Source organism: Haemaphysalis longicornis, unplaced genomic scaffold, assembly GCF_048455015.1.
Source record: "Haemaphysalis longicornis isolate Haplotype H1 unplaced genomic scaffold, Haemaphysalis longicornis Haplotype H1 scaffold_8, whole genome shotgun sequence".
NCBI lineage: Eukaryota > Metazoa > Arthropoda > Arachnida > Ixodida > Ixodidae > Haemaphysalis > Haemaphysalis longicornis.
This window is the reverse complement of record NW_027526445.1, coordinates 94150133-94294311: the sequence shown is the minus strand read 5'-3', so window position 1 is coordinate 94294311 and position 144179 is coordinate 94150133. Positions and strand designations below refer to the sequence as shown.

At 46.4% G+C, this 144179-nt stretch overlaps 2 long non-coding RNA genes and 1 other non-coding gene across 4 annotated transcripts; 1 reads left to right on the top strand and 2 right to left on the bottom strand.

Moving 5' to 3' along the window:
• Positions 1-65581: 65581 nt before the first annotated feature.
• Positions 65582-91084, bottom strand: LOC144148878 (uncharacterized). The gene is made up of 4 exons (XR_013318091.1): positions 90957-91084; positions 76946-77299; positions 68573-68822; positions 65582-65704 (listed from the first exon to the last, which is right to left on the bottom strand). It is a non-coding gene; the product is annotated as an uncharacterized LOC144148878 (long non-coding RNA).
• Positions 91085-102228: 11144 nt separating this feature from the next.
• On the bottom strand, positions 102229-125412 carry LOC144148877 (uncharacterized). Of its 2 annotated transcripts, none has more exons than XR_013318090.1 (3): positions 125352-125412; positions 118044-118121; positions 102229-102300 (listed from the first exon to the last, which is right to left on the bottom strand). It is a non-coding gene; the product is annotated as an uncharacterized LOC144148877 (long non-coding RNA). The 2 variants fall into 2 exon arrangements; XR_013318089.1 differs by lacking the exon at positions 125352-125412 and adding an exon at positions 124532-124636.
• A 16468-nt stretch (positions 125413-141880) lies between these two features.
• Trnat-ugu (transfer RNA threonine (anticodon UGU)) lies at positions 141881-141952 on the top strand. The gene has a single exon. It is a non-coding gene; the product is annotated as a tRNA-Thr (tRNA).
• Positions 141953-144179: the final 2227 nt, after the last annotated feature.

Sequence of the window (144179 nt, the reverse complement as noted above, 5' to 3'; positions counted from 1 at the left end):
GCGCCGTAGTGGAGGGCTCCGGATTAATTTTGACCACCTGGGGATCTTTAACGTGCGCCGAAATCTCGTACACACGGGCGTTTTTGCTTTTCGCCTCCATCAGAAAAGCGGCCGCCGCGGCCGGGAATCGAACCCGCGACCTTGTGCTCAGCAGCGCAACGCCTTAGCCACTGAGAGTTTTGTAATGAAGACAGTACATATCACACCTTCCTTCGCTGCCTTTGCCGTCCTCGCCATTAGTGGCGCTCTTTCGCCTTGATTCTGCAGCATTTCGGGTTATTTTCAGGCCCGCTTCATTTGGTATGTGTTCTCTTTTACGCCGCTGGCGAAAACCTATGAAGAAATGCCGAACTTGCCCTAATCAAGAAAATACCTGCAGTAGTGAAAATCACTGCAACGTTGAAGACGTCCATATCCTTACGTGAGCAACTAAGTGTTGGATGCGTGTTCGTCAGACTATTAATATTTGTCTTCCTGGCTGCAACGATTAATTCTAACATTCAGGGAAATATCCGTGTTGCACGATCTATTTGATATATTTGGTGTACGCTTTCTAACTAGAAGTTTTTTCGTAGTTTTGTATGTTTAAAAGCTAATCCGCAGGGTTCTATCGTTCTCACTTAAAACAGCCACTTCTATATGAGTTGTGAAGAATGTATGTGAAGCAAATGATGAAATGGAGGTATTCATCAGCATAAAATCACAAAAAACAAAGTTCTATGCAAGAAAACGGCGAATTCTGCACTACAGATAACCAAATCCAAAGGAGAATTGGACGTTTTCCAAGATGGAAGCATTACAGCGAGTACTGTTGGCAGTGCATGGATATGTTCGTAACAAACATCTTTAATTGGCAGCTATGTACTCAACTATAATAAAGCCACTAGCCTGGAAATTGAATTCAGATTCAGATTCAGTTTATTTAATGTAATGTACAACTACAACAGCGGGTTGGATAAAAGCTGCAGTACTCAAAGCCCTAACCCCCTGGACCTGCACAACAGTTTGTACAACGCCAGTACAGCAGCGAATAATTGCATGTTTTTCTACTCGCAACTTGTGTATGTCGTAAGTTCTGGAGCTACAACACGTAATATTGCAGTGAAATACGCAAAGAAACAATTTCAATACAAAGAGAAAACGAAACGACGGTATGCATATATAACAAGAGAGAAAACACTACTCTATAAAATATAGTACTAGGGCAATGCAAGTGACAAAAATGCAGTGAGGTGAACATCACTAAAGAAACACTGCTAACAAGTTTTTTGGGGTTACATTTGCTATGTGGACACCACTTTTATATAGAGTGTTGAGTAATCTCGGTGTTATGGAGCTGAGCATATTATTCCCATAGTTAGTACGGCTGATAGGTAAAAGCCAGTGTTCAAGGTTTCTCATGCTGTACACCGAATTATTTCAAGTCAAGTTTGGGAAGGTAAGTAATGTATTTGTGCTATGGATTCGCTCGTTTATTAATGCTTTACAGAGGCGATAGTCGAACAGTTTTTGTACCTCAATTCTAATAGTTTCAGTAAAGTACCAACCATGTGATGCAATGAAGTATTGGTTATTATTTTGATTACTTTATTCTGCAGTAGGGAAAGTTTAGAGATCTTTGACATTGTAGTGGCACCCCATACTAAAAAACAATAGACAATACATGATTAAAATGTGGCATGTTTTATAATAAAACTTGTTTTAATGGGAAGTAACTCGCGATGTTGATAAAGAAGTCCTATTGCTCTAAAAAGCTTCATTGCTACCCGGTCTGTCTACAAATCCCATAGCATATGCTCTGTGAATATCACGCCAATAGTTTTGAAACTTTTCACTACTTCTATGGGACGGAGATCGAGATGCAAGTTATTTTGGATATATCTGTTTGCTTTTAGCTCGGAAAATAATAGCTTTGGTTTTTTCATGGTTTATTATTAGGTCATTTGACGAAGCCCATTCACACAATTTAGCAATAATCTCATTGCCTCGGCTAATGAGATTTGTGCAGGTTTCATCGGCTAAAAACAGACTCGTGTCATCCGCGTAGATTACTAATTTTACGAAAGAACACAATGTCGTTTATAAAAAGGTTGAATAAATAGGGCCCTGATATGCTTCCTTGTAGTACGCCAAGGCATGTTCGCTTTGTTAAAGAAGGCAAGTTATTTATTCTTATATATTGCTGGCAGTTGCCAAGGTATGGTTCAATAACCTCACGTGCCCTACCGCGAACACCGTATAATTCTAATTTCTTAACTAGCAACTTTCCGTCAAGCGAATTAAAAGCCTTCGAGAAGTCTCTAAATATTCCAAGTACGAATTTTCTGTCTTCGATTTCGCGGAGAAGGAACTCCTGCTGGGCCAGTAACACCAGTTCAATAGACCTGCGTTTGCGGAAACCAAACTGAGCATCAGATAATATATTTGTTTATCTGTAAAGGACGCGAGCCGAGAATAGAAAACTTCTTCGAGGATTTTAGAGATAATCGGTAAAATTATATGGGCCTATAGTTTCCAAAACTGTTTTTGTCCCCTTTCTTGTACAGTAAGATTAACTTCGTGGTTTGCAAATTCGCTAGAAAAATAGCAGTAGAAACACACAGGTTTAATACACTCGTCAGGGGGCGGGATATTATGTCACCTATAAGTTTGATAGGGTGGAGCTTAAAATAAAACGGATCGCAACTGTTGCTCTATCGCAGCAGGATAATTGTTGAAAATACCTCGGCCTCCGTTACTGGGGCAAGAAATACTGAGTCGGAGCCAGAATTCTCCATCTTTGGCGTGTTATTCAGTAATACCAGTTAGGACAATGTCGTCACAAGATATTCGCATAGGCATTTGCCAGGTCACAGAAAGTTTATTTTTTACCATTAACGGTGATTTCTGGCACTGTGTTGGAGGTCTATTTGTGCCAAAGAGTGATCCTATCTTTTTACAGGTTGCATTCGTATTGTAACTACATTCTGTAAATATCTTATGGAAATACTCGTTTTTAGCGCAACGAATCTCCTTGTAAAGGCTATTGCGAATTATTTTGTATTTTATTAAAAGTTCTGGTGTACCGTGGGTGAGAAATTTTCTATACATGACGCCTTTCTTTTTTATTTTAGAGAGTAGGCGTCAGTTATCCAGGGCTTACGGATCTTTCTAGAGGTAGTAAACTCTTTTTAGGGAAAACATTGATCGTACATGTAATTAATTTTTTTGATGAAGGTATGCATTGCAGCGTAAGCATTTGTGGCGCTACAGATGTCCATCCAATCGAATTCTAGAGCATCATTCCTAAAGTGATTCAAGTTTTCAGATGAAAAATGTATTTGCTCTACCCGGCGGCTTTTTAACTATATTTTTGTCGATTGCCATGAATAAAGGTAAGTGATCGCTCAGATCGCAAGCTATAACACCAGCCTTAACATTGGTAGTATCCGTACCTATGAGAAAATGTCGATGAGCGTTGAAGTGTTTGCAGTTACTCGTGTTCGAAAGTTTAGAAAGTTTATACATCGGTTAAGTTGAACATTTAAAATAACCAAGTCATCTCGTTTGTTATACTACCATGAGAAGACATGTCGACAATAAAATCGCCACCACAATTTATCTTAAGCTTATTGTTGATGCAGTAATCGAAAAAACCTTCAAGATAACTCAAGAGCACAACGTGTAAACCAGACGGAGGGCGGCACAGAGCAGAAATGACGTAGTGGTTCAGTTTTACAAACTACATTTCATAGTCGTAATTCGAGCAAGTGAAAGCTGGTATCGTATCACACTGGTAAATATATTTGATGAGCATAGAAACTCCTCCACATTGGCGAGAGGGGCGATTTAAAAAGAAAACATTGCATCCTGGGATTCTAAAAACATCTTCGTCAGTTGTAAACGTGGTTTCTGATAACATGATGACGTCGAACTGAAATACAATCTCGGTAAAAATATTTCCAGGGATATACGCTTGTTTCTCGCAGACTGCGCATTTAAATGAAAAAAACTCCCAAGCATTTCCCCGAGGGTGAACATGGTTAAGTGCGAATGCACGGGGTGATGCTATGAGGGGGAGTAAAGGTAAAATCCGTTGGCATTCGCCCGTGAGCGCGCGCGAGCCGACCCACGGAGGTCTGGCAGTTTATCGCTGCATATATAGGGGGTACGCCGCGCCGAGCGCGCCGAGCCAGGTGGCTGAGAGAGGAGGCGAGCGCAAGTGGAGAGGGACAGCGGCGCACGGCAGCTGCAGCCGAGCGAGGAGGAGAGGAGAGAGTGTGACGTCACGGTGGTGAGAGAGGCGCGCGGCAGCTGCTGGGGAGAGGAGGCGCGCTGTGACGTCATACCATGACGTCACGGCGCCAGGAGCGGTGCGGGAGCGGCGCGCACCCGCGCAGCCACGGCGAGGAGGCGGAGCGAGCGCGGTCACGTGGTGAAGTGACGTCACCGCGCCGTTGCTACCGACGCTCCTCTCCGCTCCACGCCGTTGCTAGGGAGAGGAGGACTGCGGACGCCGCCGCCGCCGCCGCCGCCGGCGGTGGAAGGTTTGGGGTCGCTTATAAAGTGCATTCGCACTTAAAAAAATTGAGTACACCCTTTTCCCGAGATTGGTACGTAAGTTATCGGGGGTGATATTGTCACGAAGCCAAGGACGACGCAGTTGTCTTGCAGGAGAAACAAGTTTATTGGAGCGAACTTGTGCTGCCCTAGCAACTCAAAAGAATACAGAGGCGGCGAAGCAGCGGTCAACAAAGTGACTTGCGTCAGCGAGCGTCGCAGAATCGAATGCCCCGGCGTCTGCTCTGCAGGCATTTTATCTTTCGGCGCGCATGGTTCTGGAACCGTCGATTCGCATCGAGAACATTGTAGATGCAAGAAGATTATTCCGGGATGTTCACGTTAGATCGGAATGCTCTCCCTATCAGAACATATAACACATGCGGCACAGAAAGAAAGAATGGAACACGCGCTTCCCTTGGCACGGAGATAACACAGACCGGCGCAGCCGGGCGGTAAAAGCAAAACACAAATAAACAAACCCAATGCATGGTTCGCGGCATTACCCCCCCTCTAAGAGTGCATCGACCCGATGCTAACATAAGCGACAGTCCGAAAATGAAAATAAAAGTTCGTCATCATTCGTAGAAAGGTTTTAAGCGAACCACGTGGACGACTTCGGGCCGCGTACGTCGTCGTGATGTGCCGGAGTCACCATCGGGGATCACTTCATAGGTAAGTTGGCCAACACGTCGCAGAATCTGGTAGGGTCCGAAATACCGTCGCAGAAGTTTCTCGCTCAGTCCGCGTCGTCGGATGGGAGTCCAAACCCACACACGATCCCCTGGTTGGTACTCGGTGTCTCGGCGTCGGAGGTTGTAGCGGCCGGCATCCACCAGCTGCTGGTCCCTTATACGAACTCGAGCGAGCTGGCGGGCCTCCTCCGCACGTTGAAGGTATCCTTGGACGTCGGCGTTGAGGTCGTCGTCTTCTACATGCGGAAGCATGGCGTCGAGCATCGTAGTCGGTCGTCTTCCGTAGACAAGCTCGAACGGTGTCATCTGCGTAGTTTCCTGCGTCGCTGTATTGTACGCAAACGTGACATACGGGAGGACTTCGTCCCAAGCCTTATGTTCAACGTCGACGTACATGGACAGCATGTCCGCAATTGTCTTGTTCAGACGTTCTGTTAGTCCGTTCATTATGGGGTGGTACGCCATCGTTCTTCGGTGATCCGTGTTGCTGTAGCGTAAGATTCCTTGCATCAGCTCCGCGGTAAAGGCCGTTCCGCGGTCCGTGATTAGGACTTCAGGGGCTCCATGTCGCAGCACAACTTGGTTTAAAAAGAACTTGGCGACTTCTTGTGCAGTCCCCCGCAGAAGAGCGGCGGTCTCTGCGTAGCGCGTCATGTAGTCTGTCGCTACGACAATCCACTTGTTCTCCGATCGTGACGTCGGGAACGGGCCTAGAAGGTCCATTCCAATATGTTGAAAGGGCCTCGACGGGACGGTGATCGGTTGTAGAAGTCCGGCGGGTCTTGTCGGCGGCGTTTTTCGTCGCTGGCAGTCCCGGCAACTCCGAACGTAGTGGGTGACGTCGGAGGTAAGGCGGGGCCAGAAGTACTTCGCCTTAATTTTTGCAATAGTGCGAGCTGTGCCGAGATGTCCGGAGGACGGGTCGTTGTGGGACGCTTCCAAAATTTCGTCACGAAGGTCTGCGGGGTGACAAGTAGATAATTCGTTCTTGTTCCGGGGCTGAAGTTCTTCTTCACGAGGACGGAGTTTTTGAGGCTGAATGCTGGTAAGTTACGCTTGAACGCTCTCGGTACGGCGACGTTTCGTCCTTCGAGGTAGTCGATCATTACTCGCAAGTCGGGGTCGGCACGCTGCTGGGTGGCTAGGTCGCTCTCCGTAACAACCCCGAAGAACGCACTGTCTTCATCGGAGTCTTGTGGTGGTGGGTCGACAGGGGCGCGGGACAGGCAGTCGGCGTCGGAGTGTTTCCTGCCGGATTTGTAGACGATTGTAACGCCGAACTCTTGCAGGCGCAAACTCCACCGCCCAAGACGGCCAGAGGGGTCCTTTAAATTGGCGAGCCAACATAGCACATGGTGGTCTGTTACAACCTTGAACGGTCTGACATACACGTATGGGCGAAATTTTGAAATGGCCCATATAATAGCCAGGCACTCTTTTTCGGAGGCAGAGTAGTTTTTCTCCTCCTTCGACAGACCACGGCTGGCATAGGTGATTACGTTTTCGCACCCGCTTTGTTTTTGGACAAGGACGGCACCGAAGCCTATATCACTGGCGTCCGTGTGTATTTCCGTTTCGGAGTTTCCGTCGAAATGAGCGAGCACGGGCGGGCTTTGCAAGTGTTTTTTCAGCTCGCAGAATGCCTTTTCTTGGTCGTCTTCCCAGCTGAAAGCGGTGCTATCTTTCGTCAAGCGCGTGAGCGGCTCTGCAATGCGTGCGAAGTTTGCGACGAAGCGCCGGTAGTATGCGCACAGTCCAAGAAATCTACATACGCCCTTCTTATCTTTCGGCCTTGGGAAGTTCGCTATGGCTGAAGTTTTCGCCGGGTCAGGCAGGACTCGCGCGGCGTTGATGACATGGCCCAAAAACTTCAGTTCCTCGTACGCGAAGCGGCACTTTTCAGGCTTCAGCTTTAACCCCGACGTACGGATGGCCTCGAGTACAGACTGCAACCTTGCGAGGTGTTCGTCGAAAGTCCGGGAGAATACCAAAACGTCGTCGAGGTATACGAGGCAGGTGTGCCACTTCAGGCCAGCTAGCACAGTGTCCATGACTCTTTGGAACGTTGCTGGGGCCGTGCATACCCCAAACGGCATTACCTTGAGCTCGTATAGGCCGTCCGGGCTTATGAATGCAGTCTTCTCTCGATATCTCTCGTCCACTTCAATTTGCCACTAGCCGGTCTTCAGGTCCATCGATGAGAAGTACCTCGCATGACAGAGGTGGTCGAGGGCGTCGTCGATTCGTGGCAGGGGGTACACGTCCTTTTTGGTGATCTTGTTCAATCGCCGGTAGTCAACGCAGAACCTCAGTCTGCCGTCTTTTTTCTTCACGAGTACGACCGGCGCAGCCCACGGACTTTTCGATGGATGTATAATGTCGTCGTTGAGCATGTCGTCGACTTGAGTCCGAATGGCTTCGCGCTCGTGGGAAGAGACGCGGTACGGTGACTGTCGCGTAGGTCGGGCTCCATCCTCAGTTATTATCCGGTGCTTCGCCAGAGGTGTTTGACGTAACTTTGAGTTCGACGAAAAACACTCGCTGTAGCGACGCAGCAAAGCCAATAGCTTGTTCCTTTCTTCTTGCGGTAGCGCCGGATTCACGTCGAAGGGGTGCGGAAGCTTGAAGGTATCGTCGGGTGCGCGTTCAAAGTCGGCGACTGCTATCACGTCACTTGCTTGTTGCGTTTCTTCGACGAACGCAATTGCAGCGCCCTTGTTTAAATGCTGGTACTCCTCGGTGAAATTCGTGACCAAAACATAGAATTTGCGCTGCTTAAACCGCGCAATGCCTCTTGCGACAGACACACCGCGGTCAAGAAGCAACCTTCGGTCACTCTCCACGATAGCGTCGACGTCGGGAGCAGCACCTTCACAGTAGACGGTCATCATCAAGCTTGCGCGGGGTGGCAGGGTGACGTGATCATCGGCGATCCTTACAGCTGCACGGTGTTCGGGGTTCGATTCCGGCGTCACAGAGTGATCGGAGGAAAAAGTTATCGACTTCGTCTGCAGATCGATTATTGCGCCGTTGTCCGTCAAAAAGTCCATTCCGAGAATTACGTCGCGGGAGCAGTTAGGCAAAACGACGAACACCGCAGGGTACGTAGTGCCGTCTATGGTGACGCGCGATGTGCACGTTCCACTTGGCGTCACGAGGTGGCCTCCTGCTGTGCGTATGTGCGGACCGTCTCATCTGGTCATAACCTTCTTCAGCTTAGACGCACATGGTCCGCTCATTACGGAGTAGTCGGCTCCCGTGTCTACGAGGGCGACTACATCAAATCCGTCGATGGACACCTTGACGTCGGATACCGCCTTCCTCGAGTTCCGGGTGCGTCGGGGCGTCGCATCTCGGCTTGTGCGTGTTAACGGTCGGGCACTGTGCGTCGTCGTTGTCATCGTCTTCTCAGCGGACGTCTCGGTCCGGTCGGGTACGCGTCGCGGCGTATAGCTGTCGTCGTGTACGGGAGTCTCGTCAGGTCTGGGTCGGGTCGTCTGGATGAGGGCATGTTGTGAGTCACTGTCTTCCGCGAGTCGTTGCGTCGTTGGAGGGTTTTCCTTTTTCCGCGATCGTGGAACTTTACCTCCAGAAGTTGCTGCTTTTAGTTTCCCCCGCGTGGGCTGGGGGACCTTCCACGGGCGAAGTCAGCATTGCTACGGCGGTTCGGCGATTGGTACGGGTAGGGCGATGGCGAGCGGTTGAAACGGGATGGGGCACGGCTGGTTTCAGATAGATACTCGTCGATCTCACGTGTCGTTGGCCAGGGAGAGGGCGAGGTGCGTCGACGGAGAAACCACGCAGTCCGAGTCTCTTGTATGGGCAGCGACGGTAGTTGTGGTCGGCCTCTCCGCAGTGGTAGCACAGAGGACGATTATCGGGAGGTCACCATACGTCCGTCTTCCTCGGCGTCTGGTTTCGGGCTACCGGGGGTCGGGCGGGTGGCAGTGGGCGGCGGTACGGCGGGGCCTCTTGACGGCATGTTGGGGCAGGGCGGGGTCGACGAACAGGCGCAGAGTAGGTCATAGCCTCGGGATCGCGGGGTGCTTCGGACGGCACAGAAGTTCCCAAAGCCTGCTGTACTTCTTCCCGGATCACGTCGGTCAGTGAAGTGACTTGAGGTTGTGGTGTCGTCATCGGGAAAAATTTCCACAGCTCCTCCCTTACCACTGCGCGGATAGTGTCGCGTAGTGAGTCGGAGTTAATAGTGCTGGCACCAATCGTCTCCGAAACCAGCGCATTGATTGGGCGGTCGTACTGCCTCGTTCGGATTTCGAGCGTCTTCTCCATCGCGGCGGCCTCAGACGCGAATTCGGACACGGTCTTGGGGGGGGTTGCGAACAAGGCACGCGAAGAGCTCTTGCTTCACACCTCGCCTCAGAAACCGCAGTTTCTTTTCCTCCGTCATTCCTGCACGGCGGAAAAGTCGCTTCATTTCCTCGACGAAGATTGCGACTCCTTCGTTCGGGTGTTGCGTTCGAGTTTCCAGTAAAATCGCAGCTCGTTCTTTTCTCACCACGGTCGTGAAGGTCTTAAGGAACTCGCTTTTAAATTACGTCCAGTCGGTAAAGGCGCTCTCGTGGTTTTCAAACCAAGTTCGAGCTGCATCCTCCAAGTAAAAGAAAACATGCCGGAAGGTTTCTTCATCGTCCCACCTGTTGAAGATCCGCACGCGCTCCAGCTTCTCCAACCAATCCTCTGGGTCTTCAGCGGCGGCTCCCCGGAACGATGGCGGTTCCCGGGGCTGCTGCAGCATGATTGGCGACGTTGTTTCTTGTACCATGGTGTTGGTTGCAGCGTTCCTTCTCTTGGGCCCTTCTGGCATCAAACCGAACTCCGGTGGTAAATCTTGCAGGCGGAGGCTGGCTCTTGTTGGACTGGCTTGGCGGCTTCCCGAGGTTGTACTGGGCATGAAGGGTGCGTGCCCCGCACCTCCACCAGATGTCATGAAGCCAAGGACGACGCAGTTGTCTTGCAGGAGAAACAAGTTTATTGGAGCGAACTTGTGCTCCCCTAACAACTCAAAAGAATACAGAGGCGGCGAAGCAGCGGTCAACAAAGTGACTTGCGTCAGCGAGCGTCGCAGAATCGAATGCCCCGGCGTCTGCTCTGCAGGCTTTTTATCTTTCGGCGCGCATGGTTCTGGAACCGTCGATTCGCATCGAGAACATTGTAGATGCAAGAAGATTATTCCGGGATGTTCACGTTAGATCGGAATTCTCTCCCTATCAGAACAGATAACACATGCGGCACAGAAAGAAAGAATGGAACACGCGCTTCCCTTGGCACGGAGATAACACAGACCGGCGCAGCCGGGCGGTAGAAGCAAAACACAAATAAACAAACCCAATGCATGGTTCGCGGCAATATACATGTAAGTCGGTGGTCAGAAAAAACTAAACTGCCGCAATAAATCTACGTCATGGTTTCCAAGTCGTGTCTTGACCCTACAACAATGGCTCGGTAGCCTTCATTGCGCCGGACTAAAACTTTGCCGTTGTTGTTCCAAACGAAAGGGAGATTATTTTCTTGTGCCCACTGTTTTGTTTCCCAAAGTAGCGTTCTCGTTTGCTTGGTCATATTTTCCTGATGCACACATCACTTTCAGTCGCTTTGACTTTTTTTTCGAGCTTAGAACCAGGCGTTCATTGTAGCCTGCCGAGCGAAGCGCACGATTACAGAAGGCGTTTTATCGGGCGTAGAAGGCAAGCGATGGGCAGCAGTGACGCATTCGGCGTCAGCGATTTTATTTACTTTAGCAAGGTGGTCTTCCTTATCTGCCTTTGGCTACACTTTTAACTCTAGATTCAACTTTCTGTTCTACCATTCGAGTTCGTCAAGGTCTTTCTTTATACAGATGATTTGCTCCTCAATGCCTTCAACATGCTGTTTCGTCTCAATTATTCCCTTTTCCTGTCGGTCAAGTCTTGTTTATATTCCATCAAACTTGGCTGAAACGTGCTGAACACCTGCTTCAAGTCTGGTCAGTGTTTCCTGCACGGTCTTCACTTTCTCCTGTAGCACAGCTATTGCAGTAACAGATGCGTAGTCAAGTGGTTTTTTTCTGCTTAGCCCCTCTGCCCAGTGGGCATGGCGGCTGCTTATCTGTAGATTCAAATCTGGACTTGAAAGTCTTTTCCGCAATTCCCGAACACGGTCCCAAGTGGTACAACAATAAACATTCACTTCAAACAGTAAACGAATCATTCTGGCAGATAGCCAAATCACAGTCAAATGAACAATTGTCTTTAGTGTTACTCATTTCGCCTATCTACATGGCCAGCAGTGTAACGTTGTGTTGTGTTTTATGGCACATAAGAACCTAAAGCTATCATGCGCAAAACAACAGTTTTGGTGCCAACTAATAAAAACGGCTCTGACAATTGGTTAAGTAAGTCTTCTAAATCTTGCAATGTTATTGCGACGTTTGGATCGAAATACACACAGCACACTGTAATTGTTTTGAACACTAAAAATGTGGCAGCCACTGCTTCTAACGCAGTTTTCAGTTTGTATTCTCGCGCTTCGATACGACTTTGGGCAATTATTGCAACACCCCCGGATAGCCTGCACGCCTGCTCTCGGTCGCAACGGAAGACCTGGTATTCTTTTAGTATGGTTTTGTGCTTAGGGCCCAAGTTTGTTTTTTGAACGCTTAAGGCCAGAGGTGAGTGTGTAGCCATTATGTCCTTGATGTCATTTAGGTTATTTAATAGTCATCTGCAGTTCCAGTGAACTATGAATGCCATATGATTTTCTCTGACTGAGGTGAAAGATCATGTTTTCGGCCCCTTGATTCAATGTTTGTTTCTTTTTGTATACTCTACGAAGTTCTGCCGCCCATCCGACGTATATGGTACAGAACCTCCTTCACGCGTATCCATCATCTCGTGAGAGACGCTGGAAGCTCGTGCGGCTCGCACAGGTGTGGTACTGTTAGACCTCGCAGTGTGGGACGAGGCCGGCGATACTGCCGAACCGGGGGTCCGTGCATGCCTCTTTGATGGTGGTGGCTCAGCGCTGGCTGCTTCCACCTGGGGCGCGGGGGCCTTTGCTTCAGCCTCACTTGGTGTGGCCTCAGCAGGCGCCGAAGACCGCTGTGATGCTGCGCCCTGTTGCACCACAGCGGAGTATTGACGGGTATGCACTCGTGACAGTCGCCTCCGTCCTTCGCGGAATGTTAAGTTTTCAGTCACTTTCAGTGTGATGCTTTCTTTTTCTTTTTTCCACGCTGGACAACCACGATAGTACGCTGCGTGGTTGCCCTCGCAGTTCACACAAAGGTATGTTTCAGCTTCACAGTTTTTAGCAGGATGTTCATAGGAGGCACATTTTGCGCAGGTCTCTTGGCCCCGGCAGCTTAGCGAGCCGTGACCGTAGCGTTTCATTTGTAGCATCGGTGAGGATTTGGAATGTAGGGCCTCAGTTTCATCTTTGTGTAGCCTATATCAAGGAATTCTGGAAGTATTCTGGATGCGAAGGTCAGGACGATGTGCTTAGTCCGTATTTCTTTGTTTTCTCGTTTCATTTTGACTCTAAAGACATTTGTGACGTTCCGTTTTTTTTATCTTTCTAGAAGTTTCTCCTCAGACACGTAAATTAGGTCGTCATCGGAGATGACTCCGCGGACCGTGTTGAGTGGCCTGTGTTCGCTTCTAGTTATAGGGGTGTTAGTCAGGGCAGTTTGTCAGACTAGTATTTGTAGAACAGTTCGAGTAGGAGGTCTCCATTAGCTAGTTTATAGACTTTGTAGCCTTCGCCTATGGTGGCAGTTAGGGTCTTTGCAACAAGAAATGGCGAGACAAGTCGGGAAGTTTTCACTTCGTCGTTTCTGTGTACTACTTGGAAGCGTGGGAAGTTGGTAACGTTCTTCGTTATAAACTTAGCAGTTGCGTCGGTGCCTCTCTTTCACGAGAGCGATCAGTTGCGCGAAAAAAAGAAGCTATAAAATTAAAATAATATTCGGCCAGTGTGCCAGCCGCCCACCCTGGAGCCCAACAAGGGGACGGGACAGGAACTCACGAGCAAGTCCTGCCCACGCCAGCTGTACACCGCGACTATAACCTAATATGGATGAACTCAGGGTCGCCTGCAACTTAAGGTTAACCCTAGCCGCCAGGAAAAAAAGGAAACTGAAGAAGGAACGAGGCGTCAGGAAAGTTGTTAGAAAGAAGACAGGAAAGTGAAAGATCAAAGGGAGGCCAGGAAGAGGCGACTGCCGCTTCTCCCCGGGCGGGTCAGAACGTAGGTGCCCTCTACGGGAACTGGACGCCAAAGTGGTGTGTTGAAATGGCCAAGGGGCCTTAAAGGTCTAAGCACTCGGCGTCGGCTCAACCACTAGGGCCCTCTTTTCACCGGTCACGGCGCTGCCACGCACTGCTACACGTGGGCGCTCGGGGTCCGTGGTGTCGCACATTACACGCAAACATCTGCTTTAGCAGATGCCCCCTGCGGGGTGCAGTGTAGCGGCACAGAGAACAAAATGGCGAATTAGTGGGAGTGGTAAAATGCAAACCTGCAAGAACAACAGGAAGGATGAATACGCTGTAGCCTGCGCCGCCTCTGCCGCCCAAGTGACGGTCCTTGCGCAGTCTCGTCCTTCATACGTAGCGTAGCATGCGCCATGCGGCCGCAAATCACCGAGTGCGCCTTCCGATTGGAAGGCCACGTCACGTGGGCTTGACGTCGCAAGTTGGCCGGCGATTTCTTTTCTTGTCTGGTTGAGGCAGCCAAAAACTGCATGCGGACAGCGCGCATGATAAATCTGCACGAACAGGATGAATACGCTGTAGCCTGCGCCGCCACTGCCGCCGGAATAAATGATACCCCTTATTCTTCTATGTTGTGATAGCGACACCCGGCCCCCTGGATACGTGTGTATCGTCACAGATTCGTTTCAGGCTGTAAAAGAACGCCGGAAGCCTTTCTCCTCCAACCCAATAGCAAACACTATTTTGCTGCAAACTGAACTCCAACGCGGACAGGGCGTACAAGGCAGTATGTACAAGGCTAGACGCCCGGCCATGAGGACACGAACATCGGAAATCGTGTTGCCCAAGAGGAAGAGCCACACAGCATCGCTCGTTCCTCTCCACCGAACTACTCGTTGTCTTCTTCCACACATCGGCTGTTCTGCCGCTCCTACTTTAAAAGGCAAGGCAACAGGATTACCGCATGGCCTCCCCGACAGGTAACCTCTTCAATGTTGGCGCGCAACCAAGGGGGGCGGAAGTATTCATTAATAAGGTTTGTGCTGACGCTGCCTGTACTCCCCATATAATTCAGAAATGAACCCGCCGGCCTGAAAGACGGGGATATTGCCGTTATAGCAATAGAGGCGTCAAATCTCATCTACACCCTCTTATTTGGTCATGCGTATACTTCCAGGACCGAGATACTTCCAGGACCAGTTGGCACAGGACCGAGATAATTGGAGAATAATGGGAGAGGCCTTTGCCCTGCAGTGGGCGTAGATAGGCTGGTGATGATGATGATGATGATGATACTTCCAGAAGTATCGAACACAGCATCTACCACGTCACACCCCGTTTACCTTCCCTGAAATATCGGACAACATAGATTGTGGTGAGCTTCTTCCGGAGCTTGCGTGCTTTGCCACTAAGAGTGGTCTGGCGGAGGTCGTCTAGCAGGGCGACGGCTAGTCCGTCACACTGATTGAAAAACTGTGAAGTGTGACGTAAGTCTAAAGTTTGAAGTAAGTGTGAAGTGTGCACTGAGGGTGAATTAAGTGTGAGGTATGAACCAAGTACTCATACTGATCATACTTTCTAGATCCCTCTTCCTATCACAACTCCAACAACCCCCTCGTTGGTTTGGCCTGCCTGTCAAGTAAAGGCTTCAACTAACTCTAGTCTTGGCCTTAGTCATTAAGGCCGGTATCGCTTAAAAGTCACTCTGCTCGATACTCGGCATAATTACATCGTACGCAAAAAGTTGAAACGCTAATGTTGGGTCTGTCCAGTTTCCAACGTAAACGCGCCGCATTCCATTGCAACAGTACACTATTCCTTGCCATTATGTCTACTCCCTGTTGCTGGGGTGGAGATACGGTTTCTATTTTTCCAGGTTTTCATTTTTGATCGTAATATAATATCCCTCGAAGCCATTATGATAGAGGGAGCTCGAACAAAAGAGCGCACAGGTGAACAAATGTGACAGGATCATGCACTTGAAGCGAAAAAAAACATTAAACACCCCAAGAATATTTCGACATATGTACGAAGAATTACAAAGGGTTTGTTTTATTTTAAGCTTGTTAATTAGACAGGCGTAGAAATTTTGTTGTTTTCACTTCCTGTGTTTCCGGACCCTTTTCATTGCTTTTAAGTTCCCTGTGACTTTTTTGCCTTTCTTCTTCAATAAATAGTTATATTAGGCTAAACTTAGGCTATATTTCTCAGCTGTCCAGCAAAATTTTGACGAACATATGTACATACAACGTGATGTTTTGTACTGGTATGCAAAGGTACTAATTTGTTTTTACAATAAAGGCATCACCATGAGTTTGTTCCTTATATAAGAAAAAGCTATACCAATTATCTTTTGTGTCTTCAAACACCGTGCACTCGCGCATTCTGTGACAGTCTAAAAAGAAATCAAATACGTGGCAATGTTTCTTTGTGTCCAAGTTATTAAAAATTAGGTAATCCTCTGAGCCTAAAACAAAGTACCTTCTGGGGCACTTTTGGCAGTCTCGAAAAGCCGCGACAGACAACCTTGTAAGATGAAGATAGTAACATCACTATTACCAGGATGATGCCAAGTGCAGCGTGGATTTTTTGGCGTAGCGTCCTGTAAACTTCGAGTTTCTAAAAGCCAATTTAAAAACGCAAAATAGCAGAGACTGTAATCGTGCAGTTTCGGTAAGATAGAAATGAAGGAAGAAACAAATATCACCGTTTTAGTATCAACGTCGGAACGAAAGAAGGATGGCATTGTAATGGAGGCAGGCAGGGACGCTAACCGGAAAGTGCATTACCGAACAAGCTCCGAAAAAAGCGGCGCGATACACCACGTATTATCGTGACCAAAGTTCTTCTTGTAGCCACGCCGAAGGACGATCAATATAAATCGCATAGAACATATGATTACTTGGAGCGAAGAGCTCATTTTGACTGAGAACAAGTTCAGACTGCCGTGCCCCCAACGCTTGACGGCATCCTGAACGTTATTCCCACATTAGTGCTTCGAAACAGGAGACCCGCACCCTCGCCACAAGTTCCTCGGCGATGAATTGGAAAGCACGTATAACATTTGTTGTGCACATATTGAACTTGGCTTTGCATATACGTTCCCATTGTGGTTGCGTGGAGGAAGGACTATTTACTAAGCAAGGCGGTCAACTACTTTGCTGCAATGACAATTTCAATTGAAGAAACGTAACGCGCGATCACACTAGACCCATACCAATAGACTTTGTCGTCACGGAAGGCATCGGTAATTGTGACTTTTTAAAGTGCCAGGTACTTCAGAACTAATATAGCCAGACGGCTTGAGTACGCATGAAATATCAAGCTCTAAGCAAATATGCTAAAATAATGATTATGTAGTGAATATTGTATAGATGCAGACCTTCTATCTGCCTTCAGGTTTAACGATTTAAATTGAGTTTTAAAAAAGGACGGGATATAAATTATGCATACAAGGGGCGTTATATCACTAGCAATAATTCCAGCAAATACCAAACCTAAACAAACGGTCATCGCGCACACCAACTGCGGTGTTAACGACGAAACTTACACGAACAGGGCAGGATAAGCCCTCACGCAAAGCGGAATAATTCAGCCATCGGTATTGTGAAGTTATTACAGTTGAAATATCAGCTTGTGTTTTGAGTCTCTAACGCAGTCCACCTCGTAGCTTCTATCAAGACTCCGGGTGGACATGAGAAGCTGGTGTTTTTAACAACGTCAACCTGGTGAACATTTCGGTACAGGCCAAATGTTCACTATGCTGTAATGAGCTGTACCTTGGTGTTCTGCAGTAGTTGCATTATTCTCTGTCAAGTTGTCAATGCTTCGTGCATAGATGCCCAATAGTCTGCCTGGAGACGTGTACTATCCAGTAACTTTTCTGGGGTGTCCATCCCCTGTAGGTGTAAATACCACACCTGGATGAGGTATAACAAGTCACTGGAAAGTTCACAATTCAATGCGATATACCACTCTAAATATAGCAACAAATAATTACGCAATAACCGAGTTATCTGTCCCTTGCGGTTGAGCATGTTCTGTGCAAGTTGAGTAAAATCTGGCTGCGTCTGAAATTTTTTCGTGAGATCTAAGGAAGGAATTATAATGAGGTCCTACCATTCTGGTTTCAAACATTAATAAAAGGACATACTTCCTTGCAGACGCATGAGCTGCCACTCTTTAGCCGAGCACACACTGCTGGTTGTAATTAAGCTATACGATAAAACAGCATAGACAGGAAGGTATACGACTCCCAGGAATTTCGTAGTTTTCATTGGCGACTCTAGAAATGCTAATCATGTTGGGAAGCTTCTTGATCCATCAGAAAACAGGGAGCACTGGGAAGTTGTACAGGTAAGTTGCACATTGATTGCACATGCTTGCGTCGATGCTCGAAACGAATGAGCATATTGTTGCCCGCAGTGCATCAGGAAAGCACGCTCAATGGCATAGCCCAGCGTACATAAATGCTAGACTACCGTGTTTCAGCATGAAATGGACAGTAATGGTACAGTCTCACTTGGTTGACAGCGACTGTGATGTTCAAACTGAAACATGGCTTCAGGCTACGACATATTAGATTGGCGAAAAATTGGAAATTTGTTTAAAGTGATAATTCCTCGGCCGTTTTGGTTATTTAAGTACTGCTGACTATTGCTCACACTTTCCTTTATGCGACAATTTAGGATGTATAACATTTGTGGATCCAGGTAGGATCACAAAAGCGTGCACCCTTATGTGAAGACGGGAAGGCCCGGGGGGGGGGGGGGGAGAGGGCGGAGAAAGCTCGGAAGTGTGCTTGTGTTCTTGAGAGGGCCTGTGGTCTGTAGCCTGTTTTTTTTTTAATTACGACATTCGTTCATCATGCCAAATTGATTGAGCATTGAAAGAACGATAGTGTCCAGCCCACAAAACTTTAAAAAAGGCCCGACACAGGTAAATAGGATATTTAGGCGTTGATGTGAGTAGAATTTACGTTTTCTCTCTTTCAAAGTTATCTACCCGCTTCATAGCTGGCGCTCCTTTCAACAACCAATTCACACGCAGATATTGCATTAAAATTAAAACGAGATATACATTTTTTTCGCTCGCAGACATAAACGTACTGTGACATCGTGTAAACGTTACGAAGCGGCTATTTAAATATGAAAGGACATCAGTGATCACGCAAGAATAAATCAGGTGTCATGGGAAGAAAATCACTTACAATCGCGGCCACTTTTGTGTGGTTGCACTTCCGGTGGGAGCTTCCCAAAGCCACGGCGCTTCTGCCCTTGCAGCGTTCTGCCATGTCGGTGTTGTTGTGACTCATGCCCCTGACTATACACTGCTCTGGGGAGTCGCCGCACAGGTAAAAACCGGCCGTGGACGCAATGAATGGGCTTTAGCTCTGAGAAGGGTCGAAGATGGCCATCGGGTATTTGGTACTGTCATGAGCGCCGTGTGCCTATGGCAGGGCTGGTGACCGCCATGCCTTCACAATTAGGACAAAGTCTGGAACTCGCTCGGCAAGCCGCAGCGTGCTCTTTTCTTCAACTCCCTTTTCCCCAGTATCCTAGGTTAGCGAAAATACCGCCAAACTGCTGCCGAAATACTGCCTAATCGCTGAGGAAAAAATTACTGTCTGCAACGCTGCTTTCAGAAGGGGACACGCAATGCGCGCAAGCTGAGTTTATTCAATTATCCCGCACCAACACCCTCCTGGGCTCCGCAGAAACGTGAAAAAAATGAAGGGCTGATGGGCAGAAGAGGGGCATACTTTGCTGTGGACTCACCCACAAGGCCCTCCGCCCAATCACGACGTTCATCCAGCTAAAGCTCACGTTTCGCCCAACACGCAGACCCATCGTTTTCTTCTGTTACATTGCAGGATTACTGACTGTCTGCCACTGCCGCTTGCACGTGGTTCTGCTTACACATACAAGGATTGTCTTTTCCTTTTCGGCCCTTCATCGTACCTGTCTTCACCCATCAATGGCCGGCGGTCTCTTTGTTCCGCCGTGAGTCAGGGTGGACCACTCCTTCTTCTCCGGCTATACCGTGACGAATCTTTCTTTTTTTGCGAGAGTTTGCCTTACGGCATTAAAGTAATATATACAACATCACATTTGTTTCACGCAGAAACGTCAGCAGAGACCGGTACTGAGGGCCCCATATATACCGCTGTAGATCAGGGGGTCTCCCAGGATGGAGCCCTGTGCCCCGGAGGTGTTGCAGGCGAGAGGTTTGAAGGGCACGACAGGTCCATAGAAGGTGGCTCGTATCGGCTTCGGACGCAGGGACTGTACAAAGGGACAAGTGCCCGCAAACGGTGAATGATAGCCGGCAGGCCAAGCGTGGGTCACTGCTGGGGATAAGTCCACCCCAACTCGAAGGCTCCGCAGCAGGACCTCCTACCAGTGAGCGAGGCCACTGGGGAGCTCAGTTCCACGCGGTGTAAGTAAAGCACGCGTGGCGCGGCGGAGGCTCTCTTTTTCCACCAGCAGTTCTTCTAGGGTGGACACCGGAAGAAGTGGTAGCGGCCGTGGAAGGTCTATACGGCGAGAGGTGAGATCCGCCGCTATGCGGCCAGGAAGCATGTCCCGGCGAATCTACAAAACACGCACAGGTCATCGGTATGTGTCAAGGATCGCGTGAATACGTGCCAACATGCTGGTGCAACGCGCAACGCGAGGTAGATCACGTATCGCCGTCGTTGAGTCCATGCAAATTTCCAGTTTCACGCCGGAAGTTACTGTCGATACAAGCACTTGGAGACCCTCCGGAATAGCAGTAAGTTCAGCCAACAGGCTTGGTAGGGGGTCGAGGGTTTCGTAGGCGCAGGTCTGGCTTAAGATTGGGGGAGAGGGACAAGCCAAGGCTGTGGTTACCAGGGAGTCATGTGCCCCGGCGTCCATGAAAGCCTGCATGACTCGTGGCCGCGTCGCAGCACCCAGTGACCGACATGAAGGAGGGCTGCATCCGGAGGTTGATGAAGGCCAGAGGTTCGGATATGTAGCCTTGCCAGAGGCTTGTTGTCCGTTACTTGATGGTAGAGCCAGGGAGCTCTAGCCGCAGAAAAGGCTGGCTTCGTATCAGGAACCTGGCCCATATATGCAGTGAGAGCTGCTGCCTCTGGTACATATCCACGCTTTAGCAGGCGAGCAGAACGACGCTGATGAATATTCTCATCTAGCGTATTTAGCTGAGCTTCCACTTGTAGCGGTAGAATTGGTGTTATGGGAGGGAGGCCAGTAATGGTGCGCATGGCGGCCCTGTTGATGGCCTCAAGCCGAGGCCAGTCCGCTTGCGTCATGTGCTGGAACTATGCCTGATAGACTAGCTGTGGCTATAGTACGGCGCGAACTAGGAGACGGGCAATCGTCCAGCTGACACCGGCAGACTTCTGAGAGATGCGGTGAACAAGGTGGAGCATTCGTCCTTCTTTCTGTCGAGCAGATCGTAGCCACTGAGCTGCTGACCCTGATGCCGATATTTCTAGTCGTAGAACCCTTAGGTGGTCAGCCGTGGGGATGTCGCTCCCATTCAGTTTACTTATTTATTTATTTACATACTCTCACGGCCATTCAGGCGTTACAGAGAGGACAGGGTACGAAGTACAAAAATAGTAATAATAAAGTAACAAGCAAAAAATGGATGAAAATGGCAAGCAATCTCAAGTTATACAGCCAAGAAGTGCGTTTTTGAAAGTGGAATGATCTGTGATTGATACAACAGAGGCCGGAAGGTGGTTCCAGTCCCTGCTGGTTCTGGGCACAAAAGAATCATAAAAAAGGTTAGTCCTGCATTGGGGTATGCCAACTTTCCAATCATGGTCTATGCGAGATGATAGGTAGCTGGGACGAGTGAAAAGACTTTCTTTTAGGATTGCATTGCTATAAAAAATTTTATGAAAGAGAGATAAACGTTGCAGTGATGAAACGAAAGAGTTGCAGGGAAATGGGAGACACTGCAAGGAGGCGGCGGACCCAAGCGTTGGCCACGGGAAGTAAAGCAGTGTTCTCTTGCGAGAAAGTGAGGCCCGCATACTCACACCATCTCTGGCACTCTGTTAGTGCTTGCTGGCTTGCTGGCACTCGGCTTGTCGTGACCGGTCTGAATGCACTGACCACACCGTAATGTCATCCGCGTGCATGAGGAAACATAGCTCTCAGTAGGAAGCGAGGTGCCAAGCTAGCGGCAACATGACGATGTTGAAAAGAAGCGGAGACCACACAGACCCTTCTGGTACGCCTCGGACTGTGTAAAGTGACCGAAACTTGCTCCGTTGATGCGGATGGAAAAACAATGGTGTTGAAGGAAGTATCGTACGAAATCGCACACTTTGTCACGAAGGTGGAGGCCATTTAGAACTTGTAGGATGGCAGCGTGACTAACGTTGTCATACGCCTTGCATATGCCTGGCAGTTGACACTTTGGACCATATTTTCACGCGTCGAGTGCAAGATATTTATTTTCCATAGACATGACCGTAGTGGTTCTCTTTGACTGCCCACCCTTCATAGTATCAGCATGGAGGCCGATGCTGCTTTCATACAATTCCCGAGCAGCAACCCGAATAAATTCATGCACACGTAATGAGTTTCGTTGTGTGAAAGCTGGGTTTCTCCGTCCATGCTGTGGGACGGATAGTCTCGCCGTTGTTTTGTGTATTGTTTTTAAAACTATGCCGGCTCGTATTGCCATCTACGTTGACGAGAGGCACGTTGAGACAGGGCTCTAGGAAGCTGGAATGTCACCCCCGCTGGAGCTACGGCTGCGTCGACATAGCCGCTGGTGTCACGGAATCCCTTGCTACGCAATTCCAGGTTTCTTTTTCTAAGAACAACCGATTGGCTGAGAACCATACAATGAAGAGCGCACACAGTGGCTTTCTTCCTGCGTGTTCATAAACATAATTTGTGTGCGGCACTCCGCCACCGCGACGTAAATTTAAAGAAACCAGACGAGTAGACTAAAGCGTTTCAAGTTAACCAATGCTGTCAGCATGCTTCCCAAAGAGCAATTTGCACCAGTGACTGTACAATTATTTTCGATGTGAACTATGTCATTGACGGCGCACCCAGTATACCGAAAAAATTCTGGCAAGCTTGCGCTTACGCGCAAGACTTGAATGAAGAAGATATTATAGGTAAAATTTGCCAAACACACAGTGACGTTTCATTATCATTATTTGCATACTTGCGGTGCTAATAATTGTGGTCATATGCATCGAAGAGGTCGTCGTCTTCTTCGCGGAGAGTGGGGACGAAAACTCAACAGTGGCTTAGCTCGGCTATGCCAGGATGTACGTAGCGTGAGCTAAGATTCAGCAATTCAATCCAATCCAATACAGTGCGGTACAGTCCAGTCGAGTCGAATTCAATCTAGTCCGGTTCGGTCCGGTCCAGTCCAGTCCAGTCCATTCCAGTCCAGTCCAATCACTGCTCCTCGCGCATGCGCAGCACGGCTCTCCAGGAGCCACGCGAAACGGCTATCAAGCAGCTCCGGCGCAGCGTCAGACTTGGCTATGCGGAAAGGAGGCGCACAGCTGGGCACGCCCCGGAGCCAGTCCGTCAGCCGCGGCTATGACGTCACTCCCCTGGAATGTGCAGACCCAGTTCTACTGCGCTCCCATACTCCAAAAGGATTGGATTTCCAATCCCATCCAATCCAATTCAAATCCAAATCCAATCCAATCCAATGCTCATCGCTCTTGCGCAGCATGGCCATTGAGGGTCCACGTGAAACTGCTCAACCTCGTCCAGTGTAGCTTACGCTACACAAGTCATCCTCAGCATTGCAGACTTCCACCAGCTCTTTAACATCGACACGACGCAGCGGTGGCGGGATCGTCAAGTCGTTTAGGGAAGAATTGACCAATTAGTAGCCATGTCTGCAATTAACTTTAATGGCTTCTAGAGAATTCGGCGGCCGCGGTGACCTCTCTCAAGCAGGGTGTCTTTTCGTCTTTAGCACTAGCGCTGGAGTCCTTTTTACGTGTGCGGTAGCACTTCAGGACAGCGCTGCAGTCTTTTTTTTTTTTTTTTTGCAAAACCCAATGCGCGAGCCGGGAAGCGTATTCCCAAACCATATCCCGTAGGGGCCCAGGCCGACCACACCCTCTAAGCAGGGGCGCAGCCAATGAGGTTAAAAAAATTGCAATTTTTTAACCTCCTCGGACGCACCACCGTGACGTCTCTACCTATGTGTGCGCGACTTCATGCGATGTGGATTTTTTCTTTTTTCTCCCTTCCCTCGTTTCGGCTGCTTCGCGAGCGGCCGATGGTTCAGTAGCTGTACAATCAGTAGCTGTACAATCCAACTATTACTTAGCACTTGGTTGGTATATATTTTCGATATTGTTTCCCTAAATTGTTATGACCAGCAGTGCAAATTATGCAGAATTTCTGACCGAGTGTAAAACGTGTACGTTTGAGCTGCTGTCTTTCTTATCAACCTATCACCCTTGCAAGAACGATTCACACCTTCCATTGCTGTTAACAAAATGTCAATGTTTTCCTTAGTGGCACTATTCCTGATAAAGAATAAGGCAATGAAGTTAATGTTAACGAAATCCAATGTAATAGTGCTTATGAAAGTGCCAAAATGTAGCAGCTCATGCAGCTGTAATATTTCGCAAGAGTAGGACAGTTTGTAAATGTAGTCATGGGTAATTGGCTGCCTTTCCTCTAATCCTTACCTGCAGCACCGAATCGTGTTTTGAGCTGTGTATATAGTGATTGAGCTGTGTATATAGTGAAAGAGCACCCAACTCAATTGTATACCCTTCTGTGTGCTGTAGGATGAGCTTTCAATGTGGGTGTTTGCTTTCCGGAACGTGTATAATTGCCACATGAGCATGAAAGCGTCCATCCGCGCGCGCGCACCAGCGTCAACTTGCAGGTGTGCAAGAAGAGCGCGGAGAGATCAGGGGCTCAGGTACAAAAGGTTAGCTTCTGCCACATGTGCGTAAGCTTCCCCAGCGCCGCAGGCCAGCCCCGCCCACGGAGCGAAACCGTCGGCCGCCTGCCAAGCAGCCGAAACGAGGGGAGGGGGAAAAAGAAAAAAAATCCACCTCGCATGAAGTCGCGCACATATAGGTAGAGACGTCACGGTGCTGCGTCCAAGGAGGTTAAAAAATTGCAATTTTTTTAACCTCATTGGCTGCGCCCCTGCTTAGGTGGTGTGGTCAGCCTGGGCCCCTACGGGATATGGTTTGGGAATACGCAGCCGGGAACTCGGGGGTCGCCGCAAGGCATGTGCTCACAAGGGCTCGCTGTTTTCCTGATATTTCTTCCCGCGACGGTGAACTTATAGCCAGTAGTAACAGCTCATCAGCATCATCATCAACAGCCTATTTGGGTCCAATGCAGGACGAACGCCTCCCCCATCGACCTCCACCCATTTCTGTCCTGTGCTGCCCGTGTCCATTCTTTGACTCCGAATTTTCTCATTTCATCTCTCCATCCAGTTAATGGCCTTCCTCTTCTTCTAGTCCCGTCTCGCGGTGTCCATTCTGTTCACTTTGTGGTCTACCTCTGTTCCGTTCGTCGTACCACACGGCCAGCCCAAGTCCATTTCTTTTTCTTAACGTGGACTTTGATATCATCTATTCGAGTTTGTTCCCTAATCCAAATAACTCGTTTTCTGTCCCTCAGCGTTACTCCTAACATTATTCTCTCCTTGGCACGTTGAGCTTACCTACGCTTGCTTTCTAATTGTTTAGTAAGTCGCCAAGTTACCGCTCTGTATGTTATCACCGACAGGACGCATTGGTTGAATACGTTTCTTTTTGGGGATAGAGACATCTTACTTTTCATTATGTGCGAGTGCTTGCGTAATGCACCCTATCCGAGTCAAATTCTGCGCGCAATTTCTTTCTTGTGTTTTGGGTCCACACTGACCATCTGGAAAAGGTAGTTATATTATTGTACCTGTTCCAGTGTTTCGTCTCCTAGTCTAAAAAATGCGCGTTCAGCAGGTTTATTTATCATCACTTTAGTTTTATTCATGTTTATCTTTAACCCCACAGCGAAGCTCTGTGATTATAGTTCCTCAATCAAGTTTTGCACTTGCTCTGCAGATTCACTGAGCAATACTATGTCATCTGTAAACCTTAAATGGCTCACGTATTCGCCGTTTATCCGTAAGCCTAAGTTTTCCAAAGCAAGCCTCCTTAATACACTCTCCAGACGTGCTGTGAACAAATTCGGTGCGATGGTATCTCCTTCTCGCACTCCCCTCTGGATCGGGAATTTATCACTTTGCTTGCAAACTGTAATTATGCCGGTGCATTCCTCATATATGTCGTCTAAGCGTCGTAGGTGTGTCTTCTCAATTCCTTGGTCCTTTAAAGCGTCCATAACTCCGGCGGTGCTTACTGAATCGAACCCTTTTTCATAGTCTATAAATATATTTCAAAGTGGTTTATTATACTCTTCGCATTTTCCTGTTACTTAGATGATTACATGGTAGTGATCCATTCTAGAGTATCCTTTTCTGAACCCAGCCTGTTCCCTGGGTTGTTGTAAATGTAGGCTGGTGGTTACGCGGCTAACTATTATCTTGGTAAATAGCGTGTATACAACCGACAGAAGGCTGATGGTTCTGTAGTTCTTAAGGTCTTTGTTATCGCCCTTCTTGTGAAATAAGCGTTCTTCCAGGCTTTTCGTATTTTAAAAATTCTTAAACATACTGAGAATACCTCAGCAAGCTTTTCTATAACTATATATCCACCCTCTTTTAGAAGGTCTAGGTTATGCCGTCGTCGCCTGTAGCTTTCTCTTTTTAAAGCAAAGCTTTCTACCTCTACCCCCCAAGGGTTCTTTCGCGACCGTTGGTGTCACCAGAAAACTCCCGGAAAGAAATAAAAGAATTTACTAGACCGCCAGGGATCGAACCTGGAACTAACAGAGTGACAAGCCGAGAGCCCGTAGTCTTACCGATTCAGCTACGAGCCCACACAGAGACGGCGAAGACAAGTGGTGCACTGACCAAGCACATCTACGGCTTTAACCCCTGACTTCTCGCTAAATTCTACGCGATAGCGATTAACAAAGCACACAATAACCCATGGCGTCTCACTTCTAGTACGACGCCAATGGGCATGTGGCTTCCAGTAATCACGTAAAAAAATATCCGTTCCTTGTCGTCCGCCCTCACGCTAGGCGATACCTCAAGATACAAATTAAAATACTCCTTGATGGCCAGGCCATCACTCCATGCCCCAGAATCAAAATCCTGGGCCTACATCTTCAGGACAACACCAAGAGTAACATATCCTTGCAGTGCGTCAAACACGACATTATTAAATCATACACGTGATCCGGCGAGTTACCACCAAGAAGCGAGGCCTCAAGGAATCCGACACCTTTCGATTAGCTTTCGTCTTCTCCAGAATCACTTACGTCAACCCCCGGTCTTCTTCTCGACAAGGAGGACACAAAGATGCTTTATGTAATGATTAGAATGGCGGTTGAGCAAGCCATTTGTCTTCCCATGAGGGCACCCAGAGAGGCTGCTTAGCACGGGGCTCTAAAAAGCTTAGAGGTGGTCATCTTTCTATCCAGAAGCAGAACTGCGGCGGGTTGCCGAATCTTTCACCAGATTGGCTGGGCCGCACAGAATATCACTCCGCTTGATGTACTCGTGGGCTTTTGACGACAAGAAAAAAATATGCTCCCTTTGCTTAGAAATATGAAACCCTCAGACGACGAGGGTCACCGACAAGCACGGGCTCAAGCGCTCAACACCACCAGCGGTGGAGATCATGCAGTTATCTACACAGACGCCTCCAAACATAGAGTGCAGCAGTACGTCATCATCGTGTCTACCTCCAGAACAAACCTCCTTGCTGTGCCTCACTCAAGACCGAAGACATGATGGCAACAGAAGAGGCAGCCATCGCCTTGGCTCTCAACCAAGGGTTTGTAAAGTAGTCACAAATTCCCAACAAGCCTAACAGAACTACCTGTCGGGTTTGGTGTCCCGACCTGCACTGCGTGTGCTAAAAAACCTCTCCTCAAATGGTTCCATTCAGCTCATCTGGACACCTGCTCACGTTTCTATGGAGGGCAACGAATACGCCAACCAAGCCTGCACGTTCACCCCCAGTGCTATGGAGCCGCACGAGGGCAGTCACCCGCTTGTCTCAATCAGGGACATAAACCAGAATTATCGCTATCTGAGGCAGACTCTACCTTTGGCTTACCGTGGCCTTTCCATAGAAGAACAAACTACCCTACGGCTAATATAATCCAGCTCCTTCCCACACCGGACGCGTGTTCACTTAATGCATCCGAATCGCTAAGACGCTGCATGTAAATTTTGCTCATAAGTAGGAACACTCTGCCACATAATCGGGGTGTGCAACTTTAGCCCTGAGCACCTCCTCTCCTTCTGTCAACTACCTAACAAGAGCAATGGGAGATGCTGCTATCCAGCCCCTCTCTACCTACCCAGCTTCAACTGGTGGACAGGCGGCGCGGACTGAATATGGGCTACAGTGAAGAAGGAACCACTCTCCTGGACCGCACTTTGGGCCGTTCAGAAGTCCTAATAAAGTGTTTCCTCCTCCAGCTCCTCCTCCTCCTCATCCTCCTCTCCTCCTCCTCCTCCTCCTCCACCGTCTATGCCACCGATCTCATCGCCTCCGTCCGCTACGGCAAAGACGGAGAAGTGAGATCGTCTGACACCGGGTTTGAGCTTTTATTTTATAAAAAAAGTTTCCACTGATGTGCTACACCAATACAACTCAACCAACCACCGTTCATTCCTCATGCAATAATTTTACCTGCGCAAGAATATCTCTTTGAAGTAATACAGGGTGTGGTTAAGTACATTTCACTTCTCTCTGGTTTCAGGGTTTGTAGAGCGACGTGAGTGAATTTGTGATGTCGCATCAATAATCGTTGTGGGTGCCGTTTACAGCTTTGCTTTCCAACCACATTCACCGAGTGGATTGGCGCCAATTTTTTTCATGCCCTTAAGGGCTTTTCTTCTCCTTTCGTTAATGGTGGAACATCGCAAGCAATGCTGGTAGGCTCAGTACTTTGTCTCGCTCCAGAGTCGCTGGCGTATAGCCTGGTGTAGAACGGTTCTGCAATTTTTATTATCTCTTCCATATTGTGCGTAACACTGCCCTGTTCATCTCTAAGTGCGTACATTCTGCCTCTGCCAATAACCAGCTTCCTCTCTGTTGCCTTCAAGCTTTCTCTTCTTTCTAGAGTTTCCTCGATGGCCGCCATGTTTCACGCACGAATTTCATTTTTTTTACTTTTAATTATTATTTTGACAGCTCCGCTAGTTCAGTTTGATTCACCGTACTCGACAATATCATCTTCTGGCGCTGCGAAATAAGTTCCTTTGTTTGCCTAGTTAATTTCCTAGTTTGCTGCCTACATGCTGCTCCTCAAGCGGCCACTGCTGACTCCGTGATTGCTGTTAGGTTATAATTTAGAGTGTTCACACTATCCTCGTTCTGACCGTCAAGAAGTGCGAACCTGTTCTGAAGGGTTTATTTAAACTCAAGTGTCCTGTATCTTACTGACCTGACGTTGGGCTTCTTACTTTTTACGAGCTTCCTTTTTCTCTTTTGAGATTTGGCCTTACTTTGCACCTAACCATCTTATGATTTTCACGGCAGACAGGTTTCCTGGACGCATTTCAGTTTCCGCCGCGCGAAGGAAATCAGCTGCGTGTGCAGAGAACAATGCTGCGGTATGGTGTGCTGCCTGATCCGGAAGTAAAACACCATCCCGGGTACCTTGGAGGTTACACCAGAAAGGTTGAACTATGCTAGTAAGCCTCTTGGGGACACAAACAGCACTCTCTCACCAGAGAAGGATCTGGCCAACCTGGTGTAGTAGGTGGCCCAACCCCCTCATGAGTGACCAGGCCAGATATCGGCGCTCAGTCCCTGCAGCTGTAGAACGCCTGACCACGGTGGCGGTTAGGCAAGTGATACAGCGGAGGGTGCTAATAATCCCTGGATCCGGACAGGCCGCCTATGGAACTTGAACTTGGCAACATTCAACGCACGAACCCTCTCTAATGATGGAACCTTAGCTGAACTACTAAAGGAACTCAAATACGTTAAGTGGGATATTATTGCCAAAGTGGGGTTAGAAGAACAGGAGAAGCCTTCATAGAACTGACTAGCGGGCATATTCTGTGCTATCGGGGGTCTCACGAAAAGAAAGAACATGATATAGGATTTTGATCAACAGGGAAATAGCAGGAAATCTGGAAGAATTCTTAAGTGTTAACGAAAGGGTCGAAGTCGTTGTGATCAAGCTTAGCAAACGCCACAGGTTGAAGATAATACAAGCGTATGCGCCAACAGTTAGCTACGAGGACGAGGCCGTAGATTGTTTCTAAGAAGACTTCGAGTCAGCAATGAATAAGGGAACTGCGCTGTTTACAATTGTAAAGTGAGCCTTTAACGCAAAAGTACGTGCAAAGACAGTAGGAGAAATATCCGTGAGAAAATTTGGTATAGGCACTCGCAACTGTAGAGGGGACACACTGGTCGGACTGGCAGAGAGAAATAACTTCACACTACTGAACACATTCGTCTGGAAACGCAAAAGCAGAAAATGGACTTGGAAAAGCCCAGACGGGATTTCAAAAACGAAATTGACTTCATTCTGAGTGACAACCCAGGTATTGTGCAACACGTGGAGGTACTAAGCAAGATTCGGTGCAGTGTTCATAACAGATCCGTTGCTGAAATTCCTCGCGCACTCGGGGTGACTGCCACCAAGAATACTCGTGGCAAGTCACCCTTTTCTTAGGGAATGTGCAGCGCAACAGCGCCATGATGCACCCTGCAAGACGTTTGGCAGGGTTACTCTTTTAGCGTGACAGCACTATACATTTTTGTGCTCGTAACTAGTGCAATGAATAAATCGACGCACATGTATCCCAATATAGAGATACCTGTTTGTGTCGTTTCGGTACAACTATTCACAACTATCTGAATACTGGCGCCACCATTTGTAAACTATTCCACCATGAAAATAAGGAAAGTTAAGGAGAGGCTGTGACCACCTCTTTCGTGCAACGGGTAACGCCATCTTAGGATTGTTCACATGTTCTTGTATTTTGAGCCCATTCTCCCTTTGGTTCTCCTTAAGTCGCTTCTCGTTTCGACTTCTTCAACTGTGTTCCTTAACCTGTGGAAGCAATTTTGTAGCTTCGGCAGCAACGAAAATCGGTCGCTTGGATTGTTTTAGCTTGTGCAGCAAAACGACATATTGCCGCACTAGCGACGCCGCAGCTGCGAATTCGCTTGTAAATTCGCACCATGTAGAGCGGGCTTATGGAACCCTACTTGCATTTACGCTTAAGGTAATAGATCCATTATTGGCACATGTGCGGTTCGAGACCATGAATACTCACCCGCACACTTTCATTCCAATACCGTATGAATTCGAGGCGTCGACGATCGTTCTTCTGCAGCTCCGGTAGACATCGTGTACCTCCTCAGACAGCTTAGCTTTGAGGCTCACTTCATTCGACCGTTACACTATACATGTCCAAATCCGAGTAACGTTTTTTTCCAGTGGCTGAGAAAAATCAGCCCGTATTTACAAAGAACCCCGTGGAAATATTTTCCGTGGTGGGTTGAGAGCAACACATGTGAAGTTCTCACTATGTTCCCTCCTCGCCCTTGTGTTACTTCACCACCGTGCCCCACCCTGGCCAACTACATTATACAAGCGGCCAGCGCGAATGTTGTGCAAGCCATGTATTGGCACGGAGTGTTCTGTGAAGGCCGCTTTACCTTGGGTACACAAGCGGCTGCCCCAGAAATGCTTCACCTTATCATTATTATTTTGTTTTATGAGCAATTATATGAGATAACGATCGAAACTGCGTAGCATATCTGATACAAGTCTCAGACGGCAGATGAAATTATCTTTAGAGCGAATGACATTTGCTCTAAATATCAATAATTCAGCGCTACATGACAACACCGAAGGACGTTGAGGTGAATGATATTTAGCGGCGAACTGAGGTTCGGGAACTCACTCAGCGGCAAATTGAGTGGCCTCGACAGCAGTGGCGCGTCAACAGTGAAGAAAGTTCACTAATACACCAAAAAGTACCATTTCTAAAAGCTGTCAGCAAACGTATTTCATCCTCATGTTGTTTTTAGAATAAAGAAAGGCAAACAAGTAGTAGATAAAAAGAAAATCGCATCCACAATGTGCGCTCTACACTAATACAGATTTTTCGCGGGCTTGTCTCGGCTTGTGATGTCTACCGATGTCTGTTAAACTGGTGATTTTTACAAATTTATTTAAAAGTATTCCTTTGTTTTCTTTTCAAAAAATAGTTCGTATGAAAACATTCTAGATCGAGACCTTTATTTGATCTCTCCCAACCCCCAATGGCATCACACTCACATATTTAACACAAACTATGAGTCACTTTTGACTACCGCATGACTGTAACTAGGAAGCAATTTTTAATTTGTCCCATGTGATTCCCTACGTCGAGACCTTTAATTTGATACTTCAGAAGCCCTAGTGGCATCACTTTCACTCCACCCAATATATGACTCACGTGACTTTCTCATGACTATAACAAGGAAGCAATGTTTAATTTGTCTAATGGGATTCCCCTAATCGAGACCTTTAATTTGACACCTCACAAACCCTAGTGCCATCAATTTGACTTTTAACCATAGATATGACTCACGTAACTCTCATGACTCTAACCAGGAAGTGATTTTTAATTCATCCCATGTGATTATCCTTATCGAGACCTTTAATTTGATACCGCACAAGCCCTGGTGGCGTCATTTTGACTTTTATCCAATTTATGAATCAAGTGACTATCTCATGACTACAACCAGGAACGAATTTTTAATTTATCCCACGTGATTCTCCTCATGTAGACCTTTAATTTGATACTTAAGAAGCCCTAGTGGCATCAATTTGACTTTTAACCCAATCAATGAATAATGCATAATTAATAATTGACATGAATTCGGTAATTATTAAAATGAACAAGCATCGCCCGCACCTAATTTCTGACAAAAAAAAATGTGCGCGTCATATGACTAACGTTATCAGGGTAACGAGCGGTTGCACTTTTAAACAACACGGAAATACGGGTGCTCCACATTCACACGCCAGGGAATGTCCAGAGCATTTTTGCGATTTTCTTCCGCGAGTGGCGCTGTTGAACGGCGCCAGCAGCGCCAGCTGTCCCACGTTCGGGCCCCTTAGAGCTTTTCGTTGCTGGCACCCGTTCTTCGCGCGTACCGGCACGTGCACCTGTCACGGTGCTCGCAACATGCAGACGTGTTCCCTTCTGCCAGGATGCCGGCTTAGGGTTGTCGTTAGGACGCCTGGTTTCTTCTCTGGCGACCCTGGTTCAAATCTCACATAACCAAAATTATTTTGTCTCTCCAGCGGCTGTCATTGTGGTTCCGTACGTCCTGTCGGCGTCGACAATGCCAGCGGTAACATTTCGCGTTTGAAGATACACCAAAAGGTTTCCCCGCCGCCTCTATCCACCACCTCATGCCCCCTTCCCATCACGGACTAACAGATCTTCCGCCACCAGCAAATGAACACTTTCTACAACCTCCAATATTTATGCTACATATCTTCCACCACCTACTCCCTAAACTGCGAACATCGCAACTACCCATTAACAGCATTCCATTTGGAATGGCAGTGTCCTACTAACCCCCACTAATTCAACGTAAGAGCAGTGGGAGTACGCGATGCACAGGCACCAGCTCAAGGACCACGCTGCACTGATGCAACGTGCTAGGCCAGCGACCGTGGCACGTGGCCAAGCGGAATAGGATGGCCGCCCTTGCCCGTTTTCTTTAACTTCCTTCTTTACTCTCCCCCAATCTTCGGAATGAAATGTTTCTCTCTCTCTCGTTCCCTCTACCCTTAAAATTGGCTCTAATCACGTTATTAAGGTGACTGGAAGAGAAAACTGTATCGTTCCTGCTATTCACTTATTTCACCAGCGGCGGGTCACAGACCGTCTTTGCCCTTGTGATCCCTCTCGCACATGGTGACAGGTTTCGTTGTTATTGCAGTACTGTAAGATTTTTCTGGAACAAAAGGTCTAGTGGCGGCAACGCTTTATCAAACATATAAGAAACCATATTTGTTATACGTCCCTAGAAATTTATTTATTTATTTATTTATTTATTTATTTATTTATTTATTTATTTATTTATTTATTTATTTATTAAACGTACTGCAGCCCCTTTGGGGCTATTGCAGGAGTGGGGGTAGGTACAAAATATTGAATTAGAAAAACCAGGATACAGCCATACATGAATAAAATATACAGACTATTTGCCACACTGGCAGTGTAGGATGCGGTATGCACGCGACATTAAAGAAAACCTATAATGGCAAGGCCACATGTGTACATATTGAGAGAGTATGTATAACATACGAAACACAAGTATACTGTGCGCACAACAACATGCCCTTTTTTACACCTGTTTCTACACGTATGCACTGATACACAAAGTTTTCTAAAAGAAACAAAACACGCAAAAAAATATTAACAAGGCATAGATTAGTAATTTTCAAGTGCTTCCAAGAATTTCTGTGATTGAAGGGAACGGACGCTGCCTGGCAATGAATTCCATGCTTCTATGGTGCGGGGAAAGAAACTAAACTTAAACGTGTTGATGCGTGGGTGATAAGGGGAAATGATCAGGGGGTTACTGCTTCTTGTTGTCGAAGGCTCGGCCAGGGTGATATACTCGGAAGTGGGTAAACGTTGCGTAGAATAAACAACGGGGTGAAAAAAAATTAGTGAATCGATGTGTCGGCGTGGAGACACTGTTTTTTAGGCTAAGCGATGGTAGGGCAGCAGTTGGGGAAAAGTTGCGGTCGTATCTGCGGCAGATAAACCGGACGGCTTTCTTTTGCACTGCCTCAGTGCGGTTGATGTCATGTTGTGTGGATTCCATACGACGGAGGCATAATCCAATATTGGAAGTATTATTGTGTTATACATTAATAATTTCATGGTAGCTTGTTTGTTTCATGGTAGCATGTTTGAGTGCTGAAACGCGCAAAACAAGGGTGGTAAGTTATAATGCTGTCCGGCGGTAATATTCTCCGAACCACGACGAAGAATGACATGCCATTGCAACGAGAGCAGTAAAGCGTCGCAGCAGCCTCGAATCAATGCACTTGATTCTCGTCCTTCAGGCCTGCGGGGCCATTCCCGTCACCTTCATTCTGGTCGCCAAGTGAGAAGAACCGCGTTACAAGCACCGTCTTAGCGCTGTGTAACAAAGCAAGTTTGAAGTACATTTTACGGCTTGAGTAGAGCCACGTGAAAAATTCTCGTATGTGACGTCTCTCGCTCGGCGCGAAGCTCTGTACGGTGCCTAGTAAGGCCGGAAGAGTTTCTCAAAGCGGAGAGCACAGCGGAACGTGTGAACCCGCCGAAAAGTGAGCCGTGCACTAATGCTGGCCACGGATCTTCTTGTGGGACATCTGCGATGCAGTGTGTGGATCAACCGTGATGTGAACTGGATCGTAAATTATATGTTAATATACCTCTCCGAGCCATGCAGCAGTGGGGTCCGGTATGCCTAAACAGGGCCTTTAAAAAAAGTTGCAGAACTTTTGTTTATTTGAGAACCAGCAAAAGCAGTTGAACGTGGGAATTATCAATTCCAGGCCCTCATTTCTTGCAGTGCTGCCTTCATTCTGCTGAAACGAACAAAAGTAGGCATTAGAAAAACAAAGTGCAAAACTTCGCAAGAAACAGCTGAGGTAAAACTGGTCGGATAAAGCATACTTAGTATATTTTACGTCATTTTCCTTTGCAGGATAAATTTGACAAACTAAAAAGTGGGAACATATACATAAAATTAGCCAAAATTCGGGACATGCCGGCAACCAGAATGTGCGTCGACCACACACATGTCCCATGAACTTGCTGGGTGCCTTGTATGAGACACCGGACTGGTACAGTTATCTCTTTTTAAACATACAACCTGAATAAATGTTCCCTTTGCTCACCCTTCTGTTTTCCTTCCTTGACTGGATTGCTTGCGGCGTTCGCAGTTTCTTATTCGTCACCAATACGCACTAATTTTGACGTTGTTAAGTATGAACGAATGTTTAGTACCAACATTGATTGTGTTTGATGGCAAGTATGGTCACATTAAGGACTAGTGACAAAGTTGGGAACATGACGCCGCTCTCCGTGGTACCCTGATTTTATCCCAAATATTCATTTTTATTTCTTTTCTCCTAAATTTGTTGTTAATAAGTATCCCATGCTTATGCTCGCCACTCTGCTTCAAATGCACACTTCTGCATTGCCTGTCGTCGTCAAACTACTTATGAGAGCCTTCGTCCTCTTAGAAACACCTCACGAGGTCAATGCACGGGAAGATACCCGTCAGTACGATTTGTTAAACAGTTACCCGTCCACTCATTCTACAGACTTCTTGAGCGCCTGTATACCAACATGCGGTATATCTACAAGTCGATAAAACGCGACAGAACGGAATAATACTAGAATAGGCTAAAAATTGTGTTCCCGGGATCAGCAGCTTTCAGTAAAATTTTTCGTATCAAAAAAGCCTACGTAATGTGCCAGAATTTTTTTTTTGTCTGACGTAGCCAGCCATAATTGTTTCTGTTACACATTGTAATTACGAAGGGTCGTTAAGTCCATGCACAGCTTCAATGTTAAGTGAGAGCTACTTAGTTTCTGTAGCCACTATTGCCGGTGTAAGCAATACGACTGATGGTTATTGATAAAACCATTTACGTTAAACGGATGCACGACGTTCTATACATGCGCATTTACCCCAAAAGCTCAAATTGAAAACATCAAATACAGGAAGGGCCAGCCAGTGAAAAACGTTTGTTCCATTATTGCAAATGAATTTTAGTGTCTTCTTTTTCGTTTATCTATCTACTTTCTCTCTAAATAAATATATTTTTTTACTGTTTAGGAAACATGTCCTGGCAGCCAAGCTTTTGTTTTGTTCTAAACATCAATGCTACAGCCTTGATCAATGGCTTGTCTGCTATTTTCGGTAAGGCTGTATATCTCTCGTCCCAAGATATATTACGGAATTTTATATTATATTTATATTACGGAATTTTATTTATATTACGGAATTCTAAAATAGCATAACACAATACTGAATGTTTATGAAGCCCCCCCACCGGGCCAAATATAACCGTACCATGTGGTCGTTGAGTCCGTTCACAACAATTTATTATCTCGCCATAGTGTAAGCAGACTATGGAAGGGAGGGCGAAGAGGTAGTACGTAGTAGCCCATTGTCATGTCGCTAACATGTAACGGGCAATTAGGCAGCTTTAAGTGAGTGATTACTCTCTTTAGGCCACACTTGAAATTGTAAAACGCTGCTTTTGTAAGCAAAGTTTGATTTTAGAGAAAGGTTAGTGAAAAGCACAGCTATCAAGAGACAGACCGGAAGACGCCATCTTAACCCAGGATGGGTGCACACAATCATTAAAGCACCCTATTATCTTGACAGCCTACCCAGCCTTCAAACGCTTTATCAAAGATCATATATAAGATTGGAAGAAAGCCCCCCCATCCAGTGCTTTCCTGATACTTCAGTGGTGAAAGAAAAAAGATAAAGGCATCTTAATACACCTCGTGAAGTCTTGCGTTATCTGGTCGGACAAATTCACAGGCGAATAAATCACCGCATTATGTGTGTTTGGCGATATACTGCTCTACTACTGGAAACCAAATCCGGGCACCATTAAATATGCAAAGAACCAAGTTGTAAAGTCGGTTTGTTTTGTTGGCAAAAATATTAACTACGTATTCCTGCAGAAATAATTACTTGATAACACTACATTGACCAGCAAAGCGCCCCGATGCGTTATCGCTCCAAACCAGCACGCAATGTGAAATGTTTCCACCCTGGCGGAATACTTGCCTTCGCTCTCCTTGTTCAAGCTTCTTAAAGGCCAACTGCGCGCAATTTTTTTTGTCTAAATTTGATGGAAATAAGTAGTATATGCTGTTAAAATCACCATGGCGAAATCTTGACCTTAGTAAGCGCACAGCACACTAGGTACTTTCGTTCGAAGTAGCTCCGTGAAGACGACGTTTGCACCTGGCGGAGAGTCGCCGAAACACGTTCCGAGCAGCCTAACATTCTGAGCGACCCCGGTGCTCAGATTGTTAAAGTGGCACGTGCTGTTCCTATATTTAAAAAGGTGATCCTCTTTCTTTCGCTAACTATTGCCGATTCTGTCGTCCTCATGGAAACTTCTAGAGTATATAGTAGGAACTCTTATCTTAAATTTTTTGACGAACACCAGATTCTATCTCCACTGCAACATAGTTTTAGGAAGGGGTTTTCAACCAACACTCAATTATGTTCAATTGTTTATTATTTTGCTTCGACACTGGATAATGGTGGGCAGGTAGATGTAATTTCTTTAGACTTCACAAAAGCGTTTCATTCAGTGAGGCATCATAAACTAATTCAGAAACTGCGTCTCATCGGGCTTCTGTCCTTTCTTGTAGCATGGGTTTAGGATTATTTGTGGTATCGAAGCCGCTATCTAGACATTGATGGTCCTATTTCTAGTAGTCTTCCAACCACCTCCGGAGCCCTCAGGGTAGTGTTATCGGCCCCTTAATTTATCTAATTTACTGTAATGATATTGTATTCGTAATCAAACAACCCGTCTGAATACGACTTTTCGCCGATGACTGCGTTATGTTTAATAACATTAATTCTATTAGTCACCAGGAAGCTCTAAGCTCCTCATTTACTGCTATTCTCTCCTGGAGCCTTGAATGGGGCATGGTACTAAACCCCGAAAGAAGCCGTCTCCCTTCGCATCACCAATAAACGGAATCCTCACCGATTTTCGCGCTCTCTCGCAGGAAATCCCTTAAACCAAGTTCAGGAAGGCAAACATTTGGGCATAACTTTAACAAATAATTTAAGCTTGAACTCGCATGTTACTAATGTTTCTTCCTCTTACTTTCGGAAATTATGTTTACTTAGCCATAAGCTTCGAGACACTCCAACTACTGTTAAACTACTAACATACACAACGCTAATTAGACCTAAATTGGGGTATGCTCGCGCTGTTTCGGACCCTCATACATCAAAGAATATTGACTTGTTAGAAAAAATACACAGGAGGGCTACTCGGTTTGTTTATTCAAAATTTCATCGCACCGATTCAGTTTCCGAGCTCGTGCATAGCAACAGAATTCCAACCTTGCAGTCCAGAAGACAGTTTCTCCGCCTTAAATTATTGTAGTTAGTTTATCTCCGCAAACTGGCTTTGGACTGGAGTTCCTTCTTGAAACTCCTTGCTGCTCGCCGTACTCATCATTCCCACTCTCCGCCATTAATCTCAATGTTGGCTTCTACCAATCTGTTTAAATTTTCTTTTCTCCCCCGCACAATTGATGATGGTTGGATGTTTATGGCGCAAGGCCAACTGGGGCAAAGAGCGCCAAAACAATAGTCATATATGAGGGGTGAAACCTTAAACACTAAGTAAAGTCAGTAAAAACAAAAGTGAAATCACAAAACGACAATGAGCATGGCTGGTGTATAGGGCCAGATTTCATGATGCGTGATAGGAAATGAGGTTTAAAAACTTGACGTCTGACAAATACTCAAACACACGTTTCACAGAAACAATGGCATCGTCACCTAGAAAAAACAATGGATGTAGGGGAATATGTTGTCTGTAGAGTTCTCTGAAGTGTTTGTGTCGTGTTGTGTGAAGTGCCTTGCATGTGATTAGTATGTGCACTACGGATAGGGCCTCTCCGCACCTGCTGCACTGGGGTCTAGAAGATCCCGTCAGCAGATACGAGTGCGTCGCATGAGTGTGCCCTATCCGCAGCCTACCCAAGGCGACTTCCGTGTGTCTGTTGCGTGAGTCAGCTGTGTACCGTCCCAAGTGTGGCTTTATTACATGTAGTTTGTTGTCTGTCTGTTCGTCCCAGTGTGTTTGCCACGTTCTGCGCAGGTGTTGTCTTATGTGTGGCTTGAGGTCTGTGTAGGGTACGGTTGTTATGTCTACAGTGTTCCTGAGTGCAGCAGCAGCAGCCCTCTCGTCTGCCAACTCATTCCCAGCGATCCCAGCGTGCCCTGGAACCCAGCAGAGGAGCAGCTGATGCTTCTTTGCATACACAGACATGATAGTGTTAAATACAATATTAACTATGTGGTTTTTGGGGGGTGTATGCGATGACAGTGCGCGAACAACACTCAAGGAATCTGTGTAGATGATAGACTTTGGAATTTGATTTTCAAGTATGTGTCGTACAATCAGTAAAATTCCATATGCTTCTGCTGAAAAAAATGTTGTGTGGACGCTCATGGTTCTGGCTGCACTGAAATTAGGACCATGAGCAGCGCAGGAGACCATAGTGGAGGTTTTAGACGCGTCACTGTAAAATTCAGCAAGTGGGTATTTGAACTGCAAAGAAAGAAAGTGCTGCAGTATTGCAGCTCGCGGTACCCGATTTTTGTCAAGCTTTATAAAAGAAAGGTCACAGAACACAGGTCGAACTTACCAAGGCGGTAAAATGTTTAAAGAGGATGACCTGTACACGTCTAAAAACGAAGCACTCAGATCCGAGGCTCGCTCTCTCGCTCGAAGTGAAAAAGGCGGAGTAACGGACGGGCGATTCACAAACAGCACAGATGTAGATGTATCGTTAAGGACAGGATAAAAAGGGTGGTTATTCTGAGATGAAATTTTAAAAGCATAAAGTAAGTCCATGTACGTTCGCTGGTTCTCAAGGCTCCACTTATTACATTCAACATATAGACTCTCGACAGGGCTAGTGCGAAAAGCACCCGACGCAAGCCGTAGCCCCAAGTGTAGTACTGGGTCAAGCATTTGCAATGCTGTTTTACTCGTCGACCCATATACCACACTGCCATAGTCCAAACGAGACCCAACCAGAGCAGTATAGAGCCGTAGTAGGAGTTCTTTGTCGGAACCATACGAATGGTGGGAGAGAACCTTCAGGATATTCATTGTTTCAAGACATTTATGTTTAAGTTTCTTGATGTGTGGGATGAATGTGAGTTTCTGGCCAAACACAACACCTAAAAACTTGTGCTCCTTGTTCGCAGGAAGCGACACGCCATTAAGTATAATGTCTGGGTCTGGAAGGATCCCGCGCTTCCTAGAGAACAGAACGCAGGAGCTTTTTGCGGGATTCAATTTAAAACCATTCTTGTCTGCCCAGCTGGCAAGTTTCTTGACGCCGAGCTGGACTTGACGTTCGCATATTGACATATTACAAGATTTAAACGATATCTGCACGTCATCTACATACATAGAGTAAGAAATTGTAGACGGCAGTGCCTTCCCAAGGGAGTTCATCTTTACTATGAAGAGAGTGCAGCTTAGAACTCCACCTTGCGGCACGCCATTTTCCTGCACGTGTACCTTTGACAGTGCAGAACCAACTCTGACGCGAAAGGTCCTCTCTGACAAATAACTAATAACGGTATTTAACATATTACCAGAGACACCGAACGACTTAAGGTCAGTAAGTATGCCATGACGCCATGCGGTGTCATAGGCCTTCTCTATGTCAAAAAACACCGTAAGACAGAATTGTTTGTGAATGAAGGCATCCTTAATGTATGACTCTAGTGCCACAAGTTGATCGTTTGTGGATCTCCCTGCCCTGAAGCCTGCCTGGTAGCTCTCAAGAAGACCGTTGTACTCCAAAAAGTACACAAGCCTCCGGTTTATCATCTTCTCGAGAAGCTTGCACAGGCAGCTGGTCAGGGCAATGGGTCGATAGCTAGCGGGAGAAGAAGGGTCCTTCCCTTCTTTCAAAAATGCTACAACTATGGCATCCCTCCAAGACTTTGGAATGTGCCCGAAAGCCATATCTTGTTGAAAAGGTGAAGAAGTGTTACAAGAGTGTCTGTGTGTAAGTTCTGTATCATTGTATATGTAATATTGTCTGGGCCTGGAGCTGAGGGTTTACACGTGCTCAGAGCACCCCTCAGCTCATGAAGTGTGAACTCAGAGTTATAAGAAGTGGCTGACCTGTCATTGTCATGTAAAGGCTTCTTTTCGGCCATTTGTTTGTGTTTCATGAAAGTGTTTGTGTAGTGTGCTGAACTGGAAACGCGTTGGAAGTGTTGTGCGAGTGTGTCAGCCTGGTCTTCGAGTGTGTCCCCTGTTGTGCTGACCAGAGGCAGGCTGTGCGTTTGTTGTCCTTTGAGTTTGCATATTCTTGTCCATACTTTCCGTGTGTCTGTGTAGAAGTTTATTGATGTTATGAAGGAACGCCAACTCTCTCGTTTTGCCTCACGACGCACACGTTTTCCTAACGCCTTGGCCCGTTTGAACAAAATGAGGTTACCCGACGTGGGGTACCGACGAAGGACACCCCACGCCTTGTTCTGGGCCTCTCGCGCCCGCCTGCAGTCCTCATTCCACCACGGCCTCCGCTGATTGCGCGGGGCACCAGAGGCGTGGGGAATGGACTTTTCGGCGGTGTCGAGGATGTGCGCCGTGAGCAGTTGGGTAGCTTCTTCAACGTGTAGGTGTCTTATGAATGTGTGGTGTAGTTTGGATGTCTCTGTAAATGTATTCCAGTCAGCTCTTGCTTCATTAAACCTTTTATGGGAAGATGGACTGCTCGGGCCTGTACCTATATACGTTAATGAAGTGGGGAAATGGTCACTGCCATATGGGTCAGGTCCCACACCCCACTCGAGAAGAGGAAAGAGAACTGCGGAGCCAATAGCCAAGTCAAGACATGAGTATGTGTTGTGTCCTATGTTATGATATGTAGGCTGTTTATTGTTGAAAAGGCATGCTCCAGAGGATGTAAGAAACCTCTCTATCAGGCGACCTCGGGCATCCGTACGAGAAGAGCCCCAAAGAGAATTGTGAGCATTAAGGTCGCCTGTTAGAATGTATGGTTCGGCAGCTGGTCAACCAGCGCCTCGAAGTCAGAACTCAAAAGTGTAACATCAGGAGGAATGTATATGGAGCATACCGTTATCAACCTATTAATATTATTAAGCGTATTGCTACAGCCTCAAGGATTGTGTTTAAAGTGACAGGGTGGCATGCTAATGATTTCCGGACGATTATGGCCACACCGCCAGAAGAGTGTGTGCAGCCATCCCTGTCTTTCCTGTATACCAGGTAACTATTCAAGAAATGTGTGTGTTTAGAATTCAAATGTGTTTCCTGAACACACATTACACTTGGCTGATTGCTATGCAGAATCTCATACACGTCGTCAAGATTATTCAGAAGGCCTCTGCAGTTCCATTGTACTATGTTCTCTCTTCCCATTATGAAGTGTTCGGAGCTACTGGACTGTGTTGTTTATGTGTCGTCTTTCGGGGCTGTGACTCTCGTCTTTTTTGGCTTGTCGGGAGGCTTTGGCGTCGGGACGCGTTCCTTGCGGTGCACCGCAGACAAGAACGGACCGACGTCCATTTCATCCTCCGATGTCCTCGGAGCGCCTGAGGGATCAGGCTCCTTGGACCGCGAACCCTTTGGGGCGCGCTTTTCCTTGCCCGCAACCACCGAGGGAATCAGGAACGCCTCGGATGGCGCAGGCGGTGCGGTGGGGGTGGGAGCTGCCGCTGGCTCCCCCAAGTCCATCTCCTCTGCGCCCTCGCCTGTGGCTTGGGACGCTGGAGTGGAAGTGGAGGATGCAGCATCGCTTCCACCAGACGTGGTTGCCCCCACAGCCGCTGCTGGCTCAGCGAGCGGTGCGGAGGCGGGTTGGGCTGCCTGAGGCAACCCAGGGGGGGGCGGGGGCGGGACCAAGTCCGACTCGCGGTACTGGGTCCCCGCAGAAACCAGACGTCGCTCCGCCCCCCGGCGAGGTGCGTCGGCGTACCTCCCCAGAGGGAAAGAGGCAAACCTCTTTCGCGCCTCGGGGAAGGGGATGTTTTCAGTGACTTTGATGTTGATGATTTTCTTTTCTAGTTGAAACTTTTCACATTTTCGAGAGTAGGGGGCATGGGGTCCCTGGCAGTTGGCACAGGTAAGGGTTGATGATGGACAATGGTCCGATGGGTGATCATGCTGCGCGCATTTTGCGCAGGTCAGACGGCCACGGCAGGAGTTGGTTCCATGCCCGAACCGCTGGCACTTAAAGCAGCGGCGCGGGTTCGGAATGTAAGGACGTATGGAGCATCGAATGAAGCCTGCATTTATATATTGTGGAAGTGCCGAGCGGTCAAAGGTCAGGATAATGTGTTTTTGGTAGGGATTATCTTGTCGTCCCTGCGCATCGTGATGCGCCGCACAACTGTGAAGCCCTGATCCTTTAAACCTTCGAGAAGGTCGGCATCTGTTTCCGTCAGGAGATCTGTCTCATAAATCACACCCTGGGAGCTGTTTAGGCTCCTGTGGGGCGTGACCCTGATGTCCAGATCATGGATGCGGGTTTGTGCAAGAGGAGTGTGGGCGTGTTGTTCGGCATTGAGTTCTACCAGGATTTCTCCGGTCCTGAGCTTTTTAGCTTGATATTTGCCACCTATGGTGCTTTGCAGAAATTTAGAGATCAAGAATACGGACATGGAAGCGACAGGTCGTGCTGAGTCAGCTGACTCAATCACAAGAAAACGAGCATAGTTATTCATGGTTGTTGACAAGACAGTTGTTGAAAGAGGTGGGAACGAAATTTCGGTGCGGCCCCTTTTCGGGGGCGATCACGTTTGGGGGGGTTTGGAAAATGCCATGTGATACATTGGAAAGCAGGGAGACGGGGGTACTTTCTTCTTTGACCTTACCCTGGTAGTCAAAGAGGTCCCGGAGCTCCCTGCCTGGTGAACAGACAGGGAGCCCATCCGGCGGAGCTCGACCTGGGCTCCGACGGCCACCGTTCGTGGTTTCTAACCCTCCACCTATAAACACATCGCCACGGTTGGATCCAGCTTATGTTTGGGGGCTCGGGGTCCGCGGTATCGCCAGTACCGTCACCAAGATTGCTCAAGGTGCCCCGTGCGGGGTCCCCCGCACAATTAATGATTGAAACAACACACCCGAAAATTGCCTAAACTCTTTTCGTTCATTAGAAACAAATGTTTAGTTCTGTCTGTGTTTTTGTGCCTAGCATACACTGTTTTATACTTCTTTTCTTGTTTCTGGTTTTTGCTGTTTACTGTTTGTATTATCGTAGGGTTGATATTGTTACCACATTACGGCCCTCCCTTTTGGGCCTCTGTGGCCTCTGCAGTATGTTAATAAAGAAATAAAAAATATCTGAGCTTACCAGAACATTGTTTCGGGATGGAGGAGGGGGCTACGTAATAGAAAGTGGTCATGCCGGAAAATAAAACGAGGGCTGGGATGTAACCAATAATCATAATAGCTGCTTCTATATCTTACCTTACGTAGCATTTCCACTCCCTATTATTCGCTAGTTTATATCTGAATGAAGAAGTACCATTTAAAATTCTAAGCGCGACATTTTAGGCTGTTAGTTTGTGCTTGGCTGCCAAGCAGGAAACGAAATTGCTACGTGCTAGCCGAAGGAAGCCGTACGTAGCTGAACATTACTCCTGAGCGCATGACAGAACCGAATGTAGGAAGCACACCATACAAGCTCTAGCCCATTTTCTATTGAGCTACGTAACATGTTTTATACTATTGACCAGCCAACTTTAAAGCTTTCACAGGATTTGCACACCACAGGTGATAAAGGAGGAAATTCTACTGAAGTAATCATGCTTGCTCGCGGCTCCCACATCCCCTCTTCACTTGTCAAAAAACACAGTCGTCAGTTTAGCAGTGCAGACGAGGTCACCAGCCCCAAACATTTAGGCACACTGTATAGACAGCACTCCTCTTCATTGTGGCACTCAGAGCAAAACACGGGGGCTGCCTCGACATCAGTGGACACAATGCACCCCTGAACAGCAGCTATGGCCACGTTGTGGTCTGGCGAAACACCCGTCTGTTCAGCAAAAAGGTGTTGCCGAGCAAATCGTCGTCGTTTGTGCTGAGGCTTGAGCTGGGAAAAATACAACGCGAGGCTCTTTGTATGGCCAACTAAGCTGTGAGTTATCATACCAAGATGTCCTCCTGGGAGTCTCGTCATTTGCTCACTTCAGACTTACCTTTTGATACTGGGGACCACCCGCTTATGACTTTCGTTGTATTTAAGGTAGTAAGATTCAAAGCTGCGATTTCTATTCCCTGAGTTATTTTTGCAAAAGCGATAACTGTATCTTTAAATGAAGAAGCCTACAGGCCAAAAACGCGACGCAAAAAAAATCCCTATTATAAATTACATCAGCTGGCCTGTCACTTCTTCCGCTGTCTTAATACTACCTACCACATGGTATGGGCCTGTCAAAACGCCCCATCGCTCAGCCCTCAATCCCAACCCTTCCCCCGAGCAGTGGGAGGGCCTGCTGACCAGCTCCCGTCATGCTGACCAGATCTTTGTGGTCACACGTGCTAGGGCTGCAGCCATGGCCAAAGTGTACCTGGACTGAGGTGAGCCTACGATTCTGAGGTGAGCCAACAAACGATTCAGGATGCGCTGTATAGATTACAGCGCCCTGTAATTTTGAAACCGATATTCCGTGGTATCTCAATCTTACTAAGCGGCACAGCATTCACCGGCAAAATTGAGGAATCTGGGCAACGCAAAGCACACAGCGTCATGTAATTGGCTCGTACCAACGGATTGCGTAAGATAATCTTTAGGCCCCTCACTGCCGCATGACTGGGGCAATTTGCGCTATGTTAACACTGCAAACATGATTTGTACAATCAATGTCCATGACTACCTGCAACCGTGACGTATACATATATATGGTTGTTCGTTTTCAGGTTTTATGCCGGGGAACGTCGGGGATCGCTAGGGTGGTAACGAGGTGGCACATGGTTTTGCGCGTCACGATCTGGAGTGCTACCTGTTCATCTCCAGCCTCTCCTGCACGGATTTCCCGACCTCCGCGACCACCTCTATGCGGACTTGCCACCTGGCGGCCACTTCGAAATGGCGCGAGCACGACGCTACTTCCAGTTTAGTCACCGCAAGAGATTAAAAAGCATCACCCCTCCCCACATCTTTAAGCACTTATCACTCCGCCGATCTCAATAAATATTTATTAACAAAGTGCTTGCCAACAAGGCCTCTACAACAAATATTGGATTGGGAAATCTGCCATGTGGCCTGCGAATGAAGGCCTATTGCTAGGTCTTCATGACTTGGCCGGAGTCGTCACCGCAGATGTAGCCATAACATCCATAAATGGCAGACACTGGCTTTTCCGGAAGAAGGGCACTGACACCACTGCCTGTACATTGACACCACTCCACGTGTACCTTTTGTCACACCATGTTTGAAGCAAACATGGAACATCTTGTTCTGCACTGCGCCGCTTTTGGTCTTCATAGACTGAACTATAGTGTATTTCAAAATTCAAGAGAAGCATTGCATAGGGGCATTCTTGTAAATCCTAAACACCTGGTGACCTTAACCGAGTTCGGTGTTGCCAGCGGCCTGGCGAGCGTGATTTAGTGGGCGCCTAACTCTCCCTCTATTCTCCCTACTCCTTCTCTTCCCGAATCAGCGACCTTCGGTCATCCGTTTCCGAATAAACTAATTAATCATCATCATCATATATTTTTAAAATCGGGGATAAAATTGGGGTGCTATTTTAAATGAACATTACGGGAGAAATCTGGGTTTTTCTACAACCATTTCGAAAGTAGCATTTTCCCGTGTTATATCTACAGACGTACTAAGTAATATACTCAGTTTATTTTGTCGGAAGGTATCACGAGCTTCCTAACTCTAACGTGTTAAAATTGGGGTATGTTTCAAGCTGGTAACCGGAGGGACGTCGGACTTTTCTACAAAGTATTCTGTGAAATTTGGTGTTCGTTTGGAAGTGAGTCAGAAATGATGGCACCAAAAAGCACTGACAACGTCTGAAAATGAACCATTTTAGTTACAAAAAAAAATTAGCAGGGGCTTCGGTCAGGTAGGCCAGGATATACGAACCCTCAGCTGAGGTTCAGCTTGTTATGCTTAGGTTTCCTGGCGGTCTAGTATTAGCTGATTATCATGCTTTTTGCTGCTAAAACGATTTCTAATCCAATTCAATCCTATCCAATCCAATCCAGTCGCGGTGCCGGCGGCTCCGGCGCGCCAGCTGTGCGCCGTGAGACGGCACTATTCCTCGCGCATGCGCAGCATGGCTCTCCAGGAGCCACGCGAAACTGCTGAACCTCGGCCAGTGTAGCTCACGCTACCCCGGCCGGGCTAGAGCGGTGGCGCGCGCTGTGTTGACCAACGCGCGCACGCTGCCGCTCTAGTTCGGCCGTGCCGCTACAAAATCCGGCTATCGATTTTTTACATATCCTTGTTTACACACATTATCATCTGCAAGCTTATCATGTCGGTCTCCATTCGAGACCTGTTCGATCATTGAACGTATCTCAGCTGGGAGAACGTTCTCTCGACATTGCGGCTTCCATTAGTTGGGTGCAACAATGTCAGCTCGTCTTTTGCCGGCCTGGGGCAGCGAGCGGTAGAATCATGTCAATACTCGATGAGCTCGAAAGCTGTGTTTCTGGGGATTACTTCCGGGAAGTACTGGTTGAGAACGGCGGACCGCCAACACAAGGATGTGCATATCAATACTTTGAAGAGGTTCATTCCGGGAGAAATCAGGTTTAACCCGATTCTCCGGAAACATGTTCGGGTTGTACAAATTGTGTAAAATCGGGTTTTACCCCAAAACCAATGACCCTACGTGTGCCTTCAAAGCCCACGGCTAGGGTTTCTGCATGTGTTTTCGGTTTTTTCTTCCCATGTATTTTATGTATTCTAATCGTTGAGCGCAGTTTGTAAACAGCGTACTTAGGCTCAATCGTACAATGCCGAATCAAGAACAGATAGTTGTGCTAATGTGTTTTCGTATACTAAGAACATTGTATTAGCCCTGAAAGCCGGGTCACAGGAAAAATACACGGCACGAACGCTACACATCAACTCAATTTACAAGACACACATGCAGGGTGCCATATCGGCGCATGCGCCAAAAGGTAGGAAAAAGAATTCATTTCTTAGCACGCGCGCGGTAATTTTCATTTCAATGAGAACTGTTCTTTGTTCGATCATGCCACGGAAGGATGCTGGCTCAACCGTTGCTTTTTTTGCCAATACAAAATGTCTCAAGGATTTCTCGTTGGCATGGGTTTTTGACCGGCGGAAAACCCGTCTATTTTCTTGCTCTGGAGTGCACGCGCAATTGCGGCAATGATCCGCTAAGTGCCCCTTCCCCTTATCACCTGTACAAACATAATGTTACGAACATAATAAATAGTTACATAAATACGTGTATTGGTATTAAACGTAACTTCGCATACATAAAACCTTTTGTGTATGTTTACAGCCAAATGAAAATTTACAGAACTCTGCTCTCAGAAGGAATATGAACGCTAAGCGCTTGTGGACTAAAAGTACAGGAAAAAACGCGGCATTTAGAAGGTGTTTTGGCATTGCAGACAATGCTTACTTGGAGGGTTGGTGGTATTTCCTCGGCAGTAAGGGGGATCTTTATTGGTGTATAAAAACTGCTTGCCGCGTCCGGGTGCCTTTTGGCTGTAGTAACCCATTTCACCAATCTGCGAGCTGTTGTCCTTCTTTTCACACGTTTTGTTCTTATATTCTTCCCAGCTGTCACATTCGTAAGAAATGAATGAACAGCTACGGTTCTTTAAGGATTCAATAAATAGCTGCGGCGCACGATAGTGACTGCAAGTGAAAGTTTCTGAAAAAAAGTCAATGTACATATTATAAAGGTTGCAATAAAGGCAGTAATTCTTTATAAACGCACAAGACTTTAAATAAAAAATCGGGGTTCTTCCAATGTACATCGGTATTACTGAATCCACAATTAAATCTTTCGGCTACGAGTCTATTGGTCGGCAAATAAAGAACAAATTAAAAAGTGGCTCAAGCATTATTTCGTGGAAAGGCATTCAGCGAACCTGTTCTCAATTCAAAACTGATTTCCACTTTTCCATAAGGTGTAATCTCAGAAATACTGAGGTATATCGTCTTTATCGTGTTTGTAGGCAAATAAATCGCCGTGAAGTTAGGGACTCGGTGCCCTTATTTCTTGGTAATATCCGGAATATATTGAATGTTGCAGTACCTTATTTAATTCTGCTGCTAATTACTGTTCTCCAATGGTCCGCTTTATTTCGTCACTTTCACAATAAACGTCAATATAAATTTTGTACACAAAACGAATTTCAGCCTCTGGCGGAAGTCGACAAGTTTTTGTTGGGCTACATAAGAACAAAATGCCTGGTGTGTCTCTTTTTCTGTTAGCCCGTTCTTCTATTGAGAACCCCGTCCAAAACCTGAACGAATTCTGAAAGCAACAGTTTATACAGGCGAAACCTTTCCCAGCAGCTAAATCTTATACCATACCTCATACTTGTCAACAATGTTAAGAAAGCAGAGAACATTACCGGCGCTTATGTTAGGCAAAACATGCGTAAAATATTTAAGCGGTACTATGCAGTATACGTTTAGGTGAGAATGGATATCCGCTTTATGTTCGAAATAGTAAATAGAAAAAGGCGCGTTGAAAGAATATTTTGACTCAAAAATACAATAAACGCTCGCGCCGAAGCCTATAGTTCGTGGTGGGATTCCTACAGTCCTTGAATATTCAAAGCGCAAACGACACGAGGACGAAGAAAGAAGACGTTTGCGCTTTGAACATTCAAGTTTTCCTTGTCTGGCTCGTGTCGCTTGCGCTTGGAATATTCAAGTATGATATACCAACTAGCCCGGACCTTCACCTTGTCCTATAGGCCAACAGAAAAGAGAGGCTCCAGTAGGTGGCGCGCGAGCAGCCAAACGTGGTAAAATTGAATGGACTTTAGCAAACCATCACGATATTTATCGTGGGAAGAACAAGACGGGGCGACGGGCGTGAGAGGTGGACGGGAGATAGAAGAGAGGGAGGTATGTGGTAGGGCAGAAGGAGATTATGCACTTCCGACGACGCTTGCAGCGAATTTGGAGGACACGCGGCCAATTTTAAAGAGGAGCTTTTTTGTCCTCGGTGATGCCGTTGTACGCTAACACGCCATGCACGAAAGCTAACTTTATCTGACCATGACGATGAACGATCATGGGTGAAACGAAAGAAAAAAAACGTTTCCCGTCGTCGGAATCAAACCTGGGTCCCTCGCGTTATGAAGCCGGCGTGTATTTGATTCCCCATTTCGGCATGGCCGAAGCGGCTTGAAAAACTCAGACATTCAAAGAATCCTCCACGAGCAGAATGGCGTTGATCTGTTGCCGTAAGGCGGTCAGCCACAAGACGTAATCTTAATTCCCAGTTTTAGCTTTACGACGTTATGTCTGACGTCACATATTGGGATTTAACACCTCAAACCGGCACCCTCTCAACAAACTGTTAATTGAATGCGAAGCACCAGGTACCGATTCGCGCCGTACTCCCCAAACCCAAACGTAAGACCTACGGAGTGCATACCCGAAGGCTGCTGTGGGTATTCTAAAAAAGGGGTGCGTACCTCTAGAGCAGCACATAGTCGCAGTGTGGGATTGGCCAGCCAAAGAATCTATCACGAGAAAGCTTCGCGTTCAACCATCGTCATCTTTAGATGGATGGGTGCATGATTTTTACTCCACTTTCAATGTCAGCATTACAATAACCGTATGTCGCATTCGGCTGTGCAGTTTTATGGAAGTAATTTCATTGTTCATCTGATCTCTGACTTTTGCTCAAATAAAAAGAAAGTACAGTTACAAGATATGTCAAAATATATTATAACTTCCTTATGCAAGTCGCGCACCTTGATAATAGCCAACCGAGTATATGATACCACAAATTTCTAAAAGCCGGACATTATGTGCAGCTTTGCCGCTCATGGCCATCCTTTCGACAGTCATTACTCTGTCGTTATGGAGCGAAATGTAAAATATTTTCCCGCAGCTAATATTAGGATAAAAACTTGCTTCGTGCACAGTTTCAAGTACAGCACTTTGCGTGACTAAGCTCCATACCCATGGAAACTGTCCCATACAAATGCATGGGGATTAATGTTTGAAAGCCAATTACACAAAAAAAATATTTAGAATTCCGGAATACACTTTCACAGTTTTTATCCCCACCGTCGTTTCTCACTTTTAAGCTCAATATCACGTTCCTCGAGTTATTTTGCTAGGTTCTTGATAGATCGGAATTTTCAGCGACAAAGCTGGGAATGAGCAAGCAATACTGAAGGATGTATCACGTTCCTGCCGTTAGCACCATAACCAAGGTATTTACACGAATAGTCAAGCCGTTTAATCATGTGGAATTTAAACGTATGTGACAGGAGGAGCATTATTTAAGTGAACTCCGCGGCGTTAAATGAAACGTTGAGATAAAAAGACATTGGCGACCTAAAAAGGTATTTTATAGGGCCTAAATATTATATAACTAGAAGACCATAAATTCTACTTTCAGGAACAGCTGCGGACATGGATACCCTTTCTCTATTATTTTAAAAGACGGCAAACGATTGTACTAAAAAAAACTGAATTTTCATAAATCAGGTATGACCATCTAAAGATAAAATTTTAGCTCTATTTGAAATCTTCGCACGACATTGTCTTCTTCGGCGAGCCCGATGAAGGCTTGCAAATATTGCTCCGAGAACCGTATTCATAAAACTATGTATGTCAGCGAGTAGACAACCCCAGGCAGCACCGGACCGTTGGGTATAACTCAAGCCGATGTACTTTGGCCAGTGATTTTCCATCCGGCCTTTTTCCGGCAAACGTGTACGGCCCGTATCCAAATGTGGGCCTTTTGGCCGTACACGGCTGCACTCCCAAGGCTATCCAACGGCCAGTCTCCTTCGGCCGGTCGACCGGCTTACGTTCATACGGCCAGATTCCCGACGTAGGGCTCGGGCCATTCGAAAGCCACCCGTGTGCGGCCGAAGTACAGCCACCGGCCGAGATGCAGTCGTTGGACTTCAGCCGAACTAAAGCTGCTGGACTGGCAGCCGGACCGGTTGCCAATTATTCTGCGGCCATTCGCTTGCCGCGATCCGGCCGAAGACCGCTAACCAAATGAAAATCTTACATTCTGGGGCCGTACGTAGGCCGGTCTCCATTATTACACCGGTTGCCCGAAGAAAACGAATATTCTGCCGCCGGACGCTCCGTTCACCGTAGAGAGAGCGAATGCCCGGCAGCCGCACTCAGGCCGGTTTTCTTCCGAACACCAACTGCCACACGAATACGAATATTCTGTGGCAGCTCGCTTGACGCACTTCGGCTGAACACCGTTTCCCGAAGGAAAACAGATGCCCTACGGCCGTCCGTTGGCCGTTCTTCTTCTGAACGTCGGCCACCGAAAGTAACCTGGATATCTGGCCGCCAAGTATCTGGCGCTGTGTGACTGAACACGGGCGGACGGAGAAATACCGAATTGCTGGTAGCCAAATGTTGCCTGCTTAACGGTTGAACAGTGGCTGCCAGAACCTGGATGCTGGCCGGACATGCCAGAAAGCATCTATAGACGGGCCGGTCGTGGGACAGACTTTCTGTGCTGCCTGGGACAGGGAGACGATCACAGTACCAAACTGGCTGGCGAGGAACAGCTCTGGCAGCAGGGACTATGTAAATGGAAAGAAAGAGGACGTGCGGGTATTCGGCGCAAGGTTTCCTTCACGTAGCACATGCCTGCACCGTTTGGAGGTCGATGTGTGAATACTTTCTCTCAAGCATGCACAGTTGCAGACTGTAACATATTCATGCAATATTGCACCTATAGAAAGCTAACGTTTTGTTGTTTAAGAATTGTCACAATTTTTGGAACGTTCTCTTTTGACCATCGGTGTGTGTGGTTCGTCAACACAATTAGTTCAGCCAGTGTGTCGACCGGGAATTAATCATTTTGTTCCGACTCAATTCAGGTTCAACTAAATCACATTCCCAAACGGTTCGCGAACAGGTTCGTACGCTTTCAAGTTTGGAATCAGTTCGGAAACCGGTCCGATCTGCTAAATTAATACAGGGTGCTGAAAAACGTTTATTTTAAAGCGACCACAAAAAGAAAATACAGCATTGGTTCGCACAAAATACTGCCTTTCCTAGTAACAGTTCTGCAATTTTAAAGACATCTGTAACCAATTAGGTTAGATAGCTAGGAAAACCGATGAAGTAGTGACGCTTTACCAGCTACTTTGCCGTCAAGAACTTAGGCATTCCTACGTACTGCATTTCGCCACCCCAAAGCAAGAAGACGTGACTGCGGAACATATATCTTCTATAGTTTGCTTTTTCGTTAAAATCTTAATCCTCCCTCAGGAATCGCCAATCACGCTGACCGTTACGCCCCCCTACTTCCCCCCCCCCCCCCAATTAGTTCTGTGTAACGGCGCGTCACATCCGTACATTAGCAGGGGACAGGTTTAAATACCAGCCGATACTTTTGTTAATCACTTTTGTCCACGCTCAAGCCTGGACAACGCCGGGCGCTCTTCTCGAAGCATGCGCTGAAGTGAGCTCGGCTGGGCTGAGTTTCCTGGTAACGCTGGCCGGCGGAACTAAACGTTTAAACAGCTGCTCTGCTAAAAAAAACCCAATATCAGCCTCGCGAGCGCCAGCTATGGATTCAGTTGTTTAGTCACCTAGTTAACAGCCACCTTCTACATAATTTAATCGAAAATTACGTTAAAAGTTAGCTTTCGTTAACAGTGAGTCCCTGAATAATTTCTCTGATCACATGAATGCAACTTTAGCTAACCATCACAAAAACGTGCTTCACTTTGAATGCGCCTCCGTTCCGCCTCAACCCCGCCATTGTTCCAGATTATGCTATTACAAACTGAAAGGGTGATTTTACGCGTAAGCACGACGTGTTATTTTTTTAGGAGAGTCTCTTTGATTTGTCGACAGCAGTACTACCCCTCCGGAACGAGTAGCAATAGTAGCGGAGTAGCGAGTTACACTAATCGGAAGAAGTGGACCCCCGAAAACGCGGCTGCGGAAGAAACAAAACAGAAGAACACGCAGAAAGGATGGTCCAGTGTGGACCGGTCTGCGGTTTTGCTTATGTCGTCTACATTGGTGCTGTTTTTTTTCAAGGCAAAATACGTGGTGCCACCAAGGTTAGGGATGCAGTTTATTGCAAAGGGATAAAGTGCGTGCCATACGCTAGCATTTTTCTTTGCTATATGGGTTATAACTAGTTGAACCCGTTAAAACACGAACTTGAATTTATTAAAACATGTATTGGTTAAAACACAAACTCGACTGCTCTACGCATCCTGAAAAACTGGAGGTTGTGGCATCACCGCGCTTGGCGCCCTGCAAAACTAAACGTCTCATTACTGGAAAGTAATGAGACGTTTGCTCTTAAAAGTTCGGGTAAATGAAGAGATGTCTAGAGGAAGATCTACCTATTGGTGTATGAAGTCTGCGTACTTCATTAGGACCCCAAAAGGAGCCTTTTATTTTTTAGATGCGACGCATCTCTTGCTCTGGGGTATGTCCCTCCTGCGTCGTCGGCGTCCGCACACCACCTGCGCTTGTGCAACTCTCCCCCATTCTTCTCTCCGACAGCTGGCGCAACACTCTCACTCCGTCTCATCATCATAAACAACAACAGCTGCGCGCACGCGCTTCGCTCCGCTCACGTCTGCTCCGGAGCGCAAGTGCGCGCATGCGCGACTCTCCTCCGCTGTCTTCTCTCCTTCAGGCGCTGTGAACATAAAGCGGCTAGCGCGCTGTGGGGTTCAGTCAGCGCTCGCTCTCGTTCGACTCCGCGTGACTTTGCTTGACGACTCCGTGCTTGACTTGATTCTTCCGATGAAGACGTGATGATAGCGATGGTCCCTTGAGCGAGTGGGCTGACACAATCCAATACCAGCGTCAGCGCAAACGCTCAAGGCAACGTTACGACCAATTGAAGCCACCGATGCGTCGCATCACATCAGGGTTGCCTCGCTGGAAGATGGGCGTAATTTTGATCGTCCATCAAAAATAGGTGAGTGCCACAAATACCAATCCCCCCCCCCTACACCTCTTTTGCAACGAATCTACCACCTTCCGGAGACTTCAAACTAACTCCTACCCAGATACAACGCTTCTACATGCCATTTATCCCATTCTATATTCCACCAAATGCAAATTCTTTTGGCAACTAGGCACCCTGCACCACCTGGTACCGGAGTTCCAGCAATCCCCAGTCCTCATTCCCAACCCCATCCCTACCTGTGAGCAGTGGGTGGAGCTGCTGACCAACTCCAACCCCTCAAACCTGCGAAGACAGGGGGAGGGGGTACGGATTACCATCTTGGTGGAAAACAAAAGCGCTCAAAAAACAAGGACGAAGGAAGACGTAGACAGCACGGCGCTACCTTCCTTCCTTCGTCCTTCGTCCTTCCTTCGTCCTTCCTTCGTCCTTCCTTCGTCCTTCCTTCCTTCCTTCGTCCTTCGTCCTTGTTTTTTGAGCGCTTTTGTTTTCCACCAAGATGAACACATACCAACTAGCTCAACTTTCGGTTCTTCTACGGATTACCAGCCTGATCCCGGGAATCCCGCAGTAAGGACGTTTCCTACCGGGCTGGTGCCATAATGCCAGAACCTGGAATCCGACCTTTCCTGCGGAAGTACAGTTATAAAATAATTTTGGCTCCTTTTATGCCCCGAACTACTACTGAGCAATGCAATTTACTGTATATTGCAGGGCGGCAAAGCAATGTAGATGAACCGGGGAACTTTAATGCGAGTCGAAATCTTGACACATGGATGTTTTCGTTTTTTGCGTACATCATAAAAACAGCTGCCCGGGGCGGCGGTCGAACCAACATCCGTACTGAGGTCGGGGACCGTGGCTTACCCATGTATCAACTCCTGCAGGCCAACCTAACGAGGTATATACACTTTCTTGTTATAGGACCTTCTGAAGCAAATAATGAAACACCGAAAAATTTGTACATTTTGGATATTATCATTAGCCTTTGCGCAGTCCAGCAATCTTGCAGCCTGATTGCCCCTGCACGGTTGCAGATAGGGAAGAGAAAAGTAAGCGTTTCCTATCTCCTACTAACAGCCAGGACTGTGGCATCTAGTTTACTTAACTTAAAAAGTGCTCGCGCCAACAGCAGCAACATACCATTGCGACATTGTAGCACGTTCCTTCCCCGAAGTTTTGACCACGAAGAGAGCGTAAAAAGCCTTGCAACTTAACAGAATGGGAAAGTGCGTGAGAGGTTACGAAGGTCATGGTGCGTTGAAGGGGCGAGGCCAGCATGGGATTAACTGCGCATTATACAACACGGATTGCCGAACCGTTTTTCGTGAACGGGTAACCCGTATATCTTTTCCCGTTCCGTTGGGTTCAAGTTGTGCGTTCTCAAAACATAATGGTTCGGTTTCAGGTTCAGTCCCGTCGAATACACACATTCGGTTCCGGTTTCCGGTTCGCGCCGGTTACGGATCGGCACCCTGGTTCTAACCAACATCTTTACTGTAAAGTGGTAGCTGCATGAAGCGATTTTTGAAAGCGACGCAACGGTGATGCGCAGACGCTCCACGTCCCTCCCCGACACACCCCAAACGAGAACGACGGCGAAAGCAACGCACGAAGGCGACGTCAAATGCTGCTGTTTCTTCACAAATATGACTAGTAGAGTATAGGGGCCGCACGATTGTATTATGTGTGCCTGGCGGCCCCTCTCTCCTCATCGGAAGACCCGGTTGTTGCACCTCATATGGATTTCCGAACGGAAAGTTCTTTATCACCTGGTAGGCTCGGATAGTTTTGTTCGCAGCATTTCACATGTCTCGCTAAGTGGACCGTGTAAATACAGAACCAGCGGCAACTGCCTTCGCCAAGCCGGCATCTGTACCATGAGCTCAGCGCCTGTGCACCCCACTCCAGGCGCGAACCTACGTGAACCGGCGCGTAGAACAGCACGCGATATATCACACCACGAACGCTGGGCAGATGGGCTTTCGAAGACCTAGCTGGCCGATGCCGGGTGCTCCTCAGGATGCGCACGCTCACGAGCGCCCGGCATTATTTTTTCCCGAGCTCTTCAAGTGGCGCAAGCCCATGGGTAAGCCTGAACGACGCCGGGCGCTACTCACGAGACGCACGTGCACGTCCGCTCGGATGGGCTGAGTTTTTTCGGTTACGCTCGACAGTGGAACTAAAAGCTTAAACAGCTCTGCTGTTAAACCGTATTGCAGAAACCTGAGGGTAGATACAGACTGGCGCCGCCACTTCCTCTCGTTGTCTTCATAAGCCGGAAGTTGTGCCACATAAGTGGCTCTCCTATTGGCTAGTCGCCAAGTGCATCCCCGGGAGACGAGCGTTGTTTTCTGGCGAGCGATAACCGAGTTGAGCGACAAGCTATTTCCTCCACGGCAAAAAGTAGTTTGTTGCTCGTCGCATCCCTCCCCATTTCGCTAGCAAAATCACTGGGTGTGGTTGGCACTGAACCAACTTTTAAAGGTACCAACATCAGCCGCTGAGTGACGTATATATTAAAATCGCTTCTATCGGCTTCCTTTTAGGTCTCCTGTGTTGGTCTTTGCACGTTTCATTTCGCTCGATGTATCTACTTCAGCGCGTGATTTATGCAAACGCAAGCATTTTTTTATGTTTTACGTGTCCTTCAAATTAAAGGAAAACTCCAAAATACAATGATTTATTTAAGACAAACTTCGGCTGTCTGTCGCTTTTAGTGTGTTAAGTAAAACTGGCTGTTCAAGCAGCCACTGCTCCTAGTGCTGACACCCAGTATATGCACTAGATATTTTTTGGCACATGTCAAAAACAGGTTTCGTACAGGAATAGATCAGGTTCACACTCGGAAAGACGAGCTCACCAGTAATGAACCGACGTCTTGCTACAGGATATTGTCATGTAGCCAAGGACAACGCAGCTTTTCTTCATAGAGGAAACGTTTCTTGGAGCGAACATGGGCTCCACAAAAACTTAAAGATAATACAACCGGCGTAAAATCATCCTACGAACTGACGCGCACAGACTGGCGTCGGCGAATCGAATACCGCGGCGCTTGCCCTGGGAGTAATTACAGTTTGGCGCGACCGTTTCTCTAACCGGCGATTATGTCTTGAACACTAAAGATCAAAGAAGATTATTCTAGGTTAGTGAAGTCAGACTGAAACACTGCACCCTATTAAATGAGATAGACCGTACGACATTCAAAAGACAGAAAAGGATGCACGCACCTCGGTTGAAACCCAGATAACCCAGCCAGGCTCCGCTGGTGGTAAAAAAATAGCAGTGGCTTAGCTCGGCTATGCCAGGATATACGTAGCGTGAGCTAAGGTTCAGTTTGTTATTCTTAGTTTTCCTGGTTGTCCAGGATTAGCTTGTTAATCATGCTTACTGCTGATTCAATGACACACACATGGTATTCGCATTATGTGACACCTGTATATTTCTCAAGCGGGCCGGCGCAGCGTCCCCAATGGCCCCAAAGCTAAGCTGGTTCCACAGGCGCATGCCGGTGTTGCTGAGACGCACGAGCCACCGGTTCCACTCCTGGCCACTCCTCGTATGATCATCAAGTGGACCGGGCCGCCACGTGCGGAACAGAGGTCGGCGAAGACGCTGGGCGCGTAGGGTGTGTGAGAGACACCGGGAAGCGAGCAACGTTCTGTGCCCCGTGTGACCTCAATACTCCTCACGCATGACCAGCGCGGCTCTCCAGAACCCACGCGAAACTGCTCAACCTCGGCCAGTGTAGCTCACGCTACAAAATGAAACGCAAGCTTGTTTTCGAAATACTGTCAGTAAGAATGTAAGTTAAGCACTCATTGAGAATGCAAAAGCACTAAAATCCTGTGCGAAACATGCGGACAGTAGGAAAGATTATAAATTTGCAGTCACGGCGCAACCACAACTATCTCAACAATTAAAAATAGAAATGTCGGAGGACACCTCAGCATTTCGTACGTGTAGCGGACAGGAAATCAATAACGTCCAGTCAAAGGAAGTAGAGTGTGTTTTGGCGTGAATGCGTCGACGTCACACCCATTTAAACAGGTTTAACGGGTCCTGAGCCTCTGAATGAAGCTGTCATCCTTCGTGCTATATCCGACCTTGTTTCTCTGTAAAAATTTGCTCAGCTAAGAGGACGTCCCAAGGAAACTGATAATCATCAATAGGCGATGTGTTTTTGACGAAGGCTGTCGTCCTGATTGGCCTATACCGTCGAAGGGACATCTTTAGGTCGCAGCCAAACGGGAATATGTGAAACGGCAGGGATGCTCTAACGTGGTCTTTCGTCGTCACTGCGCAGTTTACCTTGGTGCGTGTGTTGCCATACCTGCGTTAAGTCCTAATGTGGGGCTATCCTTTAGTTTAGCCCATCCACGTACGAAGGAACTTAGCACTAATTGAACACTGCACTACGTGTTCCGCTTAGTGAAGGTTTGTGAGTTCGAAGCCACAAGGCATTTTCTAGCTAAGGCTACGAGCTCCCTCCCCTTGACTGAACGCATCGTATACACGGACGCTACACTTCCGGTAGATGGTACCAGCAACACTTGCTATGCCACTGCGTGGTACGACCAGACAAATAGGTGCCAGAACCGACGCCATGATGTATCACCAGAGGCGATGTACAGCACCCGCGCAGAGTTAATGGCCATTCTAGATTATTTGGAGTGGACCCTCGAAACTTCATCTGAAACTGACCCCGTTCACCATCGTATGTACACAGATTCACAGGCCACCCAAAGAGCATGTGTTAATGTTCTTTACACAGATCATGTGCTGCAGAAGATCCGACACCAGGCGTGCCTACCCCGTCAACGCGGTCACGATGTTACCATCCTCTGGGGCCCCGGGCATTGTGATATCCCCGGAAACGAGAAGGCTCATAGATTAGCGCGCGCGCTCAACTTTACACCGCGCTAGCCAGAGCCTCCGATGCTCCTTTTCCTCCCCACGCAAGCTACTCCACGCAAGCTAGCAGATCCGATGGCAGACAAGTATTTGACAAAACAACAACATGCGGCCTACCTCACAGCTGTTGGCAATCCACTCTTGATACCACCGCTCCCCTCGAAGATATTCACACAGCGACAGTCTGTCCTGCTTCGAATAATTCAGACAGGCACACTCCTTACTCCTTTTTTTCTCAACCGTTTCCACAGAGGTGACACACCACCACCTGTAACTCGCACCTGCTCCACGTGCAACTGCCGCGCTGATCTCGACCACCTGTGTTGGGAGTTCCCCCTCTACATTCCAGCTAGACTTCGTGCCCTGGCCACCATAAAACGGAGACCCTGGCCTTCTTATCTCCGGACATGGGCCCATCCGGATCCCAAGCCTCCGGATCGAGCCACCGAGCTCTGGCGAGCACTCCTCCTGTTCCTTCAAGACCCGGCAGCGCCACCGGTTGGTGATCGGCTCCTCGACAGCCACAAGATTCAAGCGGCCCCCACTTAGCTGCCTCTAATGCGTCCGTTAAAAAAACGGAGGCAGCCCAACCCTTTCCCTCTACTATAACACCGCACTCCTTTCCACCGCAGTGCCCTCGGCACATTATAATGTGGAATAAACGTGGTTTCATTCATTCATTCAGGTTCGCTACCAGTCAGGCAAAGCCGGGTGTCGGGAAAGCATGCGCGCGTGGCATTGAGGGAACCCCAAACCGAATAAGTGACTAATTAAATAAACGTATAATAATTGATTATTATATTAATATAATTCCTGAATTATATATATACATATATAATATTACAGTGTGAAAATTAATTATTTATAATTATATAATAATTGTAGTGCATTATTGTATTAATAAATTAGTATATTTAATTGAATATTTAAATATTTGAATTTAGTTGAATTTAGTTGAAATTAATTGAATTTAGTTGAAAAAATATAATTACTAATTAAATTAATTATATTCATTTCTCAAAGTCTTCTGAGCAGGATTAATTTCCTGAAGACCATTAATGAGACAACACACTTCGATTACATTTCATGAAAAGTAGCACAATAATTTTAGTGCTCAACACTTAAGCGTTCGCTACTGCGGTTTAGCGGCTTTGTTGGTCTCGTAACCGAGCGAACGAAGCAAACACGGACGTCACAAGAAAAACGGAGGAGAAAAACTCCCACCTCCCCTCGCGGGAACCCCTGTGTAGATGCGACGCATAGGCGGAGCGGCGAAGGGAACGCGTTTTATAGCGCTCATAACGTTGAGGGGACTGCGTAAGCTGGTCCCAGTCGATGACGACGTTGGCGTACTTGTAAAGCGGCGTGGACTCTAGGTGTTTGAGCCAAGCGTGGATGTTGCTTCGCCGGAGAACGGCACACCGGTTATATGCGCAGCGCGCCCGAAGGAGAGGAAACCGCGGAAGAGACAGTACTGCACATGCGCCGGCCCCAGCGCGTCTGCCGCGGCTATGACGCAACGTGCCGCGGCTATGACGCAACGCAATCCAACACAATCCACTTTAATCCAATCCAATCCAAATCCAATCCAACCGAATCCAAGCCAAGCCAAGCCAAGCCAAGCCAATCCAATCCAATCCAATCCAATCAAATCCAATCAAATCCTATCCAATGCCCCTCGCGAGAGAGTGTTCGTTATCGGAGAGGAGAGGGGGTGAGCGGCGGAGAGCGCAGCTCGCGCGGCGAGGAGAATGGCAGAGGGGTGGACAACGCCGACGACAACAACGACGACGACGCCGGAGGGACAAGGCGAGTGAATCAGATGCTCTGCATCTAAAAGTGGGGCGAAAGAGTTGAAGGGAAGGGCGGTACGCCGAGCTGGCGCCAAAGAAGCCCAGCACGCGCTGCGTGATCCACGTACATATATGCCCTTCGGCGACGTTCCCCATTGCTCAAGTTCGAGCATTGCACTGGCCCGGAGTGACTCGAATGCCCGAGGGCGCGCCCGAGGGCGCGCCCGAAGTTGACGATTGGAGGGCCTGTGGGGGCACAGGCTCGATGCCCCGGGCCCGGAGCGGGCTCGGGCTCGACGGCGTGTGCCCGGGCCGGTGTCGGACTTTTTTTATTGCGATAGTATACCCAATGGCATAAATACCACGTTACAAGTATAGGGTTTGAAATCATAACTCCGGAAGGTAATAGTTCCGACGTGAATAGTAGAAAAGAACATTAAAAGGTATGTCCTGAGTTTGTTTTCACACGATTGTTGATGTTAGTTGTCCGCATTGCTTCAAAAACGTATTACGCTAGGTCTGACACTCACTATACTGTAACTTAATGGACTTTCATGTACAGCATAACCAATATAACTTTTGGGGGATAGCGCAGGCGGGAGCTACTACGCAGCTGCTCCCCGAAGGAAGAGCTGCAGGTGAAGCAATGTAGTCGTACCTGCTGGTCCGTCTCTGCTGACGCATCAGATCTACCAGGGGCGAGCGTCCGTAATCTGCATCAGTACAGTCTGACGTTTCCCTGCCGCTACCACTCGGCCCGCACTCATTAGTCGCAGGAGGTATCGCACGGGTAGCTAGGCACGGATTCGAGCATGCCTTAGGCGGATTTGCCTTCCTACTCGCAACGATACAGACCGAAGCACTCCTCCTGCAGCGCTTTTCCGCTAAGGCCGACTTGACGCCAACGTCTATCACTGCAGGGGGGTGGGACACCCGTGTTAATTACCCTGGTCCTTGATAAATTTTGCTCCTCGTGATTACCAGTATATACAGTACAGTATATACGGGAAGTGTTTCGTGCACAGGATTAAACCCCTGAGTGGTTGCCTTTGCTTGACGATTTAGTGTGCCTTAGTAAGTTTTAAAGCCACTGAGTAAGCCAAGGAGGGTTGACGGATCATAACAATATGCCAACATGCCTGGCAGCCTTGGGTGACCCAGATGAGCCTAACCTTCCAATTTCGGAGAATCCACCGCTTCCCACCCAGGGGCACCGAGGGAGCCAGTTCTGCGGAGCTCCCCGTAACCCTGCCCCTTCCCCCCTAAGTCATAAGGTTACAAGTACTCATCACTTCCCTCAAGCACCCACCACCTCGCATTGTAGGCCCCTTCCACGCAAGAGGTTCGCTACGGCTCCGGCCTCAGGGGTGTATACCCATTGCTTTAGGGATGGCCCGTCCACATTAAAATGAGCTGTGCGCATAAATGCAGTAGTTACCGTGCAACATTGACACCGCGAACTCCTTTTACACTGGATTACAGGAGCGCGTTACTGCCGCCCGCCATTGGGTGATTCCCACTTTCCATGCTTCAGCATGGGAAACAAGAGTCATATATTACTTCCACCTTTCACGGAATACCAATACAAGGAATTGCCTCGGTGGGATTAATTCAGGCAACCTGGAGTTCTGCACCTATGTCCGTGTACACGTTTGTTTTAGATGTCACCTACATCGAAACGCGGCTGTCGTGGCCAGCAATCAAACTGGCGTGCTATAGATACACCACCGCTGAGCTACCATTCCAGGTGAAACATTTCAAGGCATGTACATACTCGTGGATTGAAACTCGAAGCGAAAATGTTCAGCAATACACAATTGTGGCCGAGACAACCACTTTAAGTTGCCAAGAATCCGGTCATCAAATGTGATGGAGTCTCTGATGTAAGAATACGAGCTAATATTATGTCGATGTGACGTGAACTAAAAACTGTGTAAGCGAAAGCACGTGAATTTCTTAACGATAATTATATTGCATTTCAGTGTATGACGCGCTGTACAAACTAGACGCTCTGTATGATTGACCGTTACCAAGGCAATCAACCAAATATAATAAACAAATTTTCTTCAGCGTCTAAGCCCGGGCCTGGTCACACACACGCAGGCCCTCCCAATAGGTTTAAAATATATAACCGGGCCCGCGCCGCGCCTGCGCTTCAGGCGACGGGTCGGGCCTAGGCCTGGGCTGCGCTCACTACAGACGCCCGAGCCCGGGCCTGGCCGGGGCTACGTGTTACGGGTCGGGGAAGGGCTCGGGCTTTATAAAACGGGCTTGGGCCGAACCCGGGCCCTAAAATAAGGCCCATGCAGTGTTCTAGCTCCTTTCTTGTTTGACTAAAGCAACTAACTCTCTCTCCTCCGCGTTCCGTGGCTCTTCCCAACTACTTGCCATTGGCAAGGTACGTTCAAATACAATTTACAACATGCCCGGCGGCACCGACGCACCGAGAGATGACGGCAGAGTAGCGCGCGTCGCCGTACGTTCGCTGATCGTGCGATCAGCTCCTGGGACGCAGTACCTATACGCCGTGACCGAAAAAGCTGCAGTTTACGCTGCGCGCACATTTCGCAATAAGGAGTATAGTAATCGCCGGCCATTTTTGCTTATATACACTCAACATATCCCATTATATGAAAGAAACACACACACACACATACACACACGCGCGCGCGCACGCACGCACGCGCACACACACACACGCACGCACGCACGCACACACACACACACACACGCACACACACACACACACACACACACACACACACACACACACACACACACAAAAGGAGCTTTTCTTGCTCGCGAACATTCAGCAACTGTTCTTCTTGAATTGTAGTAGGAAAAAAACTGTATCATAACAGGAACTCGAACAAAAGTACTATATCGGTACCATGCTTACTCACAGGAATACAATTCAATGCGACTTTGAAATCTATCGCGATAGTAGTGCATGAATATGAACACGTAAAGCCGGTGAGCACATCCACATGCGTCAAGGGGCATTACCTAGTCGGTGTTTACTTAACCTGCCCACCAATTTGTGAAGGCTTTGTTCTGTTTATGTTTCGTTTTTATCGTACATAACTTATCCCGCAATTCATCGAATACTTCCTGAACATTGTAGTTCGGGGTTCGATTTTTACAGTTAGAGCCAATATATATAGAAACTTCAGGTTCTAGTTTCACACTTGCAAAATACGGAAACTAGCAATTCTGGCAACCGGCATTGCCATTTGCACGCGTATATGTTACAATAAGAATAAAGACAAAACTTTGTAAATCCGCAGAACCGTTGAAACGAGTTAACTCTCTTACCCATAAAGTTGAATAGACTAGGTGTCGGCTGACATCCGGCCTGTGTCACTCCCCCATTCGGATAAAAGTCCACGTGTCCGACAGGCGGATAAACTCCTATTTTAAAGTCGAATATATCTCCCCCGTGGGTATGAATGACGTCCACGTACTCTGCGTCGTCTTTTGATAAACACGAGTTTGTGTAAGCAAACAAATATCCCGCAGGGTCAAGACCTGCAAAAAATATGACGTACGCCGGTAAAGCATTCTTATACAGCATGTCATTGTCTTTTTATAGGTTCTGTTAAAAATTCTTATTGGAACCATACAATTGATTGATTGATTGATTGTAGGGTTTAAAGGGACACTGAAGTGATTTGCAAACATTGCGGGATTACTAGCGCAAATTGCAGTCCGGAGTCCATAGGCCATGTTTCGACCCCTCTGCGCGTTTACGCGAATGTATTTAGTAGAAAAAACAATTCGAAAATGCTGTCCTCCTCTCTGCACCCTCGCCCATTTTTTGTGCCGTTTTCGTGTGACGTCACGAAAAGACGAGCTGGAAATTGGCCGGTCGCCGACGGGTCGTCACAATTGGCTCGCTCAATTGAAACTACGCCACCACACGTTTGTGAATGAAAGAATGTGCCTTTCTTAACTTTGTTAGTTTGTACACTGTATCTAGCTCCTAGTCAAGGTCGCCTCGCACAAGCGGTGCACAAGGGCACATGCGAAGCTTTGCTGACTTTACGCTACTAGGAATATCTAAGACCACTTGAAGGCGGGCTAAGAGTCAACGAAGTCAATATTGGTACTAAGAAAATTAAATCAACTGAAACTTTTACTGTACAGCGCAAAACTAGGCAGCAGGAAGCACTTCTTTGCGCTGGGTGGACAAGCACAGCGGTCAGCAGCAGGAACGCACATCTGCGAATGCTTTTCCGTTCAAGAAATGTAATTGCTAGACGTGAGATATTGTAGAAGTTTGAGGGACGCTTACTGCATGGGCGCTATACGACAAATAGTCACCTAAAGTACTTCAAATGATGAGACTAAATAAAAGTGTAAACTAGTTATACATTATATACCTTATATATCAATCCTCGGCAGCGCCGGCCTGTGACCGAGTGGTCTAAGGCGCTAGGTTATAGTTTTGCAAGACGCAAGTTCGAATTCCCCAGGGTGCATGTTTTTTTTTTGCCAGTTGATTTTTTAGTTTTTGGCCAATGTTTTCTAAACTGAGTTCACCATTTTTGGGCCTTAACGTTCAGTGTTTCACGAGCGAGTTTGCAGAACGCGCGCAGACTGCCACTGACGCGGGCAGTGGGCACAGGCCTGAATCAGAACACCCTTGGCCTGGTACGAACACGTTTTTTACGATACAGGCACGAGTGAGGCAAGCTCCGAATATGAGGGAAAAGCGCATGGCATTTGAGCGTCAGCGGTGACGCGGAGGGCGTCATCCACTGCGTAGGCCTCGGCTAGTGGTTTATACGATTCCAAGCCCTCCTGGGAGGCTTATCTCAGGCATTTTACAGCCGACAATATGGCAGAAGGGCGGTAAGGCGATTACTGAGATATCGAGAAGGCCCATCCAACGATGCCGTCGAATGTCAAACATGTTCTTTTACAGAACCGAAACCGAAACTTGTTTGAATGCATCGTCCAATCACGGTGCCATCTCCTCGCGACGTCACAGCTTTAGTTAGTGCGGCCGCCACAGACCGCGCATGGTATTTTTTCTTCTTTCCCGCTTTATAAAATAATTAACGACTTATCAACCGGATAAACGATGAAAGTGTGGTAATTTGAGCCAGTCTACGCAGTACAAGCAAAAATGGGAGCTTGACAAATTCACTTCAGTGTCCCTTTAGCGCGCCGACCCTACGCCGGCAAAGAAGCGCGTAGTGAAGGGCTCTGGATTAATTTTGACCACATAGGGATCTTGACGTGCGCCGAAAGCTCATACATATGGGTGTTTTTGCTTTTCTCCTTTATCAGAAAAGTGGCCGCACGGCCGGGAATTGAACCCGCGACGTCGTGCTCAGCAGCGCAACGCCTTAGCCACTGACCCACCGCTTAGGGTATTGGAACCGTATATCTCGTTTGTCTTCCTTTGTTGCAATGCTACACCGAAAACAACCAATTTCTAATTAATTGTTACGCACACTAGTTCATAGTGAGCACAAAATGAACTGCAGGTGCATTTCTAGCCGCCTTTTTATGCGTTATTCTTGTTCTTTTTTTCACACACACTAATCCTATATTTATTTTCATTTTGTTACAAAACATGAGCCAAGCACAAAGAACTGCTGTTTCCAACATCTTTAAGGGGTGGCTGGCCCAGTGCTGGCAGCAATGATCGGCGCACATTACAATAGAAAAGTATAAGTTATGCATAATCACACACGGTATTTTATACATTTTCATTTGTGTAACCTAATACAGCATACTATTGTGCTTTTCCTATGCTTTTTACGTATTTTGTATTGACACAACATCACATAAGAAGTACACTTTATGTTCGATTATTTTAGTGCCTGTAAATTTGTTTACAACCTTTTTAGTTACAAATAATGAACACAGATGTAAAAGACAGGAAGTGGATATGTTACCGGAAATTACGTTTTTGGGTAATCTAGCGCATGAAAAGCCCAAAAGGGACTGTTTTCAATTATGCATCTTCTGTCTGTAGAGAAGCCGAACATACATACAACTGTATACGCTCTGCACAAATCCGAAACAAGTACTGCTTGTTTTTTAATGGGGTAGTATTTGCGAACGTCCACTAAGAGAAGACCTAGTCGAAATAACTTCCATTAAAAAAAACATTAGCAACCATGTCAGAACATTTCCTGAAATTAAAAATTTGAATAGAATTAATTTCTTTATTTTACTTCATTTCCGTATTTCATGCGCACATATGGTATCACATATCGCGCTATTCTCGATTATCTATGCATATATTCGCATACTTCCTGGCTTGTTTCGTATGTTCTTTCGTATATCCTGGTCACTATTGCTTTGCATGTCCTTGTAAAATTCCTCACGCAGTGAGGCACTCAAAGCAAGATGGTGTAAATGACATCGTGCTGTACTTACCTGCGATCCGCCCTAGTGAGATGTTTGTCGCATTCTTAAAATGCCGCCCTACAAAACCCATCACTTGGCCGCCCATACTAAATCCAACCAGAGTGATGTTCTTAGGGTGAATTTTACATTGTGTTTGGGTTACTACTTTCTGAAGAAACTGCGAGATTAGGACACCAGCCATTGGTGTGTTCACTGCCGCGTCAGTCCATGTTCCAGCCGCTCCCCTCTCCCAGTCTACCACCAAAACGGTGCAATCCAGCTGTAAAAAAGAAAACACAAGTATCGTTCTGAATTTCTTCAGTTAGTTCTCCCTGTAGGGAAATGGTCATATTGCAGGATAAATACTTCAAAGCTAATAGGTGCAAACTGCGGAAATTAGGACGTTCAGTTTTAGTACGGCTACGTAAAACACTAGATGTACGTTACGGTGTTTCTCCCGGCGGCGACACCGAGTTGCCCGTTGCCTCGGAAATTGCGAACTGTTCAATAATGTCGGAATCACTCAGGGCTAACTCAAAAATGGAGCAAGAAAGCAACGCCTCGTAATCCAGGCGAAATATTCTTTGCAGTGAAAAATATTTTTGAAGTAAACAGAGTTTTGCGGATTAGAAATATGAACAAAAATTTAAGAACTGTCTTTCTCGCTGTAACGTCAATGTTCGCGCTGTATATCTACTCTCATATTAGCGAAAATTTACTCGTTCGGAACAAAGGTTATAAAGCCGAGTTGTTAGAAGCGCACAAGTGTCAGCTATTTTGTATTTTCTTTGTGAAGTTACCTCCAAATTCTACGGAAGCCATTCTTTCACGAGTGGTTTTCTTGCCCTATGCACAACAAAAGCTATTGCTAGTGTATTTATAGAAAAAGAAACTCTACAAAAGCACCAGCGATTACCAGAAGTACCAGATTGGTACGATAATTGAAGAAGCTTCGTTTAACACAGACTGACTACGGCGCGTGCTGAACAAACCTGGCCGCATAGATGCATCCCCGTTAGCACCCTCCGCTGATTCGCTTGGAACAGTACTTCTATTCTGGTGAAACAACCAATGCTCGACGCTGTTCCGCCTCAGTGGCTTAGGCGTACGGTCACGGGTTTCCACGCTAACGTCCTTGGTTCGCGCCTCACTGATTCCAATTATTGCGTAGGACCAGTCATATTTTACTAAAACATTTTAACTTCCATCAGCCGTACGCATGCTTTCTAAAAATAGGAACATATTTTGCATTGGTCCGACTCACGAGCTCGTTTATTCGGGGATTCTAGTACGACACAAAACGAGGGCGCACGTGAGGGGTGACCGGGCGACCAGGTTTGTCAGTTACGGTGTAACGACACCCGCTATAAAACATTTGTATGACCAATTTCCTGTTTGGAAAGTGTGTATATGTACATGCCGTTTAATTCCCCGATGGATGTGAACGATAATCAGCAAACGTATCGTCATTTTAATACTAACCGTGCTACTTTATCAATCATCGCCGTAGTGGCGATTCATGGCAGCGAACGTTGCTGTCGGTCTCCTACTGTAATACGTCGTGCCGAGCGACTGGCAAAAAAAACAATGCCCGACCAGGAGAGCAGCAACAATGTCAGTGGCTGCAAGCTTGTGGGGCCCACAATTTTTCCCAGCCATTCCACTCTGAGCCTACTAATTCGAAGACCGGCCTCCTGCAGGACACCAACACCAACACCTGTCTGTCTTTTGTCTCACCTAAAGTGCGGGTAACTATGCTTACTCTGCCAACACTCGGCGCTGTCACCCTCGGCGCAGCCGGAACACCAGCTTAGGGCAACCCGTATAACCCGACGTACACATGAGATGCCCTAATGCACCAAGCTTGGCACCAAGCTTGGCACCAGGCGCACCACTTCCGACTACCAATGTGGTGAGTTTTGACCCTGAGAGTGCATAGCGGAACCGTTCCGATGTCAAAATCCTTTGACCGATATTTGACAAATATCGCCTGTGTATTCGAGACGTGGGCGCACGTTCAAGATCCACAAGTGGTCATAAATAATACAGAGCCCTCCACAGCGGTGCGCCTCATTGCCTGTGTAGCCTAACCAATCAATTAGACAAACATTAACGCCCCCACCTCACACAGCTACAAAACTAGAAACTTCCCTAAAAATCTCTTTTTAGGGAAGGTCAAGGAAGGTCGGAAGTCGTAGGAAAGTCTCAAGGTCTCCAAAGCTGACCGTTTCATTCAATGCTCTTTTTGCACGAACGTTTCTCTCAATCTACGGCTACAATGCATCAGGGCCACGAAACATTTAAAAATCTATTCCAGCTCATTTTCTAAATTGGATGTTATTCGCGCAATCCCAAGAAAGTTCTCATACTCGATAGCCAAAAACACGTTTGCTGAACATTGGGTCCATTCTGAAGTCCTTGTGGACCACATCGACCTTGCTGGTACGCCAAAAGAGTCCTTACATGAACTTGCGGAAAACACAAAACGTCTATCGATGGCTCTACCAGGTTACTAGTGCCCATCTTAGCCTGTTGAAGGTGTGGGAAGGAAATTTTCATAGACAGTGGAGCTTTGGGAAAGGCGACGGGACTCTGCCAAATTGAAAGTAGTGCGAGCTTCTGAAGAAACCCGCCGTGAGCCGCAAGCATGTGGATTCAAGATAGTCTGTCCGACACTTCATGAAGGATGAATGCTTATTTGAACTTCCTGAAAACTGTCGAGCACCAATTGTCGAAGTAGTGAGGGAGGTCGCGCGAACACGCTAGTCATTCCACTTTCTTGAGGTTGGAAAGCTTAAACAGCTATTGCCGATCACTTCCCGTCTGTGTGGGGAAAGAGGAAAGCCTTGTCGAAGAACAGATGAACTGCATTTCGCTTTGACACGGACCACTAACATGGAAGGATAAGAATCGCAAATTACCAAATACCAAACCCGAAGCAGGCACAGGACTGATCGAGAAATGCCGTTCAACTCGCTCAACCAGAACTACCCTAACCCCGATACATTAAGGGCTGCCCGACGCCGTCTTTACGACAATCGCTGCATGACCAGAGGACTGGAAACCTTACAGGAGGCTGGGCTCACGGCTTGGTTGCCGTTGAATTCACTTTGCCGGCGCTCGACTGTTACTAAATCGGTATGACGGTAGAAGTAGCCCCGGAAACTAAGCACGTGTCCGTAATCGTCGGCATTCTACAATGATTCATGGTTCGGACAGGAACCTAAGAATAGGCGAATTCTTTGACATATATTGAAAATCTTGTAGAAAAGCCCTCCCGCAAGATTTTCCGTGTACCTATCCCCATTGCCTCGTGTTCCGCCTTTCCCTTCGGCCAAGTTGCTCCATAAGTAACGTATTCCCGTATGTCACTTATCGAATAATGGCGCCTCTATGTCCCCAGTATGAAATATCTACATGTTTTTTTTCGATTGGGTGAGTAACGGTGGTTACAAACAACTTTGACCCACAAGAACTGAGTGAGCTGTAACCATGTGTACGAGATTTCGGCGCACGTTAAAGATCCTCAGGTGGTCAAAATTAATCCGTAGCCCTCCACTACGGCGCGCCTCATCGCCTGCGTTGGGTCGGCGCGTTAAACCCTACAATCAATCAATGAGTGAGCTGTAAGATAACGACAACTCAACATTAGAGCCACACGTGGGTGTGCACCAACGCAAGATGCATTCGTTGCTTCCAACTGCCGAGCCACCGAATGGCAAAATTTCGTACTGCACGTCGTACATCGGCCATCAGGTCCTACTGGTAATGCGGTGGAAGTCGAGGAGCAAAGAGAGCACGCAGAGAGAGACCTGTCTGCAGCAAAATGCCATTGCAGAAAAACTGACACTCACCTACTGAACAATACACGATCGCGTAGTCGTCACGGCAGCTCTACGAACAAGACGATTGTAAACTATGCAACGGGGTGAGCTTTTTTTATTCATGTAAATTTAAAGTTTCTATGTTTATTTTGAGCATTTGTGTAACCTTATCGCCTCGGTATTAATGGGATTTCCTTTTAGAGCACTTTTCAGGCTTCACTGACTAGGAATGGGTTTGTTAGAGTCATTACTTTTTATCAGGCTTCGTATGTGTACCTGTTTTTGCTTCCCCCAGCAGCCAAGGAATTTAGGATTTATTAGGCTTCTTCGGGCTGCATAATATTTCGATGTGCTTACTCCATTTTTCTGCTTCCTTATATATCACAAGTACGTTAGGTTCCCTCGTTTCTTTGTTTTTATATATTTCTCGCTTGCGCCTCCTTTTCTTTGCTGTAACCTTTGTTGCCGGTCAAAGTGTGCCGGTAGCAGGACCACATGGTTCTTCCTGGGCACGATAAGTTATTTTTCATTGATTGGTTCATTGATAAATAATATTGTGAATATAGTTGGTATTATTTCTGAACATTTTTGTTTACGCTCCATATTTTCTCATCGCAAAATCAGGAGCCCAGCGATATGGGTGAAAAAAAAAACACCGGATATATATACTTTATTGCTTCGGCCCTTTTAGTCTCACATTTAGAATACATAATGAGATACCTCTTACATTTTGTACACAAGTGGCAGCAACAGTTTAAATACCAACATTACATGTAGTATGGAAGCACCATTCTGTGAGAAATAACGTTTAGTTCTAACGGTATGAGTCCACAGAAGTCGGCGTGCAAAATTCTAGTTTTAAGGAGTAAAACCAGCACATGGACGTTGCAATATGATCCGTATTGCGTATTGTTTGCGTTTTTAAAACCTAGCACTAATTTGGTGTCTTGTCCGGAAAATATAGAAACTGAAATCCATGTCACAAGGTATTCATTATTATCTTTTTACGGCCTGCGTTACTTTTACGTTTATTGTAATATATTCGCTCCCTCATTGCACGAAGTTAAGCCAAATGTAAAGACATTTCGATCTTATAAACATCCCGTAATACTTCATTTTCCTGTTAGTGTGCTTCCAAAGAGAAATTCTACTTTTTCGCTCGGAATCTATTGTGTAGTCATCCCCTTTTCCCACTTGAATGGAGTGGTAAACATGGAAATTAATTTTCACTTCGGTGACAGGTTCTGTTATCGACTTGAACGCTTTGAATTTAACCGTTTTAAAATTGCAGGTCCATCAAAAAACCCCAAAGAAGAATAACGTACGAATAAGAGGATAGGATGATTGAATTTTCGGAGCAGTGTCGAATGATGAGATGAAAATACTAATCGTAAAACATATTGCCCTTAATGTCGCTGGTCATAATATCCTTGGTGCAGACAAAGACGAAGGACGGTACGCGTGAGGACCGTGTCATATAGGGACGCAGTGTGACGTAAACTTGTTTCGGGTGGGCCCTACAGAATCCGACTCAGTAGGTGCAGATTTGCCGGATGGCAACGTAATAGATACGGGATAACAATCCCAACGGCTAATTGTTTCAGTTCTGCGCAGTACGTGTGAGTGCTGTCATTTTGCTTTGAAAATAAAGCGGTCGTCGGCTAAGAAAAGCCTAGAAATAAAAGCAGAAATTTTCGGTTGCACTTAGTAGTGCAAAATTGTTTTTGTTTTGGAACCACGTCATGCCACTTTATACGCTCGCAAAGACTCATAACTACGTTTTAGCCAGTTGCTTTCCTTGAAGAGACGCATGCTAGCTTTGATTCATGTAGATCAAAAAGACTGCACCGCATGCCACTTGTCCATTTATATCAAGGCACTCTCAATTCCTGAGGTCGAGAAATAAGGATGCAAGCATATTTGCTTCCCAACATTTACGTTAGCCTCTCTCCAGAAAAAGGAACAATACGCAAATCAAAACATAAGTCCTTTACTGTTGTTACGGGTACACTACACATCAAACATATCGCCTCTCAACGCTTAGCAATCGACATGGAAGACTGAAGTCCGGTGGTGTGACCTACGAAGTGGAACCCCGTCAAAGCCGATGAGGGCATCAAATGGCAGGTACTTCCGAAACTTCCGCAGGAAATCTCTTAATACGAAAAAAAGCTTTTCTGATATATTGTGTTGCCTTAGTATGATGCTCCCAGAGCACTTCCATCACGCAAGACATGCGGAAACAAGAAATCTCCAAAAACGTGCTTTGTAGTAAAGTGCACAGGCACTGTATGAAAATAGTTGTTTTGTATTTTTATCGTGCTGCTTTCTCAAATAAATGCAAGGGTATATATTGTAGTCAAATTGCAAATGAGCTAGTACAATAAATCATACCTTTGCAGTTCGGAGCGTTTACTGTTAGCCAAAAATTATACCGTTGGCAATGTTCCTTATAAAGACCGCTCGGAGGTTTGCGTTTAAAAAGTATACTGTGGGCCCCCGTTCATACGTTTTTCAGCGCACCGGGAAAACATAACGTAACAACCTGGAAAACGCACCACTGAGGAAATGTTCGAAAAGGAACAAAAACAGTGTAGCTTTGACTTGCAACCATGCATTTCTGCAACTTGGGCGCTGTAACCGTACAAAAAAACTCGATAATGTAGTATTGCAACTTTTTTCCCTCGCTGGAAAACACCACGCGTGGCATTGCAAGGTCCCTAGCGATGTCAACTCTTTTCCGCACTGGCTGCTTGTCTACTGCGTTTAGTACGTCAAGCTTTTACTGAAGAGAAAGTGCCTTTCGTTATCGCGACGACATCAGGGCACGACAAGTTTAGGGGTTGCAAGTTCAACGGTGTTTTCAAAGCTTCAAGCGCACGGTGACGACGAGAGGGCGTGCTATTCATGCGGTGGTGCTTTTATGGCTAACATGCACTTCCAGCATTCCGAAGTGAAACTTCCATTGTAAGCACAGTGATGATGGTGATAGTATAGAGTAAAACAGGGCCATTCAGTTGTGACTTATTCACCCGCTTGCAGCTTCATGGAGTCAGATTCGTAGCCAAGCCTGCCAAGGCTTGTCAAACGTCATAATGGCAGTCCGCGCATGTTTTCCCGGGCGGGTTCGCAGTGTAAGACTGCTGCGAATGATCCGGGACCGTACTCTTAGCCACGACGTAACATTGATGATTTGAATACATGGCACTCTATGTCAGTTGCACCAGGATACGACAAAAACAACGTAGCAGCCGGAAAAAGGCAGCACTGAGTGACGTAAGAGCGCGGTTATACTGCAATCTTTTACAACAACTTTGACATCGCTCTGGCTTCGCATCAAAAATAAAGCTATTAATGTGAACGTTAAAATACTTTATTAAATGTAATAGAAATGTCATAGAAATTCCGTTTACTCTACCCCCGAAACTTTACATCCCGTGAAGCAAACCCACAAAATACAGCTTTTCACCAGCCGCCCCTCTATCCCGTCGTTTCCTCAAGGCCTAAATGTGCTAACACGCTGCCGATTCTGTTGTCCAGACCACAGAATAAAGTTCAGCTTTACTCTCAGGTCCTCACCTCAAGGTTGTGTCTTTTTTGAGCTACTTTTTTGAGCTACTTTTGAGCACTGGAGTACAGGGTTTTAGCGATAACACCGTGTGCTCGAGTCCCAGTGGCTATATAGTTGTTTTTTAAGCGACTTTTTGGTTTTAACCAGTTCTCTTATGTCCATTCTATGCAATATCGATGTACATAAGTGTGGATTGCTATCCTTTAGGTTGCTTCAGACGATTCGGAATCAAGTACACTGTGGTACGGTTCGCAGAATAATGCTGGAAAATATCCTGTGTTCATTATCATCATCGTCTACTCATTCACATAGGCACTGCCGCATGATAACATGGATCACATTTGGGCGATAAAGCACTATTTTAATCATATAAGGTTGTTTCGTTTTTTTGCAAAAGAATTCAAACACATTTACCATTCTCTGAGGTCGAAACCTTTTACGCTCAGTTTGTTAAAATTTTGTATTAAAAATAGGTAGCAGTTAATGAAAACCACCTCGCAGTCGCACCGCATTTGATATCGCGCAGAGTCGTGGTTCAGTCATGTTTTCTGAGTGCGGAAATATTAATGCGGCTTGCTACGAGCAGAAATGCATTTTTTTCTGAATACAGACACCGAACCAATCTCTACAAAATGCTTTGTCAAAACCAGTGCTCTAAATTTTCGCTTACCGTTGATGACGAGCGCGACATTTATGATGTTGTGAAAGGTAGCACCCTACATTAAAAAATGCTGAGCAAGTGACCACGCAAAGTATTCGAAGCGCTAGGAAATGAACACAATTATCACTACTCTCAGACTTACACGCGTTCTTTGTTCGAGCATTTTTTTAATCATTTTGGCCAAGCGTCACTACACAACACTGGGTGTAATGTTCAAGTCAAACTGGTCATTCTCACAAGGCGGCAAAGCACTGGTGAAAACGTTTCTCAGTTCACGACCGGAAATATGTAATTATATAGTTTACAGTACAAAAGAGGCACAATATTATTAAATGCAAATTTCTTACGTTGACGAGAAGTTCCTTCACCAGAGGTTTCATCCAAGGTGTGCGCTTGCTTCCTGTAAGGCCGTGTGTAACTACTGCAAGAGGTTTACTGGTATTCAGGGTACCATTCATTTTGTCGAGCGTCCAATTGGCGACTGTGTAGGTCCTTGAAGGTATGTGTGTTTGTTTCTTTTCGTCCAATAGGTCCTCCACATCAGGACTGGAGGCATTGTCAAAAAAGTAGAATGTCGCATTTACGAATTCGGGCGACTCTGGACCACCTTCCTTGATTCCCATTCTTTCGGTTGAGTTGAAGCAACCAACGCCCTTGTAACAAACACCATCGTTTACTGCTTCTCGAGTCAATTTTAGTTGCTAGAAGAAGAAATATTTCGCATTATCAAGAGGTTTATTCGAGTTGGCTTAGTCACTTGCTGATAGTATCTGAAATATATATATGCGTTGTAAAACTCGCATATTCATTGTACTAGTCTCATATTCGACAAATGTCAAGCATCAAGTTGTAAATACAGCATTACCACCGCCAGATGCTTCCTCTAAACAGGCCATGACGCGAAGGCCCCGTAGTTCAAAGATCGTTTGCACAACCAGGTGATGTCCCGGAAGAAAAGTAAAAGCCACAAGCAACCAGATACTTCTTGGTCTAGACGTGTTGCGAGTCCCACTTAAGAATTAGTTGCTAACCTCTTTTTTGTTACAGTGGTTTATATAGGCGTGTGTTAGGGTGTTTAGGCATTCAAAGGAATTTGAACACAGTAAATACCTTAATGTTTGTATATTCATTCTTGGAAAAACATGGCTACGGTTTGAGTTTAGCAGAAGCAGAGAAAGATGTATTTTAAAAGCGTAAAGTGGCTCACAAAATCGCATAAAATGTTAACAAGATATGACGCATGCAGCCAACCATGTTTCATGCTACACACAAAACCTTTTTACGTTTTTTCGTTAAAAAGGCTGTAGCATAAGGCGAACAGGGTGTTGGGAGGTCATCGCACCCTTTTTCTTGAATCTCAACACCCTTTTCCTAGCTCTCCACCCTTTTTGTATAAAAAAGGTTGTTGTTCAACTTCAACGCCCTTCAGTTTGGTTGGGTGGTGAAAGGATGTGTAAAATGTGTTCAGCTGTTCATTGAATAAGGCAATACATGCATGTTCAACTGCACTATAAACACCAAGATTCACCTAATATGCCTCTCTGCTTGGAAGAGTGTTCAGACGCAAAAAAAATTGTTCGTCTGCAATGATCGCTCGTTTTCATATGGTGCACCTGCTGCCCTAAGCTGGGATTTGAACCATGAAACATCAATTTGCACACTCAAAATTAAAGGTAGACTTTAGCTTTAGTCTAGACTTTAGACTTTAGTGTGTTGAAACGGCGTGGAATAGGCGCTCCGTTGCAAAAAAAGAACAGCAGAGTTGGGGGTCGTTCTAGTTTCTTCCGGTGTTGCTAAATTTTTCTACATTTGCTAGGCTTTGCGATGTGCTTGCTAAGCAGAGGGGTAAGGCCAAGTATAACCGGATTTTACAAGGCAGTTCCAGTGTCTCTCCCACCCATACTGACAGCGGATCAAAGGGGCAGACAAGCGAGGTCCACCCCCAGCTATGCTGTTTCTCCAGACGTGCACCACTTTTGCCAGCTGCGCCAATTTTTTTGCGTTTAAGAATCCCAAACAGACTAGTACCTTTGAAATGGTATAGTAAGAGGTGCGCATACGCTTGCGTCGTCTGTGACCACACTCGAACAGGCTGCAAAGCCAGCTTCACTGTTATAATACTTTATCTGTGGTGATGCCACCTTTACACGGGGCCAGTTCTTTTTCCTGTCCTTTTTGCTAACGCCGCAGAACGTATTTCAAGCTCAAGCAGCAATACTGGTAACATACTACGCCAGTTTAAATTTTGTTAAACATCGTGAGGTACAAAACAAACCTCGCTTGTAGAAAATGTTCCGTCTGCCCGTGTGAAACAGTATAAAATACCTCCAAAGTTCGAAGACTCTTCCATCCTTTTTCTCAGTTGGTGGTCTTTTCTTACCGGCTTTTTCTTTACAGCCTTTTTCTTATTTTCGAGCCCCATAATTTGTAGCTTTACACCCTTTGGGAAAAGGGGGTTGAAATAATGAACACCCTTCTAATGGGTGTTTGAATGTCGTGGAACAGGTGCTTGGTATTTAAGTAAATTATATAACCTGTTGACAAACTCCATTGTGATAAAAAGTTTTTGCAAATCCCCATGCTGATTTGTACATGCTTACAATAAAATGGATAACTCCAACATTTGCGCTGAAATATCCTTTATTCCGACAAGCCCACCGGCTCTATCGGAGGACTTTCTCCTGCTGGCTATAAAAGCAAGAAGACCATTTACTCACACATATCTATGTACTCTCTGTCGTCATGCATCCCGTAGGTTTTCATGCTCAATTCATTTGAGTGGTCAAGTGTGACTTTTGCGTGTCGAATGTGCCTGTGTGTCATGGTGCGCTCTCCGCCCATCTACACCGTCACCCGTAGCTCCGTTGCCAACACCTTCATTTTAGGGTGTTAAGCAACCTTACAACTTTTTTAATGGTGTTCCCACAAACACCCCTTTTTTATTGTTAATCTTTTTTAGCCAAAGCACCTTTCAATGATGTTTGCGTGTGACAAGAATCCTACAGCCTTTTCGGCCAAGTAGGGTGTAAAAAAGTTTAGTGTGTACGCTTTTGATCCCTTACTCCCTAAATATTGCGAACGCCTTTAACCTAAAGTACGAGATTCTCGCTTGTAGAACCAAGGTATGAACAGCCGGAGAATTGTATTACGCTAGTCACGTAACCAACCTAATAGTGTTCAAGAAAGTTTAGGTAACGTAATATTAATGGCCATGGGGACCTTATTAGCTGATACCTGTAATTCCAGTGTGTAACTCCTCATTTTCATCAGACCACAAAAGCCTAGAAATGTCAATGCTTGAGATATATTACTTTTATCGCAAAATGGCATGCAGCAGCCTTGCAAGCATAAATATCTTGTACACAGCTTTACACTCGATGCATTGACTCCCACATACGTTCTTTTAACCTTAATAGTGCGGTTGTATACCAGCAGGCGTATCCGAGCCGAGCTCCGATGCCTCCGTCATGCGGGAGGTAGCGTGGTGAAGCCAGCGGCCAGCCAATGCTGCTGCCTTGAAGAAGACCAGAGGCCGAAGGCAAACTTAACTTGCTTACTGCATGGCGAGAGATGAGCCGAAGACAGACGAGAACAATGCCCCGACGGGTACAAGACTCGAGCAGAGTGGCAGCATTGATTCACTACTCCAACAGGCATGAACTACAGCGCTTGGTGGCGGGGGGGTCTTATCGATACCCAAAGCGCTAACAGTCATACAAGCGTTCCCTCTAGATTGTGCACACGATACGAACGGTACAGACACCCCCCCCCCCCTCTTTCCAGAGTTCGTGAGCGGTCGGTAGTAGTGTCGCACGCTGAGTCCGCGAGAGGGGAGGGAGGGGTCTCCGCAACAGCTTCCGCGTCCTTCGGACAAGTATCTGCATGTCTCGACAGCCACCGCCGAAGTTTGAATCACGCAGCGATAGGCGACAGCGATCTGGACTTTCCCAGACATGTAGCGGCGTGTTTGGATTCGTCGGCTGCAAGCGTGAGTCACCGGCAGGAAGGCTTCTATTCGAAAGGCGCACGTAGTGAAGGCTTCACCACACAGCCTAGGAGTGCGACGTAAGCCTTGAAGTACTGGGGCCCACACATTCGTAGCAGTACTCATACAACACATTACAGCATCAACATCATACTTGGCATTTTTTGGCTTTTTTTAGTATTGGTCGTCGAATGTGGTTGTAAAATACGAAATTGCTACCCATACTGAAGCACAATTGCCCAAGCTAACGAAGCAAACAAGTAATATTTATTTTGCATTGACCGGAATAGAAACACCTCAAGACTAAACTTACCAATTTAATATACCGGAGGACATAGTAAAAGTAAGGACATATTTTCCTTAGGGCCCAGATGGGATGAACTTAGCATCATAATCATCGTATGTATTTAACTCAACAGAAGGATACGCATAACTATAATAGCTCGTGCGCTCCTAAGCGTGAGTCACCAGCAGTGTCCAATGTCGGAATGTGGAGCGTGCTATTTCTTTCTTTTTGTTCTGGTTACGCCGAACAAAAATTACGCCGAAATTTTAGCCCACTACCGTCTCGACCGAAGAAAATACCCGGACCCGCACCCAAGACTATCCAGAGATGAAGCCACCACCCTGAGAAGACTTCAGACAAATACATATCCCCACAGCACCCTTCTTCACGCCATTTACCCAACTCAATACCCCGCCACCTGTAATTTCTGTCCTTCTCCTGGCACCCTATATCATCAGGTATGGGAGTGCCAAAGAACCCCGCACCTCCCTCCCAACCCCACCCCATCCTATGAGCAGTGGATGGCTTGCCTGACTAGCCCGGACCTCAGGATCCAGCAAGACCTGGTGACCAGGGCCCGGACAGCCAGCCGCAGCCAGGGTATCCTGGACTAAGGATGCCCTCCACCAGGCGGGCGCCCTAACATCTGCGCCTCAGGCTCGCAAATAAAGATTTATCAATCAATCAATCTGGTGTTAACTTCGCTTACCCTGGTATTCTGAGTCCTTCCTTTACCCGACCCTCCAGTGGAGGGGATCCTTGAAATCTATTTGCCCGTGCATTAGCATTGCGGAATCCTCTCCTCAGCCGAGTGCAGGAAGCAAATGGAGTGGAGGAGGGACTCAGAATACGGCCCTTAGTCTCCTTATGTAGCCGCCTTAAATACGTCCTTGGCGTTCCTACCGCGTGTCCCCTTTGTAAGAAGGCAACTGCCTGTAGTAAGTGTGAAGGAACCGGCTCTGTTGACGCGTATCTATTCAACGCAACAGCAAGATAACCATGTTTCTCATTTGCGGTGCGCACGCTCCTTTATACTCCTTTTTTTTGTCTTTCAGGCTTCTTTCTTTCGCTTTTATTTCGGGCTTCCCGAGCACAACCCATGTAGGTATCGAGCAGGTTGGAGGCCTGCCTGTTCCGGAAGTAACCATAAACCCGGATACCTAAGAAGCTAAACTAGATAGGTTCAACCACGGTACGAAGGTTCTTTGATGAACAAACAACACTCCCTCACCAGAGAAGTATTTTACCATCCTCGTGTATGTAGTTGGCTCCCAACTCCCATTACTGACCAATTTAAATCGTTGCCCTCAGTCCCAGCAGGTGTAGAGCACCTGACCACGGCAGTCGACATTCCAGCGACACAGCAGAGGGGGCTAAGGATCTCTGGGTCCGGACAGACTGGCTTTAGAACTTGGCCGCGGCAACTTTCAACGCACACACCCTTTCTAAGGAGGGAACCCGTGATACGTATGTAGTACGGGTTGGCTTTTATTTTATTTTATAGCCCTTTATTTTGTATATCTGTCTAAGGAGGGAAGCTTATCTACACTACTAGAGGAGCTCACGGACATTAAACGGGATATTAGAGGGTTACGCGAAGTTAGAAAGACAGGAGAAGGCTTCATAGAGCTTAGTAGCAGCCATACTATCTGCTTCCCAGGACCTCCAGGAAAGCAGGAGCACGGGATTGGATTTCTAATCCACAGAGGAATAGCAGGGAACATAGAGAAATACTTCAGCACAAGGAAAAAAAATGCAATCTATGTGATCAACCTAATCAAGCGATACAAGCTAAATGTACCATAAGCCTACGCGCCAACAGCTATCTACTATGATGCAGCCGCAGAAAGTTCCTACGAGGTTGTCGAATTTCGCCATGAAGACGGCAGCACCCCAGTTCGTAATTGGGATAGGGAACGTTAACGCAAAAGTAGGTGAGGAGCATATAGGAGAAAGGTAAGTATGAAACTTAGGAATGGGCGTAGCAGCCGCTTTTCTGAGGAGGCGAAAAGTAAAAACGCCCCTGTGTACGAGATTTCGGCGCAGGTTAAAGATCCCCAGGTGGTCAAAATTAATCCGGAGCCCTCCACTACGGCGCACCTCATCGCCTGCGTTTCGTCGGCGCATTAAACCATACAATCAAAATCAATCAATGGAATAGGCAGTCACAACAACAGAGGAATACACTGCTTGCATTTGCAGCTACCAGCAACCTGAGGATAATGGACACCGTTTTCCTGAAACAGAAGAATTGGAAATAGACATGAAAAATTCCCAATGGATAAACAAAAATGAAATTGACTTCATCGTAAGGGACAACCTGATATCTTGCAGGCCGTAGAGGTGCTAGGTGGTATTCGGAGCAGCGATCATAAGTTGGCTAGATGCAAATTAAGGCTCAATCTTAAAAAAGAAGGGAGGAGACTTGTGAAAATTAAAAAAGCCCAGCATGATGTAAATCACCAGAAGGACTCGGAGTTTAAAAAGAAACAATTAAAAACAAATTCCTGCTTCTTAACACGGAGAACCAGGATATTGTAGGCGGGTACATGACAACCCAACAACGCCAATCACAGAATCAGCAGCTGGTGTCGTAGAAGCAACATATAGGAAACAAACTGAAAACCAAACTCAGAAAGCAACGTAAAAACAGTAAAGTACGGCAGATGAAATTGAATTAGTATAGGTGTCCAAATTATTCAACAGATGTACAGGAAACGGAATTCGTGTGTACAACGTTGTAGGGATCGAGGAAACGCTGGAAATAGGAGGAAGCATAAAAGCCACTATGCGGAAGCCACCCATCGGCAAAGACAACATGCACGCACTCAGAGACCACCACTGTAACATTAAGCTCAACATGAACGAGATAATAGCGAGTTACAGCAGAGCGGATAACCGGTCCCTGTATGGCACCCGGTTTGTGATCGGAGCTATCACGTGTGCGCAGAGGCGGAAAACCTGGTTATGCGCATGAGCAGGTCTACTGGGTACGGTACTGGGACCGGTTCTGCGCTGTGCTATAAATCCGTAATAAAAGTAGCACAGCGGTTTACACCAGGTGCTACGACAGCGACGGTAGACCCGGGGTAACAACTGAGCCTACAATACTAGTTTTTGATATCTCACTAGCAACTAAAGAGGAACTAGAGGACTCTCAAGGGCATGATAAAACGAAATGCTGCAAGCGGGGACAACATAAACATGGAAATTTATAAGGAAGGAGCAGATATTGCGCTGGAAAGCTTGCTTCACCATTTTCACAATGCCTAGAGACTAAACAAGTGACCACCGCGTGAAAAAACACAGAAATATTTATCATTCACACGAGAGATAACGAAGACCCTAAGAATTAAAGACCCATCAGCCTACTCTCAGTTGTACCGAAGCTGTTTACACAAGTAACAGCAGTGTAAGTGACCACGTACATTCCCAAAAGCACCGAGAATACGCTGGGTTTCCGGAACAAAAACCATAAGGGATCACGTCCATGTCGTCAATGCAGTAATAGAAAAATCCGCTCAGTACACTAAACTCCTCGGTATAACATTTATAGACTATGAAAAGCGTTTTATTCTGTAAACACCGCATCAGTGTTGGAAGTATTAAAAGACCAGGGAATAGAGGAAAAGTACATAAGACTTTTAGAACAGTTATATAAGGAATGCACAGGCAAGATAACCCTCCCTAAGCAAAGCGATAAATTTATATTGGGAAAGAAATAAAGACAGGCGAATACCACCTCGCCAAAACAATGCAGAGCATGTCTGGAGGGGGTAGTTAGGAAGCTCGACTGCCAAAACACAGGATAACGGATAAACGGGGAATACTTGAGGCATTTGAGGTTCGCGGACCACATAGTCTTGCTGAGTGCGACTGCAGAACACATGCAAACAATCCTCGATTAACTACAGTCAGAAAGCACGGCCGTGGGGCCAAAACTACATATGAATAAATATAAATTAAGGAGGAATGGGCTTGCCAGAAACCTCCTCTTCAGATGAGGAAAGGAAACGCTAGAAGAATTAAAATAATATACCAAACTAGGGAAAATGGTTAGTCCTGACTCCGACCACCAGAGAGAAATTCGGCGCAGAATAGAAATGGGTTGGGAGCACTCGGAAAGCACTCCAAAATAATGAAAAGTAAGCTACCTTAGTCCCTGAAAAGAACCTTCACCAATTGCACACTGCCGGTGATGACATACGGATCTGCAACTTAACACGTCTTCACTAAACAACTAGAAAGCAAAGTTAGGTCGGCTCAACGGGCCATAGAACGAATAATGTTACGAACAACACTCAGGAACAGGAAAGGAGCTACCTGGATCAGAGAACAAACTAGAGCAGAGTATATCATAGTTCAAATGAAGAAAAAGATATGCACTTGGGCTGGCCAGGTAGTGAGACTAACCGACAATCGGTGGACCGGTGGATACCAAGACATGGGTCTGAACGAAAGGGAAGGCCAATAACACGATGGAGGGGTCAAATGGAGAATTCGGGGTGTAATCTGTGGACTTGAGCAGCGGAGTACCGGTGCAGAGGTCAATGGGAGGGGCCTCCGTCCTACAGTGGACCCTAATAGGCTGCTACTTTTGATGATGATTATGATGGTGATGATAATGATGGGGCGAAATAAAGAAATTCCGGGAGAAAGAATGAACTCGACCAACGCAGGACAGGAGAGGTCGGAGGGGAATAAGAGGTCTTCGTCGTGCAGTGGGCCTAAGTAAGCTTTCGTTGATGATAATATGAACTAAATGATGATGTGGTGGTGATGATGATAGGATGATAACGGTATGTCCTGAATATACCAAACACAGCGCGATGATTGAACGGTTAACATTATGGAACCGCCCATGTTCGTCCTTTTAGCCATCCGAATCTTCGCGTTCTTTTCAGTATGTTCAGGGCACATTGTATATTTGGTATGATCGTACATTTTATAAAAGGTGAGTTGTTCCTGCAAAAATTTTATAATTGAGGCCACACTTGTCACAGCTACATTTCCCACCGAGCAGTTGTTCCCAGATTTTTGCCCCGTTAGGTCCGTTCTTTTCGACATTGTTTTTGGAACAGAGTACGATGGTTTCATTCCCTGTCGCAGAATTTACACGAATACGCGTTCTGAATTTCCCATCACTCCTATACTTTCTGTAGACCTATTGGCGGCTTGAAGTGTAGAAAGTTTTTATTTGCCCTAGATATTGCGTGATTGTTATGAACCATCCATAATGGTAGTTTTAGAGGTGGTCCTATGTGTTCATGCAGTCATTGTGACAGCAGCAGTAAAATAGTACAAATAAACAAGCAACGCACAATGCGTGTGGACGCCAGTCAAATATACAATATCTAAGGATACATTATCAATATAACCCGAAGGACACAACAGCCGAATGAAATCAACCCAAATAAAGAAGGAAAGAAGAAAAATGTTGACTATTTGCTATCCTCGGACATTGTAAATCAAATTAGAAGTTTATAAGTAATAAAATACAATAACATACAAAAAACGCCGTTAACACTTTATCAGAAATAAATGTAGCGACTGTTTAGAATTATCGTACTGTAGACAACGTTTTTGTACAAAGAAACATGTAATTTTATAATACTGCATTATTTAGCATTATGCTGTTGAGCATTAGTTTTAATTTATACATATTAATCCAACTCAGAGTCAGAGTTTTCTGTTTGGTAGCCCGGAAGCACTTTTTCCAGTTTTCGAGGCTCAGTAAACTCGTCAGGAGACCTCAAGTGGCTCAACGATCCCCCATGTATACGCTATCCTTGTTCTTCCACTCAATCTTCATTTCTCCCTCTCGCAGATAAGATGCCAACAAATTTGGAGACGCAGTGTCCACACCACTTTGCTCCCTTTCTTATCTAAAACCTTCCGTGTTCTTTGGGGGGGGGGATTATCCTGCCCGTACTTCTTATATATGTCATCCAAGAGTTCATGTGCTACTGTATTACATCGTTCATGCTGGGTGTGATGTTACCTCATACGTCTCTGAGTGCGTAGACTCTATCTTTGATACTAAATAACTTATTGGTTGTTGCATCCTCGCTTCTGCAATGTTTCCTCAACCCCTGAGGAAACATCTTTTTTTTTCGATGTTTCCTCAATTTTTTCTCTTGTGTCAATCCATGTCGACAATTCCGCAAATTGAAATTGATTATCTATTTCAAGATTTCATACAATACTGGGCCAGTGTACCCAGATCGTATTCTAAAATGGGAGCGGTTTTTATGTCTCAGAAAGCCTTCTCAGCATAGTTGTACCTGTATACTTGAGCTTCGCTGGCGTCCAAATACATTGATATTGCGTGAGCACTATATGCCCAGTATCGGCAATAGCTCCCATGGTTGATACAGGGATGACAGTGGCGTAATAATGGAGGACGTCAGTGAGCGTGCTGAGAGGACTAACCTCATGAAGAGCTAGTATGGTTGGGGCTACTTTTTGCAGCTGACTCACATGCCGGGATAGAACGGGCTAGAACCATGAAATCTAGGCAGACTAGGCGGCAGGATGATAAGAAATAATATTAGAGTATAATGGAAGAATCCACAGGCAGTTAAGGCCGCTAGAAAGGGAAGCAAACGGGGCACTAGAAAAAAAGGCAATCCACAGGGGGATCGCCTGCCATTTTTTTCTATACTCCCAGACAGCACTTAGTATTTATACGCTGCATTTTTTAGAGTATTTATACGCTGAAGGTACCTTTACAACATTTCCAAGCTATACAGAGGGAGATAAACAACTAAAGAATACATTTAGGTAAAACGTTTTGAGAACTTTGCAGTTGGTATAGATTTATAAGCATGCAAATTAATCTGAAATTTGACATGATGCTAAGTAGAAAAGGTACTTCAGAATGGAAAGAATGTGATGGTCAGCACCAGCCTCAGTTTCGTTGTCACAGCAGCCACGTGGTATACCTTGCGTGTTTGTTGTATGAAAGATACGCATTATTGTCCGTTTACGGCAGCATCGCCACGCTACACCCGGCGCACCCACTCTACGCCTGTCGACATATCTCTGGGGTTGTGATTGTTATGCAGCAGTTATTTCGAAACTGTTGTGCTTCTACAGAAATACAGAGGCACTAGGAAGATTGTTGAACCATTTATTACAAATCAATTCATCAAACTGTCTTAGTTTATCTTCTGTGCCCTTGATTGATTGTGCAGTAGCATATCCAAACAACCCTTGATCTATATCTCTTGTTGGTTGTGCACGCGGTTTACGTAACGCCTCCGTTTAGGGCTGTTGGGAAATGACGATCCCACCGCTGCCACCAATGTTGGGAAACGACCATCCCGACTCTGTCTCCACTGTTGGGAATGACGATCCCAGGGCGGTCGCCAAGGTTGTGACTCGCCTTCCTGCTCGTCACCGATGTTGGGAATCAGCCATCCTGACGCTTTAACCGCTGTTGCGACTGGCCACCCGAGCGCAGTCACCGGTGTAGCGACGTTGCCTTGCTCCGTCCGCTATCGACGCGGCGCAGAGCAGAGCGAAGAAGTTCTCGAGCCGACGAAAACTTGAAGTAACATTTATATACAGTATTTACAGGGTAAGCAAACGTTACATGACTATCACAAAGGCGACAGCACCCTTTTCACTCGGTGCTTCCGAAGAGACTGGTGCCGGAGAGAAGCCGCCGAGGAATGCCGACGATGAGAGCCTCCGAGCTTCTTTTATACTCCGGGAAGTTCGTTGGGGCCCCCAAAAGTTCGAAAAGCTCCAATGAGGGCTCTCGCTGCTTGAAGTTTGAATTCCGACGAATGGTAGCGAAGCGGTGAGTCAGCTGCGCCGCCAATGGGGAAAGGGAGAGCGATGCCGCCGCCGTCTCCGTGACCTCGCCTCCGGGCGTAGCGACATGCCCTTGTTTGGTCAGTCTCCGCTGAGGGATTCGGCCGCGCCGCAGCGTTTCGAGATGCAGGAGTCGGCCGCGCCGCAGCGTTCTGAAATGCGGGATTCGGCCGCGCCGCAGCGACGAAAGGGAGAGGCGTGACTCAGCCTCGCTGTCGGCGCGTCGCCTCGTGCAACGCCTTTGGGCCAGGCGCTCTGGCACAACAGGGCGCGCTACGGTTTTACTGGTCTTCGTCATCCCTGATAAAGAAACTCGAGCTCTTAATCGGCGGTCATGTTGTTGTCTTCTCTTTTGTTGCTTTAGATCGCGCTGTTACATTATTCAGAAAATATACCGCTGGGCACTGCGCTATAGGCACACAAAGTACCACACTCAGTCAGCCTAAAACTTCTTCAAGCAAAACAGGCACATTATCGATTCAGCAATCTCAATCTCAGTACTCCGCCGAAATGTGAGAAGGGCGAAAGGCGAGTTTTACAACATTTTTAGTGACAACTATTATTTGGTCACTTTATTTTCCTTCAAACAACGAGGACGATAAATTTTAACCTTCCTCTCACAATAACAACTGCTATTAGGCCCACTATGTTTCGCTCAAATAACAAAGACGAAAAACTTTTTTAACGCCCCCTCCCGTGACCATAATTAATGCCAATAGAACAATACAGAAAAATGCCAATGACAATCTCTTCTCCTGCTTTCACCAGATGGCGGTTGAATCTTGTATTTTGCTGGCGGAGGGAATCGAAGTACTAGCATGCAGCACACTTTTTTCTTCGCTAGGACGCCCCTCTGTCAGCATTCTTTCTTTACGGTAGAACCATTGCACCGGGTGCAGGTCAAGAAATTGCGACATTTTCTGGTGAAATGCAAGGGAACTAGGTCAGCAACAAGTAACTCTGCATTGTGAAACGGCAATTTTCAACCAACAACCTGTCACTCGGTTCGAACAAACGCCAAAGACAAGCAATCAGCGCACAGGCATGGCCCAATACTTCGCAAGGGTGGCGATACCCTGTACTAGTACGAACAAATTAGACTCTTGTATCCTTTTCACGCACTGAGAAAAACAAATTCTGCCTGAAGCTTTTCTAGATAGGGAAACCGGTGAGTGGTAACCAACAAACTGTTGCCCGTTGCTCATTAGGACGCTACTATATCGGCCACCAGTTATTGTGGACGGGTACCCTGTCGGGTGCTGATCCACGGCCTTACGCGGCCTTCGGCCAGCTGAGTTCCCAATGGTGCGGGCAGGGACTAGGCAAGTGGTCAACAACACCTACTTTGTGCTCATACAAAAACAAATACCTCAGGACAAGCAATCTCTTTACTGTATTTGCTTCTATAGGCCTAATCTGAATCATCCAGAGCGCTGTCACCGAAGGCAGTTTTTCCCGCTTACGCTTTTAAATACGAATGCATTTCTTAGTCGGGGGTTGTCGTGCGTTGGCCGGCGAGCGCCTAGCAACATCTGTGGCGCGCCTGGCAACCGGAGCACGTGGTAGCTCGGGCGGGAGTAGCCGAGGGCAAGGGGAGAGGAGGAGCGCGCTCGGGCGTGTGAGGGCGCTCGCATCGCGGAGCTCGGGCGGAGTAGCGGAGAGTGAGTGGAGAGGAGGAGCGCGCTCGGGCGTGTGAGGGCGCTCGCATCGCGGAGCTCGGCGGGCTCTCTTTCCTCTCCGGGTACCCTCTCTCCGCTCGCTGCGCTCGGAATCTATATAATGCAGTGGAGCGCGCGCCTGGCGCCTTGATAGCGATGGAAGTCGGCGAAGTCGAATCCCTCGCGGCAACGATACCGCAAGCACAAAGTGTAACACAATGCAACCTGAGCATTACACATCCCGCTGGCGTTGACGTCACTGCAGTTGCTTCAACGTCATCATCGGTTGGAGGACTCACACTGTCGTCTCTCTTCATTAGGTACGCCATTAATAATAATTACTCGCACCGCACTCATCGGTGCACCCAATGCATTCGCATTTCCGCACGATCTCCTTCGGGGAGGTGGGGGGGATTTTTTGTTGTAAAAAGAGTTAATAAAAATGACACAATTATAAGAAATATAATTAGTTAAGAAAGCCGAGACATCTTACGTATTACTTCTATAAAGGCCACCTCTGTTGCGAACAATATAGAGGAACATGAAACATTTCTTGTAGAAATTTTAAACCCTGAATTGGCTGTTGTGGTAAAATTGTGCGTACTTACCTTTCTGAACATAACTCGCATCATTCCATAGAAAAGCCAGTAAAATGGATTCCTCTGAGACAAAAATCTTTCTTCAGGAACTACCACTTGAGCAGATGCAACTCCAGTATGATGAACACTTCGACTCTGCTTAAATAAAAATGACACCCACAAGTAAGCGAATATAAGTACAACATTTACATATATATATATATATATATATATATATATATATATATATATATATATATATATATATATATATATATATATATATATATATATATATATATATATATATATATATATATATATATATTTGAGAAAATGGTGGACTCACGCTTAAAAACAAAAAGTGCTTTACTGAAGTTTCGACGTTTCGACTGGAGCATACTGGTGCTCCAGTCGAAGCGTAAGTAAACCACTGTTTTTGTTTTAATCCTGTCAACTATTTTCTCAACTATTTCTTCTGCACTGATTATATATATATATATATATATATATATATATATATATATATATATATATATACGATAGCGAGGTCAGACTGAAGAAACAACATTTATTAGAATAAATGTTATGTTTTTTCAGCTTGACTTCTCTATCGTACAGCTAACCTCACAGCCAGGAACCTTTTCTCTTAACTATATATATATATTTATAGAGAGAGAGAGAGAGAGAGAGTTTCGAGATGCCAAAGGACCATCTTTTTATTAGGCTGCCGAGCACAGGCCACCGAAAGAAGGAACCGCCTGGGGATGATGATGATCCTACACAGATGACAGTGGCGGTGGGTTTGGATGCTTACAAGGAACAGAGGGGTTGACCCGCCGTTTTGAACACTACATATAACAATGATCATGTCGCTTCCACGCATAAATATCGGATCAGTACACTCCCACTGCCCACACATCCCCCCCCCCGCTGCAGAAGGCGGCCGCCTGGCCGTACCGGGTTATAGCTGGCGACGGGTGAAGGGTTTTAACCGTTAAACGTGCCCTACTTCGGTTCCACATCGCCGACGGTCCTCTGAAGTATCCACTGGAGACACGCTATAATTAACTGGTGAGGTCTGTTCGATGATGACGTAAGGGCCCAGGTAGCGCTGAAAAAACTTTTTACAAAGTCCTGTTGTACGAACACGGGTCCAAAGAAGGACCTCGTCCCCTTTTGAGAATTTAACGGAGTGGTGTGATAAGTCGTACCTGGCCTTCCGTTCTTGCTTGCTGGATTCGGTGCGGTCTCTGGCTACACGTCGACAATGAGCGATCTGTAGGGTGAACTTATCGTGAAAAAATGAAATAGCAGGGACCGGAGCCGCGAAAAAGGCGGTATCCAAAGCAAAAGAGGGGGACGGCCGTAGACAAAATAGAAGGGCGAGTAACCGGTGGTGCGCTCGACAGCTGAATTATACGCGAATGTCACGAACGGATTCCATTGGCGGCCTGTCCGGATCCAGGGATTCTTAGCACCCTCTGCTGCGTCACAGGTCTGACCGCCGCCGTGGTCAGTTGCTTCGCAGCCGCTGGGGACTGAGGGCCGAGGGTTAGTTGGCGTATTCATGGGAGGTTGTGGCCGTTACTACACCAGGGTGGCCAATCCTGCTCTGGTGAGGGAGTGCATTACCGGCAATCGTCGCCGGGGTCAGGCCCCACCCCAAGCCCCTTTGTGCAATTCCATCATACGCGGATTTTTTTTAATCCGGTGGGAATTGTCCGGCACCGGGATTCGAACCACGGTCCTTCTGCACGCGAGGCGGGTGTTCTACCTCTACGCCATCGCTGCATCTTTACCAGTATCGCTAGACAGGATACTGGTAAACTTTCACAGGAGACGAAAGATCTAATCAGGAAACGGCAAACCATGAGAATCTCCACCGCAGCTGACAGACTAGAACTAGCCAAGCTCTCGAAGTTAATCAATAAGCGTAAGACAGCTGACATACGGAAGTATAATATGGAGAGGATCGAATACGCTGTAAAGAACGGAGGTAGCCTGAAAGCAGTGAAGAGACGTCTTGGCGTGGGGAAAAATCAGATGTATGCACTTAAGGATAAGCAAGGCAATGTCATCACAAATAGGGATAAAATAGTCACAGTGGTCGATGAGTTCTATAGGGATCTGTACAGTAGCCGGGACATACAGGATAATGCCGGACGAGACAGCAGTTCAGAGGAGATAGACATCCCACCAGTAACGACCGAAGAAGTAAGGAAGGCTTTGAAAAAAATGAAAGGGGGCAAAGCACCTGGTGAGGATCAGATAACAGCAGACCTCTTGAAGGATGGCGGAGAAATTGTACTTGAAAAACTGGCAAACCTGTATACGCAATGCCTAATGACCGCAATGGTACCGGAATCTTGGAAGAACGCGAACATCATCCTAATCCATAAGAAAGGCGACATGAAGGACTTGAAAAATTACAGGCCGATCAGCTTACTGTCAGTCGTCTACAAGGTATTTACCAAGGTAATCGCTAACCGAATCTCTGCAACCTTAGATTTCAGTCAACCTAAAGAACAAGCAGGGGTCCGTAAAGGTTATTCAACAATGGACCATATTCACACGATCAATCAGGTGATAGAGAAGTGCGCTGAGTATACTGAACCCCTATATATAGCCTTCATAGATTATGAGAAAGCATTTGACTCGGTCGAAACCCTAGCAGTCATTCAGGCATTACGGAACCAGGGGGTAGATGAGCATTATGTAAGAATACTAGAGGATATCCACAGTGGGTCTACAGCTACCATCATCCTCCATAGGGAGAGCAGTAAAATACCATAAGGAAGGGTGTCAGGCAAGGAGACACAATCTCTCCAATGTTATTCACAGCATGCTTACAAGAAGTATTCAGAACGTTGGATTGGGAACAGGTGGGAGTAAGGGTTAATGGAGAATACCTCAGTAACCTCAGATTTGCTGATGACGTTGCCTTGCTAAGTAACTCGGGGGACGAATTGCAAAGCATGCTTTCCGCACTGGGCGAACAGAGTAGAACCGTGGGCCTGAAAATTAATATGCAGAAAACTAAAGTAATGATCAATAACCTCGGGACAGCACAGCAGTTTGAGATAGGTGGCGAGGCAGTGGAAGTGGTAAGCGAATATATCTACTTAGGCCAAGTTGTGACCCCGGATCCCAACCATGAGGCAGAGATAATTAGAAGGATCAGAATGGGGTGGGGTGCATATGGCAGACATTCTCAGATAATGAATAGCAGCCTACCATTGTCGCTGAAGAAGAAAGTGTATGACAGCTGCATCTTACCAGTACTCACCTACGGGGCAGAAACTTGGAGGCTCACTAAGAGGGTTCAACTTAAATTGAGAACGACTCAGCGGGCAATGGAGCGGAAAATGATAGGTGTAACATTAAGGGACAAGAAGAGAGCGGAGTGGGTCAGAGAGCAAACTGGTGTTAAAGACATATTAGTAGAAATTAAGAAGAAGAAATGGACGTGGGCAGGGCATGTAATGTGAAGGCAAGATAACCGCTGGTCATTAAGGGTAACAGAGTGGATCCCTAGAGAAGGCAAGCGTTGCAGGGGGCGGCAGAAAGTTAGATGGACAGATGAGATCTAGAAGTTTGCGGGGATAAATTGGTCACAGTTGGCACAGGACCGAGGTAATTAGAAAATAATGGGAGAGGCCTTTGCCCTGCAGTGGGCGTAGATAGGCTGGTGATGATGATGATGATGATGATGATGATGTCACGAACGGTAGATTGATATCCCAGTGGCTTCGGTCCGGGCAGATGTACATCGAGATCATGTTGTACAGAGTGCGGTGGAAACGCTCGGTGAGCCCGTTCGTCTGGGGATGATACCTAGAGAAGAGGTTCTATGGACACTGTCGGCACCCCGAAGCACTTCAGCAAGGACGTGGGAAAGCAGTTTTTGCCACAGTCACTCAACAGAAACCGAGGTGCCCCATGTCGCAAGATGGTATTGCGTAATAGAAAGTCAGCGACTTCTTGAGCACTACCACATTGTAGGGGAGCGGTCTCAGATTATCGGGTCAAATGATCCACAGCCGTCCCAATCCATTGCAAACCATCAGTTGTTAGAGGTAAGGGCCCGTACAAGTCTATGCCTATGTTTTCAAAGGGAGCGTAGGGGCACGGAACTGGTTGAAGCAAACTAGCTGGCACAAATCACAAGACGCAACGTATTGCGCGACACAGGTAGAGAGGCCGGGCCAGAAAAATCGACTGTGAACGCGATCGTATGTCTTCTGAAACCCAAGATGTCCAGAAGTGTCATCATCGTGAAGCGCTTCGAATATGCGATGGAGAAGTGGCCGGGGAGCCACAGGAACCCATTTGTAGCCAGTAGGGTGGTGGTTTGCGGGGCACAGCGCTCCATTCATGAGCTGGAAGGTATGAAGTTGACGCAAGCGGCTATTGGGCGGCTGGATGGATCCATCGAGGCGTTCGATTGAAATGCGACAGCAAGAGCCTGCCCGCTGTAACGTTTGCAGTTCGGTAGGGAAGCGTGGTTGAGGGGGGCCAAGAGTAAACACGGCTGAATAGACTCCGAGGAGACATGCGACATGGTTGGCTGCAACGAGAGGGATACGGGGCACCGCGACAGTGCGCCGGCATGCAGATGCTTTTCCCCGGATCTGTACGTGACGGTGAAATCATACTCTTGCAGACAAAACACCCACCAACCTAGATGCCCAGACAAATTCTTCATGGTTGATAGCCAGTAGCGGGCATGGTGGTCTGTGACTGGTAAACTGACGGCCGTACAGTTGGGGGCGAAAATTCTGAATTGACCAAACAACTGCGAGGCATTCTTGCTCGGTAATACTGTAGTTATGCTCTGTTGTTCTGCTCTGTTGGTGTCAAGGCGCGACTAGCGTACGCGAACACCCTTTCCCGATCGTGAGCATCTTGCTGCAGAAGAACAGAACCAATGCCGCAGCCAATAGAATCAGTGTGCAGTATAGTGGGTACTGTATCGCCAAAAAAACGTAGGACGGGATCGGACGTAAGGGCGTCTTTGAGGGCTTCAAAGCTTCCTGGCACTCATCCGTCCAGACGAATTGCACGTTGGCGCGTAAAAGCTGGTGCAGAGGGGAAGCGAGCTGTGCAAAATTGTAGATAAAATGCTGGAAGTAAGATGCGAGACCAAGAAAGCTTCGCAAATCTTTCTCTTGTAGTGGCCGAGGAAAATTGATAACGGCAGCAGTCTTGTCCGGGTTCGGACGTATTCCATCTTTGGAAATAAGATGTCCCAGCACTTTGATGCTTTTACAAGCGAAATGGCACTTTTTAGTATTCATTTGCTGGCCGGCATTAGAAAGGCAAGTTAGCACTTGATCAAGGCGATCTAGATGCTGCGAAAATGTGGACGAAAAGATTACACGTCGTCTAGATAACATAGGCACGTTTTCCGTTTTGAAGCCACGAAGCAGTGTCCATCATGCGTACTTATATAGCCGGGGCATTACAAAGGCTGAACGGCATCACACTAAACCCATAAAGTCCATCTGGGGAGGGGGGAGGTAAATGCGGTCTTTTTTGTCAGCTGTGTGCATCAGGATTTGCCAGTACCCCGATCGAAGATCCATGCTGGTGAAGTACTCAGCCCCTTGTAAACCGTCTAAAGCATCGTCTAAAGATCTTATTAAGCGCCCGGTAATCAACACCGAAACGCACAGAGCCATCCTTTGTCTCCACCAGTAAAACGGGGGATGACCTTAAACTTGTAGATGGACGCATGACTTTGCGCTTTAGCATAGCGGCCACATTACCTTCAAATGTTTTCCGCTCAGACGAGGAGACACGATACGGTCTGCGTCGGATCACAGCCGATTCATCTGTTTTGATTTGATGCTCTGCGGCAGTGGTGTGTGAGGCGAGGCGAATGCACGTCAAACGAAGCACGCTGCTTGGACAGAAGATCAAGCAATTATTTTGTCTGGTTGGTGTTAGGTTGGGACTGAGAGTGGCCGCAAGAGCTGACAAATCACCAAGTGAACCAGGCGAGGGCTTGTTCTAGGAACGCTTGCCAGTGGAAACGACTGCTGCTGGGCACTGTCGGCCAATGAAGGTATAGTTGTTCCAATACTATTGGTTTATGCGCAGTGTTGCGGGTAACCAAGGATGTGGACCCACTCACAAACCGAACAAGGCAGGTGCAATGGCAATCCCTTGAGGTAAAAGTCGATTACACGTCATGGCAGCCTTGTCGCTTCCGACAATTTTGTCTGATGTGACTGACAGGATCTCTTCGCAACGGACTGCCAAAACGGGATCGGTATTCAATTTTAGTGTTTGCTGTGGTGCGTCCTCACTATTTGGTGGTTCTGTGTCGGCGATGTTGATAGCTGCTTGATGAGAGGAGATAAGGGCCGAGGCCAAAGAATGTCCCAACCAAGGACGAGTTCATGGGCGCAGGGGGCAGAACAGCACACTGAATGTGATGGCGGAATTCTCTAATTAAAACACGCATTGTACAATAGGCCGAAGGTGTAATGTCATTCCCATCAGCACCACGTAAACAACGGCCAGTATACGGAGTTTTTACTCTCCGAAAACGTGAACACAAATCAGCATGAATTACAGAAATACTGGCTCCGGTATCAACTAACGTTTCCACTTGAATTCCTTCGACGAAAAGAGCCAACATATTCGACGGAAGTTCGGGGGGCCTTGTGTTCGTTTCATATGATCCAGTTCTCCCTCCGAAACCTGCAACATCTAGTTTTCCGGGTGCTGGTATGAATTATTGCAAATGGGACGAAGAGTTGACAAAGCGCGCTGGAAGGGCAAAGGCAAGCGACGTCGAGAGGGACGGGAGCCCCGGGGAAGGTCTCTGGTGTCGGGAGGCGGTGATTGGCGGCAGGGAGATGGTGAATACACATGCTGACAAGGGGAGTAGCTCTTGTAGTTGTCTCGCTCGTAAGGCGCGTAGCCGCGCCGCTTGTCTAGCAGCCGTCGATGGCAAAAGCGAGAAATTTGCCCGCGGATGCCGCAGTACTAGCAGACAGGCCGGTGATTTATAGGACGCAGTGTTCCCCACATTGAATGAGAAAACGGTGGAGCGGAAGGCGTAGAAATGGCGGTCAAGTGGCCGTGAAGAGTTAGAGGTGCAATGTTCTCTGTGTACACAGGTTGCCTTGAAGCAGCTTCCGAGTATGTAGGCACGTGAAGTGGAGCACACTGGCGCGGCTGCGGAACTGTTGTCATAGCTGCAAGCTCCTAATGCACCAGACGTTATTGACAGGGTTGCTCTGAGGGCAGAGTGCATTGCGCTGCTGTAACTCATAGCGAATGATGGTTCGAATCAAAGAACGCAGCTGTGTACTCCCAGAGCAGCCGATGGTCCAGCGGTCTGGTTGGAGTTGAATAGCCTGAAGATGGTCCAGGCGCTGACAAATGCTTTGCACATCGGAAATCGTAGTAGGATTTTTAATGCCATAGCGTTCAAGGCAAAGAGGAGAACCCTTTAATGATGTGACGCACCCTGTCAGTGGCGGACATGTCTTTATCAACTCGATAACACTGCGCGAGGATATCTTCAATGTAGGAAGCATATGTCTCCTCCTCGTGCTGCACCCGAGCGTCAAGATTCTTTTTGGCTGCCTCCAAGCGAGCAGAGGAAATACCAAAAATCTTGCGTAAATCTTGGGTGAAACTCGGCCAATCGTCGGTTTCCCGATTGTTAAAGAACCATGTTTTCGCTACTCCGGTTAGGGAAAAAGAAACGTTCAGTAGTTCGACCGTGTCATACCAAGAGTTGCACGAGAGAGAGAGAGAGAGAGAGAGAGAGAAAGAACTTTATTTGCCCAGAAGTAGAGAGCATGGACTCTCTTTGCCGCGTTAGTCGGCCAGAAGATCTTGGTCCCTGGCGGCTTCTTCGGCCATCTGGACAAGGCTTAGCTGCGTTAGAGGATCACAGCTGCGCAGCAGGGTTTCCCAGTGCTCTAGGTGGTTGATATCTATGGAGGGTAGAGGGGTCTTGCTCCGTGATTTTCTTTGGCATTTTCACATAATGTGCGTGAGGTCTGCGCGGTGGCCGCAGTGTTTGCACTTATCCGAGAAGATCTCTGGATGGAAGTGACTATAGGCCAGTGGGTTCGGGTAGGTATTGGTTTGAAGTTGCCTCCATGCTTTGGCCTGCGCAGCGTTGAGTGCGCGGTGGGCGGCTGAAAATTCGCACCTGCTGTGTTTGTAGTGAACTCACTCGATTGTAGTGGTCGAGCCATTCTTCAGCATCATCACCCCGTAGGCCAGCGAATTGCGGAGGATTACGCTGGGGAGTGGGGATAGTGAAGGCAGGCTGAACAGGAAGAACAAGAATAAGAAGAAAAAGAAGAAGAAGAAGAAGAAGAGGAAGAAGAAGAAGAAGAAGAAGAAGAAGAAGAGGAAGAAGAAGAAGAAGAAGAAGAAGAGGAAGAAGAAGATGATGATGATGATGATGATGAATAAGAAGAAGGAGAAGAAGAAGAAGAGAGAACTTTTATTGTCAAATAGAGCGCGTGATTTCCCGATGGGGTGAATCCCTCTTCACAAGTTCCATTTGCTTTCAGGGCCCCCTGTCCCTTGTGGATCAGTCAGAGCTGGTCTTCTAGGGCGGGGCTCGATACCAAATCTCCCATCGCTCGTCAACGGTGAGGATAGTAGGGGGATTACTTATGGGTATAGGTGGGGGTGGTTATTGGAGAAATTCCACTCCCCTATGACGTCCTGGAGGGTGCCTAGTGCATTGCAGTGAGGGCATCTGTTTTTGTACATTTCTGGGTTCATTTTATTCTGGAGGCAGGGGTGGGAAAAGTAGCCTGCCTGAATTTGCTTCTATATCACTTGTTCTGTTCTAGTCAAGGAGTGGTGGGGCTGCGGGAAGGTCTTCCTACCGTCCCTGTAATACTTGACTATATCTGTGCAGCTGGTGATGGGTGGCCATCCCCTTCCTCCTCGGTGGCCCGGGAGTAAAGCGCTCGGGCCTGTTGATGGGCATATTTCCCTGAACACAGCAATGGGCCGGGACCCAAACTAATTCGATCTTTTGTGTAGGAGGCGTTGCTTTTGCGAGGACTTTTAGAGCCACAACAGACACACAACCATATCTGTAGATCTTGTACGCAGCTTGTGAGCCCGTAATGATCTTGGTGACGTTAGGTTGTAGAAGCGCGAGGGCTATCGCCATTCTTCTGCTTCCTCCGAAGATGGAGTGTTGATCGATGCGCAGGTGACAAGCCTGTCCAACCCGGTGACCGCGACCTTTGCCTTTGTGGAGTGTTTGGGTAGGGAGGCGTCTGTGTACACGACGCTGCTGCTTTGTATCCCCCCCCTCCGGCTGCTTTCGGGCTGCATGGGGATGTCGCGCACTGGTAGTCGCCGACCTGATCGAAGCTCCAGCGTTGCGACCGAGACAGACGGAGCAATCAAGCGCACCCTCCACCATTTGAGAGACAGAGTTCCAAGATGCGAAAGGACCACTTTTAATTAGGCTGCCGAGCATAGGCCACCGAAAGAAGGAACCGCCCGGGGATGATGATGATCATACACAGATGGCAGTGGCGAAGGGTTTGGATGGGTGGAAAGAACAGAGGGATTGACCCGCTGTGTTCGACAGTACATATAACCATATAACAACGATCATGTCGCTTCCACGCATAACCGAATGATCACTATATATATATATATATATATATATATATATATATATATATATATATATATATATATATATATATATATATATATATATATTTAAGTTCAAAACCGCATCCTCTGGGCTGAACGAAGGCGTGGGCACGTTGACATGTTTGCCACAATAATTACTCGCCTTTCTTCCGTTCGCTTCTTGCGTGACCAATCCTCTTTTTAGGCATACCAGCGCCGGCTTTATCCCTCCAGGTTCACTCAATTAGCCTCTTAGCGCCGGCTTAGCCACATAGCGCCGGCTTCACGTGACACATTCCTAAGACGAAAAGCGAAGGCGCGCTGACGCGTGCTCCCCAGTTCCTTATCTCGTTCTGCCGCTTTCACCCCGCTTCTTCTGTTGACACATTCCTAAGACGAAAAGCGATGACGTGCTGACGCGCGTTCCCCACTTCCTTATCTCGTTCTGCCGCCTTTACTCCTTTCTCTTCCCCGCCCCCGCTTCTTCTGTTAATTCCTATGAGGAGAGGCGCCAATTTACCTCCTTCCTAGACGCCCCTTTGCATTTTTCTTTTCTCTTTGTTGTACCACCTGCCAATAATTATTTCTAAACAGGGCGCATTGTAGCGCACCTTTTCTCCCAAAAAAGAGGGAGGGCAGTGCATTCCCTCTCATGTGTATGTCTTGCGTTTTTTCTTGTTTTGCTGCCAATAACTACTTTTAAACAGGGCGCATTGTAGCGCACCTTTTCTCCCAAAAAAGAGGGAGGGCAGTGCATTCCCTCTCATGTGTATGTCTTGCGTTTTTTCTTGTTTTGCTGAATGATGACGTATGATTTCTTTCAAAGAGGGCGCATTGTAGCGCAACTTCCTCCTCTCTCCACACGCACCTATAAAAGCGTTCTGCAGTGTACTGTAAATGTTACTCCGATGAAGACTGGACCACCAGTCGAAACGTTAGTAAACATGTTTGTTTTTGTTTTTTGAGACTTGCGTCGGACTCTACTTTTTGATATTTTTTCTGGACCATTGGAAACTTCTTTTGCTCGACCGTATATATATATATATATATATATATATAAATATATATATATATATATATATATATATATATATATATATATATATATATATATATATATATATATATATATATATATATATATATATATATATATATATATATATATATATATACAAGTAGAGTACGCTGCAAACTTTAGGGGTATACCCTGAATTTTTGATGTTACGGCTGCGAACACGAAGATTTTAATACTCATGCTGTAAGCGCACTCTCAACAATATTTCTACTTGTACCAAAGTAATGTTAGCAGGTCGTACGGAAAACATACTCTGCTTTTGATAAGATACAAAGTTAAAGCACAAAGTTTTCCACGGTGCTAACGTGAATCGGCACCTCGGAGTGCAATAACTGGGAAACCACGCTAATCGGAGAAAAATTAATCATTTGCAATTAATGCAAATACATATAGTAAAAAAAGAACAATAAGTATCCAGCAGAAGTAGAATGGACATGTTCTGCCGAAAACAAGCTTTAAGTCCTGCAGGAAATAAAAAAATTCAGCTTACTGAGCTTAATCACATGGCATTCATTCTCTTAAGCCTTGGCTAAGCACTTACTAGAACGTGAGACTGACGTAAAAAAAATTTAAAGGGACTTGCCGTTTCCACACCTCTTCTATAGAATAACCCATCTGCCGTGACTGCCGTTGCGTGATTACCAAGTTCTGAAAGGCAATTCTACAGGTTATACAAACATAGATTTACCTGAAATAAGTTTATGAATTTCTTCAACAACGGCGTAAAAAAAGGCTGCAAAACATTACAACTGCGCTTCATTATAACTGCAAAGGCCGGGAATCCGAGAATGTGCTAATTAAGGTCTCCAATGCGTCAAGACCAATATTGCTCATCTAACGCGCGAAGGAGATCAAAACTTTAGCCCATCCAAATTGTAAAGCTTTACGCTGCCCCCAACTTCGCCTCGATGACAGGCTTGTAAAGATATTCAGAGACCTATGTATCTACAGAGATTGATACAGTTATTTACAAGCCTCAAGTATTACAAACAATGCAAACTTTCTGGTTTCACAGGATTTACGGCCAATGCACCTACTTTGACCAGGAAAAATAAGCATTCATTTGTTACCGTACTCCCTTCCGGAGCTCCAGAGGCTTACGCTCTTAGTATACTGTCATGTGTCAAGATGCCATCTTTGCGTGTTTGTGAACGCAGCGTTGGTGAAGGCAGTGCTATAAAAGCGGTGGCACGATTTTATTGTTGATGCTTTCAGGAAACAAAAACGGCTTTGTCCCATTACCTTGACCTGATGCCACCTAAGCTATAAAAGTACTGACCGCAAAATATTCTCTCAAAGACACATCCTCGTGTGTCTCCCCTATCATTGCTAGCACCTGGGTTGTTACAAACTGAGCAAACAGGGCTTTGTGTGTTAACGGTGGGTAGACTGTATCTGTGGCGAAGTAAGAGTGGAGGATATGATCAGGTCATTTCATAACGTCAACACTTATAAATATGTACAGTAATTCCTCATTATAACGAACTCGCTTTACTCTAAATATCGCTTTATTCGAAATTTATTCTGGTCCCAAGCAAAACGCATGCATTTTAGGCCGCATTACTCGAAGTACACGAACCCGCCGCGGTGGCTCAGTGGCTAAGGCGTTGCGCTGCTGAGCACAAGGTCGCGGGTTCGATTCCCAGCCGCGGTGGCCGCTTTTCAGATGGAGGCGAAAAGCAAAAACGCCCGTGTGTACGAGATTTCGGCGCACGATAAAGATCCCCAGGTGGTCAAAATTAATCCGGAGCCCTCCACTACGGCGCGCCTCATCGCCTGCGTTGCGTCGGCGCGTTAAACCCTACAATCAATCAAATCAATCGAAGTACACGAAGAGCTTGACCCGCTTAGAGCGAAGTGGCGAGCGGAGGCATGGCCGAGTGGCGGTGACCCAGCGGCGAGTCATGCTTCAAACATGGCGGTTCAACGCAAGCTAGTCTTTCCCCGCAATTTTTAGATCTGTTAATGCTGCTCGATTCGCGTCATCCGACTTTAGATAAACGGTCCCAATACGTGGTAGGGTCATAGGGTCATTGAATTTTGTTCCTAGACATTCATCAATGACGTGGACGCGACGCTGCGTGAACACCCACACTTGAACCATAGAATTAGCAGTGTCATCGACAAAGGGGCGCCGCAAAATTCTTGTTTTGCAAACTTCACTGCTCAATACCTCGGAAAAAATATCCCATGAATCATGCAAATCATCTAGTGCAAAACCAGTCAGTTTTCATGATTGCGCTGTGCACCGAAAATGAGCCGTTAATCGTTTTTGAGCGCAGCAAACGCAACCTCAGACTCGAGCGACGGCATTTGCGGCGCGCTCCACTGCGAAACTTGCGTAGCGTTCCGTGACGTCCTCCCGCCCCCCTGTAAATTACCCACATCTACTGCCACTTTTATGATCGCGACCAGAGCCTCATGCAATGCTTGGTCAAGTTGGAGCAGGGGATGCTCGCGCCCGGCAAGAACTTGAAACAGCCAAAGCTATCTGCCTCATTTACACCCCAATAAATCTTTGCTTCACTGAATACATTGTGTTTTAATTCCTTGCAGTTGTGGTGCAATAAAGCTCAACTACTTTAGATTCTTTCGAGTGGTCGCCTATATTGAAATACCGCTTATAACGAAATATTTCCCTGTCCCACTGACTTCGTGATAACGAGGGTATATATAAAGGTATAAAGGTATATATATATGTATATATATATTTATGTATACACCTGGGTGTACAGGAAGCCAGCGGACGGACATCACTACTTGCATTTCCAAAGCAACCACGTTAAACCCTGTGAACTCGGCATACCATAAAGTCAGTCTCTGTGTTTTAGAAGGATATGATCTGACCCAGCTGATTTTGCCTCTATCTGTCAACAACTAACTAATGACCTAACACGACAATAAGCACCGTCTGTGATGAGCGATGCTATTAAGAAGTCTGAGAAACAGGACCGCCGCCACCAGATAACTAAGTCAAAAGCCAAATCTTTGAATACGACCCCCACCTTATTCTAACATATGCCGCTTAGTCCTCCAGCGTAAACTGCATACTCAGAAAGCACCACAACATTCTACTTCAAAGCGAAAGGTTGCGAAGTGTTTTCCCTGAGCCTCCCCGCGTCGTGTACCGACGTGCGAGGAACATTAGAGATATTGTAACGTCATCTAAGGTCAACACACCCAGTTCAACAGGCAGCGGACCCTGCCATTAGCCTATGTGCAAACTGTGCCCCATTATGACTAAGCCTCTGTCGCCACCAGCACCGCGTCTTCACTCTCTTTCCAGACAAGACGAAACTTTGACTGTGACAGCGCAAACATTGTCTACCTTCTTGAATGCACCATATGCCACGCCCAGTACTTTGGTCAAGCTGAGAATACGTTTAGAATGAGAATCAACAACTAAAGAGCACACATAAAGTCCCTACCACACCTTCCCCTATATAAACATGTAAATATTCTAGGCCACCCGTTCTACGCATTCACAGCCACGGTGCTTAAGTCCAATTTCAAAACGCATTATGACCATGAAGCCTGTGAATCGTACCTTATTTACAAGTTTAACACTGTCTTGAGCGGCATAAATAAAAACACAGGCCGATTGTCTTGCTTGCCAATCCGGCACCGGAGAAGGCCGATGCAGCGGGCAACTGAGAAACTTTGTCCTTAAACAGAACCGTTTTTACTTCTTTTCTCTCTTTTTCTAATCTGTGTATAGTGTACTGTGCACGTAGTGTACTTTGTACGGTGTCATTGTATTGCTTGTGTATAGTTGCCGCATCGTATAGGCACGAATGTACATCGATTTCACAATTGTATATTTTTCTTATTCTTCTTATTAATATATTGTGTCCTTTTGCACTGAACAACTGCTATTGGTTAGATAAAACCACTTCTCTTTTTTTCTGTGGTGGTGTGCTGTTTATAGTTTTTTCTGCGTTATGCAAAGAAATGTGGTCTAGCGTGAATGTTCTTCGAGAAATTCATGTGGCACTGTATATCTCACTTTTTGTATGTGTTATTTAGCCTCATTTCCACTTATTTTTCGGTACTATGTGATCTAGGTTGAATTACGTTTCTTTGTGTTGCATCGTCCTTGCATTGCAACACATTGCCTTTCTGCTTCCATTTCGTGGACGGCTGTTCCACATTACACAGAAAACGTTTCCGCGATTCCATTTCATGTGAAAAAAACGTGTCGTCTGGGTCTTTCTTCTAGCCTCTTTCATCCCCACAATCCCCCGCTGCGCTTACCATGCCCCTCCAGCTAACCCCCGCCCTCCCCCTCTTCCTTCCTTTTTTCTTGTTAACGCTTGCACTAGGCGTCCGTAATTACCTCTGGGCTCTCCCACCCTTTTCTCATAACCAGTCCATTTCCTGGGGTTCTTTGCATAGTTCTGTATTCTTGAAACTCCCGTGCCCTGATACCTACATGGGGTTTCAAAAAATGTGGTTTCAATGTTTTCAAAAAATAGCTGCAGGTTGCCGTACAAAGCACCAGTCGCCAGAAGGCCAAGGTCAAGAAACGTGCAGAAAACGAGCCCTTCCTTAGTCGCTCAAGTTCATGGTAACTTCAGTGCCATGCAACCCTTTCCTGTTATCCTATAGCCTCGCTTGTCTGGATTCCGCCCCCTTTCCCCTCTTATCCCCGGCACCACTCCAGCGCACTTTTTTTTCTCACCCCTTGAGTTCTGGGGCTCGGCATGCTTCTGTGTCGCGTATAGCCTAGGTTTTGCTTGATACATCTCCTTGCCCCGCCCACAACTGAAATGAATTTAAACCCAACTGATCTGGACTATTTCGGTCTGAAAAATACCGGCCCCTAATCGAAACGTATTGCTACGTTTTCCCATGTGACTCCTCTATCGTGTATATATATATATATGTGTGTGTGCGTGTGCGTGTGCGTGTGCGTGTGCGTGTGCGTGTGTGTGTGTGTGTGTGTGTGTGTGTGCACATTCCGATCGCTCGTTAAAAAATCTAAGCCCCTTTGATAAGATGACAGGTTAAAACGCACAGTTTTCTTCCATTCAACTGGAGTCGAAGTCCACATTTCAAAGTGTGTGGCCTGCGTCGGAATGGCGCAGTCGCTTTCGTAACGCAGGAAAGCCTGGTTCGATTTGGCGAGACCGGTTGGAAATACTTTGGCCACCTAGTTTTTTGGCCCTCAAAGCAGTCTCAGGAGGCAATCCCTGACATCGAGTATTGGGTAACAGCCCGTCTAATTGTCACCAGTCCATTAAATATCATGACAACCGCAAACACTAAGCACTTTCCATACTTTACAATGGAAGATATAGTAACTGTGTTTATCAAGGTATTCCATTACAGGAGAACGCACTCTTCCCAGAATCACCAAGCCACCAAGGGACGAGCATTAAAGACCTTCAGGCATTTCTTAAATTGTTACGACGCTCAGGGAAATTCTTAATGAGAGTAAAACAGTTGACAGCTCGGACAGATTCTTTTTCGATTACAATACGCGAGCTTTAGCCCCGCTTTTTCATGAAATGCCCGTAGATCGTAGACCGAACATTCTGAAACCATTGCTAATTTATCACGGACGATTTTTCTAACACACACTTTCTTGATCTTACTCACCCTTTCTCTCGCATCAGGCGCCATTGAAATGCGATGGCGCAAATTTTTGTGACTATAATTACTGCGATAAGGAACACTGCAAAACAGTTTAAACACTTTGTGTCATTATCCGGGCCACGCGTTCTCCTAGCATCTCAGCCCACTCGGATACATCACACACTTCCTCTCATGCGCGAAGCGCTACACATCTCTCACGCTGGGATTACGCTACTCTCCATAGGGTTTGGACAAGATATGCAGAACTTTTCGTTTTTAAGGTGGTTTGCTTTCTACAACGTTGACACAGTGCATTTCTTGCACTAAGCAATCACGCTACGCTCTTCCCTCGCCCGTGGTGGGATAACTAACTCCACACGCTAAAATTGGCGTGGTTAGTCACATGTCATTTGTGGTATGTGCAAGCTGCCTTTGTAACAGCAATAATGAGGGCTCAGTCACTGAAATTGCGTTGAGATGTGAGGCTGTAAAAGAACCAACGTAAACTTTCACTACTGCAGGATTGCACTACTACTGCACTACTGCACCAGTCAACATTTTCTACCAAGTGCACGAATGTCTCTCTCAACTGAGCCGCCTTCTGTAGATAGTAGCGCATTTCAGTACTTAATTTCAAGGCGCAATCAACGAATACCCCATTACGCGAAATCAGGAGCTCGGCGTAGGCGTGACCGAGCGATGGTACCAAAAACGTCCGGCAAAGTATATGGAGCAAAAGTAAGAAAGAAAATTAGGCGAAAATGAGACTGGGACCGCAAGCCGGAGCCTAACGAATGCGATTCCACTAAAAAACTTCTTTATGACGGCTTATCCTTCGCCGTAAGTAAATATAGGTGGACTCTGTGAATGTGTTCGGGCCCCCGACTTAAAAACGTGTGTTAGAGAGAGGAACTGGTGCCTGCAGGGATAATTTGAGCATGCTAATGACAAATGTAACTAAGCCCGTTTACACTGCTACCATATTGGTTGCATTCACTGGCGTGGAGCGCGTACCGGCAACCAAGTGTGTCGTCTTAGCACGGGGACGTGCAGGCTCCAGCATGGCGGCGCACGCATGAGGTGGTCCCACCGAGCTGAAAAGCATTACTTCGACTTTCACTACTGTTTCGCACAGGGTTCTACAGGCGACCTGTCGCAACACGCGAGTGAACTTAGTGGACGAGTCAGTGAACTGATCAACTGCTGGAAGCTGCCGTGTTTTTGTAGCAGCCGCGGATTGCTCAGCTCTCGGCGAACGCTCCCACTTCGTCCGCTCGGCCACTCGCTGATAGATGTCGCTATAGTCTCCAAGCTAACAATGCACTCACGGCCACGCTGCCGCGGTATCTCAACCGTCATGCGCGTGAATCCATAGAGTTAATACTACTGCGTGAATCTCGAAATTTCTTCTGAAGCCTCATTTGGCATTTGTAGTGAACCGCGCTACCATGGGCAATGTGCGCCTGTAACTGTGTCTAAAAGCGTACTCACACGCAACTTCGCTATAGCGTTGGCATTCGTGCGCTGTGCTGCTTCCCGCAACCGCGGCTACATTCTCCGGTAGTGGAGCGGAATTCTCTAGGGCAAGTAGAGCATCGCAATACAATGCCATGTCTGTTGAAGCTATGGTCGAGGATCGGATGGTAACCGGGGTGTCGAACCGGAACCGGATCCGAAGCAAACCCGCATTTTGTCCGCCATTTTGGAACTGAACCCGAACCGAAACAAATCGAAGGAACCATTCCGAACCGGTTCCGCAAACGGTTAGAGAGAACGGAATAGTCTCGAGTAGGTCGGACCAACCTCGATAATATTGGGGCCCTTGGCACTTGCAGATTTTGCGGCACTGTCCTTTACAGAAAATCTAGTGGCACCAGAAATGCGGTGTTTCCGAAAATGACAAGGTAAATGCTGTGAAACCTTCTTTTTTTGCACGTATTGCGTTATTATATTGTTTCTAGCGTAAGATTGACATCGAGCACTGAAGTTAGTAAATTGTTACCTAATGCATATTTTGTATTCATCCAAGAGTTTACCAAGCAAGTGTTTATATGAGGCAACACAAGGAAGCAACAAAACTTAAAGAAAAAAAGAGCGCTCAACTGATTTGATGCGAAGAAAATCCCATATCACTCTTCAATACCTCCTCTCCCTTTGTGCTAACGTTCTGCAGCATTTAAGTACCGGCGACCAGTACTACAGCTTGCGAATTCACTAGTATTCAATCTTTACTATAACCCAATCTCTGTCACTTGTCACTGAAGTATTATTACCAAGTTCTTATCGTTGGTGCATGAACACACTCAGCTGGTTTACTATTTTTACTAGGGGGATGTTGACGCCGACGCCAAACAGTTTCCCACTTGCGAAAAGCAAAGCCGCCCGTGGGATCGAGATTTCGGTGCTCATTAAAGATCCCCAGATGGTTAGAGAGAATCTCTAACCATCTGGGGATCTCTAACGGGCGGCTTTGCTTTTCGCAAGTGGGAAACTGTTTGGCGTCGGCGTCAACATAAAGTTTATTGGAGTGTCACGCATACTAACCTGTGTAGTTTCGGCTCGTTAAACACCATGATCATCAGTTTTAAACCTCTAGCACTCCTAATGGTCCCACGTTAAAGACACAACGTTGTTAAATCTGCAGGTGCATAAACAGCGCATCTGACCAACAAATTTTATTTTCAATGCGACAGCACTGCTTGCCTCATCAAGCAAAAATGCGCGCGCGTGCCTGTGTGTGTGCGTGTGCGTGTGTTTGTGTGCGTTTGCGTGTGTGCGTCTGTGTATGTGTGTGTGTTTGCTAGAGCGCTTGTGTGTGCGTGGGTGCGTGCGTGTGTGCGTGCGTGCCCGTGCGTATCTTTGTGCGTGTGTGTGCCTGCGCATGCATGTGTGTGTCAGTGTTGGAATTGTAATGACTCCGGATTCATTACACTTTTTGTAACCCCGGATGGAATAAAAATATCAGGGCCGGCAAAACTTGGAGAAATGAAATGGAAATGGAATTAGGCGCACTTTGTCAGGAATGGAATGGGAATGGAATGGGCTCAGTTTTTAAACGAACTGTGTCGACCTTAATCTGCGACCTACAGCCAAGCTGGCTCTGGAATTAGCATCCCTGCAACGCAAGCGACAATTCGCTCTTTAGTTTTTCGGCGGCTGCTGTGAACACGTGGATGAAAGTGGTCACCCCCAATGAAACTTGTGAAAGGGAAGGTGTTGACAGGTAAAATTTTTATGACACCCAAGGAGCGACAAAGTGACTGCTCCGCGCGGCTACCATCGTGTTCCGCAGCCTCGCAATCATCAAAATCCAGAGTAGCAAGCGCGGCCACCCTTATTCCGCAATGTAGATTCAACCTTTGATTCCGTGGATCGCATCTTACTGGGTAGCATCAATGAACATTTTTGTAAATTTCAGTTGTCAGCCTCAGATAAAACACGTGATGTGCCGAAAAAACCAATCCATTTCAACGAATTGGGGCGATTATGACAACACAATTTCAGAACGTCGACACAAGGGTGTCGTGATAACATTTGTCACCTGTTTACGCCCGACATTGCAATTCAGCAGTTGACTTTAAATTTAACCCTCACAAGTTTTATTTCGCACACAGAACATGCGTTATCAGGGGTGTAACGAGGACTGCTGCCGTACGGTTTACTGGAAAGGGTGGCACGCATGGGAATTTTCTTAGGGGCAAGCCTCGCTTAAGCTCAGGTGGCGAAAAACTCGCAGCCTCCGCATATGCGTGACGCTACAAACGTGGACGCAGTTAGCTGCGAACGTGGGTACGCATTGGCTCCAAAAGCGAGTACGTGTCAGCCTGCGGGTAGGTTGTCCTGACGTCTATATTGGCTGCGAACGCGAGTATGCGCCGATGTGACATCCCCACTGGCTAGTACGCCAGACGTGGCTGAACAAAAAGGGCCGATAATGTATTACAAATCTTTATTGGGTAAGGCGGCCTAATCAAAGATGTGAAAATGTCAGAATATAACCAGCCTAACGGATGGCGAGGAAAGGGTGGACGTCGGTATGCCAAGCCCCGACTTTAGTCGTAACATGCACAATTTCAGGTCTAAGGCCTTCAAACGGTACCCGCAGTTTTATATACAATAAGTTTGGCGTTGCTTCCTACGTCGTAACGTTGTACGATGACGATTCTGGACGTTAAGCCTGAGCACAAGTCTAACAAGAGGGGTTGGCGAAGGCTCTTGGTCATAACGATGGATAGAAGCAATAAAACGCAAGATTATAAAAGTTAATTATGAAAAGGACAAAACATGGTCTGTTAGTAGTGTTGCACATTTCGCGACATCATACACTTAGCAACGCTCAACTCACCCAGCGGAAAAATTCGCTATATGACTCGATGGCATAACTCAAAGAGCAGTGATTATCGCTCATTATAACACCAAGAGAAAGCATCGTTGGAACATGCGGAGAAAGCAGCAAGTTTCAACGGGATCCTGGAATGATGAATCCAACCAAGTCCTCTCTTTCTCTCTTTCTCTCTCTCTCTCTCTCTCTCTCTGTCTCTATCTCTCTCTCGCTCTGCCACGGTATATCTTTCTCTTTTTATATCTTTCTCTGCAAGAGACGCCAGCAAGCTGTTGCCATCCCTCGACTTCGGCGACGTAGCTACATGCATATTTTTGCAGTTCTCATATTGTTTGATAACATCAGCTTATGTTCCTTTTTGTAGCCGGATACAGTCACAAGAATTAGGTAATATCTACGTTGAGGAATTACAGGAATGAAATTGAACCTTCGGGCCTTTCCAGGAGCGGAAATAGGAAACTTTTCTGGCAATTGCGGAATTGAAAGGAATGGAGGTTCGGAAAGCTTTCATTCCTGGGAACGAAATTGGAATGGAATTCGGCTGCCCATTCCCCAACACGGGGGTGTGTGCGAATTTGTGTGTGTCTGTGTGTGTGCGGGTGCGTGTGTGTGTGTGCATGTGGGTGTGCACGTGTCTTTGTGCGTGTGTACATCTGCGCATGAATGTTTGCGCGCGTATGTGCCACATTCGATAGTACCAAAAAAGATGGCTAACCGGCAGGCTCTGTGCTGTCCAGAAAAATTTGCCAGCCCGCCAAAGAGGCTGCCCAAGTATGCAGGATGCATTATTTGGAGACGAGGTGAGGCCAGTGACTGGGCCGCGGTGGGAGTTGAGCACAAGGTGCCACCGCAACGGCTACGTAGCACCATTATTGTAGTTTTTCTCAGAAAAGCAACTTCGTTCTATGAAAATTAGGCTTTAGGACTTAGGCATAAAAAAAACTTACTTGCAGTAATAAAATAAAATAAATTATTAAATATAAACTTGCGGCTATAAAGAGTAATCCTTTATCCGGACCGTTTATTTGGCATAAGGTACTGTCGCAATCGTTGGCCGCCCTTAGAAAATATTTTCCAGTGGATAGCACAGTGAAGTTTGCCAAGTCGCATTTATATAAAAGAAAGAAATCATGAATTACTTTAACCATGAAACGAAAACGAAACATTAAAACCTAAACAAAAAAAACCCTCCTTTGTTTTTCTCCGGACCGGTTCGAACCGGAATAAGATCGTGCTCCGGAACCGAACCCGGAACTGAACCCGACAGGCTTTAACCAGAACCCGAACCTAACCAGAAAAAATTCCGGTTCGACACCCTGGTGGTGATGGAGCAGACGCCAGGCGCCGCGGCCAGTTTTTTTTTTTTTCTTTGCGAGATTCGATCGCAAGCGCAGACACGGTGGGCACTGTCATGGAGATTTTCATGGTTGCCAAAAGAAGAAATCGCCCGCCAAAAAATATGGGATTACCATCTATATAAAAGGCGAACAAGGCGAACAAAACACGCGAAGCGAATACTCTCATGTTCATCTAACAAACTTTCCTCATCATCAACTCACACCCCTTATGTATGCCCTGTGGCAAAATAAATACTAAAAAAAACACGAAATAATAACAGAAGGAAAGGGTCATGACGGTGGTAATAAGCGCAAAGAAAAGCATCACACGAGGCCTACAGGAGTAAATTAAGCCAGCTAAGTACATTTATGGACAGACGAAACGTGAACACGAAGATACTAACCAGAACACACAAATAGCCCAATTTTTTTCCCTGCGAGTGAAAATGACACGTGGCTTTGTTACAAAGACGAAGTTGGGAAATGTATATCTCTAAATGTACCGATAGCGCCATTATTGGGCCTCAACGTACAGTATTTCTCAATTTTGCGTGTTGCGGTTCCTATTTTTGTGCTCGCATTTCATTTATCTATGACTGTGCTTAAGTAGCAAAGCAAGTTTATGCCAGTAGCCTAATGTGGGTTTCACAAAGGTGATAAGCCAAGCCTCTCAGTCATATTTACCGAGACAGACAAAAACTAAATCATGAAGGAAGGATCATTTCATTGTAAAAGGCAGTTAAATACAGAATCGCGCCACTGGGTCCGCTTCAGCTGCCCGTACTGGATATGCAGCAATGGGCTCTTCAGCGTCTACCGTGGCACGCGGTCATTCAGGGAAGTGCGTGTTAGAAGATGCTAGGGAACATAACCATGTGGCATGGCGATCAAAGACGCAGGTACTCCCTGCGGCTAGAACTACACCATTTAACACCACCGCAACCGTTTCCACGGCAAAGTCACACACCAGACAAATCCTCATTTGATTCGGTAAATATCGTAGCAACAGGTGACACCACAGCAGATCTATCATTTCGCACACCTGAACTGCATGACTTAAAATTAGAATATCAGGGTTCCAGATTCACACATGTCAGCCATTCTTATTGTGTCTCTGAATTTTTACCTCTTTTTTATGAGCTGCTCGGCGCTGTAAAGAAAACCTTCGCTTTCTGTTTTACTCCTTCGATTCAGGGAGCCTTTGATAACGTGATATACGCGGCCTTCTAACAGGGTCTTCAAGGAATCCGCTGCGGCCCGGCCACGTACAATGCAGTCGTGGTCAAAATTTTGCACGCCATGGCGAACGTGGCCGCAGAAAGCACGTGGTTAAGCAGGGGGGCGGCGGTTGCCGCTGTCGGATGGTTGCGTAGCTAAAGAGAGCAGGGGGAACATTCGCTCTTGCTTCCGTGGTGTGGCAGCCGCGACAAGTTCGGCGTGAAGTGCCTCCACTGAAGTGAAGTGATTGCTCTGAGAAACTGGCTGTGAAACAATTCTCGCGCAAGTCACACTACGATAGCAAGAGCTAATGTTTCCGTCGCTCATTAGCCGCGCAAGCAGCCGACAGCGGCAATAACAACGCCCCCGCTTGGCCGCGCGCCTGCTCCGACTACAGTCACCGTAGCCTACAAAATTCTGACAAAAACTTTACAACTACCTAGAGACACTTCTAACCCACAGAACGGACTCCACCAGTCTAGGCACTCATCGATCACTCACTTTTCCCACACCGGCAATACGAACACCTCAGAGGTCTGTCGCCTCGCATCCGTTGTTCTATCTCGCACTGTTCGGGCTCCCTAAACAACTTCCCGAAATTTCGGACATTCATCGTTCAGTCTACGCAGATGACCTCACAGTGTAGACAAAAAAAATTCACAGCATATCCACGGGGTGAATGATGATGAGTGGGCGAAGCTCCTGAGGGGAAATCATCGGTAAAACCGTGACTCTTCACATCTTGGCGCGGCGGACGCCCTGGTTTGACGCGCCGCTCAGTTTTCGTCCACCCCAACCTCCATGCAACGTGACCCGGCGAACGCCGCCGATGGAAGACAGGACAGGAAGTACAACAAAGTACGAGGCTGTGATTGGCTGCGGCCTCAAAATGCAGTTTGCCGCTTCCGGTCGCGTTCGCCGCCGCGCGTTCGACATTTAGCTCGCGTAGACCGCCAACGAACAGCCGTATTTTCGACGCCGGCGGCGGAGCGGCCGCCGCCGGGCGACGTTCGCCGCCTTTTCGCCTACATTTCGCTGCATGGAGGTCGGCCTTTATCCATCGGGCGACTCCGAGCCCGCGCCAACAGCGAACGGATTTTACGACAACGCTCCCCGCCATCTAGTAAACAATCCAAGAACTAAACTAAAGGTAGCCACGCCATCTAGTAAACAATCCAAGCGCATCTTTTCATCATATACAAGTACCGCCATCTAGTAAACAATCCAAGAACTAAACTAGAGGTAGCCACGCCATCTAGTAAACAATCCAAGAACTAAACTAGAGGTGGCTACATACATACGTCGAGGATGGACAGACCCACGCCTTAAGGAGCTTCACCCCTAAAAGGGTTCTGCGAGGCACAAGCAAGACATTCTCCGACAGGCATTTGCTATCACCATGGCGTACCTCGCCACACCAGGGCTCACGTGTGCTCCTCAAAAGTCCGAACTTCTCTTCGTTCGAGCCAGAACTCGAGCCGCCCCCCCCCCCTCACCAACTTACGCCGGAGCCTCCAACAACAAACCCTGTACCTAAAGTCTCGGCACTGCGAATACTGGGCATACCCTTTCAGGTTGACGGCTCAGGGGCTATCTTCTTACCACAACTACAGCTCGCAGGCACACAACTGATACATCTCAACAGTAACACGTTCTTCGTGAGCAAGACACGTGCCGCCCCGTACAAACCATTCTCATCCGCCGCATAACGTACGGCGCCTCATATGCACACCTCAAGCCCCAAGAACACTCCAAGATTGACCCACTCAACCGCCGGGCGTGCAAAATCGGCCTCGGTCTTCCTGCCTTCATCCCACCCAGAAGCTACTCCACCAATTCCATCTATGGAACAGCCCTCCACTCTGGATCGTCCAACCCCTCCACCAGCCGAGGCGCTCCACCCCTCAGGACACCTCTACGTGGCTTATTCGGCGAAACCCCAATACCGCGCCATATGCATCCTTAGTACAATACGCCTGTATTATACACCATGAAACTCGGGTCATCGACCTCAACCGACGTTATTCTGGCCCCCCACACAGCAGATACACAGACATCACATACTGCATTTTCACAACCCGTGCCACTCTAGCATTTATGGACTCCACGGCGACCATACTCACCTGAGCAATGTTATTTAACGGCACAACCACAATAACACAAGCAACCGCCATAGGCCTGGCTGCTGCCACCACTATGAGTACCGACCATCGCAACAGGATCTCAGCCGGGCTTCCGCTACTACCTTCTTGGTCACATCCCCCACCAGGTTTCCGAAATTGTTCGATCCATCAAGGCTCTCCTACCTTACAGATAGTTCGGACAACTGGGCACGCCTCCCTCCCAGGGGATGCGGCGGCACATGCCGCCGCCCGCGAACTCAACTTCCATGCTTCCCGTCGGAGGACACATGACTTATCATCCGCACCACTCCTCCACCCTCTGCTGCTCAAATATACCCACCTCCCTGCTATCTGCAGCCAAATTCGCTTCTACTATCACCCTCCCCACCCGAAACTCACTATTGTAAAGGCCTGAACGCGGAGCTGGTTACATACAGACCGACACGTATTAGATGCGACGCTCAGAGCATCTCTTGTCGGCGGCCCTGTCCTTCCTGCGTGCGTCCGTTGTTGTCCGCGTGCGTCCGTTGTCTGCAGCCACTCTCCCCCTCTCCTCTCCGATAGCGAACAATCTCTCGTGGGGGGCATTGGATTGGATTCGATTGGATTGGCTTGGCTTGGCTTGGCTTGACTTGGATTGGATTGGATTAGATTGGATTTGGATTGGATTGGATTAAGGTGGATTGTGTTGGATTGTGTTGCGTCATAGCCGCGGCACTCTCTCTCCGCGGTCTCCTCTCTTTCGGGCGCGCTGCGCATTTAACCGGTGTGTCGCTCTCCGGCGGCCTTTCGGTCGACGGTTGCTCTCCGCTTGCGCTTGAACCCCCCTCAGCGTCGCATCACACCAGGGTTCCCGCGAGGGGAGGTGGGCGTATTTTTTTCAACTCCACCGGGCTCCCGTACATCTTCCTTTCTGGTAACTCCACCTTCCCCAACCGCTGCCACTCCTGCAACCTTCCCGCCCGAACAGCCCAGCTTGTATGGCTTTGCCCGCTACCTCCCGATCCCCTCCCCTCCTTATCCCCTGAGCGGTGGGAATGCCCACTGACCAGCCTGCCCGCGGTGTAAAAGCAACTGCTGATCAGTCGAAGCAGCGAAAACAACAATGTTGTCGTTGTTCTATAGAACACAACGTCACTTTATTTTACAACATAAAAAGCATTTATTGCACACTTAATACGAATTTCATGTGAAGTAGAGTGGACGGCTCAATATTCGCATCTTAAATGGCGGATTTCTCAAGTAAAAACAATTATTTCACTGCAATGCAACGCTTTTACTCAATAACGTTTTCGCCTTTGAAAACCGTGTTCGTTTCAAAGTAAACTTTCAATCGCCAAACCCAATGTTTGGAGAGGCCAAGGTTTGGTTCCAAATACGCCCACCCACCTTGTGCTGCCTATTAATGTTGCGAAATTACGCCTAACAGTACACATAACCCTTACAATCCCAGAGAAACAGCATTTTTTACGCTTTTTCTAATCCTTCTTTGTTAACTTTAAGCTTCACGATGCCATGAAGCAGGAGGCATCGCAACAGCAGCTCATTTTTAGCTCTTTCATGTTTTTCAGAATGTTCAAGAGTATACTTAACATGTAATAAAATTTAAATTGAAGAGCTTCATAAAATAAAGAGGAGACACTGAAAGCTGCATTCGATATCAAATTTGGTACTTTTGTTTCTTGCTACAATGATGTCTACAACTTAAACTAAACTGAAAAATAGCTTTAACTAATACTGCAATAATCAATAAGTTATATGACTAGAGAGTATAAAAAAAATTGAATTACATACCTAGTACTAAAAGAATTTGACAGAAAAATGTGTGAAAGTTCCCGCACGCATTCATTCCAACTTTTTGTATTGCAGCTTCTGCAAAAAACATGCACGAGAGAATTGTTTTCAATGTACAAAAAACGCGGTTGGAACTGGTGTGCGACAATAATATTAAGACGCTATTTCCGAGAACGGGAAACGCAAAATACAAATATCAAGCATTTTTTATTGCCCAAGATCCACTTATATGGAACACTCAAGTACGTGTTTGTGATGCGCATTTCGGCGAATGTCTAATCACGCCATACTGGTGCCAAATTTCTCCCTAAAACGACCCAGAAGAAAAAATACTGGGATAGAACAAAAGAACTTCAACATACCTACAAAAACGTGGCCCTTAAAATAAAAATCTTTTTTACATATGTAGCATTCAACTCCTATATTCCTAAAAAAAGTATCCGGCCAACATGAAGGCCGTGATTAGAGCCCCTTCTGGGGTTAACGTGAATACAAATTCAACTTTAATGGCAGATTCAAGATCAGTACAGGCCATTTCTTTCAAAGATTTTTCCACCAGAGACATTAGCATAAAAGGCTAGAAACAAAACTGAAAGGCAATTCTTCAACGAAAACATTCTTCCCTATGTAGCATACCTTGTTAAACCACAGAGTTGTTTAAAGATATGCAAGAAAAATATGTTTGGACAATTTTGTTAAAGAATAGAAAAGAATATGTTCATAAGCAAAGTAAATATATCGAGTGGCTTTTATACTTTTACACAGGGTTATTAAAAACACGGTGAACTACCGGTCTTAGGTCATAAGAGCAGCGGAAATGCTGAAGCATCACTGCCAAACGCAGTAACTATGGTTCATCGTTCACCGTCAGTCTCACGCTGTTTCGAAAGTATATTAAAAAAATTAGGAGAAAACATAGGGGGAGTGTCAAACAGGAGGTGATATCGATTCTAACTGAAATAGGTGGCTGTTTTACCCTGCGGAAAAATCTTCAGCTTAACTCCAATAATATTACCATTCGCCTCTCTAAAAAAAAATTTTAACATTCCGCCAGTTCCATCGCAGACATTTGTAAGACGTTTAGCAACAAGGCGCCAACTGTGTTTGCCTCGATGTCAACGGAATGATGTTATTCGAAGCTCCAGTTGTAGGTGAAATGCAATACAACCAGCCAGTTTTAAAGAGACGCGGCAACACTATGATAAACGCTTTCACTCTTTTCTTTGCGTCTGGACGCACTGGGAAATATACAGTTACCGCCAGGACGGAGCGGCACTGCGTGATTTGCTCGTCGCACCAGACACGCCTTCCGTTTTTGCTTTGTTTTTGTGGCTTTATTTTTAAGTTGCTATCGAAAAGCGTTCAATGCTGCAACTGAAGGAAAAGTCGCCAACAGCCGCTACATGGCCTCAGTGACGTAATACCGGCCGTCGAAAAACATCAAGACCGGGAAACACACAAAAATCTTTCGAGTGAGTTTTGAAGCTATCTCATGGGCATAGAGCAGTATTTTTTGGCTGAAAGACCTTGCAACCCCCTAACCTCAGCAGTGGGTGTTCTGTATGACTACGTTTTGCAAGCATTTAATATTTCAAAAAAAGTTGAAAAAAGTGTAGCAGGGTCCCTGTAAAGCTGCCGCAAGGTTGCAAGAATGCTCGTCAGAAAGCAAAATAGCATGCTTTCTAACCAGCTTTGCTTCCCTAAGCAGGACGAGCATTAGAAGTTATGTTCTCTAGCATCAATTGTACCCACGGCACAAGTTCAAAGTGTACCAAATATCAAAATCGCCGATGCGAAAATTATATTGGACTCTTTGGAGCAACCGCGGGATTAATTATTCAATACATTTCCTTCTCAACATTGTTCGTATTAAGAAATCGTTGTTTTCGAAATATTCCGAAAAAATCCGATAAACACTCGCCGCTAAACTTTTCGACAATTCTGATTTATCCGATAAACTCCGATTTCAGGGGGCATGGTTCCAAATAACTTAACCTATCCCCTAAAAGAACAGGGATGCGCGCAAAGCTTGTCACCAGTCAGTATAAACCAAGCCAAAATTTAAACCCTGCCAACTCTTAACGAAACACAAGTCCCTACCCAAACAAGCCTAACCAAATCTCTGACTCGACCCAAACCCAACTCCCCAACCTACTGCATGAGGTTAACTATATCTGAAAAGAAGCCCGTACTTAATGCTTAAAATACTAAATGAAAACAATTGAATTTGTAATTGCTTTGACAGCGTAATTCTTCCAGCCTTTCATCAGAAATTATTTAAATTGTGGACAAATGTGAATACGCGTTTGTATAAAATACAGTTTTTTGAAGGCTATTTCGCGTTTTTGTATTTTGAAAGCTAGTTGCCCGAGCCAGTGCCCGAGCGACTTTCGGCATGATTCTCTACGCCTCTAGGCCACTCCGGGCCGAGCTTGACCCTGGCATCGGGTCGAGCTTGACCCGCTGTTAGGAGAAAACCATACCACACACGTGCCTTTCATGCACAAACCAGAAAAAGAATCACCCCTCATAACAAAGTATAACCTCTTCACCTCATCACATACAAAACCACTTCCGCTGTCGTGTCTACTGTCCAGTTATAGTTCCCAGAAACTTTTAACTCTGCTGCACATCTCCCTGGCATGCAACGCGGCCTATCAACGGTAGCGTCGGTGCCAACAGCGCTGTAATAAACATGGATATGAGTCTGCAGCATCCATTTCAAATCAACCACCCATGTTCCGGCGTGCAGGGCATCCGTGCAACGGCGGCGTCCGTGGCAAAAACGCTACGCAAGGAGTCCCTCCAATGCTTTACTTGTGAATACCGTTCCCGAATTGCTCATTCGGGTAGACGTGGTTGCATGACACGAGGGACCCAGTTTCAATTCCGACCACGGGCCGCGTTTTCTTTTCTCGTGGCGCTTGGATTTTTACAACACCATCACTAGCATCCATGGCATAAGTAAACGAATACAAGCATTGCTTGAAAAATTGGTGCATCCCAAAGAATAGTGGCAATCGACGTTAACGAAGCTTTACATTTACACTCAAATCATCACTTGCATGTTTTTACTGTGTACGTAGATTTATCTCGTCGTAGGAAACTTCGCACAGAATGGTCGTCAGCATGGTGTTCACCTCTACAGTCACGTTTATATGCGTGGTGCGCACAGTAAAAACGCTCCTGCTAGCAAGGACGCTGTTGAGACGCCACCAGCTCAAGACGCAGAAGACGTTGTAGCGGAAGCCTGAGGATGCCGTCGCGCAGGGCTTGGCGTCGATGGAGCCTTTGCCTTTCTCTCCCGTCTACCGCGCGCCTGTCGAGAAAAATGCTCCTTTCGTTTAGGACGCTTCGTACCGACGCCGACGGCGCTCACTGCGGTGACATTAGATTAGTTTTAGAATAGGGGAGGCCGGCGTTGGGGGCCTCCAAGAAATTAGGATAACCCAACCGCAAGGCGCTCGCGACCCGCGAGTTTTAGAAGAGGGGCGCCCCCAACAGCCCGCAACCGGCTTGCGTTGCTCGGGTCGGATCGGGTGATGGGAACTTGGTGCTTAGCATCGTGGCGGATATTTCATCGTCACTATCTGTGCACTGCGAATGACAGTCCGTCTTGGTCACCAATCCCTCAAACATCAATTTCCGCAAAAATAAAGTTCCACATTTGAATAAGTGGATGATAGTGTGGCGAAAAGTTGTGTTAAGGATGGTCGGTCGTGGTTGTACTAGATAACGGGGATAAAATATTCGCCAAGATGCTGAGGCTAGTGTTCCCAACACCCGGGCTGAGCCAAGCAGGCTGTTGGGGTCGCCCCTCTCCTAAGACGCGCCACCCCCAAGGGGGTTGCGTTTGCATTCCCCTAACTTCTTGGGGGCCCCCAACGCCGGCTTCCCCTATTTTAAAACTGCCTATTCCCTCTTCCTCTTCAACGTTCACCTTTCGGGTAGCGCCGCGGTCATCTGCTCGCTGAGGGGTCCTTTCGCTCTCTCTTTCAGTAGAACGCGAGAGCCTCCTCCATTCCCTCATGGGGGGACCCACTCTACGCACTCCTCCTTTGAAAATGGTCTTGCCTTGAAACTGCGAAACAGCACAACACCGGGTTTCTCGCCTCTTCAGCAGATGACATGCGGAGCTACTACAGCATGCTGCACCGATGAAATGGGCTTCTCCGCCGCCAGTCGCCCTCTGTCCCCGCGGGAGGGATACCCGGAGGCAAGCGTTACCTGGGGTAAGACTAAACCGTTTCGTGCGCCCTGCAAGAAAGCAGCAGCCGCACCAGCAGCAGCATCGCCCAGAAAGCCCGAGAGGAGAGCAAAAGAATGCTCCGCTTTACAATGATGGTCGAAATTTCCACCTCAGAAAGTCCGGCAAGCTTTGGCACGCTGGTCATTAACACTGGCGGCGACAACAGCGAACGGCGAGTGGTAGTGTGGAGAAGCGTTTTTGCCCTTATTAGGACATCTTACAAAAAACCGGTTATCTTATGTTCCCTATTCTGGTAAAAAGTTTAAATTGTGATCCCAATTGGGAAGCTTGAGCTGCACCACGCGATCTATTTGTGGGTGCTAACTTTTGAAGTCAGAGTCAGAAACTGACGACGTAAGCAAGCGAATACAAGTGACTTTGTGAAATATGGGAGCTATAAATTTTCAACATTGTGAGCCTTTGTCGTCCTAAAAAGAGTGCGAGTATCAGAAACCTCACAATGTTTAATAAAAAAAATGTTTTCACTCTGCGCGCTGAGGCTCATCGCTCTCCTGTCGCTAGCGCAAGCGCTGAAAGGGTCTTTTCATTTATGAGCCTCATCCATGACACAAGCCCGTTACCAGCAGTGACAGTGACCTCCGAAATAAGTTTGGGCATATTATAACAAACATTATGTGTTAATACGCACTACCATGCGTGTTTTCTGTTCCAGTATATGTGCTTTTTTGTATATCTGTGTGTACTTGCAACCTTTCCACAGTTAAAATATACTCTGGGTGCTCCAATATTGGTTTGTACGGGTGAAAGTGTTTACCTCCTGGGCGCAAGTGTTTGTCTCCTTCTCGTCTTGTTGAGCCTGTTGCGCTGCCGCTTTCTTTTGAATTTATGTACCAATCCGCACAAGTTTCAACTCTTCTTTATTGGTGTTTATATATCGTTTTATCAAAGGTGTGTAGGCATTGAGAACACAGCAAAATTAAGCTCGGACTTCGGAGAATTGAGGGTTTAAGAGAAACAAGCGCCGACAAACACAAAATTTTTTATAATAAATGAGCTGCGAAAATACCGTCCGATTTTCACACACAAAACAAAAAACTCCAAAACCGCGATACTGCCGTCAACAGCCTGCTCTCTGCAAGATCATACGCAGCCCAGACCACGTGCAGATTCGGAACAAGACTGGCTCATTTTGCCTGTCTGGGCGCACTAAAAGAACAATATTAAATGCTGACTACGTGAAACTTTACTTGGCTACTGCAAGCTGCAGGAAATATGCAATTGTGAGCGCTTCATTGGCCGCCAAAGAGATCTCGAAAGGCTGTGGCAATGATGGTGCAAGTTGCCTTTATGCTATTTTCGAACGTAACCGAGGAAAACAGATTTTATTTTGCCATGCAGTCAGCGCCTACAAATTCAGTGATCATTTTATACAGCACCGAACTGCAAAGACAAGCTGAAGACAGATACCAAGTCCCTCCAGGACAGTCCACGTTTTCTCTAGGCCTGTGTGCTGAAGAGAAGTCGGGTGTCATAAACATTGTCGAAGTAAAACCAAAGCGCAGTTAAATGTGAGGATTTTTACGCAATCTGCAATTTTTTCATTGTTACATACTTTTAGGTTTATGTTCTCGTGCAGCGGAGGTTGCTAAACAGTGCAAATGTTTTATAGCGGGGTGATCATGAATGTCTCCTCCATCGGGAGTTACACGTGTACATTCACGCCAAGGGGAAATAAAAACAGCGAAAATTTTCCTAAATGCTTCTAGCGTGAACGCTGTTAATAAACTAGTAAACGGTCAGAAGCCTCAAGTCTCAGAAGAGCATCATACTTCAGTGTAGAGGGTTGCTTCAGGTAACTTCAGAGTTGAAGTATGAGTGCTGGCCTCTCTCGTGTATAGTCGCTCACTAGCGGATCTCCCGTGTTCGCGGTGCCAAGAGCTCTTATCAGATAAAATTGTGAATTTTTATCATAGCATCTCATTAAAACATCTTCTCTTCTTTTTGCTAGAAGTGATTCGTCCTTTCATTGCCGTATGCACACTTCAAGACATTCAAAGGACGTCATTCGTACGTTTGATAAGCATACATTGCAAAGAAATCTATCCAAACTTACTCCAAACGTTTTTCGCCAACGTCTCAACGGCAGACATACTATAATTTGCCGTCTATACTTGGTAGTTAAAGTATCATTATGGAAATATATGGAAACTTTAATGGGAGCTAGTAAGTCACTGTTTGATTTACGATAAAATTACGAAGCCGAGGTCAAAGAACTTACGACTTAGGATGATATGCAGGGCGTGTTGGTGCAGTTACATCTTTGCAACAGCGCTAACAAAAGCTGAGGATAAAGGAAGTGCGTGACAGCAGCATTTGTCTTGTCCGCTGCTTTTGTCCTTACCTTTTCTTGGCATTGTTGCGAAGGCATCTAACGGGTATGAACGCATACTAGTGAATATAGCGGACCAGACAGCTCTCGTCTCGACCAATTCTTTTGTTTTCGCCTTCTTAGCCAGGTTGCAATGACGTCTACTCAAAATTCCTCTTGGTACGGACGACCCAGTGTTCACATTTACTTGAAAATTGCGTGTTCATTGGCTTAGCTCGTTTTCATTGTACCATTTAATTATCACAATCTCCGCTACATCAGTTCCTAATCAGCAGCATCACGAAATCTGCGCCATTCCCAAGTAGTGTATTGTTCCTTTTCACGAAGTCTCCAAGGTTCAACTGCTAAAAAAGCCTGTCTTATTTTCTTCTATATCGGGCATCTCTGCTTTCAGTCTATTAAAATTTTGCCTGCATAATTTTTACTTCTGCACAACGCTACTTTTGTGAGCAACTTCTACTAAGTTCTCCGTTTGAAATACACACAAATAAACTAAACTGATCTGGTCAACACATAAAAATACGATATTATCCACAAGTGAAAAAGTGAGAAACACGCCGAACAATGTTAAGCCTGTGGTATTGAAAGCTATTGTTGAAAAGTATGGCTAAAAAGGTAGACACATCTGGTAAAGTTGTTAAATCGAAGCAAGTATAATAATACCGTTTAAAACCAACATGCATATCCCCGTAATTGAAATTTTACATACCTCACCACGTTAGAAGCTTCCAATGCTCGCTTGACTTCTTTTCACAAAAAGCCTTTGCGCCCAGTCTTCAAGAGCTCGCCTGGAAAGGTCACTTGCTACGTATTTATCACGACAACATCACTGACAAGTGACCCATACACAATGTTTTCCTTGAAACTATGGAAAAAGAGCTTACTACAAAAAAAGTGCCGAGTGTAGTGTCAGCTGCTTCGCGGCAATCATATTTCCAGATGTATCCAAAGAATCATATTGTGTATTTTCAAGTACCACATGAATTTAAAATTCCGTAAACATTTACCATCACTGATCACCACTTCTTGGTTTTTACCCGCCGCAAATTACAATTGCCTAAAACGTGTAAACGCATATTACGGCTAAAAAAATTAAGAGAAAGAAATCCAAGGGTGTACTTTGTGCACTACGCTATTATGTATGCTAGGGGGGCTGTTTTGCTGTACGATATATTTACAGTATACATTGCTTATTATGTACTCCCAGCGAACGTCAAAATACTCGTTAACTAGAATATGTAGACCTATTTTCTACCTTCATTAAAACATTTGCATTTCAATGATGGTGTTGCTAGTAACTATTATATTAACGGGGACTGCTAATATAAATCTTATATTCGACAAAAATGAGTTATGCGTTTTGTTTCTCGACAGAGTAAGCAATCACTAAATCATGAAGCTTAGTAAACATTTTTGTATAACTCCTTTACAAAATCATACAAGCTTAACCGTGTCTGCGTATTCCAAGCAGGACCAGTTTAAGAGCTACACGGGTGTGGGATTCGGGAATACAGGTCCCACTCGAACCGAATAAGATGCTATACCAGAGCAACAGGGATTGCAGAACGCAATGACGGTTTCATCGGGACATTTAACTGAGGTTTTGCACTCGTACAGGACTTGCTCGAGCCCGTAATATTCATGTATGGAGACGTGCAGAATATATTAGGTTCATACGAGTCATGAAGAGCATCATACAGGTGTCCTTTGAGATTTATAAGTTTTACATAACGACTTACCGGAGCCAACAGTCTCAAATAGTGGCATGCAGGTGTCTTTCGCTTACACGCAGGCCCTACAAGACGATAGCTGTATACCCGCATTCGATAAGTTAAAAATATTGCCCACAATCGAGGATTTGCAAACAATAAAACTTGGAATATGTAACCTCTCGCTGAATTTGGATAGGAAAAATCTAATGGACGGCATAACGTGCCCAATGCATTCATTTTAGCGACAGGTTGAGTGGTTATCTCGATTTCTTTTAATTCTTTTCAAATATCACTTTGTACGGGTATCTTTCTTGATGACGAGAATTTCCAAGATAAGGCCTATTTTAAACTGGTGATAACCAGCTTGTTAGGAATTATCGTACCAATAAATACACCTTCTACGTGTTTTAAATCCTGGAACGTGTTATATACGCGTGTCACGCTTTCCCTAGAAAATTACTTCATTCTAACACCAACGCAACGTTGATTGCAACGCATTTTCCTAGCTGTAACTCAACTGGTTGAAATGACACACGACTTCCCTACAGCTATTTATAAGAGAAAACATATTGAGGTTGTTTTTTTGTATTTCGCCACAGCATTCGATAACGTTTCTTATTTTAAATTGCTAATTAAACCGAATACATCGTTAAAAAACTGACAACTGCGAAACTATAACTACAAGTATTTAACACCACGACAGCAATACGTTGTTTTTAAAGGCACTCCCTCCATGATGTTACCCGTTGGTTCAGGAGAGAGCCTGGGGTCGTCATTATTTCTTCTCTTCATTAATCTGACTATACACCGCTGATTGTGCACTGCGTTTCCTTGTCACAGCTGAGGAACAAGCAAAAATAAACATAGAAATTTAGAACCGTATGAAGTGGTGTACCTCTTGGCAAATATGTGTCCATTATCGATAAAGTGTTGTTATGTAGATAACACATAAGAAATGACCCATAATTTATGATTGCGCAGCCGATGAAAATATCCTAAGTCGAGTTTCTGAATACAAGTATCTTGACTTGCATATATGTAGCAACCGCCACTGGCATCCCCACAGTCACTACATAACTAACAACGCATTGCTGAAATTACAATTTTTGAGACATTCCCTTAATCATTCGTCATGCGAGACTAAACTCCTGGCATGCGAATCTCTTATTCAACCAACCCATTCGATGGAAACATCGACTGGGATCATTGTGCCGATGTCAACACTCGCAAATTAGAAAATGTTGAATGCCAGGCCGCCCGATATATTTTGAATCAATATAGCCGAACACTTGGGTTTTTGAGTTAGTTGTAAAAGCAGCAGTGAAACGAATTTCGCAGAAAAACAGAATCTTCTGCTTATTGTTCTTCTTTAAAATAGGTAATTGTCGAATAAACTGCACCACCGACAAATATTTAAAATGCTCTGGCGATTACTATACCAGACAACGTCACAGGCAAAGTGTGGTTCCTTTGAAGCCCAAAAACAATGCTGTGAACTATTCTTTTTCTTTTCGCACAATGACAAACAATGGAATTACCTTGATAGTAAAATAGTGAACCAACTGCTATCGAGGAATTCGAAAAACTAATGTCTAATTAACCAGCAATGGTTGCTTTTGTTTGTATGTAAAACCTATTTTATGTTGTTTGAATTGCAGTGTTCTGCATGGTGAGTTCGCAATTGTACGCTCCTTTCGTTCTTTTCTTCATCTGTCATGTAGCCCACTCTTCTAGGGCACCGTGTTGGGGCTGGCTGTACTAAAATAAATAAATAAATACATAAATTATTGAATTAATTAATTAATTAATAAGCGTATACCAAATTGGAGTAATTAAAAGCGTGTAAAGAACCCGTTAGGTCTGCTTGTTTCTTTCCTACCTTGTTGGTGGTTCCCCAGCACTCAGGTTCCGAAATGTTGTGGCCCGTTGGACTTTCCGCCCCTTCGAATTGTTGCTACTTTAGCCATTTGGCTGCATTTACAGTGCGAAGTGGCATCTTTCTGTACGCAGTGTGAGGCTGCGCTTGCATATAATAACTGTACTTTTCGGTGGATACGGCAAACCACTCGCAGCTCTTCAAAACCAGGGAGACCAACGAGCGTTTAATATGGCGTCTGTTCCTGTAAACGAAGCAGGAAAACGGAGCTTCTGTTTGCTTTTCTGATCTCGATATCAATTCTGAGCGGCATCCATGTCTGACGTTTCCTTTTAGTGACTTCGCTTTGGCGAACGAAGCAAATGTGCCGCTATGCTGAAGGCAATCGTAGGTCACTAAACAGCGCTAAGGGCTTACAGATTGTTTGCCTACTCAGCCGCCTGTATTTTCGAACTTTTTGCTTCTTTTGCAGATGTTTAAAAAGCGTTTGTGCCTGCTTAACAAAGTGTACTGTTGGGCGAGTTGCTAGTTCATTTTAAAAATAGCTACAATGCGAAAACAAACAAGACCACAGAAACTGACCTTTAACTGAATTTAATACGAGAAACCTTGCACATTTTATACCGACTCTATGTTAACACTAGTAAAATATTTTACTGGTGTTTACATGACGAGCGGGTATAAAAGGTGCAGGGGTTCGCGTAGTAAATTTTGCTGCTGTTAACATGAAGAGTGGGTATAAAAGATGCAAGGGTTCTCGTATTAAATTCAGTTGGAAGTCAGTGCTAGTCCAGCTGTCTTTTGTGTCCTTGTTTCTTTTCGCGCTGTAGCTATTTTTTAAAAGTTTACGCCTGCGTCACTTCGCTGAATGCCAATGTTTGGTTTTCTTGTGACATGCTTACTTTTCAGTGCTTATGTTACCAAGCAAGCTTACTATTTTTTTTGTTTCCGGCCACCGCAACACCTGCAATCCTCATGTATTTTGTTTTGTTTTTTATTCCCTCTCAAAGCGAAAATCTCCAAATCGATGACGGCATCACTACGTAGGAAGATTTGAATCAGCGTCATCGCTTTCAGTTGCGCAGAGTCCGTGAACGTTGGTGCTATGTGCTTATATGCGCTTTGAGGAGAATTAATAGGCGATTCCGCCTTTCCCCGGTCATATGCGGCGAATTAACTGTGGACAAGGCAGATCGATCGCACTTATGTGCGCGCCTAACTGAACTGGGAATTCCTTTCTGCGTTGAATGGCACACCTCCTAACTTTCCCGTAAACATTCTGAAAGTTCCTACAGTGTCAGTTCCAAGCGCATTATTCTTATTTTCTCTGCAATTCCTAAGAAATTCTAGTGTTTCCACTATTTTTGAAACGTTGCGACGCATATTCGTAAAACCTTTAAGTGACAGTGCGTTTGCCTGGGCACCCCAGTTCTTTTACATATCTCAAAATTTGATTTATTGCGATATTTGACTCATCGAAGCTGCTCATGAACTAAGAGGCGCGCGGTAGTAAAGGGCTCAGGATGAACTGAGACCACGTGAGAACCTTAACGTGCGGCAAAATATTTACACACGGGCGCTTTCGCTTTTAGCATCCATCAAAAAGAGCCATGGCAGCCGGAACGACATCCGCGTCCTTGGGCTCAGCAGCGCAGAAGCATATCAAAAGTGTGTCCAGTATTCTAATCCGTGGAAGGGATATTACCTGCAATATTCAACCCAGCTAATCGTACCATGAAAAGCAAAAAGTGACCGTAGTCATTGTCGGCAGCGGCGGTGTCAACTCGAATGGTACCAAAACGACTGCCGCCCTAAAGGAAAATAAATTAATAAAAACACAATTTCGTTCGTGTTAGATTTCAACCCTGGTCGCCACCGCAGCAGCCAATATTGTTAACAATTGCGCTAGCCCGAACTCCGTGCCAGAATGGAACATGACTTAGCCTAATGCGCCCCCTGGGGCGTGTGAACGGATGGCGCGTGCGTCCCCGTGGATGTGGGCTTTTACTGTGGGGACGTTTTCATGTGGATTGCAGCCAGTACGCCTGTCTGAGCAATTCGCTTGAAAAAACGAAAAAACCGAAGTGAAGAAAGAGACTCAAACTCAATGTAGCAGTAAAGAAGTATTTTATAATCGCTGGCTTTCACCTTCCAGACACGGAAACAGTTGTAAGTTGGTTGAAAATATCTTCTTTCGCTTTTGGGTCATGTTCCTCATCGTCAGTACTTGGCAACGATCATTGCGTATTCACGGTGCTTAAGTTGTGTCCTGTGCTTAGTGCGCTGCATTATTGATACATTCACGACAGTTACGACTCCCTACGTTTATACCATACATAACGGCCCACAAAGTTGAAGCGAATACTACTGCCCGTCGGAAGAAGGTAGGCGATTCCTCTGACTCACTTAGTGAATACAATGAGTAAGCAAACGTAGTGCTTAACAGCTTATTTCTGTTTCTTTTTCTATTTTACGTGTTGATCACCGATACTACCCTGCAGGACACCGCGCGTTAGTTGCGTCTCGGCAATAAGTACACGCAAACAAAGCTGGCGCCAAAATTGTACATGCCCCGTTGACGACCCAGCCTTCCAGAAGAACACGCGGTTTACGTTATGCCTATCTTCAGGTCCTGTAAACCGTCTACATCTTATAACGCCGACATTACGATCATCGTGCATAACTTCCTCCTGTAAAATTTCTATCAGAGCGAAAGCCTCAGATGCCCTATAAAATTTACCGTAGTCGTTGTCTGCCAACACGAGCGGCAGGAAAATGGCTGTGGTTGGAAAACCTAAATTTCAGTTCGAGTGGGGTTTAAGCCAGGGTTCAAAACTAGTTCAAGGCAAGCGCGCTAACCGCTGCTCTAGGCCGGCACACTGGCAGAATGAATGATAAATTATCCTGACACGTGCGCTGTCAAAGATGGATGTGACAGCACGGAAAGGATAAGGGCACGTGAAGGAGAGTTTGATACTGGGGAAGCTGTCGCATGAGTAGTGGCTAGTCTGCCTGTCAGGGTTATTCTAGTAAAAAGACGAAGAAACTAAAGCGAATGAATGGTCGCAAACACGATCCAGCAGTAAGGAAGCCTTAGATAACCGCTAGGTTTTCAACATCAAAGCGCGTGAACAGACCAGTTCCTGCCGATTTTTTCTGTATATTTTTATCCTATACAACTTCATTGCTTTTTAAGATTTCTCAGAATATATTATTACGTGTATTATCAGAAAATACATGTACCTTCCGTCTAACAACGACGACAGTTGAACGTGAAGCTTTCTATTGATGGATACTTTCGTTGGCCAATCCCACACTGCGAGCATGGTGTGGTGGTATTAGTGACTAGACCTTGAGACTCGCGTCGCACACAAGAGACAGGCGCCTGGAAAAATCTATAACCACGGACACAAACAATTATCTCTGAGAGACGAGCTAACGGTATGAAGGTACAGTTACTACCAGAACGCTCTATACAACGGACACAAAGTTTGGCAAAAATCAGAAAACTAACGCATCCAAGTGCAGTTCACAAACGACTAACAAAACATCTCACTTGTGGCGCACTTGATGCGGAGCCAAAATGTCTTCCATGCGGCGGCTGTTGGTGGCTCGTCACGGCAACACCACGTCGCACAGTCCATACCGCCGATAATAATGCACAGCCGACGAAAAGGCCGTAGACCTGCCGGCACCGCAGCCTGGCTCGGGAACACCACGTCGCCCCGTCGATGCCGGCGATACACTCTGCGGCAGTGGAGCAGCAGGTAGATGTTGCTAGCTCCGCAATATGGATGGGATTCCGGGCGTCCGCCATGACGGCCTCGGCAGACCACGGCTACCACATCTTGTGGCTAGTTCTCATAACGTTGCCTTCAGAATCCTCCGCTACGTTGTTGTTCCTGCTGTGCCTATAGATATAGCACATACCCAATCAGGGGATCGGCCATTCGACAGAGGGAGGTTAAAATAAATGTAATTCTTGTACTAAGTGTAATAAATATAAATAAATGTAATTACGAGACGCTTAGAAAAGATAATTTAGGCCGGTTTCAAAGAGTTTTGGTTCCATAAACGACAGAAAACACTGAGAAACCAAGTCGAGAGTCACAAATCGCAATCTTAAAGCGGATCAATTGGAATTTTTAATGAAGCGCAGGAGGGCAGAGCATACACCCCGGCGGCAGAACACCGTTTCGTATGCCCCGAATGATAGTAGAGCCGGCACTAATAGGGATATCCCCATAATGCAAAGGGGCACCTCCAGGAACCGACGTCTGAGACGTAAAAAACGTCAATATGTCAACAGGTACTCTTGTACAGACTCGTCTTTGTTACTATAGCTGCACAGAGCTGTTCGCGCCAGACGAGACTTGTGTAAGTACATATTTAACTGGGGTGCTCGACAACATAGGGCTATAATATTCACCTCTAAGTTGCGCGAAGGGCGCCATTCAGGTTTCCATGAGAATTTCAGATGATTAAAATCGCTTAATGACGATAAAACTGATCCGTGCTGTTGTTGGAGTTTCAACGTCCTACGATACCTAGCAGCGGTTATTAAAGGTGTCGGTTCAACGGCGTCTACAACAGGCCCAGAAAATGCTATCCATGCCAGAGAGTCGGCGGTCTCGTTGAGTGTGATCCCCGCATGAACAGGAACCCAAAGGAGGTTAATTTCAGTGAGGTGATGCGGCAGGAGTGACCGAAACGTCCGCAGAAGGGGAGTGCCTTCAGGCGAAGAAAGGGCTAAACATACAGAAAAAGAATCTGAAATAATAATTGGAGTAGGCCAGACCCGCTCTCTTCTTCCTCTTTTTTCTAGCACATACCCACTAATAGTGATTGTCCATGGTATGCTATCACATCTGATCTTGCTAAACTTCCTCGGCGTCGATGCCTTGTCCGACGCACACAACACTGTCCTCTACCTCATCGCAATGGGTTACTCTAGAGGTACGCATCATTTTTCTAGAATACCAAACACGCAATTCCTACGATTCCTTCAATTCCAACGATTACTACAATTTCTACAAGGGAAGTACTGTGACCACCCCCATCGGTTATTCACACACGCGGCCCACTATGCATCCCATCCAGCCACAGCATCAAGCGTCATCGCCGGCTCAGGCGATGTCGTTCGCTCTGCAACCGTAAAAACCAGAAATATCGCCGTGGCCGAAAATACGGCCATCGCACTGGCGATGGTATCTACAACTTCGAATAAACCACTTCACATAACTGCAGACTGCCAACAGGCATACAGAAAGTACGGCAACAATCACATCTAAATATCCGCCCTCCGACTACTAAACAAGCACAAGGATACCCTAAACCCTACACTACCATAATGGCGGCAAGGTCACACAGAACGATACAGAAACGAGCGAGCACACGCTACAGCCCGAGCATGCACCGTCCGGACACTGCACCAGTCCCTCCGTGACCCAGAGCCTATCCAGCAGCAGTACCGTGCACTTTTGCAGCACCACCTGCCAGATGTGCCTACCCACCAACGCACCAGAAGCTCACCCTAGAGATGGCTGTAGCCTGGCGAAAAGTACAGACAAACACACACCCCCACATTAGCTTCCTGCATAGCATACACCCCACAATATATCCACCAACATACCCACACGGCAGCGAGCTTTAACACTGTAAAACACCACGTGGGCTTGCCACAACACACCAGCAGCCCCCATTCATCGCATCCACACCCTCGTGCCGTGGGGGCCCGCGCTGTGCAGTTTGGACAGTAAGGACCAGCGGCAGTTGGTGGATTTGGCACGCAGAACGCGGCCGATGAAGGGGTCCTGGAATGAAGGCTTCTCCCGCTTTTAAACGCGAACCTCTTTTATTTGATAAAATGTTTTACTGCCACCTTCACCACCACCGCCATCCGTAGGCCTAAGGTTGGTGTTTGGGATGTACGGCGTGAAGCGGTACCTCCACCTGGGCGTTCACTTCTATCATGTCGAAATGGAGAAATCGGATGGACGCCGGCTTAAATTACGCGAGGAACCCGGGCTCGATACCTGTCACGGCGAGCGTTTTTTCTTGCATTTTCCCCGCGATCAACCACCATCACCGTCAGAAAAACTTGGCTGTCCTGCAGGATGCATTAGCCTACAACGGCACCATTTAAAGCACTAAAGCTTCGCTTTAAAAATACAAAAATAATTTTGCAATTTATTTTGGGGAATCGGGTGCGAGAGCTGCATAGTGATATTACACAAAAGATAGGAAGCTAAGAGATGACAAATTATTTGTAGAAATTCCGTAAGAAGCAGATACGGTCTCATTCGGCATATTTGGAAAGCAAACTTTTAGCTTTTTTTAATTAAACTCACAACATTTTTTGCGGCATTGTAGGATTTCAACGAATTTTTCTAAAGATACCGCACGGCTTTTTCATTCCTGCTTTTCACAACGTTTTAGCTAAAGCTTGAAATGCGGGTTGCACATTTTTGTTTTGTTTTTTCAGGAGCGTTTACGAAGTTAAACAAAAACTATCTATGGCCAAGTATGCTTTCTTGAGATTCGCGTCATATCACGTCTGTGAGAAATGTGTTTTGCTAACCACCGGCGTGACACTGCAAATATTTACCGTAAAACACTCATAAAACCTGGTTTTCTGTACGATAACGTTCTTACCTGCTTAATTCAAATGACTAAGACAGCCATTTCGGCTATTACACTCTTGTAGGCTACTAATCTATCACCCATTTTGTTACGATCATGCCGACCCAAGCGTTACGTTGCCAGCAGCAACAGCTGCCCACTCATACCTCAAGCTCTTCATGGAAAGTGCTACTAGACGCTGTGCAGTCATTCCTGGCTCCTATCACGTATCCCAAGGTCCATGCGATCATAACAGTACTCGATGTCATTGCTCTCCTCATACAACACTGGCATTGAGCACCGGCACGACATTGCGCCTACAAAATATCCGAAATGAGGCGACCATACTTCACTGGAATGCTTGTGGGCTTCACCCACGATTATCTTACCTCCGGCAATTCGTCAGCAAGCACCGTTTCCCTATATTCGCCAAATTGGAATCTAACCAGCGCTCCAAGGTTAGAATTTCTGGCCATTCGCTCTTGGAATATACAACCGACATGAACCGAAGCAGGGTTCTACTAGCAATTCACAATGACCTCTCATTTGTTGTCCACGGTGTACCCCCAGACTCTTTTAATGAGTACGTCGTGGCTACTGTGCAACACAAGGCCGTAAAATTCACCGTCATCAATGGTTACATACCTCCTCGAGCGCGCTTTGACACAAAGCGTTTGCATTCTATTCTGGCACCTCATGTGCTGACGGGTGACATCAATGCGCATCACCCGGCTTCGGGAAGCAGAAGCAGATCATCTCGGGGAAACCGCCTTCTAGACGTCGCTACCAACGCTGGATTGGACGTCTTAAACACGGGCAGCGCCACATTTGTCCGTGGTAAAACTTCGAGTGCCTTGGATGTGATGGTGATATCTACATCGCTGCTGTTATCTGCATCGTGGTTTGCTGACGTAGAAAGCTTTGGAAATGACCATTTTCCCTCATATACAATCATCAAGGGAATCTGTGGAGTTCCACAAAAACTCAGCGTGCACAGTGCAAATTGGGAGAAGTTATGAGACTTTCTCGAGGAGAGCAGTGCCACTCTTAGCACGCACGAGAAGTTTGCTGACGCTGTTTCGAACGCGAGGGCTGCATCCGAAAGACGCTGTTTGCTTCCCCGGGAGGCATCAGCAGTAGACATCGAGTACGAGCGACTTAGGGCAATTCGCAGGAAAGCAGAGCGGCGAGGACCAAAAACGGCGTCTCCGGATGATGTTCGAGACACTAGACGGGCGCAGAAACACGTACAAAACACATTCGCAAGCTCGCTAAACAGCGCTGGAGTCAGTTCTGCTCTCGACTAGATCCCCGCAAACCACTCACGCGTATCTGGCAAACGTTTCGCAGCTTGAGAACACCACCAAGCCCACTTCACCCGTTTTCAGCCATGGCTCTCCAGAAGGGCGTCAGTGAAGTGAGCGTTGCCGACCATTTCTTCACTAAAATCATCAGTCCGCCCAGCAACGTGGTAATTTAGGAGGTGTCCGCGTTCTGCTACTCCACCGCGAACGCAAAGCTCATGGATGAACCCTTCACCATTTAAGAGCTTACCACGGCGTTGGAAAACCTCAACTTGTCTTCCTCTCCGGGCGCTGATGGAATCACGTATTCGGCTATACGCCATTTGGGCCCCAAGGCTCTTCAGCAGTTGCTCTTCCTCTACAACCAATCCTGGCAGATCGGGCGTCTTGAGGCCTGCTGGAAGATTGCCCGGATCGTCAAAGCAGGGAAACCGGCAACCAATATACACTCTTATCGGCCAATTGCACTGCTAAATTGTATTGGCAAGGTAATGGAGAAGATGGTGCTGTAACGGCTTGTTCGGGACTTGGAGAATCGAGACATTTATCCATTGCAAATGTCTGGATTGAGGAGAGGACGTAGTAGCGTAGACAACATTCTTTCTTTGGTGTCAGATATTACCTGGCAACAATCAGCCGGAAACATCACTTTTGCTGTCTTCTTTGACATCAAAGCAGCATTCGACAGCGTCGCACACGAAGCCATCCGAAGAGAGATGACGTGCATAGGGCTTCGAGGATGCATCTTCCACTGGCTATGTGACTACTTGCAAGACCGGTACGTCTACATGGCCACCAGGAATGGCGAAACGGCCAAACATCCCGTCACGCAAGGAGTTCCTCAGGGCGGCATCTTCAGCCCGACGCTTTTTAGGATTTGTCTCATACCGGCTCCCAACAGTCCTGTACAAAGATGGTAACATTTCACTGTACGCAGACGACATCTGCATCTGGGCTTTAGGCAGGAACCGTCGAAACATTCGCGCCGCACTCCAGAAGGCAATTGCGAAGATGATAAAATATCTCAGAAGCTGTGGTCTCATTTTTTTCCCCTGAGAAGTGTGCTGCGATGGCATTCACGCGGCGCGATTTTTCTCGTTATACACTCACAGTAGAAGGTACTCCAATACCTTATGTCAAGTCCCACAACTTTCTCGGAGTAACGTTTGACCGCTCAGTGCCATGGGCCCCACATATTCGGCGACTGAAGGAGCGGCTTCTGTGTTTTGTGCGCATTCTGCGTATGCTCGGTGGAAATTCGTGGGGCTGCCCTGTATCCTCCCTTTTTTGCCTATATAAAGCCCCTTTTGTCGGCCTTTTCCGATGCAGCCTGCCGGCCCTACATCAGCTATCGCCTACAAGCCTGAAGGTCATAGACTCAGTGCTGGCAAGAGTAATGCGCACCTGACTGGGTCTGCCTAACTGCACATTGACGGTTGGAACTCTGCGCGAAGCTCGGTGCATTTCCGCCACAGTGCTACAACGCCAAGAGGTCCTTCGAACGTCTTTGCGCCGTTTGACTCGATGTTACACGCATCCTTTGGCCGACATCTCAGAACAGCATGTTAGACGCCTGCTTCCAGCCAATTTTCAAAGACCTCAAAAGTCGATAGTAGCACCGTGGATACTGGCGCCATTGAAAATTTGCACAACAATAGCCGGAATCAGCAAAAAGTCCACCATGCCCGCAGCCGCGCTCGAGTTCTTCACACTCGAGTATATCTCCAGTACCTACAAAGGCTACGCACAAGTTTATGCGGATGGCTCGGTTCGCCCGGGCTCATCCGCCATCGTCGTGTGGATCCCAGCTGCCCGGTGCACTATCCAAACAAAACTTAGCCACGAAACATCCTCGACTGCTACCGAACTGGCAGCTGTAAGGGCTGCACTTCACTACATCAGCGGACATCATGCCCAGCAATGGGTAATATTCCTCGACTCTCGCAGCGCATTACAAGCCCTCCGGAATCTTCACAACAACCACAGTCAGCTTGTATGGGAAACTGGCGAAATTCACACAATGGCAGTGCGCGAAGGTCATGACATCTATCTTCAGTGGCTGCCTGGTCACTCGGGCATACAAGGCAATATTAGATCTGATGCAGCCGCCAGCGCAGGCCACTTTATGAGCAGTACGACCCAGCTTCCTTTCTCCCGAGAGTACAGCAACGCCCTTATCCTCACAAATGAATGGACTGCAGAAATGTCGGAGGGGCAGGACCCTCACAGCAGGTATCTACCACTGCAGGCTATTGACCCGCACTGCAACTTCCGCTTTCCACACGGCATCAACAAGCGGTGTGAAGGAGTGTTGCACCGACTACACCCGAATGTAGCATTTACTCGGAGTTTTAAGTTCAAGATAGGTTGGAACGATTCCCCTCTGTGCCGGACTTGCGCTGTGCGTGAGGCTGTAGATCACTTGCTGTGCGTCTGCCCTCGATTCGCTGCTGCGCGGAACACTGCAGCGACTTCCCTCTCTCGTGTATGCCATGGAGGCAGTCTGGAACTTCGTCATTTTCGTGGGCGCTGGGCCAAAACTGCTTACAGTACCCTAGGTACAAAAGTTCTACTCCAGTTCCTATGAGACACTGAACAAGACAAATTTCTCTAGATCGCAGACAGAGCAAGTGTGTCGCGATATCTACGCTTCCGAACTGTAGTGTTCACATATTTACTTTGCTTGTGTTGGCGTAACTGGCGTTCATCAATTTATTTTTCTTGGGTTGGTGTTGTTACTCTTTTTTCGCGTCGTTTAGTTTTCATTTTGAGTGTTTACATTAACGATTCTCTTTTCAATTGTATTTTTATGTCCGGATTCTGCTGGCAGCATTCTGTTGTTTTTACTTTCCTTTTTTTCAACGTTTTTTGTTTGTCTTCTTCCTGCTGAAACGCTAATGTCTAATATTCACAACTCATCAGCCTAGTCACCCACCATCTGGTGTTGCAAGCCTTGTCCCTAGCAGGGCTGACCTCACCAGTTCACATTAAACAGCCTCCTCTCTCTCGCGCGCGCGCTCTCTCTCTGAGTGATTCCGACGTAAAAATTACAAACTTGCATTGAATTTCTGTAAATTGCTACTAAAATATGTTTCTCGGAACATTGCAATTGCTCAACCTGGATTACTTTTAAAGCTGTTCATTTTGTCATATGACTAAGACGAAGAAAGAGTGCAGCGTGGCGGTATGGCGCTACCCTAGCGGGTGGTGTGTTGCCTGGCTGAATCTCTCTGATCGCTGCCTTGTACATAATGGAAACAGATCGCTTTAACCCATAGTTCGTCTTATCTTTGTCCTGCCACCACGCAACACTATATTTCCAGGAAACACGAAAAAAAAGAGAGGTTTAGCGTTGCATTGTACGAAGAAGGAGCGGTGTGGGCGGGCACTCTGCGTGGACCCTCTTATTACCACCTTGCGACTATTGTGAATTGATTTTTGTCCTCTACCATGGTTAGTACAGCCTTTATTTCTGCCGCCGCGCAACAATAACGCTGCCATTTGGACCCTCGGATAATTTTGAGTTCATCGTGGACAATGCCTACAAGAATAACAATACTTTTAGCCTGTGGTTTTGCTGAGGAAGAATGAAGTTTATCAAGGGCCTTTTTTCTGGTTCATTGCTTTTTGGCATAAGCTTTAGAAGAGGAAAGAACCAAGTGCAGTTTTTTTCGTCTCAATGTGCTCACGCTTTAAGTTTCATGTAAATTTTGTCTTAACGACCTTTCAATGGTTCCTTGCTTTACTAGCCGGTGCTTCACCTTTGCCTTATTTATTTTCTTCACTGAAAAACTGTACTCACCCCGCTGTGTACCGGTTATCTGTAGGTCGCCAGTACTGAGTTGCAAAAACAAAACCGTGCAGTCTTTTTTTCTCAAGACATTTTTCTTAGCATTCTTTTCTTTCAGTCACTCTGATGACTTTCCCTGCGATTTCTCGGCGACGAATGGTTTTTTCTGCGTATGGTGATTACAAAGCACTATCTTTGAGAGGGCACAAGTCACACGATTGCGTTCGTATTCGTATTACAATGTTATTTTGTTTGTTAGCCCTTTTTTTAATAGCAAAGCTTTTTAGAAATCGGTTGACTCTGGCTTTTCACAAAACCCTGTATAACGGCATGAAGAAAAAAATCACCGGCACCGGCAGGATACCGAGTTTCTGGCAGATCAACTGAGTTAGTCAATCGTCTCACCCACTCGGGTGCCACCTTTTTTTGTTTGTATTTGTTGCCTGTCTTTGACAATTTACAAAACATGACATTTCAACAGTGTAAATCTGCTCACATACAAGAGGTGGAGTTGCCAAGCAAGATGAGGCAAAATAACCCCGGGTTGAATCTGCATTTTTTTTCACCTTCTTAGGCACATCGGTACTGGGCCTTCCACGGTACATGGCTCTGTACATGGGCACAGGGAACACGAGATCGACAATATCATAATACAGTTTTTTCTGCGTAACCGTACTTTCATACGCTTTTGAAAACGTTGTGGTTCAAAATTTCACGCTGGTAACAACCTCCTTAAAATATCCAAAAATAACCCCGACATGTATTCGGTCGTTATAACAAAATCGAGGAGGACTCTGCCGTGCCTTAAAGGGACAGACAACCGATTTTTGTCGCGTATATGTTCTCTAGCTCATATGAAAGCCAGCGTTTTATATAGCCCGGTAACAACAAGCAATTTTTAAACAAACTGGCGTTAATAATTTTAATTTGGCAGCAAACTTCCTGAAATCGGAAGGGTGGCGGTTCGTAGTGTCGAAACTTGACACTACAATATGTGTCTCTGTCACGTGACCTGCAAACCTAGCAGCTACTGTAACTGCTGAAACGTTTATTTACGTATTGAAAACCTTTTAACACAAGTATTTGTACAAGCTTAAATAGTATATGTATTTCTAAACATTACTTTGAAAATTCTAAAGACACGCCGCCCGCCGCCGCTGTGTTGCTCTCAGTGTGGCTAACTGAGCCACCATGCCCAGAATCAACGGCAGCGTTCAGTAAACAGACCCAGCGAAGGAGGTTTGACGATTCTGTCTGAGTCAGGGGCGTTTGTTCTGCCAAAATATTGGATTTCAGTCTCCAAATACGCCAACGGCCGCCTAAAAAAAAAAAAAGCCGCGCCCGGGGAGAATCGAACTTCCCGCCTCCACAACGTGAAGCCAGATTCTACCTATCGTCTACCCCAACAGATGGCGCATTTGTGCAAAATGGACCCTTGCATTAAAAAAACACATAAAGGAACAAGAAAGCCTGCGATTCCCACTTTTTTAGCTGGGAACAAGTTTTTAAATATCGTTTTTTATTTCGCATACAGACAAAAGTATGTTGCCGAGCTACTCTATATCATGGTTGCCAGCATTAGTTTTGGGAGGGCCACATACGGCTCGTAGATCAGAAAATTCGATTTAAAAAGTTCTAGAGCGTTATCAGCAAAACCGTTTCTCGTCAAGGCGCTTTAAGTGATGCCCTTTCATTTGAGATAGAGAATATATACTCGACAAAAATCGGTTGTCTGTCCCTTTAATTGACACAGTGAACAAAAAAAAGGGTCACTTACTTCTCTCAAAAAGACAAATGTATTTTCTAGTTGTGTGGGGACCAGAGTGGGGACCGAACCCACGCCTTTCGATTACATAGGGGTGTCAGATATACTTCAAGCGTCAGATATACTTCTAGTAAATATAAATAGCCCAGAAAGTGAAGGAGAACACAGTCGCCCAGATAGCCGAATTGGTAAGGCATTCGACATGTAATCGAAAGGCGTGGGTTCGGTCCCCACTCTGGGCGCGTGTTTTCCTTTCTTTCTTTCTTCTGTATATTAAAAAAAATGTTTACTTCATTAACCGTAGTGAAAAAGAAAAGAGCCTAACCACACCCCTATGCCCCCTTTGGCGTTGTAGACTGCTGACCTATCTTTCTGTATTTCCTCAACGAGCCCCTCATTTCCTTACTATATTATTCTGCGAAAGCCTAGCGAGGGTCTCCGTTCTGGCAGCCTTGATGCCTAGGTAGCATAAGAGGGATTCCCGCCAGTTACCCGCTCATGACAGGCTCTAGACGTTCAAGTCACGCCCCGGGGGTAGAAAAGAAGGTCCCCTTCTCCCCGTGCAGTCAGAGTGGCGCTGGCTACCACCCTCAAGCGTCAGATATACTTCTAGTAAATATAAATAGCCCAGAAAGTGAAGGAGAACACAGTCGCCCAGATAGCCGAATTGGTAAGGCATTCGACATGTAATCGAAAGGTGTGGGTTCGGTCCCCACTCTGGGCGCGTGTTTTTCTTTCTTTCTTTCTTCTGTATATTAAAAAAAATGTTTACTTCATTAACCGTAGTGAAAAAGAAAAGAGCCTAACCACACCCCTATGCCCCCTTTGGCGTTGTAGACTGCTGACCTATCTTTCTGTATATATATATATATATATATATATATATATATATATATATATATATATATATATATATATATATATATATATATATATATATATATATATATATATATATATACAGAAAGAAATGCGGCAGTCTACAACGCCAAAGAAGGCATAGGGGAAGGTTAGACTATTTTTTTACCGTTAGTGACGTTACATTATTATTAACTTTTATTAATTACGTGAGAAAGAAAGAAAGAAAAACACGCGCCCAGAGTGGGGACCGAACCCACGCCTTTCGATAAGATCTCGAATGCCTTACCAACTCGGCTATCTGGGCGACTGTGTTCTGCTTCACTTTCTGGGGTATTTATATTTACACTGTGTCTGACGCTTGTGGGTGGTAGCCAGCGCCACTTCAGACTACACGGGGAGAAGGGGACCTTCTTTTTCAACCCCCGGGGCGTGACGCGAACATCTACAGCCTGTCATGAGCGGTCAACTGGCGGGAAACCCTCTTATGCTACCTTGGCATCAAGGCTGCTAGAACCGAGGCCCTCGCTAAGCTTTCGCGCGATAATAGGGTTTGGAAATGAGGGGCTCGTTAGGAAATACAGAAAGAAATGCCGGCAGTCTACAACGCCAAAGAAGGCATAGGGGAAGGTTAGACTATTTTTTTACCGTTAGTGACGTTACATTATTATTAACTTTTATTAATTACGTGAGAAAGAAAGAAAGAAAAACACGCGCCCAGAGTGGGGACCGAACCCACGCCTTTCGAAAGGCGTGGGTTCGGTCCCCACTCTGGGCGCGTGTTTTTCTTTCTTTTTTTCTCACGTAATTAATAAAAGTTAATAATAATGTAACGTCACTAACGGTAAAAAAATAGTCTAACCTTCCCCTATGCCTTCTTTGGCGTTGTAGACTGCCGGCATTTCTTTCTGTATTTCCTAACGAGCCCCTCATTTCCAAACCATATATATATATATATATATATATATATATATATATATATATATATATATATATATATATATATATATATATATATATATATATATATATATATATATATATATATATATACATATATATATATATATATATATATATATATATATATATATATATATATATATATAAATTTATATATATATATATATTGTTACGCGGCGGCAGGACACAGGTGAAACGAACAATGTAATGGGGTGGAACGATCTATTTACAGTATTTACAAGCGGCCATGACCGAGTCCGCTGAGTCTGCTCGAGCCCTCTTCCACGTCGTCTTCGATGCCGAGCTATGCCGCAATGGGGCATTGTCCAGTGGTCCCGTGACACTACCCCCCCGGGCAAAGACGGCCGTCCCGGTCGAGGCCATAGGGATACGATTCGAGTGCGGTGCCGTTGATTCCTTTCGCCTGTGAGGGTCCGAGTCGGCAGCTCGACCTTATCTCAGCAGTGCTCGAGTGCCAGCCGCAGTAGTGCACGCGGTTGCTGATAGGTTGAGTGCAAATGCAGGATACAGTGGCTGTGTGGTTCGATGTGCTTGTACGACGCTCAGCTTTGTTATTGGGGCCTCTCAACCGGGTAGCTCCAGGCAGCTCTTGGGCCACAAGCTGTCGCACCAGTATGTCAATTTTTC